Raw genomic sequence first — 119563 nt, forward strand, 5'->3', positions numbered from 1 at the left:
CAGTACCCAGGAGTAAAGGCCAAAACAGAAATCAAGTCTCCACACTTGTGCAAATAAACCTTCCACTTGGCACTAAAATCCCTAAGCCTATACAGCTAATCAATGGTGCATTCCAATCAGCTTTTCATTCAAGATTTGCCTTGTAGGCTTTGATATTTTTCCTGGTGTGACTTTACATTGGATCCATCCTTGCCAAGAACATCTACTGGTATCAATTGTGTCTGCTGCCACATGGGTGTTGCTGGTAAATAATATGTGCACATTAAGTCCTCTGCTTGGGAAAATCATTGTATCTGAGATGCCTGAAAATCCCCAGTTGTAGAAATAGTGCTACAGCAACCCCTGCTCAGGAGCTTTATCAAAAGAAATGGGCAGACTTGAAATTATTTGTCCCACTATGCAAAACATTAATCTCCGGTCACATATTGCTGTTCTAGGAATATTTGCTGCTGCAAATTCATTTTAATGCCATGAAAGGTAGCATTATTCTGAAACCTGTTTAAGAAAACTCAATTTCTTTGCTGGAATTCATAGTGCATCATCAGGGTGATCAAAAGTTAGAGGTGGCTTTTTGATGACATTGCAAGTGCATCAGGTAGATGTCAGAGGTTGCACAAAGATGTTGCACGAAGCGTTGTTACAAATTAAGTGATTCTTTAACTTTGGAGACTGTTGGTCACATCAAGGGCACTAAGCCCAGTTACACCAATCAGTGCTAATAACTACATCCTCAGCTGACAAAGTTTTCAATGAACATTAGGATAGCAGCACCTAGCAAGCACTCAGGGACAGATCCTTGCTGTGCAAAGCACTTGGCAGAGCACATTTATAACCTAAATAACCTGTGGGCTAAACAGGCAAGGCAAGGTGATGGCAAACATATAACTAAATTAGGAAGACAATAAATGCATTTCCAGGAATGGGAATAAAAGGTCCTGAACTTCTAGGTAAACCCTGGAATTCAACCGGATCTCCATTTCCTAACTGCATTCCCCATAAAACCTTATAGTGTCAGTAAAAAATAAGGAAGTAATAACATTTGTACTGCACCTTACATTTCAAATTTTGAAAATGACCATTTAGAATCCTAAAATTGTAATGTCTCAAAAGTAGAGGTTGTTTCCTGTCATTACTATCTATTTCAGAATCAAAATTTGTACATTAATTAAAGATTCTTTTTGTCAATTCATACGTATCAAATTATATTTGGTCTGGGATGGGGCACAGATATATAGAAAATCAACAAAAAACACACAAAAATTTGCTATAGCATTTTGAGACATTTTTTTTTGTGTTCATTAAAAATGCTTCTGTGCAAGATCCACTAGGTGAATGCAAAGTGAGCTGCTAGCAACCAACACCACCCAGAGACAATCCCTGTGCCTGGAAATGTCACACAAAAAAAATCTGAGATGCAAATTTAAAAACACCCCACAATTCTGTCTCCATGCTAGATGTCAAAGCAGCAACCTGGAAATCCAGAGCCTGACACATATTAAGTGCCTGTACTCTGCTTTTTGTGCACGTGGATGAACTGTAATCACAGCTACTTGTCTTAAGAAGAGCAAAAAAAAAAAAAAAATCTGCTGCTCTCAGCACTGAAGCTCATTGAATTTCCTCTCACATACATGCATCCACATGCCCCAACCTGACAAAGCAGAATTTACACTGTGTTAAAAGAAAGGATAAGGACAATTGAACTGATCTCAGTGTTTAAATATGCTGTAACATTTTGATGTCTGTAATCCTTGTAAAACAAAGCTGGGAAAAAAAAAAAATTAAGATCACTGAATTCAGCTATATACACTGGGCTAAAAAAAGGCTCAGCTGGTATTTCCTGAACGCAAGGTCACTGGCACTGTGGCTTTGGAGGAGGAAAAAAACTTGCAGGAGTGGGAAGGAAGCATCATTTAGTTGCCAGACAAGAACATATATGAAACCCTCTCAAGTGGTAAAAAACCATTTAAACTAATAATATCTATCCAGTTCATAAATATGTAACCCCGGATCCTTCTGTCTTAATTTTCTTCCCATTTTTTTGATGTTGCATTTTTAGCTTTCCTGTCTGTAGTCAGGTCCCAATACTGCAGTGAAATATATTGCAAAGTACATATTTATCTCTGTGCTTCCCATAAACTGAGCACAGGTATTTTACCACATCTCTTTCAGTTTAGAGGGTTTACCCATTTCCTTTCATGAGACAGAGAGGTTACTGAGGGCACAGATCGCCCAACAATATTCTGAACGCAGTTGGACACAATGGTAAATCAATTTATTGTTTCCATAAGCAAGAGTCACTTGCCTCACCTCCAAAAGTCAAGTCAGCTGTAGCATCCAACAGCTTGGGCTAATTGGCTACATAAGGAAACAGTGCAATATCAGCTGGATAATTAAAACAGATTTAAAACAATCTCTTCTGCATCAATCCAGTTCTAGAAGACTGTAATTTGTACCACAAGAATGACAGCCAACAGCTACTGGAGCCTCTTCAGTAGGAAGGCCAAAGGAAATCCAGGTCATTCGTACCATGTTAGACCAATTATAATTTGGGTAATTGCTGTTCTGCTCTTCTTCTCTTGATAGGAATTTTATCTGCTCCTTCCAGTTCACACAGAGGAAAAAAGAAAACAACACAAATCCTCCAAGTGAAGAGTTGTCAGCAAGTTCTTCGAGTTTGTTACTTAACATATACTGTAATACTGACAAAAAATAACTTCCCCTTTCCTGTCATTATCAAAAGGCACTAAGACATTTTTACCACGTCTTCTATCGAGTCAAAAAAGCCTGTATAGAAGAAATGGCCTTACAGAAGGATAATCCCAACACACAGGACTTTGCAGCCAAAGATTTAAAGAGCCAGAGGAGGGGCTGTGTAGCACATCACAGGAGAGAATCTAAAAGGGAATCAAGCATGGATCTCTCCCTCCCTGTGAAGTCTGTCGACAAGGCTGTCCCTTCTGGACAGTCCAGTATTATCTCTACACACTCATCTTCATTTTGCACAGGCAAATTGACACGGACAAGCACCAGGGTGCTCAGTGTGCTGGGCACAAGGCATCATCATCATCCAAGTCAAACACCCTGGCACTGCCCTGCAGCTGGAATCAGGGAGTCAGCACAGAGCTGTGGCAGCGAGCCCAGGAACAACGGGAAGCTCTCTGTCCAGCAAGCATGGTGTGCATGGATGCTTTGCACTGCTCACCACACAGAGCATGGGGCACAGCTCATGAAGCACAGAGAACAGAAATTTTCAGCACTCTTGAAGTTGCTGAACAGAAATGAAAGACTAAATGGCAAATACAGAATTCTGAAGGGCACCTCAGCTGGGCTCCCCTGGGCAGAGGAGGATGAGCGGTCACTGCACCTCTGACCAGAGCTTTTCCAACACACCCAAAGCCTTTTTTCCCCCCAGCCTTTGGTGCAAGGGCCTGTTGGAGCCTGGCAGCTGATAGCCCTGGGGCTGTGCTCTCCACCCTGAAGGTGTTAGGCTGGTGCTTTGTGAATGTGCCCAGCCCTCAGCTGTTACTTTATCTTACCTTCATCAGTGAAGGGACCCATTCGGGGTGTGGTGGTCTTCTCTGCAGCTTTTGTAGTACAGTTTTAAAAGTCTTTCATGCCAATGTTTAAGTCATAAACTACAATATTTCAGTCTCTGACAGACCCCTGAGGAGACCCAGTGGTGGACCTGAACACTGATTGTAGAGTCCATGCCTTCATTGTGGCCTGAGGCAGAGAAGCTACATGTGGGAGCCTTGGTCCAAATCTTCAGGAGGGACATCTGCTCTCCCTATAGAAATGGATCCCTCAGTTACTGAGCTTCAGCAGCCCTACAGCAGCACCTGTGCCTCAGCTGCTGGCTCCTGGGCTGGGGGACAGGGAAGGCATCAGCAACTCCAGGCACACCTGGGGTTGGAGGGGTGGAGTGTGGGGTGGGAGCATGGCAACGATTCCAAGAATTGTTTGCTCCAGCTCACTAAAAGGGCTCTCCACATCCCTGCTCTCAACGCCGCAGGAGATGGCCCTGCCGTGAGAGCGATGTTGGGCAGCCAGGCCTCTGCCTTTCAGGACTGCCTCTCCGCTGTTTCTCCCTCTCACCAGGGTCTTTCAAAAGAGCAATTAATGCCACAGGACCCGGGACCCGATGAAATCGACGGCTGCTAAGGTGGTTGTGTTTCTTGTCTCCATCAGCCCACAAATAAAGACACGCTTACAAACTTCCGAGGGAGCATCTCCTTACGTGAAGCCAGCTTGTGTCATGGAGTGTCCCAAGGAGTTGGCTAGCAAGCCAAGCATTTTGTTCTCCTGGAGAGCATGGTGGCAAGGATTTATGTATTATTAAAAAGGCTACATACGTTCTTTGTAGCACTGCTGGCTCGATTGATATCTCGGTTTCTGCTCCCTGCCTCCAAATTTTGGTACTTCTCTCGAAGTTCTGCAATGACAGTTACGCCTCTGCAGGACACAGCTCAAACATAACACTAAAGAATTTCTGACACCTTCATTTTCAAGATGCTCCTACAGCACATTATCCTAGTGAAGGGGCAATCCGTACATCTCTAACCAGAACTGCAGAGATATCAGTTATTTCACACACTCATGTGTCTGTTTAATGGCCTTAGAAGCTGGCACACAGCTCTTCTGTTACCACACCTCGGAGGTTCACATTTAGTCAAAAGCACCATCGAAACCAGTGTGCCAGGAGCTAACTGAATAATGAAAGTAATTTTCTCCATTTCTGTGACAGAAAAGCCCTCTATTTGGACAGCATTATTTGCAGCCAATTATTCTGCTACTTCCAGCAGCGCTCCAGGGAGCTGTATTATTCCTCCACAGAGTTCAGGAGCTGTTCATTAGGTTAATCTCTTTCAGTCTCCCAGTTCCTTTTGCTTGCGTAATGTTCCTGCAGTGACATACGACAGGAGCTTTAGGTGATATCTGTTGCTGTGTGTTACCTCCTCATAGGACTTTGGAACCTGTCCCAACCAGGGAAAGAACAGCTTTTGGTTCTTCGATCAGGACGCGAAGCGCCACAGTTTATCGTAACAGTGGAAGGGTGAAGAGGAATAACTGGCACACTCAAAATGCTACTTTGAAAAGTTCAAAGTCCATCACTTCATAAATATATTTTGGCAAGAACCTGCACTATTCTCTTTGACGTGTATTTCTCCTTTGTAATGGCTCTGTGGTTTGTCTCTAAGGTTTCCATATCCCTGATGTGCTCGCACTGGGATTACTTGTAGGAGGATCACAAATGTAGGCAGTCTCATATCTGTGCAGCATATAAAGTCAAGGAACACTGCGCTTGGCTGGCAAGACCATCACATACGATTTTACAATTTTCAATCACATCTGCCTACACCTTTTAACATGAAGAAGAGACAAAATTCCACCCTGTCACTGTTGCAATAGGGAACTGAACTCTGACTTCAGATATTTTCATCCTGCTTGAGCAGGGAGGTTGTACCAGATGACCCCACTAGTGGGTCCTTTTTAACCTTAGTTGCCCTGTGATTTTCAGGGTCTTCAGAGCAAGCCTGCTGAGTTTATAATGTTTTATTTAATTAAAAAAAAAAAAAAAAAAAAAAAAAAAAAAAAAAAAGAAGGGCCCTGCTGGAAGTGCATCTCGAACCCTGAAAGAAAAAATGTGTTTATTCCTTATTTACTCATTACCCCCGAAGTAGAGCTGCAGCACAGCAGACAAAGCACTTCTGTGAGCAACACATTTGTTACCTGTGACCAATTTAATTCAGCAAGCTCTAAACCACAGGTCAGCCTGTTCCATTACAGCAACATCAGGACAGCTTATGTTAACTGAAGCCAACTGAGAGCCCCTTCATCCTATAGAGGACAAACATAAACCTTTTACTTCAGCTCAGCAGAACTCACAGCTCATCCTAACAAGAGGTAACAAATCCCAGTCGGTGTGAATGAACCCAACCTCTTTAAATGCTCATTGAACACTAGCACAGCTGGTAATCACAGTTTTGGGGGAGAGGCTAGGCTGGATTTCTCTTTTCTGTCCTTCTCCAGGTCAGTCCTAGTGAAGTGGCCTTGGACTCTGTCTTCTGAAGAGCCTTAAGTGCTGCTAAAGAAAGCCTTTATCAGAATATCAAAGATTCTCAGGACATCTTTCTCATGCTGCTGCTAGAGCTATGACTTTGAAGACCTCACTCTAAGAACCTGAAATGTAAAAGCCACATGGACGTGCTGGGCTGCAATGCCCCAGTACCCCAGGACAGGCAGCTCCCCTAACAGTGCATGTGAGAAGCTGAAGTGAACTCATGCCAGGCTGCTTGTCTTGGACAGGTGAAAACACTGAAGACAAGGCTTTTTCCTTCTTGAGGCTTTCTGAGGTGGCTGTTAGGAGAACTTCTCTTATGCAGTCCTGAACCCAGTCTCTCAACAACCTTCTAAAACAAACAGAGGAGGATTTTCATTCACTATCTCCCTGTGTGCAAGGTGGGAAAAGTTAGCTAATTGCCAGCATACCAGAAGATTCAAGGTCTTCCATCAGAACAGAAGGCACCAACCATGCAAAAGCTCCAGTGGGAAGGGTCCTAGCAGTCCTCTTCTCTCCTCCATAGAAATTGTGCTTAAACATTCCCCAGTAATTAAGTATGCTTGTGACTCTTAAAACACTTAAAATTCCTTGAGAGAAGAAGGTGTGCAGAGGCCTAGATCCACTGTATTTTTTATGTTTGGGGTTACATTTTTTATGTAGGGGTTTGAACATTATTTTCTCCTCCCATGCACTGCGTCCTTAGAACAAGGCTGTGGATTCTCTTTTTCCCCAAATAAAATAGTAATTTAGGAAAGAGAGCAGTGTTTGTCAGAAAGAACGAGGGTGGAGACTGAGGGTGCCAGTATGGTGGCCTGCACCACTTTAGGATGCTTTTGGAAATCATCCCACCCGTCATACACTGGATCCAATTTCAGCAAGAGTTCCACTCTCTCCTGTGGTTTCCACAGGCAAGTGTTCCTTGAGACTGAGGGCTCATCCTGCCCTCCAGCAAGGAGAGGGTGGGCAAAGACCCACTGGCAGAAAATGGATAAGCCTCAGACTGAGCAAGTTGCCAACACACTCTTGAATGTGCCGTGGATGGATGATCTGATAATCTGTGACTTAAATTTAGCATTTTTAAATGCTTACCTGTAGGGCAGGCTGCACAGCTGAACCTACCAAACACAGAGAAGCAAAACAGGCACCAAAACCCCCTGACTCATTTCTGGGGGAGGTCCTCACAGGGTTTCTGAGCTTCTCAGATCTCTGCATTACAGGGAGCCTGCATCTCTCCAGCAGCTGAAATTTTGAGCAGGGAAGCAGGGTGGTAGCAAAAGGCCGAACTAACACACAGTGAGACAAAAGGGAACTGAGGGTCAGAAGCACAGCTTTGAGTCTAGAAACATAATCAAAGCCTGGGGAAGAGTGTGGCAAATGCTGGGGTCAGCAGTGCAAGTACAGAGCAAAGCTGGACAGTCTCTGAGCAAAGCACCAGGCACTGCCCAGACCAAAGACCAGTGTCTGCTGAGCAGCCCAGGAGATACCAGCTGACTCCTTCCACCAAAGCACAGACACAAAATGCAGTGGCCTTCCCTGATCAAAACCGTATTGCACAGCAGGATTTCTACCTCACCTTAGTATCACATGCATCAATCCTTGGCAAAACTGTTGATCCAGCTCTTGCACCACCACCATGTTATTGTGAGGGAGAATCAAAGAGCTGGGTGTGCTCAGGGTAAGAGGAGCTGCAAGGTTCACACTGCCCAAAAACACAGCGGACAACAGATGAAGTATGATATTTCTATAAAAATATAAATATATAATGAGGATTTCTCCTGAGAGGCCATATTTTCTTTTATTTAGGAAACAAGTAAGTTGAATTAAGATGGAATCTTTCCATACAAGAGATGCTTCAGGAGTTCACAGTAGAGACTTCTCAGAAATTACACATTCAGAGCAAACTAATACAGCCTTGAAGCCCGATTTTGAGACAACTGTCCCAGACACAAGGTACTGGCTGAGGAAACTGAAACAGAAAATGAGGCACCAGGCATTGTGTGACATCAGGAAGCATATTTCTGTTTATTTGCCTTTCTTCAAGAACTCTAACTCACCATTAGGCAAAGTAGTGCATACAGGATGTACAAGAAAAAGATTAAAAGAAACTTCTTTATTATTGTATTCTGTGGCATGAAAGCCCACAGCCTTCTGTATTTGTTTGTCTTATAAAGGATGTGTTTCTACTCTGGCTGAGGTGTTACAGTTCAGAGAACAACCCATCATCTGCAGGAAATCTCTTCAGAAAATTAGTAGTGAGCACAGCTATTTGCTGAGCTGTTTTCCTGAACAAACAGTGCCAGCTGCACTAATAGTATTTTATCAGACACTTGTGAGTTTGTGAACCCTTAAGTTTATAAAGCAACAGGAAATCCATCTGCAGGGTGACAGGGATGGGGAAAACTGGTTGGAGCTGCTTCCCCCTCAGCAGATTCTGCTAAACACTTGTGTTTGCTCAGTACAGCTACGATGCCCTGGCAAAGGCTCTGCCCAGGCACAGACAGCCCATAGTCCGACTCACTGCCTTAGTAACTGCCATATATAACATTAAATCCCCCAGTTTGTCTCCTAATATCCTTCACACGATGCTCTGTCTGTTCACATCCACATTGTACGCTGACGAATTGGAACAGCCTCGGCCAAAATCAATGAAAATGCCTTCAGAATCAGAGTCGATCGACTCCAAAATCTGATCCACTATGTTCTCAGGGCTGGAAGAGGGAACTGGGAGTAAGGAAGTGTCTCTGTCTAGCTCAAAAGACCTGTGTGGGTCGCCAATGGAGTGGAAGAGTCCTTTCTGTTGCTCAGCTGCGCTGAGTTTGCTGGAGCACTGCACTGACCCAGCGCTGGGCCTCTCCTGGTCTCCTGGCAGTGAGTTCTTCATAGTTGTCATGGAGCTCTTGGAACCGTTGTCCATGATGGTGGTGAGGTTGGAGTACCCCTGGAGCTCCAAGCAGGAGGTCATTTCCGAGACCGAGTGCCTGCGGATGCCGGTTCCGTTGGCGGCCATGCTCTCGGTTTCGTACTCGGCCACCGGCGTCAGCAGTGGATTGTTGTAGCTCTTGGATCGCACCACGGGGTTCTTGGCAAGGATGTCACCCGACTTGGAGCGCCTGAAGAACCGCTTCTCTGCAAACAAAGATCCAGAGTAATATCTGCAAAGTCTCCTACTAGGGTACTAATAATTACGAGTGTGCAAAAGAAATGTGAAGTCCTGAATATTTGTAAGCTTTTCTGGAATGAAACTTTTCTAGAAGAAGACATTTTGCTGGTTTTGTAGATTCACAGGGCTTCAGATTTCCTAGATTTCTTTAGCATTCTGAAGACCCCAAATCTATCTTTACAAATAATAACTGAGATTCCCTTATATTCACACAACTTCAGCAGCTGAAGTAAAGCAGTAAATACAGTGGGAGAGGTGATATACAGTTGTAAATTCTTCCTTTAGACAAGAACAGAAAGTGTAATTCTGTTCTTTTTCAGGCTATAAAAGCAATGACTCATTTCTACTAGCTGAAATTTAACTTTTCTGCCCATCCTGGGAAAAGAAAGTCTCTTCAAATTTGGAGGGTGAGGATTAAGACGGGCATTTTTTCTACTAATTCTGGAAAAACTTTCAAAGTATTGCTCAGAGACCACACCCGGTAGAGCACCAAGAGTGTTTGAAAATGTTAACTAGAGGGCAGTGCCCATAGAAACCTCTTTTGGGGGGAGCAAATCTGCATTCAGTCCAGCAGTGATTGCCTGAATGCTGTTAACCAAGTGGGATTTTCCCAAAAAATAAGCAGCAGATGGCAGCAGGCGAGCACAGAGCTCGCTCTCTGGCAGTGGTTTAGCGCTGGAGCATCCTGGCAGTGTGAATAAAATGACCATCATGAGCAAAACGATCACCACTCAAACTCTGTGCAGGTCTCAGTTCTCAGATTCATCCATTCTATTAGCAGAAAAAGTGGTGTGAATAACAGGTCTCACTTTTGAAGCTTTCTTTTTGCTACTCTCACGTTGCCATCCCATGAAAGAGACACAACTGGAGCAGGGGATCAAATTATCCTCTGGAAGTCAACCACAGCCACTGCAAATAAACCATCTGCTTTAAATCAGGATGCTGGTATATGTTCCCTGCAAACTCTGCAATTTCCTTTACTAATTCCAATTTCTTAAAATTATGCTATTGTGAAATTAGGTGCTTACCTGGAAACAAAATACGCTGTACTACTAAAAAAGCCAATTTCTGTTTTTGAGATTGTATTTTGCAGTTGTGTCTGCCCCAGCAGTGAAATCATCTGACCCTAGTTAATTTCTGGACTTTTCCTTTGTTAGGAGTTTGAGCTGGCTAACAGAAAACGTTTCTGGGGCTATGAACTCTGGTCACAACATGCAACATAGCAGAATAGTTGAAGAGAGTTAGATGCATTAGTTTAAAAGAAGCAGCCACTTACACACTGAGATCCCTTGGATCCAGGTTCAGTGATGACAGTTAGACCCATTTCAGGAGTACTGCTACATCTACAATCCAGACTACAGCAAGAGGAAGTACTCGGCCCACCAAAACTTTCCTATCTTCTGCTGTCATGTAATAAGACATTTATCTACTAACAATTTGTTTCACTGGTGCTTTATTCTCTTTGGGTGCATTTCTTCTACCTTGACATATAAAAGCTTGTATTTAGAAAACGTCAATTTGGGGCTCCATTTAAACTAGAAAGGCTTGTGGCCTTTTAATGGCAAGCAATGAACACGAAGTAGTAATCTTGAACCATTTTCCACAAATAACCAGCCTCTATTTATTCATGTAAAACTCATTTGTTTCTTAAACGACTGCTGCAACACAACCATTTTGCCATTCAGCTTCAATGGAAAATCAACCACTTTATTGACCATTTCTGACAAGCAAACAGATTGAATTGACTACAGAGAAAACGCACAATTGAACTTATTTTCCCTTCTGTCTGCTCTGTTCGATCAGGCCATCCCAGTATTTACAACAAAATACGCAGGCACTACCACATTTCCTTTTTCAGTTACACAGGTAGTGTCCCCCTTGTATTTTCAACAGATTGCATTGCTGCGTAGGATGTTCCACCTTCATCCTGGCTAACTCTTGCCTTCACAGGTATCACTGTGGGCTTCAGAGCTCCAAGAACCAGAAATTAAGCTGAAAGGGAACTCAAGCTGCCACCAAGCCAGCCCACATTCCCCCTTGCTCCTAAGGGATGCTGATGTATGCGATGGGTAAAAAATGTCTCAGCAGTGGAGATTCAATAACCCCCAGAGGCAATTCATGTGAAATTAGAGATTTTTCCTTCCATGTAATATTAATTCCCCCTGCTATGTGAGGCCCACCCTGTATTTATCTCAACTGGGATGGAGAACAGCTTATTACCTTCTGCTCTGCAGAAAGCTTTTACATGCTTGAAGGCTTATGTGTTAGTCTTTTCTAAGACAAAGTCCTACTCTCCTCCCTGATTTTAACAGCCTTGTAGGATCCTTGTGTACTAACGAACACTAATGAAAATGAACTACTGAGTACTCTAGAAGTGGCTTCTTGCTTCTTCCTCTCACTGTCCGTAAAGCTTCCTGTGTTAAAGCTCTCTTGTTAAAAGGTAGAATGGAAATGCTAAACACACTCTAGATAAATTTTACTGATTTTTATTACTGAGCACTCTTATGATGATCTGTCTTCATCTTTTGCCACTCCAAGTTTCACTGTGACTGCACCTTGCAAAGAGCACAGTCTTAGAAAAGAAGCCTGATGTACTTATGTAAGCACTGGCAGTCACCTCTTGTGCAGGCCCTGGCCCTGCATGGAGGAAGGTTTTGGGAAGTCCTCTGTGCTGTGCCAAACAGAGTCTGTGTTGTTCTTACCCAAGATACAGGCAGAGTGCGTGAAGGGTCCGTCACTGGAATACAGGCCGTATGTGCCCAAGTAAGGAGAAACAACTTTCTGGATCAGGGATTCCAGCTTCAGATAATCTTCAGTCACACCTTTCGACTCATGAACCCCCTGAAAAAGAGGAAATATCCAAGATGAGCCCTCCAATCACCAGCTCTCCTGGCTCACCAGGGCAACCAGAGAAGCGCAAGCATTTTCACTGAGTGGAAGCAAAGGTGCCCTGCAACGTGATCCTGGTTTGCTGGTACAGCTGATTCCTCTTCTGTAAAGCCAAGAGATTGTGAATCAGACCAGAGCTGCTTCCAGGCCATTTAAATCCAGGAAAGTACATCCTGCTCAGGGAAGGATAGAGGACATGATCTGTGAAGAGGAACTAAAAACATCCCTGGATTTTTGCTATTTGCAGTGTTACAGTGACTTCCTGAGTGATAGCATCTGGTACCACAGGGTGTCACTGCCATCTCAGCAATAGCGACAGCATGAAGAGAACAGTGAAACTGAGACCCTCAGACATGTTTCTTCCAGGATATTTTCAACAACCAGTATTTACAGTAAAGTTTGTTCTCTTTCCTCATCCCTCCCCCGGCACCTATCACTTTCCAGGCAAAAGTCACATTATAATTAGCACAGTAAGAGTCACCCACAGGCAAAATGTTTAGCCTTTAGCTGTTAACTCTGCACTTCCACCCACAAGCAGACTTGTCAGGCTGCAGAGGTGACAGAAAAACCTTGCAGAGTTGTTACTCCCTTCAGCTTACAGCTGCAGAGCGCGTGCTCCTGCGTTGTCGGAGCAGAGCCCTGTACACTCATGAGTAGGATACCTCTTGCAATACAGAGCAAATTCACATTTTCCACACATCGTGTCGCAGAATTAAGATCCTAAATGCCATACTCAGCAAGAACTCTGCCAGAACTTAGGAGATTTCATGATGTGTTCCAGAGTTATAAAAAGAAACTCATTGGGATGAAAGCCTCCAGAGAGCAATATAAAGATCAGACGAGTAGAATTGCAACACTTCCTTCAGCATGTGAAAGGATCCTGGTGGTTCAGGATGTGTGCACAGCTCAGTACAGCTCACCACTCTCAGGGTGACTCTCGGATGTGTTTCTGAATGGCTGACTCCACCCCTCGGCTGCTGCACTGCCTCAGGGCTGCCTTTTGTCACTTCATGAAAGTTTATGAATGGAAAACGAACAATGGCCAACAGACAATCCAAATTTGGGCAGAATTTGAATTTGGGCAGAATTCAAATTTGGACAGAATTTGAATTCAGACAGAGTTTAAATTTGGGCAGAATCTGAATTCCAGTTCAGCAGTTTTTAAATAACAAGTAACAATCTTTGGTAATGCGCTATGTTCTGAAAAACTTTGGGCCAGCCACAAATATAAATTTGAACACAAAGACATATCCAATGGATCCGAAAGCTTGCGAGCATCAAAGGAAGAGCAGCATGAGCCCACAGCTATATCATCAGGAAAAAAGAACATTGGAATAATTCAGAAGATTTAATGAAGGTGCATGTATTATTTCCGAGTCATTACTGGCCTCCTGAGATCTGTGCCAGGGTTTCTTGCTGGGTTTAGCCAAGCCCTCAGAAAGGCAACATGCCTGCTACCTTACTACATATTCACAATCCCATCCTGATCACATCAAGCAAAGGCCAGGGCTTAGGACATCCCAGTCCAGGCTCCCACACTAAATACCTCTGGAACTGGTTTCCTAAAAATGACATACACGAGTGGCAGAAGCCAGTGATATTTAGCATTGCTCATGCCCAGGCTTTGCTGAAGAGCTTTATTTACTTTTCTACCATTTTAGTATTTTTTATACTTGTGAAAAGTAGCTAAACATCAGCCACGGAGAAAGAACCTTGTCACATTCCACTGTGAGGAACCACGAGGAGTTCTTTTAAAACTAGATGGTCTAGAATGAAATTAGGTCAGCCAAGACAACCTTGTATCTGAGAAGCGTTTATCGGAAACCAAAAACAACAAGAAAATAAAGATGTTGCCTTACTAAAGAGGGCTAGAAAAGACAGAGGAGGAGGAAGGAAAATGGAAAAGGAATGGGGGGAGAGAAGGAGGGAGAGGGGAGGCAGAGAAGGCAGGCGGGCATCCCCCAGCAGCACGGGGAGCGCTGCCGAGGCGAGGGCAGCAGGGATGCGCTCGCTGCCCGCTGGGCCCTGCGCAGCTCCACGGGCTCGGCTCTGGCCACAGCGCAGGGAGCCCGGGCAGGAGGGGCAGAGCAAGCTTTGGCCTGGAAGAAGCTTGTTTGGATGTAGATGGCAGGCCCAAGGGTGCATTTAAACTCCTGTCTCCCCACCAGAGGTTTCTAACCCATCCCCTGTGCCACATGTGCAATGACCTGTTTGTGTAACACCAAATTCAGTAGAAAGGCACTTCTGGTAGAAGAAGGAATGGAGGAAAGTATAGCTATTATAAATGTTTCCTGTGTCTGTATGTAAAGATAGGCAAGTATGTGCAGACATCTGTACACCTACCTTTATCAGTGTCTATATGAAGTCCTTTTTAGACCCTTCCCCAAATTTGTAAGTGATTTGTGCTTATAAAGGCAAACAAAATGAGCTTTAGAGTTAACCAACTTGGATGGTTGTGTCAAAACAGTTTCTGAAAAAATTATGACAGGATTTAAAAGTCACCAATAAAATAGCAATAATAAAGTATTTTCTTGTTATTTTAGCAGCTTATGCTTCTTCTTGTCCTTACTGCTCAATGCCTTACTAGTTCGGTATGTCACTATGAAGCACTAAAGCAAAACTCATAAAGCTGAGTGTTTAGCTTACAGTAATCTCTATCACAATTTGGAGAAAAAAGAAAACTTGGAGCATTATCAGTAAAACAGAGATTCTGCCAGTATCTTTAATGTAATATTTGCTCTGCAGACCTGCAAAAACTTGCTTTAAAAGATAACTGTGACCTTTCATGAACCCTATCTCATTTTAGGGGGAGAGTTTTGTGCTCCTCTGTGAGTGTGAGATGTATCTATTAAATTCCTTCCAAAGGTCCTGCCTGACCTCTTTAGTTCACAACTGAGGGCCAAAATAGCTCAGTATCAAATATCTGCAAGCACCTTAGTACTTTCGGAAAAGTGGGATCAAATCCTCATGTTGGTCACACTGTTTCAAAACGCAACAAGAGTCACCTCATTATGTCTCCATTCGTGAAAGGATTATAATGTAATATTCTGACACCAGTCTGTCCTGCTCTGAAGGCATGGGGGTGGTGGGGATTTGAGTCCTGAATATGTAACGACTGTTTCAAATGGAAGAAATACATCAAGAACAGAGATGTATTACTGCATGACATACAGTACCCAAGTTCCAAACTTCATTAACCTTAATTAAATGGCTTTGAAACCAAAAAATTTTCCATAGTAGTTCAAATGCACTAAAAGGGCCCTGTGCATGACTGCTTTTGATATGTAAACATGCAAGCACTCCCAGAAGGGCCACCCCTTAAAAGACTACAGGTAGTTTATGTATCTACTTTACGAAGACACTGCCCCATCTGCTGAACCAGCCACGTGCATGGGCCCACTGCCACACTGGAGTGTGGCACTGGAATAAAACTTTTCTTGTATTTAGGAACAAAACACCGTAAGTCAAATCCACAGTCGTTCCAGCAAGTATGAATGCACCAAATTGCTCAGGTTTCCACCCCTGCTAACTCTGTAAATTAACCACAAACTCCTACTGAGGTTTTGAAGGGCACAAGGGCTTCTTGTGAGAGCACAAAGGAAAGAATAAATGAGTTAACAGGCATGCTCAGAAGAACAGGTGGGGGATTTGTACCTAAGCACATAAGGCCACAGCCTCCTTTTTCAATATGTACAATCAGAATCAGAGAATGGTTTGGGCTGGAAGGGACCTTAAAGCTTATCTCATCCCATCCCCTGCAAGGACACCTTCCACTAGATCAGATTGTTCCAAACCCCATCCAACCTGGCCTCGGACAATTCCAGGGATGGGGCAGCCACAGCTTCTTTGGGAAACCTGTGCCAGGGCCCCACCACTTTAACAGGGAAGAATTTCTTCTGTGTACAGGATTTCTTTAACCTTTCAAGTCCTGAAGTGGAGGCCACCTCAGGCAGGCATTTAAGGATGTAAAGAGTGCTTCTCAAAGATAAACTTGGGGAGATGCTCTGACTGTGAGTTGCAAAGGAATCCAGAAATTACTCACTTGCCTTACACCACTTCTCACCTGGTCTTGGCTACTTCCTTTGCTCAGGCTCTGGTAAGAAACCCAGACATGAAGCAATCCCCAAAGACACTGAAAGACATGAAAAACTATTTAGGCTGCTGATAGTTCGGTACATATCATTAGACAGCCTGACTAAATTAGGATACAGAATTTTAGGCTTCCCACACTCTTCTGAGCAGAGGTAGGGTGTGTTATGCTCCTGTCTCCTGGAAACCTGGCACATGGCAAAATGGGAGTTGGGGTTGTGCATCCTTTGCTGCTTATTCCTCTCACTTCTTACCCCAAAAACTGAATGTGAAGCTGCAGATCTCCTTTTTACCTGCATTAGGGAGCAAAGAGGTGGCAAATCCCCACCATTAACAGCCTGCAGAGACAGACCAATAATGAAATACAACTGTATTGGGTTTGCATGGCAAAGCTTTGGTAACAGGGTGGGGGGACAGGGGTGGCTGCTGTGAGAAGCTGCTGGAAGCTTCCTCCATGTCTGGCAGAGCCAATCCTTGGCAGCTCCAAAGATGGATGTGCTTCAGGACAAGGCTGGGACAATTAGAAATGGTGGTGAAGCCTCCATGATAACATATTTCAGAAAAGATGAAAAAAGAAGTTTTTGCACATTTGTAATTTCAGCCAGAGAAGAGCAGAGTGAGAATCTGTGAGAGGAACAACTCTGCAGACACCAAGGTCAATGAGGAGGGAGGGGCAGGAGGTGTTCCAGGCACTCGAGCTGGGATTCCCCTGCAGCCCATGGAGATCCATGGGGATGCAGAGATCCACCTGCAGCCCGTGGAGGAGACCCGTGCCAGAGCAGGGGGATGCCTGGGAGGAGGCTGTGACCCCGTGGGAGGCTGTGGAAGGAGGAGCCCACACTGGAGCAGCCTGTCCCTGGCAGACTGTACCCATGGTGGGGTGACCCACGCTGCAGCAGTTTGATGGGGACTTTAACCCATGGGATGGGCTCACAGTGCAGCAGTTTGCAGGGATCTGTTGCCTGTGAGATGGACTCACGGTGGAGAAGCTCATGGAGAACTCTCTCCCGTGGGAGGAACCCCATGGTGCAGCAGGGGAGCGACTCCTTTCCCTGAGCAGCGGGAGAAACAGTGGGTGATGAACTGACCATAACCCCCATTCCCTGTCTCCCTTCACCACTGGGGCAGGAGACAGAGCTGGGAAGGAGGAGGGTGGGAGGAAGGTGTTTTTAAGGTTTTATGTTATTTCTCACAATCCTGCTCTGATTTTGTTAGCCGTAAGTTCAATTAATGTCTCTAATTAGACTCTCTTTTGCCTGTGACGGTATTTGATGAGTGATCTCTCCTGGTCCTCATCTCAACCCTTTTTTATATTTTCTCTCCCCTGTCCAGATGTGGAGGTGAGTGGTAAGAGAGGCTTTGGTGGGTGCCTGGCATCCAACCCACGACATGGGAGCCTGCTCCTGGATCATGGAGCAGCTTCTGCCCCACTGCTCTGGGAATTACAGCCTGCTCACAAGCACTTGCTAGCACTGCACCATGTAGAACAAAGATGAAATTTTCTTCTTGAGTATTTCTGGTGGCCACCAGCAGAAGAATGGTATATACACCACCCCATCCAACTGCCTTGAAATCTTGGCAATTGGTGGGTTACACTGATGGAGAAATGATTTACCCTAAAAAACCTGCATTGCACCAGACTAGAGAACTAAGCACAGAACACACAACAGCTGGAGACAAAAGAGCTACAGCTAAAGCTATCACATCCTCTGGCCATCAGGCACACCTCAAAGGGATGTCTCATATATGGCAAGAGACCAGAAACAAGCCTGGCTGCTGTCTGTTCTTGCCACCCAGCTGCTTTTCATTGATGTTTGACTCAGGTAATTCCACTTAACTGGATCTCCATCTGGCCATCACTCTCTCATGCCTGACTCCTTCCATTTCAACCCTTTGCTTCAACCCTTTGACATCTGCTGATTTTAGTACCCCACATCCATCCTGTGCTCCTCTTTCAGCCCGTGGGCAAAAGCTCCCTGTCAACTGCTGAGCTCCTATGCTACATCACCTTTACCAGAGGCTGCTTCAGTTCTGGCTGGACAGCTGCACATACATTGCCTCAAGTAACTCCTCACTCATCTGTGTATGAAAATCATCATAAACAACTATTACACACTCAAACTGCTTTTAATTGACCAGCAGTAACTCAGTGTTTCACTGAGTACTTGTAAAAGGTCATAGTTCTGTGTTTTCCAGTTCTGACTAATAGTACCCACCATCTATATCATCTAGAAATGGCAATATTGCTCAGTTGCTTTTCACTTCCTTCTTTAGCACAGACTATTAAAAGACCATTTACCTAATAAATTACACATTGAAAAGTATCTCTAGTGTCTAAAAGCACCCTAAAAGCTGGACACAATGGAGGAACTACTTCATGCCCATCTGAAACTTGTGGATGTGCTAAATCAATGACTGGTCATTGATTAAAGGCTGGAGCACTCACCTTGAGCTTTAACACTTCAGCTGATCAGCATGTGTACATGAGTATGTATTGGTGCAAAGGATTGTCTTCTGCTTCAACTGACAAACTGCTGGATAGCTTTTAAATGAAAAATAAAAAAGAATAAAATAAAACATAAATAAAATCTGTGTTCCTCCAGACCCAGGGGAACAAACAAACCAGACCTTCTGGACCCAAGCCCCAGGCCCTGCCAGTAACAGACACTTCACTAATGGATGCACAGCATGTCTTGGTGCTTAGGTTACCAACTTCTGAACTCAGGAAAGAAAAGAAGGAAACATCTGGATTCTTTAAAAAAGTAATTTCAGCAATGATCACTCCTGGTGACTCAATGGAACAGAAAAGCAAAGTCCTCTGCCCACGGACAAGATGTGACAGTGTATGGCTCAGTTCATGGCCACATAACACACTGTGGACCTCAGTCTGCTCCCATCATCCATAGGGGGACACCAGGAGCACCCTCGATGGCTGGACTCACCCTTGCCTACCAACAAAATGCTGAAACAGTCCTGACCTGGAGCTATGTGAAAGGAAACGCCGCCAGAAGCATCTACAGGGTCAGTTCTGAAAGCAAAATCAGGTCCTGGCTTCATGTACTGCCCTGTTTTAACCACACGGGCAAACAGCTAAAAAATGTAACTGTTTTCTGCCTGAAAGCAGCAGATTCCTTGGAGAAAAGGAAAACTCACTATGACAGAAAGAAACACCCAGGCAATGGTGATAATCTGACACATACTGGATAACAATCACTGCCCAACTACTCCCAGAGAAAACTGAAATTAAAAGTCACAAGGCAGACACAGAATAATATCTGTTGTGTGTGTGGTGAAACCCCACAGAGTAGGGTGGTCAAAGCTCTGTATATGCTGAATCATCTCATGATACTGCCAAATTCCCAAAACCCTGGCCTTGACTTGATCAGCCTGTACTCCTGAGAAAAGGAAGCAAACATCTTTAAGGAACAAAGCACTGGAAAGTGATGCCTTGGGAAAGCTGACCTGGAACAGAGACTGGACAGAGCTGAGGGAATAAAGCAGATATTTATTGAAAGGTCTTTAAGGGTACACCTCGGGCAGCACAAGAGCCTGGCCAGGGCTACACCCAAGGTGGACTTGAAATGGTCACAAAATGGACGACCGGTCACGAGGTCTCACACTTTTATAAGTTTTGGTCCATTTGCATACTGGGGTTTAATTGTCCAATTACAGCTTCAGGTTGTGAGGTCCCATCCTTCTTGTTTCTCCCTCCAGCCACTGTTGTTTGAGCTTTTGGGCCTAAAAGTTGTCCTTGATCTCCAGCAGGAAAAGGATTTGTTTTGTCTCTCTACTCTGTGAAGAGAGCTGACTAACACTTAATATGAGGCTCAGAACTGCATCCCTAGGCAGCACAGAATCTGAAAAGCAGGAAAGCTAAAACTTAAGGCATCAAAAGCAGCAGGATTTTAACTGCAAGGAACAGATGCTGGCCAATCTTTGGCGAGCATGTACGCAGGCAGCTACTGGCCAGTGAACCGGTGGTAACAAGTTACTCAACAATTGGGATCAAAGGTGTGATTTTTGAAAACCATGTAAATATGAGCTGTGAACAATAAAGATTGCTCTTGCCACTTGAACCTTAGAGTGTCGTGTCCGTCTCTGCTGCGGCAGTTGTGAAAACCCATTATTCAGCCAACACTGCTGGTGGAGAATCGATAAAGGCGTGCAGACTGCACTGCACGCCCTGGTGACCACAGGAACAGCAAGACGTGCTGCTTGGCATAGTCAAAGGGAGAGCAGCAGCCTTGCTTGTGAGGCATTTGGAAAACAGTGCCCTTACAGGTCAGGACTACTTGTTATCCCATTTTGCATCAAAACCTTCTGGAACCTGAGTAACACAGACCAACCCTGTCCCAGGGCAGGCAAGAAATCACCATGGGAGGAGCTGGAGACAAATGGGTCACTAGTCCTTGCCTCATGCATCACCAGCAGCACAGCATATGCTCCCAGTTACACTGTGGGTCACATTCTGGGTGGGGATCTGCAGCTCTCCGTCTTCCTTAGAAGAGACAGATGCACGTGCTTTACAGCAAATCATCCAACTGATCTTCCAGGCAAAATCACAGACTACTCACAGACAAACCTATGGCAGAGAAGTTACATTATGGTTTACTCGGCTGAGAGGGGGTCGCAGGAGTTGTTGTCAGGTATGTACGACTTTTGTTTGCTCTACAGCACTGTAGAGCAAAAAAACCCCATCCAATTGCCTAAACCCATCCAGCATGTGCTCTGGAGCAGAACCACCACAGTGATTCTTGAAGCAGCAAGTGTTGCCCAACAGCTGAAGCCTTCCTCTAGTGCACAGCTGTTCAGGAGCTGCTGCTCTCACTGCACCACACAGCCTCATCCTCCAGAGCTCCCCTTGCTCCCAGGATGTCAGTGCTGCAGAGCAAATCCCAGAGTATTATACAGATTTATACAGCAGTATTATACCACACTTGTGCAGCAACATCTGGCTTCCATTTACACGTGCAGTCAATGCAAAGTGATGAGTAAACTCATGGACGTATTAGATGTGACAATGGATTCTCCTTAGCTTTTGCCAACCTGACACCAAGGGTAACACAATGCATAGAATCAGCCATGCAGTTTCAAACCTAAAAGTTAACTAAATTCAACATTTTCTTGCCAACAGTGATAGCAGGAGGAACACAGAGGCAGAGAAAGGAAATAGGGCATTCTCAGTGCAGGCTTTCTTGGAGGATATGCTCGTGCTTCTAGCAAACAGGAATGTAAAAACTCGCTGCATGGGACTTTGCAGTAGCCCTTAAGCGTAAACAATCTGTGCTAGAAATTATTTAACAATCAAGATGAAGATTGTCAGTAACTGATAGAATAACTAGTTTCCAGAAACAAAGAACCAGCTTAGCTACTGAGTCCTCTGAACACAGGAGAGGATGGATCTCTTTGGTACTTTTGCAAAGTGCTTTTCTTGTGTGGTTGTAGCTCCCCTATTTAGGAGGTGGTGAATGCAATGCTGAATCCTTCTGCTCAGTCACCCTCAAAGACAATGTTTCCTGACGTTCAGAGGACCTCCCTTTGCTTCAGTTTGTGCTCAGTGAGCACCACTGAGAGGAGTTTGGTTTCATCTTCTTTACATTCTCTCTTCAGGTATTTGCAACAATTGATAAGACCCCCCTGAGACATCTCTTCTCCAGGCTGAATAGCCCAAGCTCTCTCAGTCTTTCCTCCTGTCCCTTTACCACCTTCACAGTGCTTTGTTGGACCCTCTCAAGGAGATCCATGTCTCTCCTGTCCTGAGGAGCCCAGAGCTGCACACAGCACTCCAGGTGTGGCCTCACAAGCGCAGAGCAGAGGGGCAAGATCACCTCCCTGGCCTGCTGACAATACTTTGGAGCAGCCCAGGATACCACTGGCATTCCTTGCAGCCAGGGCATGCTGCTGGCACGTGTTCTACTAGTTCCAGCAGGGCTCAGCATTTCTGAGGAGCTTCAAGTTCCATAAAAGTGCTGAGTAAACTCACTGTGAGGGATTACAAGATCCACTGATCCATTTTGGAGAGACATCTGGGTAATGAAATGCCCTGCATCCAAGTAACTGGGAACAAGGGACAAGGACTGAGAGTTTAATGTACCTGCCCCTGCTTTTAGCCATGTTTGCCAAGCTAGAAAACTTTGGGTACTTCCTCCTGGGTCTCCCTGATCACTCATGCTACTTTCATCCCAAACAAAGAACTCTGACATTTTTTACCCTTTAGGAAATAGTTTCAAAACAGAATCCAAATGGCTTCAAGCAGTTAAAGCTAAATTTTGCTTTGATGAAGGCTGTGTTGACTGAGCTGACCTGATTTGCTGGAAGTCTGCGTGCCCCCTTCCCCGTGGGGGTTCTTCTGCCACAGTCCAAAGGCAAAACAAGAAAATGTGCCTGGGCTGGGAAGAAACAGAAGCCACACCTTTGCAGACTGGAACAAGCTGGAAGAATGTAGAAACAGAAATTTGCCCTCTGAGAGAGCTCTTTGAGCCCAGTGGAGGGAGCTGAGAATCCACAATGGACTCACTTTTGGGAAACCTCTCAGACTCTATTGTGTGTGTTTGTGAACAGGTAAAATCTCATGGTGGAACAAAGTGGAAAAGCAGGACTTGTACAAGTCAGAATAACCTCTGTTAGGTCAATAATTTTATACCAGTTTACAGCCACAGGAAGCTGTGCCCTGTGCATCACACATTCATTCCTAGGCATTGTATCCTTTTTGCACAGATGCAACTGCATAATTCATGGTTGTGTTGTTATGAGCCCTGGATAGCGTTGCCTCACATTACTTTTTCCTCTCTTCATTTTATCCTAAAGCACTGGCATATTGGTAAACCTCTTGCTTTTCTCATAGCAACAGCAGTCACAGGAGAGAGATGCAGAGGAGCTTTCCACTGCCATACCGACAGAAGTCAGCACTCCAGATCCCTGTTACTGCCTCAGAAAGAAAGATCTTGTCATATTCACTTTAATCTCCAGCAAGTGCCAAATTATGTCAATGTCAGTGTGAGAAGCCGCTCTGTCTCTTCCTTCCTTTCACTGGTGGCACTGAGGTACAGACAAAAGATTAGGAAGACAAAACACCCATGGGATTTTTCTTTCCAGAAAGAACCAAACACTAAAAGCAGGCTAGTCTTTGCCTGACCTACAGATATCCAATGTCTTACATTTCTTTAAACTTTAAATGTTTTATATGGGACTGCAAAAGAAAAAGCAGAAGATAAGAACCAGTAAAAGATATTATTGAAAGTAAGGAAGTTACTTTGAGGCTTTAAATACAGTGCTTAGGATTCTGCAGAAGCTGAGCAGCCAGTTCATTAATTAAGACCCTGGGCACAGGCCAGAGAAGTCAAATAAGCTCCCGTGACTTCCCAAGAACTGGACAAATGAATCAACACAAAGATGAGTGTATCTGAAGAGCTGTTTATGGAACACATTTGAGCTGGGCTTAGTTTATCTGCATTCACAAGTACTTTGGGACTGTCACGTTACACTCACAGGCAAATACATGCATGCATGGAGACACATGTGCAGCCCCATGCAGGGATCACTTATAAGTTGCCAAATAATAAGATGTGATGTTTGCCGTCCAAGAGAATAAATCTCATTTTTTTTAGACTCCCTCCTGAAGTTGTTGCTGATCTATACACTTCAGGCTTATCTAACATTGCTGGGGAATTGATGACTTTTAAGTCTGAGCATCGAAGACTTTTACCCAGCCTTGGGTGTTTTCTCATTTATTTTCAGAAAATCCAACTTACATTTATTTTCAGGCAGCTACTCGAAGAGAAAAAGGATGGCATAGCCCTCCCCCAGTGCATCCAGACTGTTTTGAAGAAACATCCAAGTAAAGCTTTTGAAGAGCCACAAAGATTAACTCGACTGCTGTTACCCACTTGTGAGGATTTCTGACATCGCCTTTCAGTCACACTCCCCTTTTAAATCATTAATGAGCATCCTCCAAGGTGCTTCACTCTTCCAAGGTGAACGAATCTACTCCAAGAATTATCTTCTTTTCTGAAATACACTTGAATAGACCGAGCAGATACGTCAGCTGTGCCTTCTGGATTTTTTAAAATTTTTGCTATTTCTGGTAACAACACCATTTTCATCACCAGTACTCATTCCTGTGAGCCAGAAAGCAGCACATCACCTGTCTACCCTGACACTTTGCAGTTACCCTTGAGGAAGCTGAGCTTCCATCAATCCCAGAACACATAAATTTAGGAGTCCAGGAGCCTGGAAGCCTGGGCCTGAGGCAGCCCTCCTGGCTTGCTGCAAATGCTTTGCAGAAAGCAACACATTCCTACAGAACAGTTCAATTTCAATAAAAAAGTCTTTGCCAGTTCAAAATACTTGGAAAGTAACAGATTGGATCTAGAGCCAATACCCTTTCTCAGCAACCCAATGCATGGAGAAAGCAAAGAAATACCAGCACACAAAATCTGAGTTCACAGCCAGTGCACTCCCCAAACACAAGCAGTCTTTGGATCAGGATTAGCCATCAGGAGTGGCTCTGAAGGGCTGACTTTCCTTTCCATCACCTGCCAAGGACGTGGCAACTCCACACTGGCGAAATTCAATACTCAGAATTCTCACAACTATAAAGAGCTAAATGCAATGGAAACCAACAATGCCCTTACCTACCTCTTGGCAATATCACTGCTACTGAAACAAAGCTTGTGTTTTTCCCCTCAGTGCCGGCTAGTGCTTTAATTTAACCCACAAAATATCACATAGCCATCTCCAGGGAGCAAGTCTGCTCCTTGCTTCTGTTTTAGACATTATCAGCATGGCTACATGCACAACCATATTCTAGAGCTTTCAGGCACCTATTGCCCCATTCCAGCTCTACTACACAAGGGCTTCAGCAGAGCTGCATTAACTTCGTACTGCCTAGACATCTGTTCTCATGTGTTCAGAGGAGAAACAATAGAGACATCTCACTGTTTGTTCCAAGGTTTTGTTCTCTTCAACTAAACAAGGCTCATGACTGACCCAGGAAGAATGAGGGATGTATTTTTTTCTTGGAGCCCAACAATCAACCTACAACAAGAGGACAAGGAGGGCTCTGGGGACTTCTGACCACGGAGGTCAGTGATATATTATTATTTTAACAGTCATAAAATCACTTTTATGATATTTGTCTCCTTGTTTCCTTCCATTCCCCATTTGTCCATCCAGATACACCTACTCTCTCGTGCATCAGGCTGCACAATCTGTAGTGCAGAGATCATGTTTTCATTGTGTTTATACACTGCCCAGTGCATGAAGATTCTTGTCTAGAAATAAAGGAGGCTTGGAGATACCTGGTATCCAGTAACAGAAGCAGCTGACAGCTCTTAGCTTCCTCAGAAGAAATTTAATTGGTTTTATGCAACAGCCACTCCAAGTACAACTGCATTCTGCAAAGCACTTTTCTGACAGATTTCAGCCAGGCTAAACGACGGTTCTTCCGATTGCCAGAGGATGTATCTCTGGTTTCTGCTTTGCATTTGGATCAGAAAGCACTAAAGCACAAGGTTCTGCCTAGTGACTTCAAACCAGAGGCCTCTGGATCCACTCTCAAAGCAGGTTCCCTCTCTGCCTACCTGTCTTGTCCCACCACAGCTTCCACCCTCTTCCTGATGGATGCCATTCTCAGACAGACCACAGCCATGGCCAGCCACTTTGCTCATGCCAAAGCCATGACTGGGGGCACTGGGCGGCAACATCTGTGCCATCACTGCAACCTTGTGCTACAGAAATTTTGCTGCCACTGCCATGTAGCTCACTGGTAACAGAAGAAGATTCTCAACAGATAATAATTTAAATCAAATAATGTAATCTGAATCCTGCTCTAGTACATGATTGTTTACCTTTTAATTGCTTGTAGTAATTAGGTAGTGGCAAGTTAATGAATTTCACAGTACATGTCACATATCACCCTGTCACACAGTTGTTTCTTCTGCAGCTGTGACAAAACTAAGGGTAAGACTGGGAAATTACTGATAGAAGGCAATTAAGTGTCTAATCACCATGGGAGAAATGACACCTCCAAGAGAGTCATTCCATCATTTCCCCTATCTTTAGTAAATGACAACAAATTACCTTTTTTATTTTTGGAAGAAACTCACCACAGAGCTGATGCCCTTTGCAGAAGTCCCTACGCCACCAGTGCAGTGTCACCACGCTGTACACATGGGCTGCTGATTCTGGCACTGGCAGCCACAGACCAGGAGAGGAAAAGCTTGGGGATGGGGACTTGGTGGTATGCCAGAGAAGGCAGTTCCACACCTTTCACAGTTCTTTCCCCTCTCAGTGCACCTTCTGCAGAGAAGGCTGAAGCTAAGACATTTTATATAATTTGCTTTGATCACCCTGTTAGCTTAAGCGGAAACACATCTTCCCATAATAATAAAACTCTATAGCATACAGATAGAAACAGGCAAGCACCAAAATCCCAGGAATCACTCCCATGGGAAAATAAAATTCAGTTAGAGAGAGGAAGCTGTGCTACCAGCAAGTACCAGTGTTCAAAGTGGAGGGAGCACTGTGCAGCCCTTTCTGTGCCACAGCAAAGGGTCATGGAGCAGAAGAATGAGCACAGGCTGCCTCTCAATCTCCTGGCAGGAAGCTTCTCTACTCACCTTGTGCCTGGACAGAAAGCTTTGGGCAGTAAGAAGGCAGAGGCATGGTGGCATCTGTTCAGGGATGAGCCAAGCGTCTGCACACCCTGCCACAGGTCACTGCTGGGAACCAGTGGTGACCTGGCTCCAAAAACCACAGGAAAGACCAAGTTTGCAACACTAGGAAACGATGCAGCTTTACTGTCAGAAATCCCTTTTGACATTCTTCCCGTGAACAGTGCCCAGTGAATCCCTGCAGGACAGAATGGGAGGTGCTGCAGCAGCAGCCCGGGCCACAGGCTGGGCTGCCCTGCCACCTGCATGGACACAGCTCGGTATGGAGAGAAAACCTTCTGTGCCACGTGCTGGTGGCACCTGGGATGGCTCAAGGCTCTGTGGGCTGTGATAGCAGTCAAAAAAAGCTGCCACCTCCTGAGGAGCCCAACTGTAGTGCCCTGGGCAATTCAAAAAACATGATCCCATGTGCCTTTGTCTACCTAGGGTCATTCAGGGAAATGAAATTATACTAACTGAATTAAGAACAGAAATCTGTAAAGATAAATTATGCCTAGGCCTCTGATGGAGAATTGAAGCATCATTAATTGCCTGCCTTCCTAATCCTTTAATTCTCAGAATGACTGTCCATACAGACTTCTAATGAGGCTTAATTAATTTTCTTTAAAAAGTAGCTTAGTTCAACTTTCTTCTGTTCCTCCTGTAGACAACTCATGAATTATAGTATTAAAGCACCGTGACTCCCAAGAAAAGGATTCTTGCACCGTGGGAGCACTCCCTGCTCAGAGTTTTTCAACAGTCAAAATTTCTATGCTATCTTTTATGCCAGATTTAGTCTACTAGCCCAAATGGGTCCACAAAAGACATCTGTACAGATGAATGCAATCAGTTAAAACTTTCTCCCTCTTTTACTCAGCAAAGTTACAGTGTCTGGAACAACACTCTAATTCAAGTTAAGAACGATTTTACTGATTTCACTCTGTTTTGGTAATGATTAAGGATTTGCCTAGCAATGTACTTGTACTGGTTTTAATAGGCTGGTTTCATCACTGCAGGCAAAGTCCAGGGGACATTTATTTTAGTTTAACCACCTCTGCCTGAAGACATACCTTTGGTTAAGTAACAGATATCCTCCACACAACTGACACTTTATCTAAGGTGAGGCACTCTTAAAATGCACCATGAGTGTAACACCCAAAGGGAATCTGCACAATGCCAACTGCCTTCAAAAATAATTGTGTTTAATCGGTATGGACAAAGTTATGGTTGTGTTCCAAACAGCCATCCTTCTGCTAAAGATGAGGGATGAGATGCACATTTAAATTAGTATGGCATGGCGTTCATGAGACAGGTTCACATATAACAAAGGAAAACGATACCATTTTATGTTGCTTTCCTGTTTTTCCACCGCTTAAGTTTACAAAACTGGCAACACACGGTGTTGACAAATGCACTGAGAGCTAGTTTTGGAGAGTACTCGATTTGAAAAGAAAATCTCTTTCTAGGTGACAACTGACTTCCACTGTACTTAGTAAAAGTGTCCACATGAGTGCAGAACTATTGAGGTCTGTGGTGCAGAAGCATGGGCTGGGTTGGAGTTACTGTTGAACAAGCCCCTGCCAGTCAGGAATGGTCAGGAGTAACCACCACTGCTCCCCAACCTCTGCCCCAAGGACTCAACAATATGAAGAAACTCAAAATCAAATATGATCTGATGACAAGTACTCCTCATTCGGTGCTATGCCTTGTTAAAAATCCCAGCAATACAAATTCACTCCAGGATAACAAACCTGTGTCAACTTAACTACTGCAAACTGCACTTGTTGATAGAGACAAAAAATTAAAAAAAGAGAGAATATTGCACAGAAACAAACGTATCTACAAAATACTCTGAAGTGTGAATCTTGAGGGCCAAATTCTCAGTTTTGCATGTGTGAATACAAAGCAACAGAGGGCTCTTCCCTTTTGTGTCCTGGCTGCGAGATTTCTGACCTTCCTCTTTATGGGGCTGATACAATCAACACAGACATACCACCCTTTCACTGGGAAGGAAAAAAAATCCAAATTTATGCACAATCCAGAAAAAACATAGGTTTTTGGTATGGTGATTTATATTTAAATAAGGTCTACAATACATTTATTGATTGGTTTCCTCTTTTTCCTCTTCTAAACCGGGAACTCAGAAAAATGTAAAGCGAAACAAAAAGCATGTGGAAACCTCACACCCACACCACTTTGTTCAACCTATGGCCATAAAGAATTGACTGCAACTGGCGTCACAGTGTTACAGCACCTCTATAGCTGCAGCTTTCTGATAGCAGAGGTTTTGTTTTTAACCACTATGCTGTCCTTAGTTTGATGTGTGGCTGCTGAGATGGAAAAACAGCACTCTCTGCATTTCACTTCCAGATCCTGCAATGTACTTTTCCATTCCTTTAAAGTGGAAGGAACTCTGCAGAAATAACAAAAAGGTCACACTGGGCAGCTTTATCTATTTATTTTGCCTTCCTTAACAGAGAGAGACAACAGCCAAGGGAGTTCAAGTGAGGCACAGAGAGCTAAAGAGGAAACCACAGGTTTCACTTGTTTTCTTTAGAGCTTTTATTTAGTGAGGCCTCATCTCTCAGCATGAGAGATACAGTGTTATGTTTTGTGAGGCCTCCTCCCTCAGTACAACAGATACTGTGTTGTGCTCAGTTTTCAAATATGTCAGGTCACCCTGAGAGATTCTGTGAATTCAAGTAATCCTGATCTTAACTGAAAGATGCAGATGAAGACCCTTTAATTCTTCTCTTTCAGCTTTCTCAGACCTCAGGAGAGATACCTGGAGATAAGATGTTCCAGTTTCAGCAGCTAGGGTAACCTCTGACAACATACTTTGGGAAGCAAGTCAGGTAGTGGTAGTTTTGCTCTTTGGTTCAGAAAGTTCTTTTCTAAACTCTTCCTCTGTTTACCCTTCTCCTTCCAGTACCCTCATTTCATCCAAACTGAGCTCCTGTGCATCATTCTGTGCTGAAAAGCAGTGTTAGTTCTTTTACTTCCTTCACACATTACTCTGCTCTTAAACTCCCTGCAACTCAAACAGGAGCATCCTGGAGGCACTTCAGCTTGTGCTGCCTGTGAGCAGCCACAAAGGATCAGCATTTCAGTTTGTGCCTTGTAACTGAGCCAGGCTATGCTGGCAACTCAGTCTGAGTGATGTAAGACTCTTCTTCCAACTGTGATAAAACTACCACTGCCTGACAGAGTAGGAATATCCTTCCTCCCAGAGCTCCCTCTTTCCTGAAAGATTGCTGGTTTGTAATCACACCAGGTTATACCACTGGTGAGAAGTACCTCTACTGAACCGAAGAACCCAAGTCTAACAATTCACCTGAGGAGTGATCTCTCCTCCTTTAAATGCAGCAGTCTTTAAAAAATTTCCCTTTCTGTCCCATAAGGAAAGTGTCTTCTCCTGACAAAGTGACAGAGCTTTTCCCTTACACCATCAGAAGCTAAAACATAATACCAGATGCACCCTGCATTAGTCCCCAAAGCTCTGCCACTTTAATCCAGTCTAACAGAACAGAGTGGTGCATTTCAACCTCTGACATTACAACTGCTGTCTAATAGAACACGAGCTATTCCTTAACTACATCACACAGCGGCATGAGGCTGTCAAGGACAGAAACAGGAAATCTCAGCACTAAGTTCAACACTTGGTCCACAGCCAACATCAGTGGCGTTATCTTCTATCCATGGGTGTCTGCTCCAGTCACCAAGTTTCTTACGGAAGAGGTATTCACAGCGGACACAAATCAGGATTAGACAACATCCCCATCAAGACAGCATCTCTCAGTCCAGGAAATCAAAGCCCCCAAGACCCCCATGTGCAAGCTGGACAGCTGAATTGCTCTCTTCCAACCCTACTAACAAATGGAGTTCAACTAAATTGAGAAAATTCCATTATGTCATTAATGTATAAAATTTGCTTTTGTTTAACATGACATTTGAGTTCAGAAAAAAAGTATTTGCCCTGAATTCCAGCTACTGACTAACACCACTAAGTATGTAAATAGCTAATTCCCAGATTTTCTTCCAACCTTTTCCCACAATTCCCATTAGATTTTAAACCACAAGATTAGCAGAGCTATTGCTGAGAAAAGACTTTCACCATCCCCACCACAGGCCAAGCATGTAGAAATAAACACCCAGGGGCAAATTCCCTCTCACTTGGTTATTGATTTCCATGAACAGCTTCGCAGCAAGAATGGATTTGACCCTTTGCCCTAAACAGGCATCCACCGTGTTAACACTTTGGGTTGCTGAAAAAAGCAGACTTGCAAAGAAAAAAATCAGGATGTTGCTCAGTTGCCAGCTCACCACTGAATCCATTCAAAGCCAGATCCTGCACACAGGCAACACAGACTCCCTGAAGTCACCACAGAACGCTTGAAGACCTGTTAGCAGCAACGCTGCTGAAGCCTGATTTAGAAAGGGCAGCTGGCCTCACACCTAAGAACATTCCTGTGAAGAAGGTTTTTGCAATGGTACTGTCTCCTGCGGAGTCTCTGGTGTCTGCTAACGCAGCTGGGCTCGTGGTTCATGGAATGTGAACTCCTTGATGCATCATTACACATTAAAGTCCATGCTCCAGCTTTTCCCTGAGGCTCCTCTCCTCTCTCCAGACACTATTTTCCATGAGACTCCCATACTGCTGCCATTGTGTCACAATCAGACAGCAGTTTCAAGAAGCTTCTGGAAGGTGGGGGCTATGAGAAGGGAGACAAGACCAAGTGAACACTCCTATATGATAAGGATCTTTTTCTGAGACGATCAGGTTAAACACACCATTAAACCTGCCAACAAATGGACACTGAGATGGCTGAGGTACCACTGATATCAGAGAGATGAAATCCCATTTTTTGGCCCACAGACAGAATCCTACTCCTTTCCTCCATTTTCAAAACTGGCCTCATAAGATTCTGCCCTTCAAAGCAATTTCAATACAGAAATAATTCATATTGTGATGAAGAGCAAAGAAGCATTTATAAAAAAATCATGAAAATCTCAATTTCCTCACTCTTTAAAAATCCACCCCTGGTTCGCTCTTTCCCTCCTGCCTAATTCCTTTTCTCTACATCACACCTCACGTTTTTCCTTAATTAACCAAGTAAAAATATCTTAAAATTGCCTTTTGCCTGGAATTCAATTGTTTCTCCTACTACTACACACACACACACAGAGAAAAAATATCTAACACTGAAGGCAAATACTGTTATCTGGTCCTAATGTTTTTGTATCACCAATTTTGATAGAATTTGGTTCCAATGACCAAATATGACCATGGCTCACCCATTGTTGTATTAATTGTATATTGACTTTGATGCCTATTCCAGATGTGAAGCTTCATATCCAGTACTGCTAATGCAGCAACACACAGCATCTAATAGGAGTCATGTCATCACCACACACTTGGCAGCTTGCAAAACCTTTTGCTTCAAGGTCTAGTTGCAAAACAAGTCTGTTCTCTTACACTCTCTCAATTTTACAGCATCTCTACAGTCCCTACTTTTAGATATTAGGATGTTTAGATATTAGATAATTAGATAGTTTAATTATTACATTGCTAGTATTATATTATCTTATTATAATAATATTTACTATAAGAAATATTATCATAATTTGTCATTAATTTATAATTCTTTATAATAAAATTTATTAAAATAATGTGGCTATATGTCACACTATTTATTATTATATTATTAGATATTCCATACTCTATGAAATAATAATATAGAGTTGTTTATTGATATTAATATTATTCTACTGGGTAATTTAGATATTAGGTTCATAAGATTTTTTAGACACTAGATATTAGGATATTTAGATACTAGAATATTAGGCTTTAGATATTATGACCACAGGAGCACAGAAGCTCTGGCATTCCAGGTAAGAAGTTTTCAATGAATGAGCAAAATCAGAAACTGTTTAAGAAGACTTCAGCAATGCAGTACAGAAAGACAGGCTGAGAAAAGTAACAATTTACCTGAAGTATTAACAGCATCTGAATAATAGATGGTGGAATTCTGGCTCTGGAACGGGATAATGCATCTTCCAGTTTTATATTGAGGGTAATTATATTCCTAAAATGCAGAAGAGCCAATTGCCGAACCGAGGGCTCCTTTCCCTTGGAAACACAAAGAAAGCAAGACAGATCATGAGCAGTGTGAAAATGAGTTTCCAAATCCTCTGCTCAAATTCCTTCCTCCACTCCTGAGGGATTATAAGAACGGTAAACCCGAAGGAAACAGAACAAAGGACAGAGAGCAGCCCCCAAGTCTGCACAGTAAATCTGACTTGGCAGCAATGAACTCTACAGACGGTGACTGTGTCTGACTGTGTGTGGAGAGGATGGAGAGTTGGGGTGGGATGAGAGTGGATGATACATGAGTGTTTGTATTTTAACAGTACATCACAAATTAAATGTATCGTAAGTTAAAAAAAAAAAAAAGGAAGGGCTGCAAATCGGTTGAAATTCCATTATTTTGTAAGATTTTGAGCACTCCCTGTTTACTGTCTTCAAATTTGGCAGGAATGCTGACTGAGCCCACCTGTGGATCCACCTCTCTATACAGTTTGAAGAGACTTCACTTCAGGCAGGAGCAGAGCTGAAGTTTCATGTTGCATTTTCAAAGCCATCTATTTTCAGTTCGACAATACCTTCTTGTTGGAACCCTGAAAACTCCCAGCTGAAGAATACAACTCCAGCTCTGTCTGCAGAGATTAATACAGAGCTGTGAAACTGTTTCTCTTTCTGGCATTAGGGGTTTTTCCTTGGGTATACATGGCTGTACGCATGGAAGGTTTGGCATTCAACTGATGTGGACTTAAGTCTGGAATAAAGAAGCCTGACTCAACCCTACCCATTCCTTTTCACTTCCTAAATTATTTAAACTGAAGTAAAGGAGGCCCCAAATCTGCTTCAGCTGCTAATCAATAGAATTTACAAGAGTGCAAAAACAACAATTGGGCTTTTGGAAGAAACCTCAGAACATGAACAACTAGATCTGTTTGAATTTACATGGGACTGACTTAGGACTCTTAAACCCTCGAAATTATTTTGGAAATACACATCTAACGTGCATTTCTGCACAGCAACTCAAAGTTCCTTCGGAAATTCAAGTAATTATTTCCATCTGATAGGGGATAAGACTTGTGTTACCAAAATATTTTCAAAGGCCTCAGAAACACAACAGAGAATAGGGATGTTTGGTGCAATTTTCAAAAACAACTTAATGAGTTATAATTTAGTCAAGTGCTTCATAAAAAAAGGCTTAGAGCCTACCTGTATCTCTAAGTGTCCAAATATCTTGGCTTTAAATTACAGGGCACTTACAAAAATCTCCCATTGTGTTCTAGTATGTTTTTAATAACATCTTATTTCTATTGTTTCAGAGCTTCTACTGGTGACACAAGTCATTGGGTGAAGCAGCCCTGTTATGTTTTCTGAGCTCTTCCCTTTCAGAATAAAATTCAGTGTGAAATTGCAGCTTTTCCTCTAAATTCAGACATCATACCTGTAACTGTCTGAAGATGAAAATGGTAATATCTTTAACATTTGGGTAATCATTTTAGGCACAAAGAAAGTTCACTTGAAAGAATGGGAGAAGGTTTCTGAAGTTTGCCCAAATATATTCAGGCACCAAGTTCCCACTAAAATCTGTAGGCAATTACTAGCAACTGCAAAGATCACTTGCACCTCTCTGGTACAGATTTCTTTGAGACCTCCAGGATAAACAATACTCTCTGGTTATCACTACACTAGGAGATCAAGTATCCATTGTGTATTTAAAATTACTGGAATCAAAATCTGTGCTCATATAAACTGGTCAAACTCCATTGACTTTTGCTGTCCACTTAGCATAGCATAGGATTTGATCTCAGAAATACAATTCCTTTTCAAAAGCAGAGATACTTCAAAGATGAAATTCACATTGCAGAGAAGGCAATGCATATATTTAAATCAAAACAACTGCACTTATTTCACTCTGCAACACTTCAGCTTATCATTCACAACCTTTTTTGACTTTCAGTGTGATTGGCAGATGGACTAACCAGCCCTCCCTGCACTCCACTTCTGTTTTCAAAGCTCCCCTTCGTCTTTTCCACCCAAGCACTTCAAACCATTTGCATAAGCAACTTATTTGCATGATATGAATAAACAGAACAGCTGCACTGGGAGGTTGATCCAAGGAGAGAGAATTAAGGATTGCATCAATCTGCTGATGAACCTGTAAAGTTGCTTTTACCAGTTTTTCAAGATTCTACGATAATAGAGTAATTTTTTCACCTGCACAGGATAGAAAATAGCCTGCAGCATGGGCAGGACATCACTGAAGAAAAAATCCCAGGTTTCAGCTAAGGTATCCAGTAGTTTCTGCCCTGCAAAAACACAAAACAAACTAGTGAAGAGTTTTGGTTGTAATTAGCAAGCTGCAAAAAGTAAAACATGCAGGAAACAATGTGAATCTGCCACTATATGCTGAGATGAATCACGTAGCAGCTACTATTAGCAGCATGGAATTAGTTTTCCATACTGGTGTATCAGAACCTTCCATATTTGTGTCTTTCCAGGTGACTCATCTAATGGTGTTAATAAACTCAGAGAGTCTGAGGTTATTTAGAAAAACCCTGTGAAGAACGAAGAGTAATAGCCCAGGTTACATCCTCCTCTGGCAGTAATACTTGCTGGACAGGACTGTGGAGGGGAGCAGGGAAGGACACCTCAGGTTAAATGTGGAGGCATTCCTACAGAGGAGTCTACCCCACTGTGCTCCCCCCTGCCATTCAAGCTGCAGGGCAGTAGAGCAAACCACACTGTGGAGATGCTCTGTAAAACATCCCCTCAAACTGATCCCTTGTAGCTATTTCACTGGTCGCTTTCCCACTTACACAGAAAATGTCACCCAAGATCTATGGAAAAGAAAAATTGTGTTAAGGCTCTAATTTTTACTCGAACTTTCAAGCAATCAAGTTAGAATTTGTTATGGGGCGAGTTCCCCATGGTTCTCACAAGGCCACCTCCATGTCCATTCCTTCCAGCTGCAGCCACCTGGAATCCTCCCCAGGAGAACCTGGAGAAGCTCTGGCCAGGCTGTACAACCAAATTGGCCATTGAGTTCCTCAGAGAACATTTTACACAACACAGAGGCAAATGCAGGAGCCAAGATCCACAGACGAAATCTGGTTCAACAGGTGGGTTCTGGCTTCAGACACCCCTTCCCCAAAACATCCCATGTGACTTTGGACAAGCTCTTTATCATCCCTATGCCCCCAACCCCACTGTGAGAGGAGAGCAATGCCCCTGGCACCTCCAGCAGCAAGTGTTATGGAGACAAAGACATCAGAGATTCTCAGGTATTCAGACAAGACAATACAACTCACCAGGAAGCAAATTCAGCAACAATCAATCAATATTAGTATTGGTGTCAGGATATGATGCTATTCTTAATTTTTCTATTAAAGCATAACTTTGAGCCTCAGCCAGGGAGTATTTTGCCCAGAATTACACACATATCACAAAGCAACTCTGCATGAAAGCATCGACGTTGCTAACTGCACTCAAAGTTAGCCAACTGCCAATCTTTACTATGGGATACCTTATCCTCCTGTCTTTTTAAGCACATGATAAATAGCATCAGCTCTGATGAACCTCCAACTCCTGAATAATTTCCAGGTTGATGACTTTAAGTGTTTTCAGTGACAGATATGGATCACCATGCTACACTGCAGCTGCTGGCTTGTGGAACGCACCAAGGTCTTATTCTCAGCAGCACCAGGCAGGAGCTCTCTCTGTCCTGCACACTCGTGTGCAAGACTGAGATGAGTATTCTCTGTTTCTGTTTTTAAAAGCTTTAAAAAAAAAAATCTGGTTTTCATTAGTTCTAATGATATATGGCAAGTATTTCCAAGTCCAAAAATTTCAAGCAGCTGTAGCAGTAGTAGCAGTAATAATAATAATAATAATAATAGTAGTAATAGTAGCAGTAGTATAAATAGTAATAGTAGTAATAAATGTGCTGGTTTGGGCTGGTTTAAGTTTAATTTTCTTCCCAGTAGCTGGTATTGGCTGTATTTTGGGGTTGTGCTGGAACAGTGCTGATAACACAGGGATGTTTTAGTTATTATTTAGTTTAGGCATGCACGGAGCCAAGGCCTCTTCTGCTCCTCTCCCACCCCACCAGTGATAGATCTGGGGGGGCACAAGGAGTTGGGAGGGGACATGGCTGGGACAGCTTTTCCCAGCTGGCCACAGGGACATCCCAGACCATGACCATGACCATAGTGTCACTGTCAGCATACAAAGCTGGGGGGAGATGGAGGAAGGCTGGACATTTGGAATGATTGTGTTTGTCTTCTCAAGTCACCGTGGTGTGTCATGGAGCCCAGCTTTCCTGGGATGGCTGAACACCTGCCTGCCCATGAAAAGTGGGGAATAAATGCTATTTTGCTTTGCTTGTGAGCACAGTTTTTGCTTTACTTCTTAAATTGTCCTTGTTTCAACACACCAGCTTGCCTGACCTCATTTACGTCAGCATGACTCCAGAATAACTCTTAGAACAAGCTACAGCATTATTTTGGACTTAGATACTTAAACTAACTGGGGTCTTTGTGCTTAGTTTTTTGTTTGTTACATATCTTAGCCTATTTTCAGTTTCCCTGAGCAGGAGATAACTGAAGGAGAAGGAAGTGTCCCTGCTGGAGGCAATCCTCCCCTGACTCCCTCAATGCTGCTCTAGGCAATCACCTCTCCCTTAGGAAGATTAATGAGAGCACCAAGGCAGGACCCAACCACAGGCTGTAGGAATGGATTGGAACATGCTAATCCATAGTCCCAGGAAAACAGTGGAAAGCATGCCAGTGCCTCCAGAGTGCATTTGCTAAAACACCTGTGACATACATTTCCATGATAAAATCCAAGTTACCTTCATAAAACCGGATCTTGTCCCTTAGGATCACCATGCCTTTTGTGAGCAGCTGATTCTGCAAATAAAATACAGACTGCATTTACTCAATTCTGTACTTCCCTTCAGTATTCTTATCTCACATTTTGTTCATTCTTTTTAGACAGTGAAGGGGGTCTTCTATTTTAAAAAAATAATCATCAAAGGACTCTTGCTGTGTCCATCTTATTTAAATCACTTGGGACACTTGTGAAATGATGCTATAATCACCTGCTGGTTTTAGGACAAAGGATGTATTTTGTGCAGTACAAAGTGCTTCTCAAACTTCAAATGACTGACCTACAAAACATGTACTTGGAGAAGCAGAAAGAATATTGCTTCAACAGACTTCTAAAAGTCTTTCCTAGTAACTGCAGTGAACTTCACTGGTTTACTCAAGGACTTCAATTTTAAGCTAGAAAACAATGTCTGAAACCTCAAGAAAGACAGCAATGTCCTCCAGAAACACAGTGACAGGTTGGGCTTTCACTATCTAACTATATGTATGTATATAAAATCCAAATCTCATTTATCTGTCAATTTCAAAACCACAGAGAAGTCAATGGACATCTCTGAATGGTTTCAAGGGTCTCCAGGCCATCATGTAGAGTGGGCAAAATTATTTTTCTCAGTAGCGTAAAAGAGAATTGGATTTAAACAAAGAAAACACAGGCCTACCTGCAGATACTCAGTGAAAAATGATCCCAGTTCTGTTTTCAGTAATTGCCTGTATTAAAAAGAGCAAGAAAAGAATCTGTGTAATCAGCAAATCACATTAGCTGTGCACTGCATGAATGAGTGGAAGTCGGTAAGAGCAAATTACTTTAGTATGAGCACAGAGGCTGTCATTAATGTCTAACTACAAAGAGAGCAAACAGGGTCAACAATACTGACTCAAACCAGCATTTTTCAGTGTTGAAAAATATTTGCTGTCATTTCAGATGCCTCAACTGCACATATGAAAGGAAAATGAGATTTGATGAAAAGAATGCATTCCATCCTACATCCAGTCAGGAGACTCAAGACAGCTGAAGTTTCATACGGTTTCAATGAAAAGGCAGGTAGGAATTTAACAGTTTAGCTTTGCCTTTCATGATTCCTCTGCACTCTCAAATTCAGAAACTGAATTCAACTCGGTCCATAAGCCTGTTTGTATCCAGGTAAAACACTCCACATGGCTAAAAAGCTGTGTTATTTAAATCTCACATGCTGGATGCTAGATAATCTAGACAATACTTCTCTTCAGTCAGCTCACTATTTAGATACATAAACAACAGCTCAGGCCTTATAGAAACCCTAGCTGGGTCTTTTCAACAGTTCTCTTTTGAAAACCTGTCTGCGTGACCATGTCAGGTCCCATGAAGAAGCGATGTCAAATGTGACTTAAAATGTAAGGGTAATTATGTGAATTATATATTCAACAACATATCGTCTATCCCTTTGTGTTATGTCTTTAACTGACAACTGACTAATCAAATTATTTAACTAGTAAACAAAGAGACATCAACCCAAATCCAGCATATCCCTATATTCTGTGAAAGTCTACAGGACTTGATTCTGATATTTTTACAACACATGCCTCAGCACAGGCTCTTGAGATCTCCTGAAAGTTCAGGGAAGAGAGGAGCATGTCAGTCTTGAGGAGGCTGAAATGCAATATCTTGGTTTATTTGTCCTTAAGCACATGCCCCCACTAACATCACAGCTCTGGAAGGTCTAGGCAGAACTTAAATAAAAAATAAAAACAGAAGGAAGGGCATTTTCAGATGCTCCAGCCAGAAACCTGATTAAATTGGCAAAACTATTTATGGACAAAAGCTCTGAAAGCCAGCTGAGGCATTATCCATAGGTCTCCGGTTGTCATGAAGAGCTGTTAGATCACCAGCCCCCTCGGCACTCGGCTGAAAAGCGGGGAGAGGACAGCTCTGGGACCCTGCTCTCAACAGAAAAACTGACAAGCCCCTGGCAGGGGTTAAAACCCACCTCACCCAAAGGCTGCTCAAGTTCCAGTGCCTGAAGAGAAGTCAGGGAGAACAAGGTTGTGACAGACAAACTGTAGCGTGTTGACTTCAAGTGGAGACTTACTGTCCTTTTTCTAGATCACAAGTGATGACACCAAAGGTTCATCTTATTTTGAACATGGATAGACAGACTACTTTTAGGTTGAACTAACAAGAAAGTTGCAGATTTGAATTTTCCTATGAGAGTGACAATTTATTCTCATGTATCTCTTTGTGCCACTGTTTCAAGAAAATACTGGTACTTTATGCTGACAGATTTTGCTTCATTTTCTACCCTCTCCTCAAGATAGCAGCTCCAGATGGATTCCTCACAGTCTTGAAGAGGTGATGTGCAACTGCCTTCTCTTTTGGTATTTTAGGTTCTACTGATAAATTCTGGTATTTAGGTCAGGAAATAAAAAAGTATGTTCTACTCATCCAATAGCCAGCTCCCTGATAAAACAAGATTCCACCACGTTTCCACTTTTCAACTGAAATCGAGCAACCAGCCTGTAGGTAATTGTATGCACTGGACTGCCCCCCTGTTTACAGGGCAGGAGAACAATTCATGCATCTTGCTTTTTGAATCCCTAATAATACAGATTCTTCAAGCTACTTAATTAATTTCTAGTGAAACAGTGAGGCCCTCAGGCCAGATGAGAACACTGGTGTTTGATGTTCTTTGTATATATTCATTTAAATGAGATCCACAACAAAACTGGATCCAAGACATGACTTGTAATTTCTTTTTCATCCTTGCTTCACTTCCTTTAACAAAAAACAGTTAGGCTGCCAGATCCTGGATAATTTCAATTATTGACCAACCTTATCTAGACATGTGGACATCGTGATGGAATCCAGGTAAAAATCTGACTAAACCTAAAAGAGATCCCTGACCAGATAGCAGATGTTATTTCAAGTACATCTGATTTTTAAAGCAGACTTTGCCCTCATAAAGCTTCTTTATCATTGATATCAGGTCTTCATTGCCTGTTTAATGACTTAATAAATTGAAATGATAATATAAATTCCCTTAAAATGTGCTAAAATAGCTCCTGACTTCTTTTTTTCCCCTGATGCTGTTTCATTGGTTCATTTTAAAATTTTAAAATTGCAACAGTACTCAGAATGGAAAGTGTAACACTGCATAATAGTTGTTAAATAAAGTTAAATGAAGCAAACAAGTGATTTTACTGGGTTTGAACTCTGGCTGCAGAAGAGGAAATGCCACTAAAATGTGCTTTGTTTGCAACACATCAGTATCCTGAAACTCAGAGAAGAGGAAGCTGTAAATATACATCAGCTTTAATACAGGACATCCAGCTTCCACTGTGCTTCCCTTTGCTTCTTTTTCTTCTTTGTTTTAAAAGTGGTCAAAATAAGCACTTTGAAATGACATATGTTACATGACAAGAGAAAGGAGACAACATTATTTGATTATTAATATTGCAGACAGGGACCACGAGAAAACTAAACAGTACATATATGCACGGAGATTTTTATTACTAGACTTTCGACTCTATCTCCTAATAAATCACCCAGTAAGGGCCCAGAAGAAGGAACGCACAGGCCACACACTGGTGATACTCCCAGCTGCTGGGACTTTACTGTGCTTCATCAGTTTTAGCAGAGGAATTCGGGAGTTCCAGCAGTGTGAGTGAGACTGGTTTTATTGCAATAGGGATTGTGAGGGTTGTGTATGTAATTCTGTATTTAAGGCCACTTTCTAATGCCACAGGAATGCAAGAATGGCGTCAAAAGGCATTGGTGTTAACAAGTGGCAGCTCTTATGAGCCAAACCTAAAAGAAAAGTAAGCGGTACTGTATAGATTTGTACCCACTGATGATGTTTCCTTAAATAATCAGGGTTCAAAACCTCGGGATGTGTGTTCAGAAGAAGTTTAACATATTTGTTTGCGTGTATGTGACACACAGTAGTTGAATATATGTGAGATTACTGAGTCAAAACAATGGTGTGCCAATATTATTAAAATATTTACACTTGAACTGCGAGTCAACTTGGATATTCAGGGGTTTATTATGAAAAATATTCCAGAATCTGCTCTAACTAAAGTGGTAAAGTAAAATAATTTCTTTTACAGTCCTGTAACTATTCAAAAAAGTAACTATCTAATATTAACCATTTACCTGAATGCTTCCACACTTTAATTCTGCCCAGTGGAAATAATGGATTTGTTTCTCATTTTGTACTCGTGGGAAAATGCATCGAAAACAATCGTAAGGCAAGTATACACTTGTTCCACTTTTGAGGTCATGCTTATATATCAGGTATTTCTGCACTCAATAATAACATCAAACCAAAGAAAGTTATTTTGAAATAAATAACAAAGGCAGTAACACAGGTATTTTTGGCATGTGTCCAACCAGTAATTTCATCATCAGCTCAGGTATGAGGCACCAGAAATTCTCCCTGAAGTGAGCTATCAGCTGAGATACCAACAGAGCAGCATTATCCCTACCCAAACAAAAAGAAATGGGCTGAGCAAGTGGCAGCAAAGCCCTTCATAAAACAGAAAAAAAAATTTTTAAAAAATCAGTGCATTTCTAGTCAGCTTGCCTGTTCAGACACATGAGATGCTGCAATAAATTCAACTCAGCTATGTTACCAAGCATCATCGTGGTGAAAGGTTTATAGACAAGGAAATTAAAGCAAAATTCAGGTACATTTCTATCTATTTGTTGGTTCATACCAGATTATATTTGTCTGACACGTCAGCAGAATTTTTTTCCTCTCCTGTCCCTCACTGGCAGATGAGCATATTAAGGGAAACGCATTAGGCCACGAAATCTCAGTCCGGAAGTCCCATTTTTTGTCACTCAAATAAAGCTGAAGAATCCTAATGGCACTTAAAATAATAATGATTAACCATTATTCCAGTAAGTAACTCAACATGATTGATGGATCATGCCAACTGACAGACATCCTAGAAAAGCTGGTTTTTTGTATGTCATTTTCTCACCGGCGGAGTAAGAAATAACTGAAGAGTAAGTTTATTGTAATTTTAAAAAGGGCAAGCAATGGCCAGATATCATCTGGCTGGATTTTTCTGAAAATATTTTCACAATTAAAGGAACCAGACTGGGCCAACTATCCCAGACTGGGCCAGCTAAACCCAGAATATCTAGGTATTCTGGGGAACATACTGGAGAGTCAGACTCCAGCGTCCAGACCGAGCAGCAATAAGCAGAAAGGGAATAACTAAGGATCCTATCTGAAGACAGCTAGGGAATGTAATAAGCTGTCTTTTGTAAATGCAGATTCTTTTCCACCATTTATTTTAAAAGGCATTGGACATATTTCTGTAAGGAAATCTGCTACCTTGCCCTTGCCATTGAGAGAGTTTGGTAAGTAATTAGTGCTGAAAAAGCAGTAAAATGTGAAGTGCTCTAAATCCAGGTATCAGCTTATATCTTGGTAAATTTTCTTTGCAACTGTAACTTAAATAACTCAAATAGTAGTATTTTCACTTTTTTTTAAAGGGAAGGAAGTTCCCATTATACATCTCACTGGCCAACCATTAGTCTGTTGCAGACAGTATCATCAGAATATGGGAAAGAAGTTGGAAACATAAACAGTGTTCCTCAGGCCATGGTGTTTAACAGGACAGCTTTGTCCTCTCACATACATTCATTTATGAAGGAGCAGTGGATCTAAGGGACCGCCGGGCAGGACATCTTTCCTTGCCATGTCTCACTGAGTGCTCGGAGGCTTCACCTCCTCCACGGATGCAAGGGAAGCACCTGAGAGTGGCACCTCTGGAAAGGGCAGCACCACTGCTGTGCAACAGGGCTGAATCACTAGAGGGGTTTCCCTTCCTTAGCTTTAAACCAGCACTTCAAGAGAGACTCTGAAATAAACCCTACTGCTCAGGCTGAATTCCTTCTGCAGGAGGATGGATCAGCTCTGGCCCGCAGTCAGATGCTGACACACACCAGCAGCAGCGATTACTGAGGCAAAACGGACTGTGCTGGTCAAAACTGCCTCTGGGAGAAAAACCCTAACGCTCTGCAGAAGCTGTAAAGTGCAAGGGCTGGCAAATAGCACTGAGCATCTGGCTGAGAACCCCCTGCACGGCTGAGTCTCTTACCTGACTCCTTCATTGAGGTTGTAAAGTTCATGGTCTGGGAGACCCTTACGCTGGAACACCGCTATCACTCCATTGTGGATGCTGAAAGAGGACAGGACGAGTCATTAGCACCCAAGAGGATCTGAGAAGGGCATCACCTCCACAACTATCCCAGCATTTCTGTCTACACACTTCAAGACCTTTCACAAGTCCTACATGACTTCTGGTATTCCACCCATCCCAGATGCCTAAAAGGAAATTACGGCCTAGAAAATAGGTAACACCTTTGAAAATCAGCTCTTTTTGATTTGTTCCAACTCAGGGCCTTCAACAGCTGCACATCTGAAATCAGTAATTTCAAAAACTTAGGCCAGTATTTTTAAGTACTTTAATTATGTCAACTGTAACTTTTAATACATTCACACATTAAGTATATTTGAAGTATTTGAGAGTATAGTTTTTATCTCTATGGCTCACTGCAGAGACAATTAACAGCTTCCATTGCCCTGGAGTCTGTGCAAGGCAGTAGCAATCAGCTTTAGAGCTCTGGAAAGCAGGACAAGGACCAGACCTGCCCATCCTGGAGGTACGAGGGTGTGGGGTTGCTGTGTCTTTTGAAGAAGAACTAAAGGTGACCGGTATCTGTTCATAAGGTCTCCAAGGGGAGGAAGCTTGATTCCTACTGGTAGAAGAGCTTATCATAGAATCACAGATATCCTAGGTTGGAAAGGACCTAAATATCATCCTTCCCCACCCCCTGCCATGGGCAGGGACATCTTCTATTAGAGCAGATTGCTCCAAGACCCACCCAACCTGGCTTTGAATGCTTCCAGGGATGGGGCAGCCACAGCTTCTCTGGGCACCCTGTGCCAGGGCTTCGCCAACCTCCCAGGGAGGAATTCCTTCCTAATATCCAATCTAAACCTACCCTCTGTCAGTATGAAGTCATTCCCCCTTGTCCTGTCATCACATGTCTGTGTAAAAAGTGTCTCTCCCTCTTTCTTGTAGGCTCCCTTCAGGTGCTGGAAGACTTGGTCAGCTCTGGCCTGATCCAAGGCCAGATCCAGTTGCTCCCACTGCAAGGAGACGTCACTGCAGGTGCTATGCCAGGCAGCAGAGCGTGCCTCAGGAATGCCAGTGTCCATGTTAAAACTTTCCCAGGCCCACGATAAGACAGCTCCTTTCAATGCCAGCTGGGAGCAGAGGACTAGCTGGAAGGTAAACTCAACACTGCTCACGGAGAGATTGAAAATGCAGGCACACAACAGCAGAGGTGCACTATCAGAAAAGCTCAGCCACCTTCATCTAAGGAAAAGGAAACTAAAAGGGGCAGGTGAAGGGTGTGATGCATTGTGGAGAAATAGATGCAGACAGAAATAAGACCCATGATCCTCTCCTCTCTTTTGTTCCTTTGAAGAGGTTTCCAAGGCCTTACACACGACTGCTGCCACAGCAGTCCCACTTCCCCCCTACACCCAGAGCACAGACATACATTCACCATCTAACCCAGATTATTTTGGCCGGCTCACACAGACACACTCAATTTATGATTATTTGAAAATTGGCTGATAAATGTCTCTGGTATACAGTGAAGTGACTTGTGTATTTTAATATTATGAGTAATATGGGAAATAAGATTTATGTAGAGAATAAAACAAGCAGTCTTTACATGCTCTTCTGGTTTAGAAATGAACTTTGCAATGTTCCCTGCTAGACTTCTGCAGTGAAGAATGACTAAACATTTCTCCTAAAAGGTAACATGCTCTCTCTCTTTCTCTCTGGCATCCCTTTCTAAATGAGTGGAGGTCTTCTCTCTCCAGCTTAACGGGTCCATCATTATTCCTCAAAGAAATAAGAGAGAGCAAGCTTTTTTAACCAGAATTAAAGGGTCCAGGTTGTGCACATTTAACTTATTGTCTGTATAGTAGAACAGCATCTACATAAAACATCCTAGCAGTGAACTTTTAATCAGTCAGGGATTTCCCTTGTAGTAAAGGACAATATCCTTGTCTGGAAAACAAGTCTTGGCCTCAAGAAGTTGACCACTTGCCTTTCCTTCCCATCACAGCAGTGCCTGTATGGAGGGTGCAGGATATACCCCTGCCTGCAGGTTACGTGGGAATGGCACTGGAACCAGCCCTCCACACTTGCTTAAGAGCAGACACAGAGAAGTGAGAATAACCAGGATGCTGTTGGTGGCCTCAGCTGGTATGAGGATAGTGAAAAGTTTGCTTAAATATTTCTAGTTACCTCAAGCTAATGAAAAAAACAAACCCAGGCCTTACTTAAATCAATGGGTTTCTGTAACAAGTGATTGTTTAAAAAGATTTGGTCAGAATGGTTCAACCTTTTGGTGTAAAGAAAATCTGAGCTGTTGCTTACACATGGAAGTCCTGCAAGATGCTTGAGGTGGGTGGATCACTTTACCTGTGCCTGCAACCAGCTTTCATTGAGGCTTTAATCAGTAAGGTACATAATTAAACTTATATTGCAATAGTTAACCTGAACTAAAAATGCCTTGTAAACTCCCTTCTGTAACTCTTTTACAACATGGAAGTTAATAATGGGTGCACTCATGCACTAATATTACTGTGAACGCCTTCTCTGTATTTGTTTTATGCGTAAGTGTGTGCACAGGAACATGGCACTGCAGGAAACAAAAGAGTCCAACAGAGCCCAAAAACTCTACAGAGCAGGCTTGCTGAAGGAGGGGAAATCGGGATGTGAAAGCTGAAGAGACCAGGTTTTATGGGGGATTGCCTTTAGAATGACAACAAAATGTCAGATGGCTCCAGCAACGTGTTGTACTTATCCATCCCACAGTAGCTACAGATTGCCAAAGAAAACCACCTACAACCAAGGCAGCACTCACAGCCACAAAAACCAACTCAGCAGCCTAAGCAACTCTTTTGAAATACAACTCATTCCACATTTGACTGAACATCCAGAGGAGGAGCTGGCTCCAGCTGACCAAAATGTGGGGAATGGCAGCTCCAGCACACACAGCGCAGACTTTCCCCACCATTAGCTTCACCATGAAGGGATCCGGAAGGTGTAAATCCCTGGAGCACAGAGCTGGATGCTTGCTGATGACACTCCCAAACGAGCCCAGGAGGAGCAAGGTCAAGGTGGGCAGGGGGGGGTGGATTATTCTGATTTTTTCATTGTATCAATCTATTATAAGCTACTGCCTGCAGAGCTCAATACCACCAAAGCATTCATTTCTCCTGAGCTGCTATTTGTCCATCCAGACGCCACTGGGGTGGGAGCCTGACTCCCTCCAGTACCACCCATGTTCTTTTCTGACATCTGGAAGCCAAGAAGGAAAACTATTGCGATTAAAACAGTTTTCTGCCAGGTCAGAATCAATCTGGCCACAGAAATGAGGAACAACTCCAAAGCTGGGCTTGCAAGTCTTTCAAGCCCTGATCTGTGTGTTTCAGCCATGGCCATGGCCCTCCCAGCTCAGCATTTCCTGGCAAAGCAGCAGGACTGACCAATGTCGACATCCCATAAACATCACACAGATAATTTTAGTTCTCTAGAGCAGTCACTGCCTTTGTGTGCAAACAGCGTAGGTGAAAATATCACAGTGATTTTTATGGAGTGTTTGCAAATTTCCCCTTCCCAGATCTCCAGGTGAAGTCCAGAAGAAAAAACAATGCTGTGTGAATTATCACAGCCTCTGAACCACCAGGCAGTTAGACAACATTTTCACCTTCCAAAGGGACTAAATTAGCTAGGGCAAATTTCCTCTGCACAGTTACATGAACAGCTAATTAACAATAATTAACCTGATATACTTGCATCAAAACCTTCCTGAAAACACCCGTGCTCCAGAGTAAAACATCATTTTTCTGAATTAGCTTAATCCAATTGGGAAGAGCCCATTTTCAGCACAGCTTCAGTCCAGCTGCAACTCCACCAGCCTTCCATGAGGCCTTGACCCTTCCAAAATAAGCTTGCAGATGCCAGTTCACTCATGCTCCAGGAATTTCTACCCAAGGTAAGGCAACCTGCAAAGAGGGATAGGCTGCAACTAAGCACTTGGTCATACAAGTGAAAATAAGCTGGTCTGGAAAACTCCCTCTTCAAAGACTTAGGGAGACAGTAGTTGACTCACTTCACCAACTATAATCACTGCTCTTACAAACGAAGAAATTGAGATAGGTGAGGGGACTTCCTGGAGGTGTTACTAAGAGTTAATAGTATATAGTAGTAAGAGTTAATAGTATTATAGTAATAATATAGTCTAGGGACTGTAGGACGAAAAAGACTGGTTTTCTGCATTCAAGGAGGTATAAATTATTCTGGAAGGGAGCAGCAATTCCCTTCCACCACCACCACCACCTTTTGTTACTGCAGTCAAAGCTGGAAAATGTTCCATGGAGAGCAGTGGTGGCTGAGCCAGTGGGAAGTCTCCTTCACCAGCCCAGTTCTCCCTCCCACCCCACAGTGAGATTCTGTCTGCCCCTCCATGCACATAGAGCACCAAACTCTCCACAGAGGGCTTCCAATAAAGGGTCAGGAATAAAAGGGTGCCCCTCAGACAGGCAGAAATATTTTAAAATATTTCTAAATAAAATCTGAATAACAGAAGAAGGAGAAAAATATGCTGGTCTGGAATTTTTTCTCCACTGGAAAAGCCTTCCTGTGATCTGAAAAAACATTCATCTTAAATTAAGAGATGAAATATGGTTTTCATGGCTGTGAAAATTGTTTTACAGCAAGCAGTTGTCCTTATTACAACCCTGTAAAAAATTAGCCCAGGCAATAAAATCCTTTCTGATTTGGTGTGTCTCCTCAGACTTACTGCTGATCTCACCAATGTCACAAGCAACTTACCTGCTCTCTTCCCCTTTTCTTTGCTATCTCCTACACCTTCATGTCTTTGTGAATTTTCCTTATTTTCTTACATCAAAGAGGATTTAAAAAGCCTTTGACTAGAGGCTTTCCTAGAGCACAACTCAGTATCAGCTCCTGACTAGGCAGTCTGTGCTGCTAGCTCGGTCAGAATGAAAACCCTGCCATGGATTTTATTTGGCCAGAGTGGGCCCCCTGGTGTGTGAGCTCAGGATTAAGACTCCTTGGTTTTTCTCAGTCCAATTGGTTTAGTCAGCACTCAGCCCTAATTTTTTTGCCTGAAGCAGAAATGGAGGTTGGGGGCGAGAACAAGAACTGAAGACAGTGCTAGTGAAAAAATCTGAACTATTTTAATCCCATGCAAATTCTTTGAGCAGTAATGAAATGTGTTGTTCCGCTATGTTGCCGTTGGTTGCCAGCTGACTGCACCGACAGTGTTTTGCTGCGCAGATCTGGGGTTCACCAGAAAGCAAGCTCTGGAAAAGCCATGATATAAAGTCTCATTTGCCTAATAGCAGGCAGCAGCATGGCACCAATTTCCCTTTGATGTAACAGTGCTGAGAAGTTTCACTGCATTTTCGTTCAGACGTGAAGGGAAGTCATCACGGAGGAAGTGACCTTCCTTGCCACCACAGCGCTACGTTCCCTCAGTAAGTTGAATCAGGTTCCTTCAGGCTGTCCTCCCCTGGTGTCAAAACACAGTAAGAATTCTCAGGGACGAACAGTCTGAGCTGAGACTGATGTGAAGGGGGCAGAGGTGGCGGAGGGGACATCGCTGGACTGCGGTGGCCACACACAGAACAAGTGCAGAAGGGCAACCATGCATCCACCCCCTCCTCCGAAAATGCCTGCAATGACAGAGCTGCAGTCCTGCAAAAGACCCCACTAGCAGCATTTCAGCTTTTCAGTCCCTGGCACGGCCAGGGGCAGCATCCTTGCTCTGCCTCAAAGATCTGCCTCTCAGCATGGGATCAGCCAGTTTGCACAGGGCCGAGCCTGACGTGTGTTGCGCTTCAACCCTCCACACTTCAGTTTTTGTGAATTTGATTCAAAGCTTCTTTGAAAAGCAGATACACACATGCCACACCCAGGCACAGCTGCTAACATTAGGCAAGAAAACAGCAGACATTTAAATATAGAACAGCCAGGCTTGGTGAGAGAGGAGAGCTCTCCTGGTGCATCTTGACTTCCTTGATCAGCAAGCTCTTACGCTCACATAGAATGAAGCAACTCAAGAAAACATTTCATTTGGAAGGGAAAATATTCCTGTAAATCAAAGTACACAAAGTGTCCTGTGTTGGGTTGCCTCAGTTTTGCAGCAGGAAAAATAAAATAAGTTCCATAGCCCAAGATTTTAAAAACCCAGACCGGATTTCTGCCGAGCCAAACTTTAGATGTCCATGAACATTATAGTCTCCCCAGGAGAGATGAACACAGATTCCCTCAAGACCAGACCCTGCTATATAAGTCAAGATGGGCACGCATTGGTGATAAGCAGAAGCTACAGTGGATAATTTCTTAATCCATCTAATTCAGTATCATTTAAGACTCAACCTTCCTCAGGATAAAGACCCAGTTTTACAGCCTGTAGAATACCTGAGTTTCTTAAGAGCAACAGATCATACAAGTCTTTCTGAGCCTGAAAGAAGAATTACCCTCACTCTCTTTCACTCAGAAGAAAGCCTTGCACTAAAGAAATAAAGGACCATCCCTTTGCCTATGCTCATATCTGCAACACCTGCCCTAGCTCCAGGCAGCTGTTACTGCAGGCACACGATGATGCCCACTTGCACCCACACAACAACCCCACCAGTGCTCTCAGGCATTTCAGGGGAGCCTGCCACCAGAAAAGGCAGCCTGGAAATCCAAACACTGGGAAAAGGCAAGCCAGGGGTGGAAAGCATGGTTAGGTCTGAGTTCACGCAAAGCAGTGACAGGACGACCCATGGACACCTATTCAAAGGAACAGGCAACGGGACAGTTGTGTAATTGTTTGGATGAAAATGTGTAGATGTCCAGGTCATTGACTGGCAAGCACTTCTGGCCAGAGCTGTACCTGTCCTGTCCAAATTAAAAGTAACAAACTCTTGCCTCATCTCAGCTAGGAAAATCCTCTAGTTTGACTATCAGCCGCCCCAAGCCTGGAACTCTCTGCCTCCCTGCAAGTCGGTGCCTAACCTGTTCTTCAAACACATCTGCCTCCACAGCTCCCTCCCCACATGTGAGACCTGGAAAAGCCAGCCCCTGCCACCACAAATAGGCTCTGGGGATTCTATTCTGTCATCCTGATCCCCACCCAGGAGTCTCTTACTCCCTGCTGCTTCCCTTAGGGCTACTGGCCAAACAAAGTCCCAGCTGGCACAACCCAAGATGGCCCAATCCATCCTTGAACTACCATCACCATCCATCCACACATCAGGTACAACTCAGGGTCATACCAACAGCACGATATTTGAGAAGAAGCTCAGTCTCTTTTGCGATCAGTACGGTTTCAGAGCTTAGTGCACTGTTGGCATTCAACAGCTAATTCTTAATACAGACATGAAACCACAAATCGAGTGGTGAGAAGGACAGAAGATACGATATTTTACATATTTTATTTTTCTCAGAATTTTAGCAAATGTGTCTGTAGATCACTGCTATTTTTCTTCCTACATTATGCAATTATAAAATGCTACAGGTGACACTTCCCAAGCTGCGATCCAAGAGGTGACATTTCATTTTCAAAAATGACCTAAGAATTTAATTTCTAACAATCTACAGACTTAGATTAATCTTTTAAGATTGTCACCAAAATGGACATTAAGATGTTTTCTGAAATCTGAGCTAAATGATACATTCACAGCAAAATGTTTGCATAGGTTTTCTTGTAAAACAGCCAAAGCATTAAAATGTATAAACACAATAAAGAAAACAATAAGGGCTTATTTTCCCTGTCCAAAGTGCAGGTGCTTGCATGTGTACACACACAAACACACACATCTATTTGTACTAACATGAGTAAACTCAGTAGACTTTGTCATAATTATATTAACTACTAGCAACAGCCATAGATATGCAAACAAAAAGCACGTATTTTAATAGTTGCGCATATGTAATTTCTTTTAAAAAATAACCTAAGCCAAATAAACTTTGATTGAGAATATCTGGACAGACACAAAGATACATTTGCAGCTGGACCCTGTGAAACAAGTCATTGTCTTGTCACAAAGGCTGAAGGGAAGGCAGGGTCTCTTTGTTATCAGCCTTCAGAGAAAGAATAAGAGCAAGGGGGAAAAAGGCACTCCTGTGCTCATCTGAGTGGGAGCTCCAGTGCGTGTTCCAAGACAGCCTGTGAGCCTGCCCAGGCGGGAGCCAGGCAGCCCAGGGAGCAGCCACTCGCACGGTCAATCCCACTGCAGGAGCACGGGGAGGCTGCCAGGAGCCAGCACCCGGTGTGACCTTACCTGTTCCAGGTAGCGTTGGAGCAGGCCCGGCGCTGCTGGGTCCCCCGCTCATCCAAGGCTGCCTGCTCTCTCTTGCCCAGATCACTGAGGCTGGGCGAACTCATGAACTTCAACCTGCGAAGAGTCCTCATGGTCAAATGTGTGTTTGCGTGTGGCAGCTACAGATACACCATCCTGTTTACACACATACACGCGCAGCTGGAGCAGCGGCAGCAGCAGCAGTGCGAGCAGTTCCCTCCGTCTGCTGTTCAAAAAAGAAACTTAAAAAAAAAAGAAGAGAGAACCAGTCTCTACGGAGCACACCTCTGCCAGCAAGAAAACAAACCTTTAATCAGATCAACTCTGACGTCATCAACTGTGGTTAATAATTTCTCCAGTCCTTTCAAAAAGTACGTCAAACTTCTGGCTGCTGCTACGGCACATTGAAGGGGCCCCTCGTAAGCACAGCTGTCCCAAGCGTGAAAGTTTCCCTTCCCCGTGGCCCCGGGCACCATGTCCCGGGAATCTCGCTCATCACTGCGGTGCTCCACCTGTCATGGGAACTGCCTGGCTCCTCCGGCAGCCTGGGGGGGTCCTGCAGCACTTCCCAACCTCTCCCCTCCTCTTCCTGCACTCATAAATGGAAATGAAACTGGAGGGCAACGGACAGGAAGAAAAAAAAAAAAAAAACCAAAAAAAAACCCAAACCCAAGTAGCCAATAGTGACGCACTGAGACTTTATTGAGAAGTTTCATAATCGTCTGTGCCCTGCCACGTTACGACACTGAACACTCTCACTCATACATCCACATCCACACCCTCAGAGGCTGCTCTGGCTCAAAGCCTCACACAAAGGATTCGCAAGCAACAAAACTGCACAATGAAAAGTGATGGTCTGGGGTTGAGCACTTGGAGGAATTTTTGGCGGCGCACAGAAGAGCCAGGTGCTTTGCCTTTCTCTGCCTTTTGTTGGTTTCATTTTTAAACTGTGACAACAGCTGCACTAAGTTTCTACAAAAGCTCCAGGTGTCTTATCTTCAAAGGAAAAATCTTTCTGACTGCAGCAGTGGAGCTGAAGGATATGCTGCTGCAAGACTCCACCCCGTGCTTAGTTCACTGTCACTCACTTGCAGTTGTTTTAAATCCAGGAGTGCCTGGCTAATCTTCTGGGATCGTTCGAAGCAGACTGAGCCAGCACGTAAGAACTGCTCTTCTGTTGCTACGGCATTGATCTGCAAATAGTAAAGGCTCCTTGCAGAGCAACCTGCACTCACTGCAAAGGGGCTGCAATAGAAGAAACTATGAACCTATCCTTTTTTTTTTTTTTTTTTCCTTTTTTTTTTTTTTCCCTCCCCTTCCAGTTTTCTACTTACTCTTTTCATCTGTGTTAGCCTGTTGCCTAGATTCAGGCTATAACTAGACTTGATGGTGTCCAAATAACATGACAAAGCTTGCATTACAGGAAAACTCAACTTCTCACAAAGAGCTCTGCCCTGTGAGCATCATATAGTGACATGTTTTAGCAAAAAAAAAAATCCTCTCACTATTCAATCAAAGTCAGATAAGATTACTGCATATAAATATTTCCTTCCAAAATTTGTATTTGGTGTTAGCTCCATAGGAACCAACTGCAGAACTACTTGGAGAAATAAATCTATTTTTACCTTGTGCCAGTTTTAGCCATAGTGGTTTTATCCAGATGCCTGAACTAGCTGTGTATTAATTGCCCTTCCCACACCAAAATTCTCAAGCATACAAATGAGCATCACAGTAGATGGCATATAACATTTTACTTTGGAAGGGACCTGCAGCCCCACATCTAACCTGTGGATAAAAACATTACTACCCCCAGTCTCTTCCAGATGTTTCAACATCTTCAAACAAACAACAATCCATTATGTATATGGCAGCAAAAGGAAAACAAATACAAAAAAAAAAAAAAAAATCTATATCTATATCTATATCTATATCTATATCTATATCTATATCTCCACATTCTAAGGGATGTCTGCTCCAGCATACAAATGAGGGAGAAAACACAGCTCCAGCAGAACCCTGCTTTATCCAAATGGGATGAAGGGCACTCCATGTCTGTGGACAATACAGCTGGGGAGAGCAGGGGAACACAACTCAGCCTAAGCTTCTGCTAAGGGCTCAGATAAAATGTTTGTCTGCCCTGTGAAGTGAAACAACTAGTTAGATAAATAAGTGGCCATATAATTCCCTCTAATTTAATTTTCCACCTGGCTCAGTTGCTTTTCTGCTTCTCACTTTCTATGACTTTGATAGGTTTTGCAAGATGTTATTATACTGGATGAAATCCTGGGATTTTTTTAACTCTTTGATTCCGTCTGTATGGTGAAATACCACACCTGTAGAAGTCATTCTATTTATATGCCACCCCATCAATCTCAGTAACCAGTACTAGACTCAGAGTCAACACATGCACCAAAACCACAGGTGAGCCAGCATTCCAATCCCCTGAAAAAACTTGTAACAGGAGACAGGATTTCTCTACACTCCTTTCCCCTTTCTGTGATTACACCCGACCAAATGTTGATTTATGATAAAATAAATAATTTTCAACAAGGGCTACCTCCACCCATAATTGCAGAGTAATACTTCATATTTATACCGTGCCGTGAGCCCACAGACATGCTTGACTTCATGTCATTCATTAACCTAAGCAGTTCTTGGGTATGGAGGGAGAAGATAAAATCTGCACTTCAGCATTACGAGTGAAGAAGAGGGAGGTGGTGTGACTCCATAAGCAGGTGGCAGAGACATCCGGAGATCCTGGACCTCTGTTGCCCATTCCAGCAGAGGAATGGGATGCTGCTTGGAACAGGCAGCTGGGGATTTCTGGGTGGCCAGAGGGCAGTGCAGGAGACAGAGCTCCTCAGGACTTGTGCTGCAGCTGTGCTTCTGCAGCCCCTGGTGAATCCAGTGCTGTCAATCCAGAACTGCTTCCAGAGCGGTTCAGCAGCACAGACTGCTCGCCACTGGCCAGGGAGAGGGATGAGAGCACTGTCAGACTCACTGGGAGGGAGGGGAGGACTGGGAGGAGACCTCCTGAAGGCTCAGTAAGGAGCACTACAAGCTTCTTAAACAGAACAACTGCACTTGGCACAATCACAGAGCTGAGACTGTAAAGTATTGGTAGGCTAATTCGTTTAAACCCAGCATGCCGAACACGGTACTAATACCACTACTCAGCTCACACAAAACCTGCAGCTCAAAGGTTAAGTGGTTTAATCAGAGACACACAACCACCTCAGTGAGGAAGGCACTGCCAGCCCTAGCTCTTTCTCTTCCCCTCCAACATTTCTCCTTGTAAAAACAAGCCTGTCTCTACTAGAAAGAATTCTTTGATCTGCGGGGCCCGCATCCTGCGAGTGACTGCACAGCAAGTCCCAGAGCCGCCAGAGTCATAGGGGAATTTCTGCTAACTTGGACTTCTATTTCAGGGCCTAAAACAATATAGAGGTAGATAAATACAAGCTGGAAGCTGAAGAGGATTTATGCTTTTACTAGAAGACCATGCTAACATACAGATCCAGGACCTTGTATCAAAGGCTGCTTTTAAAATCTCAAGGGTTCCTCCACAGCTGACTCCTGGTATGTCAGTTGTGTCTGCAGCATTCTTGGTGGGACCTGTGGTTTAAAGAGTGCATTGCTCTGCCTAGAAAACATCAGAAAAAAAAAAAAAAAAAAAATCCAGGCAGTCCTCCCCAAGCATACACTTGGTTTCCAAAGAATGAGATTTGCTGAAAAAAAAAAAAAAAAGAAAAAGAAAAAGAAAGAACCTTACATTTTATTTATCTAATGTTATGTTAATTTTTACAAATTAATTATACTGTCTACTTACAAGTTTCTTTTCGACCATGATGAGAGGGGAAAAAGAAGCAAAAAGTAATGTTCACAATGGGAAACATCAAGAAATTCACAATATATGAAATTCATAATAAAGCTGTGACTGCATTGGGTCAATGTGTTTTAGACTACACCACTCTGCTGCTGCAATGCCAGGTGAGCACTGCAGTGGTATCGGTACCAGTGGGAGGATATAAACAGTAAGAGAATTTGCCATCTCAGCCTTATTTACCATTCAGAGCTTTGCCGTGAAGCGAAACAACTCAATAAATAACAATTTTAATCGGAAAAGAAAAAAAAAAGCAGCCCACTAGTTCACTTCATCTCCCTATCTCTTTTGGAGAAGAGAGCAGTACTTCCTATAGCGATGCCGAGTGGTGTACCCTTTGCAACCAAAGCAGAGAATGGTAAAATGTCTCTGTGGCAGAAAGGAGTTAAAAATCTCCCTAGAAAAACGCATTTGAGTTTTTCATAAACTACACCACAAAACTCAAGGCATGCCTTGACACATGCCAAAGCTCAGGAATTAGTCTTCTGACAGAAGAGCACAGGCTTCTTAAAGGCACAGCACATCCTGCCATGCCGGCAGACAAGGGGTGAGGCAGGGAGGAAGGAGATGCAACCATCAGGAAAAAATAAAAAGAGCCAGGAGGAAATGAAGTGGTAAACCTTATGACTCATCAATTCCTTTGCTACATAAAGTGCCTTTATCATCAGAAAACAAAGAATAAGGAGAGTAAAGAAAGTATGAAACCAAACAGGGTCTATTTACACCCTTCCTTCTCCATCCCACTGACTCTCTGCAACCTCTGGAGATAACGGCATTCTCAAGGACACCTTTTTGTTTATTGAGGTTAGGCCTAGGACAGCCTTGGTTTTGCTAGTCCTTTATCTTATATCTGCACACACCACAAAGAACCATCCAGACTGCAGCAACCATCCAATTCTGGTTTCTTTTCACAGTCTGCTGATGGGTGACATTTATTACCTGCACACTGAGCTCCTCAGCCTCCCCACCTTGCCCCCTTCCTGCTTCTCCTTCACCCTTTGCTTTTGTACTCCCTCTTTGTTTTTTGTCTTTCTTGGCTAGCTAATTCTTCCTCAGGCAGTTTTGAAATATGAAGGGAAAGTGAAATAGCTGGTACTAACACAGTATTTGCAAACCACTCCTCAGCTGGCTCTCAGGGAATCAAGGCTTCAGAACCCCTGTTTGGACTGTGAGCTCTTCTTTACCATTTTCCCTTTGCGGGGTCACTGTTCTTCAGCCAGCAAAACAGGGCCCTGAGCTCAGATATAGACCCCAGCCCCCAGCATAATCTAACACAGGTCGTAAATTGAGCAAAACCTGCTGAAAGCATCCATGAAATCCCACCCCCTTTGTCAGCAGTTTTTGGTTTTACAGAACATAGCAATACGAGCAGTTCTTAAAATACAGTAGACAGCTAAATCTTTTTTTGTCTTGTTCTTCAGGATAAAGGCACCAGGAGAGAATTAGGACAGGAATAGGCCTGTTACACCCCCATCCAAAATATCAAGCTTTCCCTGATAAATCAATTCTCCTGGCTTGTAGTATTGCTCCTAGTTATCTCTACAAAGGTTCTGGGAATTAAAGAGAGTGCAGTGGTCCAAAAAAATGCAATGGTTCTGCTGGAGGAAGTGAGGATCAGTGCTCTGGATTATACAACCTCTGGCATTACCACCTTCCACTCACACGGCCTCAGGAAAGGAGATAGGGTTCCGAGTGCCAAGTGTACCTGTTCCAGGTATTACTGCTGCCCACTCAGTGAATTAACAACCCATTGTAACCGGTGTATAACTCCAAGACAAGCTCAAAACTTTGCTCTTCAGTGGAAGTCAGATCTTAAATTTTGATTTAAAAAGTAAGGTCTCAAAAGTTCTGATCAATAACTAAATCAAACATTTTAAATACTTTTTGCTCTTATTACAAGATCATGAGATAGTGGAAAATTAATCTTACAAAGTATGTGAGCTCATAGTACACATGACTTTTTGCCTTCCTGAGCTCTGTGTGAATTCTTTCCTAAACTGCCTATCTTGCATAATTTTAATTGGCTCCCAGAACACCATGACCTTGATGCAGCAGCTACAGTACCTCAGTGCTGTCTTCCACAGTTATATACGGTACTGTGCCTTCCAAATCTGTGAACCCTGAGAGATCAGAAGTGTGTGCTGCACAGTGCTATTTTTTTATATCCAAACATTTCTGATTCAAGGTCTTCCAAGAAGGCTCTGATTGCCTTGGAAGGTCACCAAGATAAAGAACCCACTTCAGCAACTCGCTGAGTTTCTAATGAACTGCACTGGTGGGCAGCTGTTAGTTACAAGAAATATCCTTTCTTTCTCTCAAAGCCATTGTATGGCTTGTGTAATGCTCTCTCTCAGCATGGCTAGAAACATGAGCTGTGCCTTGAGATTACTGTCCCCTCCTGTGCCTACGTGAGGGAGGTTACTTCAGACCCAAGCAATGCAAGAGCAAGCTCTACAAACTGGGGGAATCTTTGACTCTGGTGGTATCACACTGCTGTTATTTGCATGGTACTATAGGTCTTTGGAACAAATCTTGTAGTCCTGCAAGAACCAACAAAAGCTTGGTGTTCAATACAAATGGATTCTTTCAGAAAATTCATCATTCTCCCTTTGCCTTACAAGGATCTTTCTGGATGGAAAAATCGCTAGAACGATTTAAAAGAAAATCCAAAATTGAAGCATCTGTGCACTTGGACTCTGCAGCACTCTGTGTGATGGAACTTTCGTAGGAACTAAAAACGGGGACTTCTTGCCATCCTTCACACGCACATCCTTCACGCTTTCTCATCCTGAGACAGTCCCTGTCTGAGATATTGGGCAGTGGAAACAGCCAGAGTATAAAAAGCCTTAATTGCACAAATTATTTTACACTTGTACTTTCAAATCTTCATTTCACCAGGTCAGCAGGTCCAGTACTATGACCTCTCAAGCATGTATCACAATCTGAGTGTCTTCTCAGGATGCTCTGGGAAATAATTTATCTCAAAGGGCAGAGAGGTGAATTTTTTAGACTCCTCACTGTCACTGCAGCACATTAGCCAGTCTCAGCCTTCAATCAGACACAACATGATACCAACATCTGAGTTATCACCTAGGAGGAATGTCTCATTATCGAGGAGCCAAAGCACATTCCATTACATTTCCTTACAGAAAACATTGTTTTCCCCACAAGGCAGCAACAACTAGATACTTAATTGAGGTACTCCTCCTTCTCTAAACACCGTAAACAGCATAAACACCACCCTCCTCAAGCTACTGGGGGAAGCAGTGGAAGAACAGAGGCATCATTCAGAAGACCTGTGTGTCTTCATTTGTGTTGTGGAATATCCCCTCTCTCTCCTGATGAGTTCTGCTATTATGTTCACCAGGCTCCATTTCTTAATTTCAAATTATCTCTTCTCCAAACTTGGGCTATAGTAACTTTACATTGCAAAACAGCTCAAGCTCTCTAAAGGCATGCTCTTTTTTTTTTTTTTCTTTTTTTTGGGTGCCCCTCATAAAACTGCTGGAGCTATGAACATTTTAGGCTTCATGGTACTGAGAGCTCTGAGCCAGCCAGGGTCTTCCAGGCTGGCTGCTCTAGGGCCAGCAGTTTTAAAAACCACTCGGACCGAGCTCCCACACTCTGAAACAGAAAAGCTGAAGGACTTAACTTGAGCAAGGTTCCCAGATGTTCTTCTGAGGTCCTGGAAGAAAAAGCAATGTTTCCAGAATGCACAACTCTTTCATACAGACAGATACAGGCCAGGGAGCCCCAGATTTGCCGCCAGCACTTAGGTGAACTGCTTGCTTCCTGTGGAGCATGCTCCATTTTGGGAATACCATTGGAAAAAAGAAATAAATTGAAAACCTTCAATGAGTGGCAAAGCCTGGAGTGCGGTAATCTCCACATCCAAACCTCTGTTTCAAGTCCCTTTGAGATACTTTGCCTCTATAAAGAGGTTTACACCAAACTTCACCAAATTGACATATTCACAGTGAGGCAAAGATAAAGGGAGAATGGACAAAGCTTGGTCCTGTGGAAAAACTGCAGCCTCTGCTCACCCTGACTCTTAAAATCTGGCAAAACCATTTGTGTCAACATACTTTTTCTAAGATTTCATTTCAGGCCCATCTGTGCGAGGTTGGAACACAATGACACCTGAGGTGATGAGGCCACCTGGAAGGGCAGCTGGGCTGGGGCTGTGCCCCCTCAGGTGAGTGGGGAGGGAGCCCTGAAAACAGCCATGTAAACACAAAAAAACCCCCAATAAAACATGTGCTCCCTAGGATATTGCTTCTAACTATATTTTGATGAGCCTCGCACAGGGCAAAACCGCTTAACCCCCACAAAGGTTTACAAATCAACAGCTGTTTGCCACACGTAGGATTTTCAATAAAAGATGCCCTTCTTTGGGTTTTCCAGCTGGCATGGAAAGGACAGTGGTGGCAGGGCAAACACAACAGGAATCCCTGCTACCCTCCTCCCCTAGGCAGCTTGAGGGAGCAGCCCAGTGCCATCCCCTCTTTAGACGGGACAAAAATCTGGGGCCAGCAGCCCTCCTGAGTGTGAGATGCTTCCCACAGGACACCCTGTGACCCTGGCAAACGAACAGAACCTCCTTGCCTGGCACTTTTGCTCTGACCTCCACATATGGAACACAGGGTTTCTCCACCCACACTCCTCGTACACCTGAACAGCAGTTGCCACACCGGGAGTCTTCCAGTTTTGCTGCATCTTTAAAGCTTTAGTCCCTGCTGTGATATTTTGGTGCTTTCAAACTGTAGGGGCATCAGTCAAAAGATAGAAAAAGGGAGAGAAAAGTTTGGGTTTTTTCCCCCCTTAGTCCTAGAATGGTCAGAATTGGAATTAATTTTATCCTGTGTAATGTTTTGGCTTGGTTCATATTATTTCCAAGTGAGTTCATGCATTTCTACTCGCAGAAATAAAAGGTCAGGACATCAGTCAATTCTCTCTCTGCTAAAAGGGGTGAATCCATTCTAGGAGTGAATCACCAGTGCATGGAAAGAAAATGCGAAAAAACCTTCTGTGGGATTGTAATCATAGCTGCGTGCAATTGCAAAATGGACAAAGGGACTTTGAATGCCATTTGTTTGCATCAACGTTAAGACCATCTGTTTACTTTGATTGATGAACACAGGGGGAAGGAATTAAACCCAAACTTTTATCTCCTTGCTAAAAATAAATAAAAGAGTCTTGCTTTCTGCAGTGTTTGTCTAGGCAGCACAAACATTTGAGCAGACTGGGGGAGTCAGGGAGGAGGACAGGGAAAGGACTCAAACCACTTTTTCATAAAATAAATCTAAAATTATCCTGGCCCTCATCTAATCCTCCACATGTTAAAAAGGAGATATGTGCATGTCATTATGTTGGTTTTATTCATCATGTGTTACAGAGATTAGTTCCAAGAGAAAGTTTTGGATCTTGATCTGAACTCTGAGGAAGAAAAGTATCCAGAATTAAACTTTTGATTACGACTGCCATAAAGATAATTTGAATCCAGGTTTTTGATTCATTTTGATTCATTCATTCATTGATTTTTTAACAAGAATTTAGCGTGTCAGTTGAAACATAAACACATCTAAACTTATTCTGCTGGAATCGAATAGAAAGCTTCAGTGGTTTTTTGCTGTAGTGTATTGTTTCCTATCTAATGCTTTCAACAAAAAAAATCATCTTGGTTCTAATGTTTTCAAGCATTCTTTTTAAAAAGGCAAAAGGCTTTCCAACTTATTGTTGGTACCCAGTAGTGTTAAAAAAAAAACCCAAACCACAAGCCAATAAACAGTATAGAAGCCTTAATTTAAAAGGCTGAATTATTAACAGCATAAAACTGTCCTTCCCTATGAGAGGGACTAAACTTTTGTAGTCAAAACCAAAGGCATCCAAAACTATTAGATGCTCTAAGACCTAATTGAGAGGTTTAATGAAAATATAACCAGGACTCACTTGCATTTCAACCTTTTCTTAGACCTTTATCAAAAAATGCTATCTAGTTATCAATGCCAGGCATTGAAACAGCTAGAAGTCCCATTTCAGTTCAAATGCAAACACAAGTTCTAAAGACATTATTTAAAAAACCAATCATTTTCAAGCCCATGTCATGATTTTTTTTTTCTGAAGCCCTATTTAACTTTTGGAATATTATTCAGACCTCAGTGATGTCACCTGCCCTTCTGGAGAAAATGGAAGAGGAGTGAAAAGTACTCCTTTTACTTTTTTTTACTTACCACAAATTTCAGTGTAATAAAAGTAAAACTTAAGCTGTTATATGGTAGAACTATTTCACACAGTATTAACAGGCAGATCTATAGACGGAATTTTTATGCTTGTATCTACCTGCATTCGTGAGATGGCAAATAAGTAAAGGGATGAAAACTGGAAACAGCATTTAAATCACTTTCTTCCCTTTGGTTAAATTCTCCATAAGAGCTATGAAGAAAGACAAGACATGACCACAGCAACAGCAGTGTAGTGGCCTGGGAGGTCAGAACTGGAAGGTGCATTTAAGACACTCTTGAGATAAAATTCTGTCATTCCAGTTTGGTCCTCCATTTTTTTAAGCTCATTCAGCTCCAGCTACTAGAAAATGTACAGGAAAATCCAGATCTCATTCTGTAACTGCTGGAGAAAACTGGGCACATTCAGGATGCAGTGCACTGAATCCCTTAAAGGATATTTCATCCTGGTCAGGAAAGTCATGCTGGGTATGTGCCTGTTCTCTCCACCGGCTATAAGAGATTATAATGTGAGTAGTTCAGATATAACTATAACACCTAAGTTGAAAATACCTAAAATTAGATTACCTCAACTTTTTCTTTGCCTGATTGACCATAAAACAAGTGTAAATAATCTGGCATCCAATTAACAAGTGTTTAATTTCCTCAAGTACATGCTCTGACCCTGGGTGAAGAAATCTTTGAGAGCTATCACTGGTACAAGCTCAGCTGGTGTTTCAAGTTGGGAGACACTAAATTAGTTTTTCTAGGAAAATCTGCTGCTGACCAAAGGCATTGAGAGATGGGAGAAAAGGGACAAAGGCTTTCATGAGACAGCGTCAACAGGAAGACTGGCTAAGAACATCTCCTAGCTAGGGAATCAAATGAAATTTTAGGGAGACCTCAGCTCAAGTTACACCCTCCAGCAGTGAACAATAATTGAACAATAAATTAAATTAGTGCCAGGTTCTCCCCTTTGTACTTGGAGGAGGCAAAATAGGGAGCAAACAAAGAGTTACAATTTTGCCAGGAATGTCCCATAATGCTAATCACTATAAAAATGAGCGTTCCTCTGCTGTGACTCAGTGAACCCTTCTAATCTCCTTTATTATCTCAACACTCTCCTACTGACTTCTGTCTCCTCATGAGGACAGCAAATGTGTCACTTTGCCATTTCTGATTGGCCCTGACATGCCAAGACTTCTGCACGTGCTGGATTTGAAACCTGTGACATTTCCATGAAATGACACATCCCTAAAGTAATGTACAAACCTACGTACATATACTGCCTATGTACAAACATTTACAAAGGCTGTGGCCTGCAGATGTAAACTAATGGGGGCCTGAAGCCTTCAATACCTGCTTTTATGGCCCCTGTAACAGTAGAGCCAGACTCTTAAGATCTTTAAATTACAGCATACCACAATGAAGAGCAAGTAATACTTATAACTCTAATAATATAAAATTTGAATACAATAAAACTGTAAGCACTGCTTAAAGTTTACTATGCTGCCAGCCAACTGGCATTTTTGCAAAGAAAATAACCCAAGTGGTTATAAAGTACGGGGTTTGCAGTGGGAAGGCAGTGATTTTTCAAAAGACATTGATATTTGCAGTCAGGGTGCTGGTAAGTTGCTCAAGGCATAACGTTTAATAATGTCTCCTCGCATGGGGGGAACTCTGATCTGACCATTCATCACAGTAAGGTTACAAATTACATGGCAATCCATAAACAGTTCATAATAGGATGGTTTGCAAATGCTGCACTAAGAACAGAGGGCTTACACATGTGTCTCTGTTTACTCTGAGTTATTTAGAGTACCAAGAATAAAAAGTTGAACAATGAACAAACCAAAGACAGATTGTACACTGTGAACATTTAAAATATTTCAGTGAGGCATGAAAGCAGCTTTTAGTTCTGCTGGCAGAGGCTGAATTTTCTTAGGAGCTGTATTTGGAGTTGCAGCTGACAGAATTCATGTTTGGTAGCAGATTAGTTGGTCGACTGTTAATTTAGCTAAGAGCAGATGTGAGCATTTGTTTTAGGGAAGGTTGTAAAGTTCAGGAGCAGAAATTTTTCATATTTCTTGAAATCATGCAGGCAGACGTAGCGGGGATTTCCTGCCTAATTCTTCCCTCACCTTTTCCAGATGAATCACTTATGAAGAGAAGAGTGATGCCCATACTCCTCATGACTTGGGACTCTCAAGCTCCCATTGTACAATATCCCCTCTCTGCTACTGACATCCTTAATTCCCGTGTCAGGGAATCCAGGTGCAGTACCTAAACAGCACCCTCAAAATCCTAAAGGACAAAAAGTGCAGCACACATAAAAATGAGTGGGCTCATTTTTCTCTCAGTTCGAAACATCTGTGCCCAGTTTACAGAAGAAGATAAATTCTTCTGTAGGTTTCAGCCTTGCACACATCCCTGGAAGTGTTCCAGGCCAGACTGGACATGGCTTGGAGCAACCTGCTCTAGGGGAAGGTGTTCCTGCCCATGGCAGGGGGATTGGAACAAGATGATCCTCAAGGTCCCTTCCAACCCAACACTGGGACTATGATTAGAGCCATGCAAGGTTCTGGCAAACTGCAGTTTATAGGGGATCATTTATTCCTGCAGCCTGGGGTGAGATCAAGTAACACTGTAGGAAAATCCAGCTACCACTACAATAGAGTAACACAGAAAAGGAATTCCCACCATTTCTACTCCATACAGATTGGGAAGAAAGCATGCATTACTACCAAGTAAATCAAAATGAAAGTTTTCAAGAGCCAACCCTTTAGAAAAGACCTCATTCCTTTAAAAACACAGGAAAAAAGCTGAAGCCGTGGCAGATGTTAGATTCTGCAGTTTAGTGATAAAGTAAATAAATCTCTATACGTTCAGAAAGAAAGTCCTTTTGCAGGAGGAAACTGACAACTGTTTTCTGGGAAAATGTCTAAGTCGTTTTGAAAAAAACAAGAGTTCCCACATGTGATGATAATGTTAAAAGGAAAACAGAACAACATCAAAGACAGATTAAGCACATTTACTTTCCTTTCACATAAATGCACTTGCACACCACCATACACACTCTCCTTTGATGACTAGCATTTAACAAAAGAGATTTCAAGAAATCATTAAAAATGCTTTTCTTCCTAAAAACCTGGAATCACCAACACAAATCCAACTCTAACAATGAATATTAAAGGTGTGGCCAGCCCCCCCTGCAGAAGAGCTGCAGCTGTGTAAGAGATTCCTACAGCTCAGCTGTTCACTGTCCCTTCTTGCCACACCCATATATATATATTGATCATACATGGGTCATTTGAGCATCCCTTGTTGCTTTAGTGCACAGCTAGCCAGGGCAGCTAAATCTGTTTCTGCAGCACTGGCTGTGATCTGTGTGAACAGCAGCTGAATGCTCTCGTTCACCTTGAGGGTGCTGTGGTGGGTGACACCCCAGCATCTCCAGCACCCACTCCAGCTCTCCTCTTCAGGGCTTTTTTCCTCAAGGACACAAAGTTATTTAGAGGCTCCTCTCAGACAGCAACAACTCAAGCAATTTTCTATCCTGCTCGCTCACAATCCTGATTCATCTGTAAACAGATGCCCAACTAGAAGTTCACGCATAGCATTTTTTGAGTTGCATTAAAGCTAGATGGATGCAGACTGACAGGCACTGGTGCTAAAGACTCCAAAGTACTGCATTATTATTCAGGTATTTTCCTGTGGCAGAAATTCTGGAGGAGAGATGTTAACCCTACTGAGTCCAACAAAACGAATTCTCCAGGTGTCTGAATTTGGAAACATTTTCCAGTTGGAATTAGTATTGCAGAAACATGTGCTTACCTGCTAAAGGAAGAAGAAAACAGGACTGAATAGTAAACAGGGAAGACTCTGCAGCAGGTTTCCAAGAGTCAACATGAAAATTCTTGACAGGCAATACAAACTGGTAGAAAAAAGTCAGGCCCTTGCCAAAAAGTCACCTCTGCAACAAAAGATGAACAAAAGATCAGTATTGTAAATATTGTTATTCTACAATACGTTTCAAGAGTGCACTAATGAACCCATAATGACACACACAGAAGTAAAATAAGTACAATAATCAGCACTGTTCTACCTCACCACTGACTCAAATAATTCTTGCACTTTTCCCTTTTCTGTTTTATTTTGTTCATGGGGAGCAATTCATTGGCACTAACATTAAAAGCTACACTTATCTCTAAGGAAGGCAAGAGGGCGTCCATGGGCACAGACAGTGCAAGCAGTTCTGTGTCCCAACACTAAGGAGGTGACAGAAAAAGGTTTTAAATATGCTGCATGATCTACTGTGATCAGCTTTGGAGAGCAAATGTCCTGGAAGGCCCAAGAAAGTCTTAAATGCATCATTTAGAAATACTGGGAGTTCCTTCTTTAGGGTTTCAAATTATGGGTACAATATCACTGCCTGCCCTGGGCTGGTATTGAAGTGCCCCTTTGAGGTGACTATTAACACAGTTAACAACCTCAGAGTCGATAAACAGGTGAGGCACAGAATTAAGAATTCTGTGACTTCTAACCCCAACATAAACACCTGCATAATTTAAAGATTATTTTTGCAAATAACTGGTCAATAAATATAGAACACTATTAGGAAAATCATATATGTATGTATATATATGTGTGTGCATATACACACACATATATATGTGTATATATATGTGTACATACATACACATACCATACACACAGATACACAGTGGTATTCACATGCATCCACATTCTGAGTACAGTTCTTGCAAAATCATTAGTACCACCTCTAAAACACTGTTAAATTTAATGAAAAAGACATAGATGTCCTCTTTGGCTTAGTTCATTCCTGGCTATAAACCACTCTTGCTTTTGTTTTTTGACATTTCACACTCACTTTGCAAGGATGTGACTGCATGTGTTTAAAATTCGTATTTTAAAGTTAGTCCTTCCTGCACTTGAGAGAATTAAATAAACCCCTTATACTCCCCCCGCTTTGTCTGCTCCACAGGTATCAGCTTCATCCTGTTACCACTTATTTTAGGTGAACTTAGAGGTGTTAGCTTAAGTCAGAGCATCGGGCTAAGTCAGTGCATTTTGCCTGCCACGCATTCAGGAGCACAAACACAAACAGCTCAGCAGAGAGCTGCAGAACTGGAGAAATCACTCTCAGCTTGGAGAGCCTTGACCTGGTGTCCCGAGCACGTGGGCCAAGGTGTAGGGAAAGCAACCTCTCAGTAGCACGTGGGAGACAACACGTGGAACAAAACCAGCGTGAGGGATGTGGTGCAAGAACACAAGGTACGAACACAGCCACGCCAGAGCAACAACAATTCCTGTGGACACAGCTGGACATTGCCTGAGTATATGAAAAACTGCTCCAATTGTATGGGAAATCCCACTGATGTGCTTGGCCTGAGCAGCAGGCCTCAGCCAGAGCTGACTTACAAGATGGACCCTGGGCAATACGTGACTGACACCACCAGTAGTATTTAGCTAAAGACAGATTTAGCTAAAGGGTGAGATGCTTATGCTACCTGTTTAACACCAAACCGACTGCTTTAGAAACTTTCACATAACCTTTCTGCAAGAAATGTAGCATTTTAGGAAACTTTCTCAAGTGACATGAGCAGAGACTTGGTTGTAGGATATTCTACAGGAAACCCTCCCAGCCCAGGTCTGGGCTCTGGCCAAGCCCTGGCCCCTGCTGGTTGGGAAGTGTGCTCTGGCTGCAAATGGTGATTGCAATTAAACTCTAATCAGCCTGGCAGAGTGATGTGATTAGGGTCTGTTGTGTTAAAACCCACTATCATGGAGAGCCACAGTAGGTTTTAACACAATAGACCCTATAGTACATTGCAAAATTTTAATTTGGAGCTGCAATAGCAGGGCAGTGGATCGATGGCTGGGGACTGAGAAGGCTTTGGTCACTACTTAAAAAAATTTGCCAGCTCAGCTCAATCAACCACAAGTCTGGAAAAAAAGCACAAGGGAAGAGTGAAGTGAATACAAATATAAAATCATCAATATAAAATGCACCATCCGTACTCTTGGCTTTATTCTCCAAGTTGCATGCCTGTAGATCTTTCTTTGGGCTAGCTGAGCTTTATTTCAATGGCCTTGTGTAGTCCTGGCATTCCCCTCCCCTGCCATTTAACTACTCAGCCTACAACTGGTACCAACAAAAAGAACCACATGGTTCAGCCTATGCTTGGCTTCCCAAGCACCATGGTTCACTCTCCTCTCAAACCTGGGAAAGAATTTTTTTTTCCTCTTTTTTTAACCAATGATAAAAAGATGAGAGTATGTCTTCTGGGCTTTACATCCTTGACCTTTCTCCTTCAAAACAACACTTTACTTTAATGGAATTAAAGTTCTTACTATAAATTCAAATTACAACTAAAGGATGGATTCTGATGAGTTCTGGCTAGGGAAGATGGAAAAGCCCCTGTTGACCTTCCCTGGGGCAACATGGTACCTCAGACAAATAATTAGGCTGACATTTCATAGCAGATTCTTTTTTTTTTTTCTGACAGCCTGTTTCTGTTGCATGTATTCTGACTTTCTTTTCTGTTGCATTAGTGACACTTAATCTGCTCTTATATATATCTCTGAGGACATAAACTAGCGAAGATCAAAACCTAAAGGAAATAATTCTCCTGAAAATCCTTTGTGCTACTCTTAAGAGAAGCCAGACGAAAAAGTTATAGAAAGCTCTGCATTAAAAAGTGTCAAATTTAACTCCGGAGACAAAAAAAGCTAGAATGTACTAAAAACAAAAATAAAAATTTAAGGGGCTGATTACAGGATTAACATGGTCTAAACCCATCAATATATCCCCTATCTTATCTCAAATTATGACTTTTTCAATACTCAAGGTTCCTACTTAAAAGCTCTCTTCACACTCACAACTCCAGGAACTCACATTTAGAATCTCTCTCATTCTTCACTTCCCATAGACTGACTCTTAAACGTTAAGGACTAACTGACTGCAGGAACAACGATGCACAGATCCCTGCCAGCTGCTTACGTGGGTGAGAGTGGTGATGTTCCACTTTGCAGAGAGCACCCCAAGTTTAATTCACATTCAGCTAAGCGAAAACACCTCGCAAGAAAAGCTCCCAAGTGCAACTGCATCACTGCCAGCAATTTCACACTGCAGGCAGGCTGTGAATTTAATCCCAGAGGTAGAAGAGTAACACATTTTTCAAGGGGTGAACTACAATTTAACAAAACACCATCGTGATGGCAATGTTCCTCAAATTCAGAAGTGCCTTTATAGACTGAGATCTTTAAATCTTTCTGCACTGCCTTAGCTCTGCCTTAAATGAAAATCATAGAAAAATATTGAACAATTTCAGCAGGAAAATACTAAAAAATCCTATTTATAGTGTGCATAATTTGAAGTTAAATTCACCTTTGATGTACTAGTGCCTTGGTTTACAGGCTGCCCATCTACAAGTCTCACATTAAAGTCAACATCCCACAGTGATTTCAATAAAACATTAAAGCTTCAGGTTAACTCAAGGAGAGGAGCTCTTGGATGGGTGGGCGCAGCGTAAGTAGACACTAAAAGTTCCCTTTGAACTCTCCATGAGCTTTCTCAGGACAAAACAGAAAGCTCTGTCCTTTGCTCCTATTAAAGCACTTGAACTCATGAATTTTTGAAATAGAATTTAAAGGGTTTTACTGCTAGAGGGTGCAGTGAGTGTAAACGAGGTCATTTTGTAAGAATTTCACTTGGGAACCCGCTGTGTCTCCTCAGCTGGCTCAGTCACTTTAGGCATCTCAGAGACAAAAACTGCCAACTGTTTTCCCCCTGAATTTGAAAACTGCACAAATCCAGACAGAATATTTTGTGCAGCAGCCTAGCGCTACCTCTGCAGCAACACTTCTCTGCCCACCAGGAAAAAAAGGAAAAAGGCATTCCCCTTCATCTTTCTTTGCTTTTGACTGAAATGCCAAATGCCAACGTCAACATTTCTTATTGGCTTCCTTCCTCATTCCCAAGAGCTGTGGGAGGTGGGAAAAGAAAAAGGGAACATGTCAATTTGTCCTCCCATTTATAAGCAATTCCTGCACGGTGGGGAGGTCCTGCCCAGAATCAGGAGCATTTGAGCCCAGCCTGTCTGCTGAGATGTCAGACTCCATGTGGAAAACATTTTCAGGAACAGCAGCTTCCTATTAAGAACAATAGCAACCCTCTAAGGAGATTGAGAGTGATAGATCCTGGGCAACTTGGACTCATGGACAGTTCAGAGAAACAAATCTCACCCTTCTCATCCAAGCTGCTGCTCCTGGCACGGCCAGCAGCGAGCAAGCTTTGGAAGGAGCATGAGGAGGGGGGGAGAGAGGCATCTGACAGCAGAGCAGAGCCAAGACTGACTTCCAGTGCAGCAGAAATTTATAGTCTGCATGGCAAAAAGGAATTACGAAGTCACAACCCACAAACCCACTTGACAACTTTACCTGTCTCTTTTCACACTTCCATAGACTTTGCTGAACATGCTCCAAGGATCACCAAGGTTATCATGAACATCACTACTCAAACCACCAGGCTTTTGGCACACCACGTTCCAGGAATTCACCTCTCACATGGCTCTATTTTCAGAGCAGAGCTTACTTATTTCCATGGTGGGGATCATAGAGCCTGATGATGCCAGCAGACAGAGGCATATGCAGAATCTGCAGTGGAGTTTTTACAGGAGATGCTCACAAGGCCCCAGTGGCAAACAAAAACTCTGAGTGGATTGGGAAAAAGTAATGGAAAACATTGTGATTCTCAATTCCCAGTACCACTGTGACTACAGGGAAACTTAAAAAAAAAAAAAAAAAAAAAAAAAAAAGGAAAAATAAAAATAATTCAATCCTTACATGGACAGTACTCTACCATCATGAACCCTGAAAACAGAAGTAATTGTCACTTGCATTTAATAGTATGAAAGAAACAGGAAAAAATGAATAAGGATATTAAGTAGGCAGTTCATCCTAAGCTCATTAGAGATGGCTTTCAAGTCCGCAAAGAGAAATTTAAGAAATGATGCCACTACTATCCCTTCTGCCTCTCCTCCTGCCCTACCAAAGCAAGGATGGTCGAGGGGCTGTGTTTTACTATTGCTGTGTAAATCCAGTGGTATCAGCCCTGCTGCCAAGGGGGGGTGAAGCTTTGCTGAAGCTGCCAGATGCAATAGTAAGATCAGCAGCCTTGCAGGTTTTGAAGAAAGGAAGCAAATAGCTGGGGGCAGCAACTTCTTATATTTCCTCTGACATTACTACCACATTGTGAGACTCAGACTCTGACTCTGCATGAGATGGCAGCTGCTTAGTCAAAAGCTTCCCCAGGAAACCCAGAAATATGAGAACACAGTCTGCATCTGCTGCCCTTCTCAGTGCACACAGTACTGCCTGAACCCCTTGAGAATAACAGGAGAAAAGGATATAAAAGAAGCTTTTGCCTCCTCTCCAGTGAGGATGATATGCCTGGACATCAGAGAACAAATTACTGTGAGAGGAGATAGAGCCAGTCTCTTATCTCCTAGCTCACAAAGTCTGGGGTGGTGTGAGTTTAGAGCTTGGATTTACACAGAGGTTGGCAAATTCATGGCTCCACTTATTCTCCATAACTGAGACCAGCTGGAGGCTGGATAAGCCATGCACCAAAGTTAGGACTTGGTGTGCTGGAGGCAGTACGTAGGGAATGGTTTTGTGGGAAATAAGCTAACAAAAAAAAAAAAAAAAAAAAAGAGAGAGAGAGAGAAGTAGCAGCAATTACAGGGCTATCACAAAAAGCACTTGGATTCAACTTAGCTATCTTTTTGTGTTCCTTCCATCACTAATTTACAGCCCTACACTGCAAATATATGTGATGCAAAGACTGCCATCCCATCATGACCTCTCTGAACAGTAATGAGAGACACCCTGAGCCCCTAAACCATATTCAGATTTTCTGTAATGACTCAGTTGCAGAGCTATTCTCAGGGATTAACCACTGCCTGAATGGTCCTTCAGGCTCAGGAAGGGACACTTCCCAGTGACTCATATCTGGAAAATCTTTATCATCATTAAGAACACCAGGAGAGGAATATCCAAAATTACGTTGTGCTGGATTTTTTTTTTTTTTTTAAGGTTGGGTATACAAAGGATTCTTCTATGGATGTCAACAGTACTGGATCAGGACCCAGGTTGTCATGAGACCACCTCAAAGAGCCTGTGACTGTGGGAGAGGAGAAGTAAACCCCACATTCCCTGCCCTGGGTGAATCCCTCAGATACCTCTTGAGTGCCCAGTTGATATCTCAACACAGGTACTTACAGCCATTCACAAGAGCATACTATACCTTTGGAATTTTTGTTTAGTTTTGTGTCTGTTAACTTGCAGCTCATGCTTGCCTGCTTTCCACAGCACTTGATGCAAAGAGCATTTTCCTCAAATTAAAAGGAAAACATCTTCCACGTATCCCTGGAGCTGGGACTGTCAGAAACTGTGCAGCCCTGGGTAGCAGACAGATCCTGAGCTAATGAAGCATTAAAACACATCCTTAACTAATTTTAAGCACAGTAGTAGTACCACTGTAACTCCAACTGGCCATTCCCCTTTGTTTCTAGACAAACCTATCAATGTTTCAAAACTGACTGTGCTGCAAAGACACAGGATTTGGTCCAGGAAAAGCATGTGTGCTGAAATGTTTGGCTCCCAAATTCTCTAAGTCTCTGAACAGAAGTGCTAATCAAGAGAGAGAGGATTCTTAAGGTTTTCAAGCAGCTAGAGGCTTTGCCTCGGGGTAGATTTTGTGACCAGGCAATTTAGCAGTATTAATCTTCAGCTATTTGTGTTCACAATACAAGTCATCTGGCTGTCTGCACTGAGTGGAGAGACAGCAACCTGTCAATGGCAGAGCAGCTGCGCCGCTCCAAGCAGACAGATGGCGAGGATGCAGCTCAATTCCTTCCTCCCTTTATTTCCCTCCATCATCTTATTTCATCCATCCCCCCTTTCCCCCTCAGTTCTTTCGGCGGGGGGAAGGAGATCTACGTGGACCTCAGTGTGCTTAAAGAGCAAATTATGTTTTTGATCCAATTGCTTCCTGAGTCTCTGTAGTAGCAATCTGTCCTCACCCCAGACAGAAAGCAACTGCTGTTGCACAGCTGCTCTGGCACCAGCAGTGCTGGCAGATGAATGGCAGGCAGGTGTGATGTCGGTTTGGCTCACGAGCTGCAAAGAAATCAAGGAAGAAATCCCTGCTTGTTGCAGAGGGGAGTGTCATTTGGAAGCTGCTCCTGCAGAGTGGCTGGTGGCTTAATCAGAGAAAAGCCTAATGGACAAATCCCCTAATTCTTGGATTGCGCCAGTTGGCACTGGGCATTTATTGGAGGACCGAGGGAGGCTCTCAGATCCTCACTGGCATCTAGCTGCCATGGTTGTGGGCACACAGACACGAATGCCTCAGGATCATCTTGAGGGCAAGACTGGTACTAGATGAATTAAAGATTAATAACCTTACCACACAAAGAAGGTAATAAAAGGAAACCAAATTTATCAACATAAAGAACAACCTAGGACTTCTTCCCCATTCTCCTTCACTTGATAAAGCAACAAGTTATCTTGGACCACCCAACAGGATGCCAGCTTGGCTGAAGCGCTACACAACTTCACGCTTATTAAAATAGAACCCTTTTCAGTCTGGGTGGTGGTGTCTTTTGCTTCCCCATTTTCATTTGCCAGGTTGGCCTCCGAGACTTTGACTGTCATGTTGTCACTCCTACCAAAATTTCCAAGACCACTGAAATTCTCACACACAAATGGGTGGGTGAGATTGTTTCCAGCAAAGGAAGTTATGACCTCCTGAGAGAACACAGGTCTCCTGCTACTCAGGCAGCACTCTGTGAGCTCTGGGAGCCTGTACAAGGCACATGGACAAAAAAGACACTCAGCCTCAAGCATCAACCTCTCACCAGGCAAAACAGAGGAAAAGAGCTGATAGAAAAAACAATACCATTTGGAGAGGAATGTAAAGGTGAACATTTTGCAGACCAACACATTATCCAAGCTCACAGGAACCCTCCAGCTCTGCCAGAAGAGTTAAATGGCTTTATCTAAACCAGTCTAAGCTTGTGCCTGGACACTGTCACCCTGAGTGACAGTGTCCTGAGAGGACATCATGAGTGGCTGCAAGCAGGAGGGTTAAAGCAGTCAGGGATTCCTCCTGCCTGGCCAGGAGAGCAGCAGCCACAGCAGAACTAGAACAGCCACCCTCACTGAAGCATCTCCTAACCATGGGTGAACCTGAGCTTTTTTATTTTTCCTCAGCTGGCTCTGTTCTTGCCAATGCAAGACTAATTGCTGGCAAAGGGGCACTACCCATCAGCCAAGGCAAAAGGGCCTCTCCACATTTTAACTGGAAGCAGCAGTTCTCAAAGTCAATGGCAGTGCAGCACCTCTGCTGTGCTTTATCTGAGTCATCCATCAAAAGCCTCAGTGCAATTTTCTGATGGGGCAAGAAGAACACAAACCTATGAGCTTTTTAAACACTCGTTCCACCGCCCTGTTGCAAGAAGGTGACAACCTTGTGCAAGCAGTAGAAGTCATGTAAAACCTGAACAAAACTGCTTCTTCAGCAGAAGACGATACAGCTGAAGAGTTTTCAGGCTTCCATGAAAACAGAGGAAACACTAGAGGTCCGATAGGACAAGTAACTGGAGAACAACACGATTTAGATTTCAGATCCAGAAGATTTTGCTACATATGAAACCAAACTCTGGAAAATCTTACAAAATTACAATAGCAAAGAATTAGGTGATACCTGAAGAGGAGGAAAAAGCTGGGTATCAAGGCATACTGGGGAGCTTGTTGAATCCGTCATGGTGGACAACACCAACTGGTGAGAGCTCTAACGTTCACAAAATGCTATAGCTCAACCTCTGTTGAATTCAGGGGCACTGTTTCTCCACTCCTTCCCAGCCGGTCAGAGAACAATGCTGGGAAGTTGCCGCAGGTCCAGGCAAAGCAAACTAAGAGGGGAAACCCCCCAAAAACTAACCCCACACCTGAAAGGTGCTCAAAACCCTGCACAAACCTAAGAACCATTTCTTAACTCTTTTAACTCAGGGAAAACTCTCTCTGACCTTCGAGGGCAATCACATCTCAGTAAAAATTAACTGCAAGTCAGGCAATTTTTTCCCCAGGCTTTATTGAGCAGGCCCCTAAGCATTTACCAAACAACATAAAAGCAGTTGTATTGAAAGACGTAGAATTCTTGTTTATTGGGGGTTTTTTGCATTATTCTCAAACCATGGAACCTCAGTCTCAGACTCACAGACCAAAATCCGAGAGAGGTAGATGCTGTGGGAAGGCAGCACAAAGAAAGGTAATAAAGCATTCAGCAAAAAGAGAAGCACGTGTTCTCCCAGGATACATTCTAGGCACAATCATTTATGGGTAACTAAAGAACGGTGAAAGCGTTCCCACAAAATCTCACAGCAAGAAGCCAGATGACTCAAAAACAAACCTCAAAACTCCTATATCCCTTCATTTTCAAACAATGAGGGAGAAAAAAGCATTACAAGACGTCACAAAAGGCTGGTGGTCTCCATTTATGCCATGCTGAGTCAGCATCTCACTAAATACCAAAGCAGCTTTTTACTCCTCAGCAGCACTTTACTTAAAGGTAATTAAAAAATTAGTTCCTTGCCTCAAAATTAATTCTAAAACCCTGGAAGAAGCTTGAAAGGCTACTATGAATCCTGTATGACTGCAATTAAATCCTGGGTTTTCCTTCCGTTTGTTTACTCTATATACACGGCAGAAATATCCTGATCATGCAGTAATATTGATGGGATGACGTTTGGTAGTTCTCACCTGCTAATTAAAGGGCAGGAGAAAAGAGACAGTCTTTCCAAAAGGTTACGCTTCTGTCATGACAGTGATGCTCAAGGAAACAAAAAAGAAACCCAGACAAACAAAAGGAGCCCTCAAAAGTGAAAGACAAAATCAAAACAAAGGGAACACTCCCTCTCAGCCCTCCAAGTCCATTTTCTTCAGGGATGGAGCAGTACGTAGGCAGGCCTTCAAGAGCTGATTTAATATGCTGCCTATCTAAGGCAGTGGGATTTGACCAGACATATTCAAGTTTTGCTAAAGAAAACATGCAAGCGGCCCTCTTGCCCTGCCTGTCCTACAGAAACAGGTTGGGCTGGATCTGGCAAGGTATTAAAAAAAACCTAACAGAATTAAAGAAGGGTATAAGTGCACTTTATTTCCCTTCATAGTCATCTTCAAGCCTTGAAAGCTTGGGTCAATCCCTCTTACAAGTATTTGTTTCTAATCCTTACCAAATTTGACTTTCACCTTGAGACAAAGCTGAGAAAAAGGAGGCAGTTAAAGGCTGGAAGAGAATGCGAAATCACCTGCAAAATGAGAGATGAACACAGACGCCTTTGTGCTCATGGAAAACACACAAAGAAATGCCATGAGGGAGACGCTGCCAGCTAACACAGCTAACAGCGGACTGCAGGAGGCAGTAGGCAAACACACCGAGGGAGTCAAGGATTTTGGATTCAGCAAAAAGCTCTGCTTGTTTCTGTTTGAGCACAGATATTCTCTGCGGAACCAGAGGACCTCCAGGCTTGGTATTCCCATGAGGAAGGCTCTTCCCCCAAGATGGCATTAGCCAGACTGGCTTCAGGCCCAAACACAAAGGCATTTTGGTGGCTGAACCAGAAATAACTGAAACAAAGGCCAGATTTCTGTTCTCCATTTCAACGAACCCTCAAGCGAGGAGAAAAAGCACAAGAGGAGATGGAAAAGAAATACCACATTGACACCCCGAAGGTTTAGTCAAACTATTTTCAGGCAGAGAACCTGAGGAGAAACAAATTGCATGGGTTTATTTCTTTTTTAAGCACTGTGCCACCATGTAAAGAAAATCCTAATTTATTTTTGGTAGCATGTACTAAAAAGCTGCTGCTGTCTCCCACCCAGCTGCTTCCCCCACCCTCCACCCGTAGCCCCAGAGAAGGCAGAGTAAGAACCATGTCATTATGGGAAATCAAGAATATTCCTAAGTTTTTTTCAATACTCTGAAGACATCCTGTAAATCAGCTTCAAGTATTTCAACATCTGGCCTAAATATAAATATTTGTGTGTGTGTGTGTATCCATATGTGTACACACACAGTCTGTGGTGAGATCTTAAAGAGTACTGGAAGGAAATTGGGCTACTGATTCTTCCCAAACACAAGAAACATGAGCTTTTAAAAGGAGATCAGTAAAAGAAAAAAAAAAAAACAACCAAAGTTCTCTCATCCCTTAGAAAAGCACAAAGAAACAAATTCACAGAGCAGATTCTGGCTCAGATCATATCTAAGCTATGTGTAGTGGTGGGTTGAATTGGTGAGTTTTTAAACTGCTTTAGCCTCATGGTGACTTCTGTTGACCCAGATTTTCTTGGGAATCCTTTCTGTCCTTGTCTCCTGCTGCCACTGTCCCCCAGTGCACAACCTTGCTGGGACAAGGTACAAGGTCACAGCTGCATCCAGCTGTGCTGTGCCAGTATCCATCTTTCACTGAGGCACCAGAGAGCTGCACTGCACCTCATTTAGATGAGGTACAGCAGGGCTGGCCAATCTGCATCCTCCCCTAAGTGATTTCAAGCACAAAAGGACACAGTAAGTATTTCCCTTGTATTTCTTCAGGCTTGCAATATTTGCTCTTACATTTAGTAGAAAGTAAAAGCCTCCAACATGAAACAGTACCTTAATTCAAATTATTTTATCTTTTAGGCTGTGCCACAGTTCCATTTATTAAAATGGCTAACAGACAAACATAACCCCAGAGAGTAATAGGTTTACTCTAGTAATTTACAGTTCTGTGGTGGTTTTGCCAAGAAGTGACTTTTCTAGGAAATTATAGCAAAACCCAATCAGTAACTAAAGTTAAATACTGATATCTAGTTAAACCAGTTGAAAGCTGACATGCCTCTGGGAATACACATATTAAAATGTGTATTTTTTTTTCTTTCTTGTAGTTTTGTTAATAAACCTGTCTTTATACCTTTTAAGTTTTGAGCCTGCTTTGCTCTTCTCCTAATCCTATCTCACGGAAGAAAAATAGTATTTAATTCTAATGAGCACTCAGACCACTACACTAATTTTGGGAAACAGAAATTGGCGAACATGAAACCCCTGCAAGTTTTTACATGGAAGAAACTGAAATGTAATGAGAGAGAGTGGGGAAGAAGGAGGGATGGGAAGCAGGACAGTGCTAAGACGTGGTTGTCAATGCTGCAGGATTCAGCTACAGCACAGGATAGCAATGTTGGCACGGAAAAGCTCCAAGGAAGAGGGCAAATGGTGCTGCTGTACCCAAAACCTCAGAGCTGAATAATCAACACCTTTGGCTATTCTAAATGCACAAGCATCACTCAACTTCTCTGCACTCACTGATTTCTTACCCAAACACTTCCCCAGAACTCACTCAAGTATGCAAAAGGATAGTGCAAGCCCTGGTCCACCACACCCACTCAGCAGCTACAAAGCAAGACTTGAACACTGAGATCTGCTTGCATCGGGGCTGGAGTCACTATTCCCAGACATCTCCTGTCACCCCCCAAAGAGCCACAATCCATTTGACTTCCTCACAGTAAGCCAAAACCATCATAAATTAAAAGCAAAACTGAATGTTGTTCTGAGCAGGACCTGCAGTGCTCACATCCCAAAGATTTCTGTTCCCAAGGTAGGAAGATAAGGGCTTTGCTGTAGTCAGCAGAATAAAGTGTTTTTAAAGCATAATCAAAGCAAGTCCCTCTTAAACAGCTTCAAATATCCCCTATGACTTTGCAAATCCTGACCAAGGGCAACATCCTGCAGCATTTTATTCCAGCACAGCACACTGTGCTGCTCAGCGGTATGAACTGTCTTCAAATTCCACTAAATCCACTGGTTTTTCCCGTTCTTTATCAGCTTAAAAAATCTGCTCCACTCCTGTCTCATTCATAGAGGCAGGCAGGAGACAAAAACAAAAAACCAAAGACAAAAAAAAAAAAAATCCACCAATAAGAGGGAACCAAAGCAAAGGCTCCTACTTGCTTCTATCTGGGATCTCTGAATGCATGCACGGAGCACTGCAGCCATCCAAAGCAGTAGCAATGACTACCTAAACTCCCTCCTGCCCCTCCAGGAGGTCTCCTAATCACTGTGGCCACCCCAAACCACAACCCACCTCCAGACATAAGGGGTCGGGTCACACCCAAAGATCAGATCACTGCCCCAAGTTAGGTATCTATTGTGCAGTAGGACTTGTGAACAGAAAGCCATTCTGAGCCCTTTGAGGCTCTACCAGATATATCTCACCAGGTTTTGAGATCACCAGGCTCAGGTGGATGGAGCAGGAATCCCAACAGGTGTGGCAGCTACTCCACTGGCCTTCATGGCTATGCAGCATTCTCCACATTCCCTTTCTAGTTTGACCATCTGTGGGGGAAGCAGGACACCCTTCTACACAGGATTACACGACATTAGAGTATTTTCATTTTTTAAGTATTTTTCTTCTCCTGTTCTTTAACACTGTGAATGGAGAAGCTGTTGAAAAAAGGCAAGCAAACAAGGAGGCTAATAGGAGGGACACACAACTTCCAAGCCTTTATCAGCCCAACTGCTTGAATGAGAGGAGAAGCAAGCCAGAGAAGAGCGAGCATCACACTTTTGCCTATGCACACAGATCATAGGTAGTCTTTACAAACTTAAATTCTTGCATCTTCCAACAAGCACAAGATTTTTTTTTTTCAGCAACAGTGGTGCTCAGTTTTAATTTTTTTTTTTTTTCCCTAAAATAAGAGATTTACTTTCTAAACGCTGCTGAAGTGGCAATTGAGTGTGTAGAGGTCTCAGTATAAGGCAGTTAAGAGGAATCTCCCTCATTCAGCCATAAAACCCGAGTGTTAATGTGCAGGGTGGTGAATGCACTTTGCTTTGTGTTTATACCTCGCCTAGCACAGGGTGGTCTTGGTGTCTCAATCCAAGGGTTTAAAGGCAGAAAAAACTCCACCAATAAACAATAGATACTAAGGCAGATAAATGAGGAACTGGAACTATTTGTTAAATAAGCATGACAAAGACTAATAGAATTAGCATCTATGGGACTTTCCATATGCTACAAAATAATTACAAAGGCCGGGATTAAAATGTGAATGATCAAGAAACCTTCATGAGAATTCAGGAAAGATCTCGATGTATTCAGAGGGAAGTAATAGCTCTGCAATTCAGTTACATCTCTCATTAAGCATTGTTAAAAACTCCATGAAAGGGAAATGAAGTTAATTGAATTTAAATCAGCTAATAAATATTCTTTTGCATACTCTTTTCCCAGCAAAAAAAATTAAAGGAGATGATGCCAGAAGTGTATTACCAATGCTAAAAACAGCAAAAGAAAGAATTTACTGTACATGAGTGCAATAACCTAAGCCTTGTATCTTATTTGTGGCTGGGATAATTCTTCAAATCAAATATTCAGGTAAACTGAGCAATAGTGACTGAAACACAGTATGCACAGTACATGGGGAAAATGTACCTTTTAATCTGGATTAATATTTTCTGTGTGTAACTGCAGACAGTTCTGGTAGTCACACAAGCACACACCTAAGCCTTAGTATCTCCAGGAAACAGCTTAATAATGATAAATTAACAGAAGTCATGCAGAATAAAATAGAAAATCAACTCACACTGGAATTATACATGACAGAATTAATTTGGGAAGCGTGCTGTAACGCCAAATTTGATTCATGCAAACAAATCTCACTAAGTCGGGCCAACATCTGGCTTCTTATCTGAACTTTCCGAGCTCCCTCTCAGTTACACAAAACTGGCCTGGATATTTTATAAGAACAAAGTCTCCCTCAAATTTTCCAATACTTTCTGTTTTCAGGGATGCCAGAATTACCACAAGAATGTATTTTTCCTGGCACTGTGAACTGGACTGATTCAGACTTCACTGATGGGTGTCCCGGTTTGAAGGCCAGGTATCTGCCAAGGAAGGCGGGAACCTCCCTTGGAATGGAAAATGTGACACCCTTCCCTCCAAATTATTATAACTTTGAAATTAAGGGTCTTTCAGGCAAAGATATGGGAAAGGGAGTAACAGTTCTTTACTATATGTGTGTGTATAACAAGGCAAACAAACAGAACACAAACCCAGTCCCAGCCCTCTCTCGGCCGCGGGCGCTTTCCCCTCCGGTGCAGTTCCGCTCACAGCCGCCAGGGGCGCTGCTGGCTCCCGGCCGGGCAGGTGGGTGCGGTGATTCCTCCGCGGCTGCAGGGGGCGCTGTGGCGCGAGCGCAGCGCCTCTCTGCAGGCGGGCAATGGCGGGCGGGACGGAAAAGGCGCTTCCTTCACAAACCCCGCGGCAGCCGGTCCCAGGGCCCCTCTGGATGGCGACGTGGGCTGCAGCGGGAACCTCTGAGCGGCGGCTGGAACGGCAGGGACGAGCAGAGCCCGGAGCTGCCAGCAAAATGTATCGGAAACTCCGCAGCTGCAGCAGGAGCCGCGGGTGTCCCGGCTGGCAGGGGTGTGGGGTTACAGTGAGGTGAAAAACCCGGAGCGGTGGCAGAGAAGCGGCAGGGCTGGGCAGCGACAGCCGGGCTCCTGAGCATGGTCAGGAGAGGCTCCATCAAAGGGGCTCAGGATCCCGGGTTTTCCCCTTCCCCGAAGGCACCTGAGCAGATGGTGAGCATCTTTTTCCCAGTGGAACCGGGTGTTCAATAAGGTCCCAGTTCACCGGCTGCTGTTACGAGCAAAGCCTCATTCACAGTAGAAGCTGTAAAAGACAGAGCTCCACGGTGACAGCGAATTCTTCCCACAGCAACCACAGACTGCCCATCCCCTCTTCAACCTGAGAGTGAGAAAGCAAGGAGCGGAGCCCAGCCCTGCACCCAGAAGCCAAAATCCCTGGTATCCCTGTCCTTACAATAGAAAACTCCTCAGCTACAAGAGGGCAGCCAGCTGCACCCTTCCTCCCACCCAGGCCACTTCTTCCCTAAGTACCAGTCATTACTATCTCGTAGGCAACAGATGGGACAAAATTCCAAGAGAGAAAGAAAAAAAAAGGAAAAATCCTAGCCTCCAACAATAGGGTACACTACAGGATAATTTATACCATGAACTTTACTTAGGAGTAGTGGTTTTGTTGTACTAGTCAAAACAAATCATCTGTTACATCCGATAACCTGTTGACAGCAGCCTTTGCCTAGTCCTCCTCAGCAAATATGAAAACAAATTTCAAAAAAACCCAAAACACCACAAAACCCAGAAAAACAAACAAGCAAAACCATGCCAACAAAGTCACGGTAACCATCAGTGCAGCAGTCAGGAGTGCACTGAGACTGCATTGAAATTCTTAGGGCCCTTATTTGACAAACTCGTTGTTACTATAGACCCAAGTCATACCTATGCAGACAGCAGTGGGTATTCCTTTTAAAGAGAAATTAGGAGTCAAAATTTATTTACCTATAATCACCAAATCAAATCAGTTTTCTGGTATTTCTCTAGATAAAAATAGTTTAAAAAAGGAAAAGAAGTGGCCCTCCATTCTTCCTGCAGAAAGCCTTAACAGAGTATTTTACAGAAAGAAAAGTTAATATAATGTTGAAAGGAAAACCAGCAGTACTGGCTTTCAGAGGGGCTAGATGAGCAAATCCAAGCTGGGTTAACACAGTTTCTGGAAGTCGCATAACTTCTCTCAGTTTTCTGATTTCCTTTTTAACTAAGACAACGAAATCTCAGAGTTTCTTTTCTTCTAAATCTTCACTACAAATGGACGATACAGGAAGTGAAAATCTTATTCCAAGACACCAGATGAGGAACTTCTGTGACTCAAGTTACCCTTAATTAAAAGAGGCTCATCCTTAAACCAGCATTGTAAATGCTTGTCTATGTATTACCTGCCTGCCCTCCAATGAGCCATTCATGCTGAAGACAAACTGTCTCCAATTTTTAAACGAAAACACTATGAATCAAAATAAACATACTCCACCCTATCTAGCAATAACACACCAACTTGGAGCCCTCATAACTCCACCAGTTATGCAGGGAGAGCATGTCTAACTTATATAAACTCTTAGTTTATTGTGGGATACAAGAAATTAAGTGAAGGAAAAGATTTCCTGTTACAACATCAAATCACATCAAGTGATCAAATCACTCAGGAGACATCAGTTATCATACACTGTACTTCTCCGTGGTGTGATCAGACTTTTCATGAACCAACCCACCTTGCATCTGAAGAGAGAAACAGAACAGTATCACGACTGTGCATAACACCATAAAACCCAGAGCTGCACAACCCTCTGAAATAGCTCTTCACATTTTAGCAACAAGTTGTGCCTGTTACTGGGCTCGGCAAAGGAAGAGGCAACTACCGTCCAAGAGTATCCATCAGAGGTTTTTGCCAGTAATGGCTGAAATTTAAAACAGGAAAACACCCCAAGCCTGTTGCTTTTCAGCTTCTCTTTAAGAGGAGAATTCAGCATGGGTCCAAGAACACAAATTAACAAGGTAAATGCAAACCCAGTAATATTTCTAGCCCAGCCTGCTGTGCTCACTGCTGGAGCACCTTCCATCACTTGCCTCTTCCCATATTCCCTCACCGCATGATCAGAACAGAACTCAAGATGTTCCAGTGTTTGTTTTACAGAATAACAGCAGACATGCCAGATGCCAGCAAATGCTCATGTATTTCCTGGATCAGAGGCTAAAGATGGAATGAGACCTATTAATTCATCCGTACAAATCCAAGCTACCAGGGAATGACTGCTCTTCCAGCAGACTACAGAGCGGGGCTTAAGCAGCCAACTCCCAACAGAGGAGCTGACCTGGCAGACTAAAGAGCTTTGTTTCCAAAACCTCCACCCTAATCCCCAGGCACAGCTCAGACAGGGAAGATGTGACTCCAAATGACCAGCCCAGCAGAACATTTTTCCCAGCTCAACACCAAACACATTGTTTACACAACACCAAACAACGTTACCACCATTTTTCATGGAAGATTATTTAGCTCCATTGCAAACAGATTTTCTTGATGTTCAAGTTACCTTTTCTTTTGCAGCCCATTATGTCTAATCACATCCTCTTGCAAAGGCTAAGAGATTATGTTCCTTGAGTAATCGTACCTGAAATCAACGGAGTCTTGCTTCTCAGATAATCTATATTAAGTATTTTTAATCATTCCTCAGAAATCAGTCACTTTGCTCTCCTAATCAGCTCTTTCAGTTCCCTCAGAAACTTTTCAAGAGCAAGTACCTTACAGTTATGCCAAGGAGCCAAATGCATCCACACTGAACATGCAAAGCCTGTTATTCTTCTATTCAAAACCAGGGTATCATGGACCAGTCCGTATCATGGACTGCTGCTGTGTGTACTACTGCTGCACCGCAGCAGCCACAGCCAAGCACAGGCCCTTGGCTTGTTCCAGCCCTGTGACTGCAGGTGCTCTTTCACACCCAATACACACACATTAACCTATCAATCATTTTCTCCTCTCTTTCCAACCCTCAGTCTCCTCAGATTGTTCTGCATCGTTGGTCTGTCTGCACAGGGACAGTTTATTGCCAACAACTGCAGGCACCCAAGTTTGACACGTGAAAAGGTAAAACCCACCAATCTCTTCTGATGCCTTTCATGGAACCTTTCATGTTCCTTCCCCAGTTGCCATCATCCTGGCTTCCACATCTCACTACTCCTGAGCAGAAACACATTTTATTCCTCTACAGGAAACACATCACCACATTCCCCAAAAGAGCTGCTGCTTTGCTCTCACAAACAGCATAAAGGTACCACTGTGGTGATACCCAGTATCTTTGGGATCACAACTGTGCCCCAATCCACTCATCAGCCTCCCAAGCAGATTGAATTTCAGCCTGAGCGACACAAAGGGGTATTGTGGCCATCTGATGGGCAGAAAGGGATTTGGACTTTACAGTTTCTGTGAGTTTTCAAGCAGTTGTGGGGTAAAGTGACAGAAAGTAAACACCTTTCAAGTGAAAATATCTCAGAATAAAATTGACATCCCATTTGTTTTCAGAACCAGTCTTTGTTTCAGATCCATAATCATTAAAAGAAACAATCTTCAACTCAATTGTCCGAGCAGAGGAATGCTCAGCACCACTGTGTGGCATTTTCAGTTAGCTGTCAGGTTTCATTTAGCATTCTGCACTGGTCCTACGGCTTGGTTCGCCTGGAAATTTTAAATGCAAATGTATTTCCAGGATGGCATAAGAGAACAATATCAGAATTTTACTTCACACAACAGCTCCTTGCTCGGTTCCACTCCACTCCCTTTTCCTCATTCCTATATACACAGATTTACTGTGACAAAAAAAAAAAAAGGCTTAAACAAGAAAATCTTTACCTACAATTTTTTCCCCTTGAAAGACTTCCTCTCAGTCTTTCATTTAAACAAAACCAAACCACAGCTTAAATAATGCTTTAAAATTGCCTACAGCTCCAACTTGAGACACAGAGCAGTCAAGGAATTTCTTTAATAGCAGGGAATAAGAGAACTTAATTCAGATCATCCCCGTACATTATTTTCCTTCCAAGGGCTAAATATGCATGAGCTAATTAATCACTTTTTTAGCCACACCTCAAACTCACCGATCTTCTCCTATGAACCTGAGGGAAAGCAAACACCTCCAAGAGGATGTGCTGCTGGACAAGCACTTGTCATTTTTTTCTCTTCTTTAAGCTCAACGTCAGTGAGTCCCAGGCCACAGATGCAGGCAGATAATCACCAGCTCTCATAATTCACCAGTTCCTTGAGGGGCTGTGGCAGGGCTATTGGAGAGGTAAATTTTTCACTGACCTTTTTATGAAGGCATTTATTGAGCAGTGACATTGAACCACTTCAAGCAGCGTTAAATGATCAGAACCAGACCTAACAGTTCTCCCCTGGTGCAAGGATGTTGTCGCCCACGTGTGAGAGCAGCCACTCGTGTAAATGGAGGCAGAACCTCGACACAGCTCAGCAGTTTGTGCTGAGCGACATGGTATCGGAACGCGTTCTAGAAATTACAGTGCCTTCATGGTGCGGCAAAACCAGCTCCAATTCTCACTTCGAACAACAGCTTTTTGATTTGCATTTGTGATTTATTATCAAACACATGCACAAAAGTGATACTTTAAAGGAAAATAAAGAAGTAGGCCGGGTCAGCAAGCATGAATGATCCAAGCCTGCAGCTCTGGACCAATCTATCTTGCTGCAATTAATATCCATATTTAACTCTACTGTTGAAAGAGGAAATACTATTTTTAGCCATTACCAATTACTTTTGTTCAGAGATTAAGTGCCACATACAGTTCTATTACTGTATTTACACAGCTATTCAATCCAAATGGCTTCTACATTACAAAAAGAAGTAATTAAAGTCATTTTACTGGCGTGCCTTATTGTGGCTACATTTTACAACTGTAATTCTATCTGTTGTAAAAATTAAATGGAAGTGCCTCCAGAATGGAAGTGGTAGGAGTTATGACTGCAACCCAAGGATCAGATTTTTTGAAGTGCTCAGGGTATGATTTTCTTTTGCGTTGAAGATGGAGAATCTGGCTTACAAGAGACACATTTCCCTCACTGACTCCCAAAGCACTCTGAACATAAAAGTTTGAATACTGAAAAGAAAGAACTGAAAATCTAGCATTTAACCCTGGAGCCTCAATACAAGGTAGGAGTGTTCAAAATCTGGCTCTGTCTTGGGTGATGAGTAAGTACTTCTGGAAATTCCTCTTACACTCTGTCTGTTCTGCAACATCTTTTTCAGTGAGTTCCACTGGGACTGTGCCTTCATTCTGTATTCCTTCCAGTTTTCCCCTAATTAGATTATTAATAGGAAACAGCGAGATGAACCATTAAGTCATTGAATCAATGATGCATATTATAGATATGAAATCCCTGTCAATACACGTTTCATAATAGAAGGAACTAGATTTATACACTGTATGCACCTGACTCCTAGAACGAAGTTTTAGCTCTGCTTTGGCTACGGGAGAAGTTACAGACAAAGAACAGTTTTGCCAGGCAGTACCACAGCTCTATATTCAACTGCGTAATAGATGACAAGTGGGTCCATTATTCTACAGCTGGCCTATAGTGAATTATTCCTTTAATTAAAATTGTAAGAAAGCTGCCTAATCATCACCTCATAATCATCTTTTCCTAAAAGCTAACAGGTGCAAGAGACAGAAGAAATGACAAGAATTTATTTTAAATGAAGCACCAAAACCGAGCTTTAGACCTATCTTTTATTATTCATCAACGTGCTAGTAAATACGAAACCTGCTTGTTTCCCGCAATTTACCATGATTTGCTTCCAAGTATGTTAGCTGGAAATAAGTATTAGGAAAGCTAAGCAATTTTTTAAAACCGCTTTTTAAGGCTGTTTTCTCCTATTGCTTCTGCAATATCAAAACACAGGCACACATCCAGCCTAATGCATTCCTGAAGAACACGAAGACACCCGACCTTTACCAATGATCACTTAGGAGCTGCCAAAACTAACAGGGACCGCACGCAGACACACACACACACACACCCTGAAAGGGACAAGCCCATCTCCTGCAGGAGCCATCGGAGCCCGTGCACTTCAGGGTGGAAACATGCAAAATCATTCTCCAAACAAAAAAAAAAAAAATATTTTACTCATGCACGGGGATCTTACTTGCGCTAATAAACCTTACGGCGGTCAGACCACAGGAATCATCACATTTACAGCCAACTCCAGTTACCTGAGATCGCTATTCCAGACTGGAAGAGAAGGAGAGCAGCGTCTCCACAAACACTGGATATTCACGCAGGGAGAGAAACCCGCGGACCCGAGCTCCAGCTCTGCCAGGGACCTTCCGAAAGGCTGCCGGGGCTGCGTCTCGCCGCAGCTCACACACAAAGCCGGGAGCCCCCCGCGCCCGCTGCCCTCACAGAGCCCCCGACCTTCCGCCGCCGCCGGGCCCGGGGCCGCTCGGAGCCGCTCCCCGAGCCCCCGGCACCGCAACCCGCGTCCGCCGCCGCGGGGGCCGAGCACGGACCCACTCCCCCTCGGCCCGGCTCTGCGGGGCGAGCCGGGCTTGACAGACCGCCGGCGAGCATCGCCCGGTCCCCGCAGCATCCCCACTCACCGCGCCCGACCCCGCACGGCGCCTCCGAGGGAAGAGCTGGAGGCCAGGCCCGGCCCGGGAAGGTCGGGGGTCCCGGGCGGCCGCGGCCGCTCCCCGAGCTGCGCCCGGGGCAGCGGCTGGCGCACAATGCGCGGCCACGCCGGCGGGGCGGGACCGGGCGGGCCGGGGGCGGCCCCGCAGAGCCGGGAGGGGCGGCGGGGAGGAACCCGGCCCTAAACCCGGCGCTCGGAACCGCCCGATCCGCCCGACCCAGCCGGGCAGCGCTGCCGGGGGCGTCCCTCGGCCTTGGAGTGCGTCTCGGAGGGATCTGTGCCACGGCCGTGCCGTCGCTGGGCTTGTGGCGCAGCGCCCGGTTTGTCCTGCGGAACAAGCCCGGCCGATGGGCCCCTTCCCTGCTGCAGCCGCAGAGAAACAAGCGAGTAGCGGCCGGGCAGCGACACGGACGCTTCGTGCCCGGGAGGAAGGTGCAGGTGCAGGCAGCGGCGCATCCACGCGTGTCGAGGAGAAATGATGCTGCTCCAGGTGCTCCGGTGCTGGAGGAGCTGGAAGGCCACTAGGAAGCATCGCACCTGCTTCCCTTGGCACACAGACCCGCGTGTGCAGCGATCCCGGCGAGGGTTTTGCTGGAGCACGCAGTGCAGCGGGGGATGGCCGGAGTGTGCTTCACGGCCCCTGGATCATCCAAAACCGGTGCTTGCGCCAGGGCTAGTTTTGATCTGAGTTACGGGATTTTAAATTTGAAAGGGTTTAAACCAAAGGAAGTTTTATAAAATCAATTCCACCTCGACTTTCAGCCACGTCAAATCATAGCTTGCTAGGTGCTGGTCTCGTACCTGCTTCAGGTGTCCTGCTCGAGGGAGTGACAGTGCCAAGAAGCAAGTTCAAATGACAGTGTTTGCGTGTTAATGCCACTATATAACGTCACAGTACCGTAGGTTTCAACATACATAGTCTTAGAGATTGTTTGTTCTTCCCAGACTTCCAGTGAAAGCTGGACATCACCACTGGCTGCAACAATTGGGTTCAGTTTGCGTTCCAACTAGAATGACTTTAAATGGTGATGGTATATGAAGGAATCTAATAAAGGAGAAGTAAGGAACGTATAAAGGAGTCCTCTTTGACAATGTTCAGGGCGAATTATTACACTTTAAAAGCAATGGTTGTCTATTTCCTGACTGCAAAGAAAACAGCAGCAGTGTATGAATTCTTACTGGGTCATCATATGTAGCAGCCAAATTCATGCTGTCTTTCATGATTAAATGGTGAAACAACCTAGTTCATGACTAAGTAGTCCAAGAAAGCCATAAAGCTACAATCCAGCGTAAAAGTAAGCCAAAATTTTTTGTCAGCTGAAGTTAACCAGAAATCGGAGGAAGACAGCTTTGCCCATCCAAATCTTCAGCAGAGGAATGAAAGGAATTTCCCTGGTTGCCTTTGTCCCTGAATGCAAGGAAGAATTAGTCTTAGAATTGAGGAGCAGTTTCTTCTCCAAATCTGACATTTTTTTCAAAGAGTAGGTCCCTAGGACAAACTGAAGCCTGTGGAATTGACATTTTCGTCATTGTCTGTTTTCTTTTAAGTTGTCTCTGTTTTATAAAATCTAAACCAAATAATTAAAACACAATTATGTATCATGAAAAGGAACCTGAGTTGGGTCTTTGATCCAAGTGTTACAGAATCACTATTGGGCCATATTTTTTGATAGGAACGGGTGTCTGGATTTGTCATCAGAAGCCCTAAATACATTCATTTGTTTATTCAACAAAGCAAAAATGCACAGGTTACGTTCTCGTTGGAAGTTTTCCAAAAGGAAACAAAACCCCAAGAGAAATCAGTACTTACAATGAACTTCAGTGATCCCTAGAGGATCACAGCTAGAGCTGAATGAGCTCTGTACTTCGCAGTTCAGCTGGCTCCCATCAAAACTAGCATGGGCACCAAACTTCTGTTAGGAACCTCTTATGGGATCAGAGCCTCACTTTGCTGGATTAATTTGTGATTATGCTAGGTAGGTAAAATACCACCCCAATAGGGTATCTTGGTGTGAGAAATATTTAGTTTTCACAGCAGGAAAAAGCACCAAAGAATTCAAACAAATCTTGGTGCCAGATGGAGTCGCACCGGTCGGAATACTTTGCTACCAGGGAAATGAATCCAGCTGCATTAGAAAAAAACCCCTCATCACTAGTAACATCTTCCTGCTTGGGTCTAATCTGTATACTTAGACTTCGTGCTAGTGTAAGTGCAAGAGATGATGAGCAGAGTTTAGTACAGCAGAGCTACACTGGAAACAGTTCTAACATAGAGAAAATAGTTCAGAGAAAGCATCAGCTGATTTTATTGTTCCCTGTCAGTTCCACACAGGTGTAAGTGCACCTGGAAGCAGAGTAGGAGTGCTATAACTGAAGTCAGCCCCAGTTCCCAGGACAGCAAAACTGCCTGGTGGAGTTATCAGTAGGAACCAAGCATTAATTCTTCCCCTGCTCATATTCTCAGGATACCGAAGAGACAGGAGATTGGTAATATTAATTTTAGGAAAATGTTTCCTGATGCCTCATATGCTGAGGTGTGTATTTTTCAGATGTCTCAGCTATGGCAGCAGAAAGAGTTTATAGGGTTTTGGGGAATGAAGAGTGATAGCTGGTAGTGCATTTTTGTGTCCGCAGCAGTTCCCTATTATCAAAACAAAGGCGAACCTCTTTCCTCCTGAAGTAAAAGCTGCGTAACAAAATAGTGGATGGAAGGAAATTCACACCAGAACAAGCACAGGAAACCACAGAGCTGCAGGAAGGATGAGTAAATGGAAAAAGGTTGATGTCCTGATGCTTGGTAAAGGCTGTGGAAAAGTGTCATCTCACACTCTGGAAGAATATCTCTGCCAGAGTGGCCTTGGTTAAGCTGTAGCATGCCCACTCCAGGCAAATCCATCCCACAGGTATTACTGGAGACAGATATTTCCCTCCATCTGCAAGAACAAACACTCGCAACCAGTCTTTTTTTTTTTTTTTTTTTCTTTTTTTAAACTCTTGAAGTAAGAGCAGAGACAGCTCAGTTTTCACCAGCTGGTTAGAATTAATACAAGGCCAGATTTACTTTATTGGACACAGTTACAGTGTTTGTACGCACACACTTGTTCTAATGTTCCCACTGTTGCATCTAGGGATTGTTGTCAGGGAAGCTGAAGATGGGAAGCTCAAGGGATGTCAAGAAGACAAACTATAATCACAACATTTTAAATTTGGCTTGTAGTACAAATGTCACAGTGAGTGGAAAAGAGAACCTACCGAGGCAACCAAGCAGAAGTAAGTGATTAAATGATTTTCTCAGCTGTAGGACAACTGAAATAAAACCCTCTAACTCCTAGTTCTTAATTGAGCTGTAGGCCTTTGGTTTCCTCCATAGCCTCAATAGCTTAGAAGCTGGATGCTTGTCTCAGGCTTCTTCCCTTCTCTAGCCAGAAAGTAATTACCACCTTAGCATGGAAGCATCTCTATTGTTTCTTGGCTAGTGAAATTATTTACTACAGAATTCTTTTTTCTTCATTTGAAAAGGAAATATCTCTGATTAAAGATGCCTTCAGGCAACTCTGTCTTGCTTTTTGCTATCAGACAAAAATAATAAAAGTATTTAGGAATGGGGTGGAATTTTGATTTGCAAAGTGGAATTTTGATTTTCTGTAGTGTCTTTTATCCAAGAATACCAACTGCTTCACTAGTGTTAATTAATTGGCTCTGTCATAGCATCTGGCTGAGATGCTGGTAACTGTTTTGCAGAATAGCTGCAATAGCTAAAACATCAAAATGCGTGTAAGCTTACTTACAACAAAGGAGGTGGTATGGGTTGCTGAAGGGTATGTAGCAAATCAGTGATGTACCACTGATGTGTCTGAAACACCCTATGTCACATCTCCTATTGCTTCTCAGAGGACCAAGAACTTTCCAACATCACGGTATCTCCAGGTGTCCTGGTAAGTTAAGCACAAGTACAGCAGTAAATGGCTGCCACCACGGGCTCAGCACAAACAGGTTTGAACATTATAGAACCACTTTTTAGTTTGGAGTGGTTTTGGCCGACATTGGAGGATATATGAAATAAGCCAGAAGTTTCAACTTGACAGTCAGCAGAAAAGGAAAAGGAACTGCGCTTCAGCTGACATTTCAAAACCCAGCATGTCTGACCATGCAACTCAGTGCTGAATGCAACTCAGGGCAGTGTCAGCCTGAGCAAAACCCCTTGTAACAGCACTGTGGTACTCTGCAGAGATGCTGGTTGGGATCTCTGCTCTTTCTGCACATAGCCCTGCTTCTCCCGCTCAGTGAAGTCTGGCAGGGGCCCACAGCCACAAACCCACCATCCCAGACAGGAGCTGACTGTGAACAACAGCAGGGGGAGAGATCCTCCCGTGTTCCATCTTGTCTTGTAAACTAACTGGGACTGGGTAATTTTTGAGTGAAGCATTCACTAGGAAGATCTGAAATTTTTGATCCCAGGTGCCTTGAGAATAAGCAACGCACCTGAGGGCTGAAAATGCTTGTCCAGAATGCCAGGGACACGAAGTCATGTTTTGATGCAAAGCTGAATTTGCAGGCAGGTCTCACACAGCACCTGTAGGAACAAAACTGCAGCAGTTCCAGGCTGCTTGAGGAAGGATCCATCTCTGTCTTTTCTTTGCAACTGTTAATTTTGGTGTGAATTGTTCACAATGAAGTGGGCAAAGAAACAGGCTCTTGCTCCCTGATGTTCCTGTTGGACATGAGAAAACTGCACAGTGACAAGGTGAATCCTACCACAAGATCCACCATCAACAGGAATCTACCATCAACAGGAATCTACCATCAACAGGAATCTACCATCAGCAGGAATCTACCAAAGAAGCTATTGACCAAAGAGAGAGTCACTTTTCCTCACCCTGCAGTAGGGCTGCACACACCACTGTCCCTTTGTCCTTTCATTTCCCAAACCTCCCTTATATTCCACATTGCACTACACCATCCCTGCCTCTCCCTGGTCAGCAGGTATTGGGATTCTGCCAGCCAGGACACTGTCTCATGAGCTCCTCGAAGGCAGAGCAGCTCTAATGAAAACAAGCTAACAAACCAAAACCAAACAAGCAAACAAACAAAAACCAACAAAAGAAACCAAATCGAAACAGACAAAAGATAATAATTTGAATTTTGAAGTGTTGCAAGAGGTAAAAGCTGTTTCTGCAGTGCTCTGCTGCACATACTGATGCAAGTTGTTTCTTGCTGTCATGCTCTTGCCCTTCCAAATCAGTCACTCACTCGGGTCCAGGGAATTGGTTATAGGATTTCTCTGGGCATCTTTCTAAGATTTTTAGGTGATTAATAACTTTGGACTGCTGTTGACCTTGCTACTGAGGGGTTGCCGCATTCCATGCCAGTGTTGGGTGCATTTTCCTGATTACAAAAAAGGATTCTTATACCTCATATCATTAAAAGTTTAGGTGCTAGTGGTCTCTTTGGCTGTAGGGCCCACATGTATCATTTGAAGGGATTTCAACTTTCCACGAAAATACTTTAATATTTTTCATTCTATATTTTTTGAACCATTTCTTTATTGCTGCTGAGGCTCTTCCTTAAGAGATTCTTTTCTTTATTAAGTAATGTTTCTAATATCCTGAAGAACAAACTTACAGTAGCCCTATATAAAAGTTTTTAAATACTAGTAGCAGCACAATAATAATGGTGTAGGGAATGATAATATCTTCTTTAAAATCCTTTCACCAAAATGACCTTAATAAATAACATTATGACTCTGATGCTAGACTAAAAGCAATGAAATCATAAATCCTTACATATTTGCTCTTTGTTGAAACAATCCTTTCAAAAAATCACCATAAAAGATCTGAAATTCCTCTAAGACTTCAACAGCATATCCTACTTGTCTTTGAACAGCCACTACTTTTTCCAAATTAAAAAACCCTATAGTGTTTGATCTCTCAGTGTATCCAGATATGTTGCTCCCATAATTACTGGCTGCCCAGAACTGTTCAGATCTGTTCTACCTCATTTGTCCTTTGGCTAACACTCGTTTGCAGCAGCACCTTTCTCCAACAGCAAATACATACAAATCTTACATATTTGAAGGTTAGAAGTTCTTTGAGCTTGAGCTGCTGGCCTCTACTGGCTCCATGAAGCAGCGAGGCATCAGCACAGACAACTTTGAAGAACTCACTGTAAGGGAGAGGAGCAATTATGGAAGATTAAGAAAATTCCAGCTGTTCATGAGCATTGCTTCCTTCAGGAAGCAGCTGAAGGCTTTGGAAGATGTACAGAACAGAATGTCAGTAGGTATCTTCATACTCCATCAAGATCCAAAGTGTGTAGGTCTTATATTTTCAAAAGCCTAAGTGATATCCATGCAGATAAGTGCATGCACAGATAGGAATGTAGCATTCCTGCCTAAAGGACAACTGTGCCGTCACGAGCAACTCAGCTGGTCAAACATCAGGACATCTGCAAAGAACAGCACTGTGTGAGAGAAACACCCTTGATAGTGAAGCAAGGTACAAAGGTACAATTATTAAGGCCTTTTTTTTTTTTTTGTGCTGATACCCTGAGGACAGAGAGTTCAACGAAATTTAAAAGAGAAAAATGCTTATCAGTACAGAAAAATGACCAACACTATCCAAATAACTGAAGGAAAATCCTGTGTGTCCTCAGAAATGCTGTCTGTGTAATTTGATTTCTTTGGAGAAGGTTTTTGCTCCAATATGACCATTACCCAGCAGCCAAAGCATACAAGTATAACCTTCCTGCTCTTATCTAAAGTGAGTTTTTCAACCTCCTTTTAGCTTTGCAATTGAAACATCTTCCGAGTGACTCTGCAGCCTCCTACATGCTGAATGTAAACCCACCTGCCAGGAGGATGGCTTCTGTGTTTGTACCTTTGGGGGGACCCCTGAAAATCAGGGACACTCGGGAGCCCCCAGGGAAAGAATTAAAGGTACTGATTTTAAAAACTGCCCTCGAGGAGCAGCTGGAAGTTCGCTGCATGGAGCACCCAAGGAAAATGAGGTAGGAAAACATCCCAAGAGCAACAGGCAGGGATGAATGAGGTGGGTGGGAACAAATGTAGGGCATTTGCTGGCTCCTACCTGCTCCCGTGGTGGGAATCCTGCACCTATGCCTCGGGCATATGTCGTACCTGCCATTCACACAAAAGCAAGGTGTGTTCCAAAGGCTCCTTAGAGCTTCTTTCCCCTGCACTAGAGATGTTATCTATGCCGCATGCTGCTCTAATAAATACCTTTGTTTAATGAATAATATGTGGGGGAAGATTCCATGATGTAGAAGACTGGTTAGAACAGCTACAAATCCACTGAAGGGTTTCAAAGTGATTGTATAACATTTTTTCCAGTTCAGCTCTGTACTATTAATGGGGTTTTTTTGCTTTGGCTTTTTTTTTCCTGTGGGAAGTACCTATTTTCCCTTTACTGTTGTTCCTTCTCACAGTGCAAAACAGGTTTTGCCCCAAGAGATGCCAGTGGAGCAGAGATGGAGAGGAGAAAAAGCCACGCAAGGAAAAGTTCACACACTTAACGTGACCACTTCTCCAGGCACCTGCCAGTGCTCTCTACCTCTCAGGAGAGAGGAAAGCATAACCCACCCCAAAATACTGCAAAAGGAGAAGAAACATTTTGGCTAGGCAGGTTCTCAGTGTTTGAGGTGTCCAGCACCTTGATGGAGGAGATAATTAGATGTCAACTGCTGTGCAAAGATCAAGGCCCTCAGAGCAGATCTGCAGAGACCAGTCACAGAGGATGGAAAAGCACCTTATCTTTATGGTGAGCTGATGATTCAGTCCAATGATTTTCCAACAATTTTGGTAACATGACGACAAAGTGTCATCTACTATTAAAACTTATTGTCAATCCAGTCAGATTGCTAATTTATTTAATGAAAATCACCAGATTGTGTGATGGAATTCCAGACTAGACCTAGCTTTTATACAAATCTGTTGACCTTTTCTTTCATAGGGAGTTCCTCAAAGACAAGCTAGAAGGTGTTCAGATTTAGTCTTCCCTACAGCAAAAACCTGACTTGTTGACTTTTTAGATCAGAGGATGACAAGTGTCTAGGAGTCACTGGGACAGAGGAATAATTTAAGTGGTTTATAAATAAATCTCTCCCTGTCCATTGTGTCCTAGAAGAGCAGACCATTGCTCTCAAGCGATCTTTTGGGGGTTTTTGGTGGGTTGAAGCTGTGCACACTCAGCTCTCTAGGACATTTTCTCTTACATAAGCAGAGCTTGGAGTGTGCTCACAGCTTTGCTCAGCAGCCTCTAATTTCCCCACTGTGCTGCAAATTGCTGCTTTGCTGCTGCTGCTGCTTCCTCTGGTTTACCCCAGGATCCATATATCTCTCTCCCTTGGTCAGATTCAATTGCTCCCTAAGGGAAGGAGAATCCTTTCTTTTTTCATGGAGTTTTTTAGGGACCTCTTTACCCACCTACTCTCTTCTTACAGGGAGATAATCTACAAAGCAAGGACAATCAAAATACACACTGTCTGTCACACAGAACTGTCACTCTCAGTCAGCAGGTGGCAATAATATTTGTTACTCTCTGATCACCACATGATCCAATTTGACCTTCCAGCCTGTGCTTGTGGCAGCTTCCAGGACCAGCACCAGCACCAAGGAATTCCTTTTCCAGCCTCATTAGTACCCACAGGCAGGCCAGAGGGGTGTGTGCAGAGAGGATCAGCCATCAAGGCTACAGGGCAGGAACAATTGATAACGCTACAGAGGAAGAGAAAAAGAGAGGACATCATCAGATCCTCCCACAAGCTAGACTTAATGCATCTGAAGAGGAATTTGCAGCATCCCAAACTTGGGAAAAGGGCATTTCTAAAGAAAGCCACTTGCTTTGACGGTATTTTAGGGGTGGTGGGTGTTAGATTCAGAGTGTTGAGACATTGAATTTGTCAAAAGATTGGGAAGATGCTTCAGCCAAAAAGCCACAACAAGTATCTGTTGGGAACAGACTTCTTTTTCAGATCTGATGGAGGATATCAGAGGAGTCAGCTTTAAAATGGTATCACCGTATCTGCTGCCAGTAAATGTTCTGGGAGTGTGCTATAAAGGAAAACTAGGCTTATTCTATTAGATCTTTCTTTCTGACCTGGTGGGCACCAGACAGGGCTGCAGAATCACACACCAGCACAACCCTCATTTTTCCAGGAGGTTGCATATATGTATGGTCAGTCACTGTGCGTGTGTGTGCTATGCATGCCAAAATAATTGTCAGCAAAAGGCTGATGACTGAAGAAGTAAAGAACAGACTCTTCCTTGTTCTGCCAGCAGTTCAGCATTTCAGTACTTCAGAGCGCATTCTTTTTCCAGAAAGCACCTTTATTTAACTTAGGCTGTACTTGTGCATGAGAAAATAAATGCCACATTGGCATCCACATCTCAGCTCTACTGTGGAGATCTCTGGAGCACCACCATGATAACTGCAAAGTGGGGAGAAGCTGTTCCACTTGCACGAGCACTGTGTGGTCTGATGACCAGAGTAGTCAGGAATTTTCTCATCAGCTGTCCTCAGGAAAAAACACATTGTCCAGAAAAAGACCTTTCTGCCCAGGGGGAAAGGTTGTTGCTCAGCCCCAGCAGTGCAATTTCTGCAAGGTGCCCTTGAAGGAGTAGGAAGACACCAGAACCCATCAGTGTCCCCCAAGAGTCAAGAGTCTTTCCACACTGAGGAAGCTCCTTCTGCAGTCCATCAGAGAGCATGTTACAATCATGTGTAAGCCAGGCAAGGGCAGCAGCCTCTGAGGAGAGTGCCTGGTTCCCTGGGATGATGTTTGATGACAAACAGACATTGAAGGGTAAAGCCTATGGATTCTTGCAGGAAAAGCCTTCACACCATAGTACTAAGTCCACAAGCCATCACTTGTCAAAATTTATTTCTCCTGTGCAGGCACATTCTAAATGCAGGCAATAAACTCCTGGGATTACCAAAGTGCTGTCACCTTCTGCCTCTGTGCTCATTTAATCCACTGTGCCTCCTGTGGGTGTGCAGCTTTCCAGTAGGAGGGCTTGTGGTTTGTGCTTTTAAAGATGCAGTTAATTAACTGTCTACAGGCCCAGAGCAAGAAACCCTATAACTAAATAAAGACCATTCATTCCAGGAAGTGAACACACCCCAAATTGGCTGAAACTGGGGGTTTCTGTGAGTTCCACCCATCTTGCTAGCATTTTCACCCAAAACCACTAAATTAATTAAGAAAGTATCTGCAAAAAGCCTCAGCAGCACACAACCTCACTGCAGAAAATTATTCCTCACTCAGCAAAAAAAAGGAAAGTGAGTAAAACAATGCAAGTGATTTATATGATTCCAGTTCAACAGTTTTTCGAAGGGCTGTGTGGGCATGCTACAGCTATTCATTTTTCAACTGTGTCTCACTACTGTTATGGGTTCTGTTGATTGTCTGGCTGAGGCACAGCTGGCCCCTGATATCCTCCCCAGCCCTGCAGAGACCCTTCCCAAAATCTCATTAAGATGTGTGTAATTTTCATAATAAAAGAAATTGCTTATCCACAGTGGCGTCACAGCTGGAACAAGGAGCTGGGGGAATCCTGTGTGCAGAAGGGCTGACTCAGCTCCCACAACATCCAAATTCAGCACTTTGCAGCAGGTGGCCACAGAACATGGAGACTCAAGGTGTACTCTCAGAACTTCCTCAACCTGTGAGCATCAAGGCATCAGTATCAGCCCCTACAACAGGGATAACACTGGGGAAGAACAAAACACTTGAACAAAGACGAAAATGGCATTGAAAAACCTTTATATATTCATTAAGTCATGCAGGTAGAATTAAGCCCACCTATGGGCAAGCACGTGGACACAGAGGATTTGATTCCCAGTGAAACCAGCAGTGGAGAACATACACACACCTTTGAGCCCATTCTCACTTCTGAAACAGAGTTAAATAACTTCTGTAAGCAGAAGTTCTCTTTTCCTGCACTACTTGGGCAGTAGATCACAACCTGTGTTATGTGAAGGGTAGCAAATATTTAATTTTCCTCCACACAGCAGTCTTGTGTTTCACTCACTTTCTGCTCCTTCATCTGGACTTTGGGTAAGCACCCTCTAACGAGCCCCTCTGCTAATGCTGTGCAGTTGTCAGGCAAACATGAAAGAACTGATCAAAATCTTAGATTCCTTCTGGAACTTTAACTGATGTTTTCCCTAATTAGAGAGTTCTTTTGTTTTTTAAGTCTTTTTTCCAAACGTCAAAGCTGGCTGCTTCAAAGGATGGTTTCAGTCACCCCTGAAAGAAAAGAGAGAAAATTGCTTAGAAAGATTAAAGGGACCGTGAGAGAGGGAGGTGCAGACAGACAGAGCGCAGAACAAAATATTTAATGAATGCCTGATCCTACTCCTACCACAGTGACTCTGCAGAGGAAACGGAGAGAACAAATAAGATTTTTGCATCTAAGACACAGTCATGACACTATACCAGAATAGTAAATGCAACTTTTGTGACATTCATGAGAGATTTTTTTTGTGAAGTTCCTCTACTCCAATAAGGCAGATCCTGGCAGTTCCCTACTCCAGGTATCATATTGCTGATGCTCATTCCAGTTCAGAAGAGCTTCAGAAAAGCCTATTTTAATTCTTCATTTTCAGTTCTTTTCTTCCTTGTCACAGCAATTTAACTTAAGCAGGGTAGGCCTCAAATCACAATACCTCATTTTCCAAACACACACCACATAATGTATTGAGCTTAAGGATAGAAATGTATTGTTTGACGTATTTCTAATATTTTCATGCTCTGCAGTTGCTCCAGTGGGTTTCTGTCGTAGTTCATATTGACAGAGAAATGTGTACATGTAGAAAAATGCAGAATAAAAAGTCCAGCTGCATTATTGTGCACACATAAAAAATATTAATCTTGCTTCAGCCTAGGCTATTGCGGATATCCCTGTTTTTCACAGCCTGTGGACCTGATGTTTCAAACAGTCTGTAAATACAAACCCACTGACTTCAGTGGGACTCTGCGTTGAAAGAAGAATACCTTTACGCAGCACTGCACCATTCTATGCAGCCGTATCCAGAAAGGAAAATTCACACCAGCTCCCTCAAGCATTCAGCTTAAGCTGCTTCCCTATTTGGAGTAATGCTTATGCTGCCTATGCAGCTAGTGAGTAACAGAGGCTGCATTTCCTGGTGGGGAAGGGATGACTCAAAAAACTGACTTTTCATGCCAAAAGCAGAAATTTGATTAAACTTTCATAAAAAAACCATTCAGCTAAAGTGCTGTGAAGGACCAAGAAATTTAAAGGCACTGAACAGACCCAGACAGTTCCTCATTCTTGTAGGAAAAACCTACCCACTTCTAAAAACCTTCTTAGGAAAACATACCTGCATTGCATTACACAAGTCTAAGAACCATGGGTATTTCTAGTCTAATTCAGTTACTTTTTTATTGAAAATATGAATTTTCAGTATTTAGAAAATTTTTGCGATTTAAATTTAAAATCCGCAGACTCCAGGAAAAGACAAATTCAATTGCAAGAATGAAAAGACTCAAAGGTCATGGTCTCTCAACTTTCCCCTTTCCCATTTACAAGCCAGCAGTTTATCTGCCCCTGACCACGTTTCAAAGAAGCCAAAATAAGGTACAAGGATGAAATGTGTGACTTGAGGACTGGAAAGCCTGTCCTCATTCCATCACAAAAGATAAGCACTTGAGCAGACCGGATAGTGATCTTACAGTCTCCAACAGAGGAGACCTGTGATACTAAATGGATAATCACCCTAGTCGCAAATAGTTGTATAAAATGCATTGATTGGAAGTTGAAAAAGTTCATAGCTAGATGAAATCTCTTTTTTTGAGGTATCCCACCATTAAAAAGGTGACCAGTGATGGAACTACCACACTAGCATCACTTCCCAGGTCCAGCACTGCAGTGACCTAAACACACTCCAGCCCCAGACACAAAACTGTTGTGTTTGATTTAGTTACCTTTTGGATGCATTATCAACATAAACATATGTGTGCAGTCACATAGGTACATACCCAAAAATGCCACATAAACTTTGCAAGACTACTGCTTTTCCTGACTCTAGCCAAGAAATACATGGTCTACTAAAAGTAGTAAAACCCATGACCATCCTTGCCTCATTTCCTTACTCTCTCTTGTTCTTTAGTTGGGACCCAGGATCTCCTATCCAAACATTTTCTCTTGACCCTTCGTTGTTCTCTTTCATCTGAGTATTCAGGTCCTCCAGCAAGCTCAATGGCAAAAGCCTCAACCCAGGAGATTTTAATTTTGTTCAATTTATTATATCCATTGACACAAACTCCTGATCATGAACTGAGGTCAATAACTTGAGGGAAAAGTGTACAAATACTAGAGGCCTTTTCATCTTTCTAAGGGTGGGCACTGTAGCAATCTGAACATAAATCTGTTACACATTCCACACCTTGCTCCTGTCAGCTGCTTCACTTAATGGTGTAACACCTGCTGCAGGCTTTGCACCTTGGCCCTGTAAAACACACAAGCAAAATCATCATACCAATATAAAATACTAATTAAGCCTAAGTTTAAAAAATACGAACTTTGTTCCAAGATTAGTGTTGGTACAAGAGACACTAATATGTCTGTAAGCCCAACAAGGGATATGTCCAGGGCCCAAGGGGATGGTGAACACTGTTCATTTGATAAGCATGAGCCTTTCCTCTTTTGGGGAGTAAAATAATGCACTGGGGGGTGCAGCTCTCCTGGAGCTTCCAGGAGACATCCAGGTACTGTAGCATTAACTGAGATCTCACCTTGTCCCATCACTTGCAATTTCTTAACCCTCATCTCAAATTCTGTGGGGCTTTTACTTCATCAAATCCTCTCCCTCTTCAGGAATCTACAAAAGTCCCTACAAAAATGCAAAATATTTGCTTGCATTTACAATTCCAAGCAAAGAAGAAGTTGAAGAGAGCAGCTATGGTGCTCCATTTAATTTCTTTTCAGGCAATTCTGGGCACAAGATGAAGACAGATTCCTGACTGGGTTCCTAACATATGTCTAATCTTCACATCTCTTTGGGCCAAGAAAGATTTGTGTAGAATGTACAGGATAGTTTGCTATTTTTTTTTTTCTTTCTGCTATTCTGAGGATATGATCACAAACAACAACAACAAAAAATTACATGGGAGAAGCTGCTTTGATTATTGAAGTATTAGCTGTGGATGTGAAAAAAAGAAGCCTTTTGATCCATTCTCTTGCTGCCAAAAATTAGGCTGCAAGACCTTAAGCCATCTGCAGCCAGGGTGGAAATTCTAATGATATCACATAATCATTATGAAATAATAATTTGCTCTATATTTACCTGCTTTTCTGTCTCTTAAAGAAGGAGACAAATAAACAGTGAGGGCAGCGGGCTTCAGAAATAATTTTCTAACACAAATAAATAACTAAATACGCAAATAAATCTTCATGCTGGAAAACTCAAATGCCACAGAAGAGAAGCCAATTAAGGTGTTTGTCCTAAGCCTCCCCCACAGCAAAGAAGGCAGAAACACTTTGCTGCATTTCTTTACTTGGCGTGCCCATATGGCAAGTGACAATCCTGAATCCTTGCCACACTCACTAGTTCTTTACATGTGCCAGGTTTTGCTTCTTGCTCTATTCACAGACATTCTCCGAGGCAGCCCTCTTTCAGACAGATTTGCAGGTGAAAGAAACAGGATGTGTATTTTTAAGAGCCCTACATCACTTCATGCAGGGGTCCTCCAAACTCTCCTCAGCCAACGCATTCTTCATCTAAGCTGCTTGTCATTAGATTATGCAAAAGCAAAAACACCTGAGAAAAGCAAAGAAGAAGTATGAGCATGAATGGGAATACTGATATTGATCTGCTTGCAGGGATGAACTGTTCATGCCTTAGAATGCAGAGGACATATCTCCTTACCTGCAAAGAGGAAAGTGTGAGATAAATGAAATCTAGATAGCAATAAAAATACTGGCTGATACAAAACCTTCAAAAATTCCAAAGGAAACTTCTGTTTTTTACAAAATGAAGAAAGTCTTGTGTTCCCTGTTTGAAATTAAAATTATAAAATATATATGTTTCATACAGAAAGCTCTCCAAAAGAAATTACATAGATTTTACACAATCTTTCCTTTTATTGTCTACTTGTTTCTTTGACTTGAACTTGCATTCTGGAAAACTTTATTACAAGTAAGCAAATAATTACATCAGTCACTTGTTATTAATTCTTTTTCCATATTCTAGTCTCCTATTCAAGGATTTAGGAGCAACCCATCAGAACAACTGCCTTTAAACCCACCATTGATGTTAATGATTTCAGTGAGACTCGGTGGTGTAGTTTAATATTATTCCTCACCTTTTCTTTCCTCTCTTGGCTGTATCCTCCCACTGTTTTCATTGGATCCAATACAGGTTTTGCAGCCATGAGCTGAATCAGATCAGTTTGCAGAAACAAGGAAAAGAAACTCATTGTCTTTGAGATAAGTGAGGTGATGTCCTGCAGTGATGCTGACCAGCACATGGGATGTAGGGGGGCTGAGGAGGACAAGGCTTGTCCTCAGCTCATCAAATCAGAGGGTGGATATCCAGGGAGGGAATGGAAATGATGTGGCCTGGGTACCACATTTTTTTTTGTCTCCATGAAAGCAGCAATGTAAAACCCAGGTGCAAAGCTTTACATCAACACCCAGTAAAGACAAGGCTGCAAAAGCTGCAGAAGGGATTTGGTGAGCAGTTATGAACCACAAAACCAGTGCTCTAAATTGTATGAGTTTGTGAAATATTTAGGAGCCAGAAAGGAAAAAAGAAAACAGAGCCAGGGAGGATTACTTTGGAATTTAATGCAGTGACTATGATTGTCAGCCTATTTTTAATTATAAATTCCTTAAGATGTCTCATATTTCTCATCCTATTTACAACAGAGCAGTGATCATGCTATTAGGTATCGACAATACATAAATGATGAGCGTGACATTAAAGCAATAAGTAAAGAGTTATTCCAGTTTTCTGGAATAACAGCTGCAATCACAAAGAAATAAAGAATGAAATAACTGCAGATAGGTTGTCAGGGACAACTCAAAGACAGGCATATCTCCCATGTGAAATGCCAATATGTTTTAAAAGGGAGGAGTTTAAACACACTATGAAATTGAAACAATTAAACAGATTAGATATTCACAGTAAAATGTAACTGCTGAGGAATATCAACTCTGATGGGCCCTAATTTGGCAGGGTGAATCAGGAATGTCCTTATGCATATTCTCACTAATACACCTATTCTGAAGGTTTTTGAACTGCAGTCTGTGGTGCAAACCTGTATTCCTTTGGCTGCCACTCTGAGCTACAGCACACCTAGAAAATACACTAACAGAGACTGTGACTTATAATAATATTAAATGCCTTGGTTTGGGTAACAGAAATAATGGGTATAACAAAATCCGTATTATTGATGATAAATTCCCATGTCATTAATTTATAAATTGAAATATATAATTATGGGTCCAGTGCATTTTTGAAGAGTTGCATTAAAAGTAAATTGCTACATCTGTTTTATGAGTGACCTGCGTGCAACGTGTGCAGCTTTTCTCTTTTTTTTAAAACCAGTTTTCTAGAAATGCCTTTTTCTTTTCAGGCTGATTTTTATGATCATTATTTCTGACAAAGCACATTCTTAAAACTCCTTTGTAAAGCACAAAGGCACCTAAATTCCACATGATTATCTATCTAGTCTGTGACTTGCATTAATTATTGCTGATTTGCACTGGTGATTTCCGGCTGTCCAAAGTTAGAGTGCTGAAGAAAGCCATGTTATCCACTTTTCTTTAAAAAAAAAAAAAAGAGAGAGAGAGAGAGAGAAAAAAAAGGAAAGGCAAGAAGCAAATCTGGTAGCAGGCATTCATGAATAATTCAAGTTTACTGCCTTGGCTGGAATTCAGATGATTTCTGAATGGGCAGCCTGCCTCCATCCCACAGCACGATGATACGTCATCATAAGGAAAGTATTCCCAGGACATAGAAAGGTATGAATGACATGCTGGCTTGGCTGTGATTGCATCAAACACATCAGATTTCTTTCCTGCTTTTTCCTGTATCTGTACCCCTGCGAAGGAATGAACACTAGCGCTGTGAGAGCCACCAAACCAATATGCAAAGCCTGTAGATTATCTAAAAAATATATACTCCAAGGGTAAATCTATTTCATTGCATTTTGGCTGGTGATAGGTATCTGGGAGGTCTCACATTCTCATTTTTCCCTCAGACATTTTCCAATTTTTTTGGTGCTCCGTGAGCATGATCAGGCTGTGGATGAAAGTTTTGGCGTTGGCTGGTGGGACACAGCCCTCTGTTGAATTTGTGGATGTTACTTTATACTGTGTAGAGGAACAGTGGACTAGAAATCATTTGGTCCACCTCTTCAATGGCAAAAACAAAGATGTCAGAACAGCAAGTCTGGCTGTAGGCTCAGTAAGCTCCCCAAGGCAAAAGCCAAATCACTTGGGTGACAAAGGGACTGGAGGTGATGACCACACTGCTTGACTCAACTCCGTGGAGAAAGTGAGGAATAGAGGAGGTAAAAAATATTTCTGTTACAGCCCTAATGAGTGAAAGTAGACCTCAATATACATAAGGGAGAAGAACACCTGGATTTGGTTGGTATGAAATTTAGAATCCTGCAAGCTAGCACAAGTGTGGCTCTGCCTCACCCTTTTGCTCATTTCAGTGTATCATCACGTTTTCCTTCTCTAACACTCCCTTTATTCCTATATTTACAGCAAGTAATGAAATATTCCCAACATTCAGTTGAACGGAGCATTCTGCCTTTCTGATAATGTCTCCAGCAGTCATTGGCACTTCCTCCCAAAAAATGTCTGGGAAAACATTTGGCTACAGATCAGATTTGATGTCTGCCATCACTGAGGCAGCACAGTGGCTGCTGCTTTCACTGCTCATCTTGACTCCCATGGTTCCACATCATGCCTACAGCTGACCTCCACCACACACTGTTGCTTGCAACACACAGATGGATTCACTTAATCTTCTGAAGTGTAAGCAGTTACTTGGAAGGCAGAAAAGAACGGCAGGGGCATGAGAAAAAAACTACGGTTTTGTGACTCGGCGCGGAAATGTCATTTGTAGCAATAACATTTGTTCTAACTGAACATACGGAGAATGGAGAGAGCATTTTTGCACTGCATCAACGTTAATGACAACATTGATGCCCTAAAATATTGAACCAGGGTGAGCTCTTCTGAGTCACCTTGTCGGGGGCTTACCCCAACATTGAGGTGGTTTCAGGGTCCTTGCTCCCCTGCACAGCTCCGAGCCGAGCCGAAGGAAGAGACGGAGTTCTCAGGTTTAGATTTTTCAAGGTTGCATACTTCGTTTATTGTTTCTTATCTTACAATTTTCTCGGAGTCCGACAAGATGTTCACAGCTGCATGGATTCCTCACGTCTCCCCCCGAGCTGGGCTGTCCTTATCTTTTATACTAATTACTACGTATTTCTTATTTACTATTTCTTACCAATGTCTATCACTATTACTAAAAAGGTCATCTTTACTTTGACCCAATCCTCACTAACTACTTTGTGCCAACGTCACTGCAGCAATGGAGTGAGGGAAGAAGAAGGAGAAGGAGAAGGAGACAACGCCCCAGATTCTCCATCTTGTCCCCATTCGCTTCAATGCTAGAAACCTAAAACTATTATTTTCTCATTCTGTGATAAGCTAAACAACTATTTCTCACATTCTTGTGGCATGTAAACCTTCTCTCAGTGCAGGAAGTTTTTCCCATGGACTGAAATCAAAGCCAGTGTCTCTCTGAGCTCTGGGCTGGGGTCCCAGACCCCCCTGCCCAGGTCCCTGACCCTCCAGGGCAACCAAAGGAATGCCCTGGACTCCAACATCACCTATGTAAGAGGTAGTCTGCAATACTCAGCAGAGCTCGCTAGAGTAGAAATAAGTGTGGGAAGAGCACCATCACAGTGACAACAGCTGACAAGTCCATCACTCAGGCAATCATCTTTTTTCTAATGTGATAGGAAATGTAGGATGCTTTGAAGTTTCATCATGCCACGAATTAACATTTGCAGAAGCCAAGCCCTCCCATGACATGCCATCTTCAAATAGAGATCAGGGGTATCACATGAGGATACAGAGCCTTTCTGTGAGTAGGGATTGGTTGCAGAAACATGACTGACACTGGAGAGTTTGTAGGAGAAAAGTAGGAGCTACGTAATCAGTTTGGACTTGTTTCATTGTTCATGAGGTGCTTGGCGCCCAACCACCCTTAACACCTCTGACCATTCTTTTCTAGATAAGTTGTTTAAAAATGTGCCACAGTCGCTGTTGAAAACCTTCCCCTGAAGGAAAGTCAGTTGTAGAATAAGCTTTGTAAGCTGTACTCTTAGCACACTTAACACAAGTTTTTGCCAGGACTTCATTAGAGACAAGAGCTGTAGGTCAAGTTTTAAAGCATCACTAATACAACAGTGGTCCAAGTCTCACCTAGAGGTCTGGAGAAGTTCAGCTGAACATTCTAGTTCCAGTGGTTTCATGGCTTACTCGAGAGCCAGCCCCAGTCTCCACAGCCCCAAGCAGTTCAGACAGCCTGATGTAGAGCACCTAAGTCCTCTGGTGGAGCTGTAAGCATCCCACACTTCTCTACTCTGGAGAGACAGCTGCTGTGATCAGGGTGCTTCCTTTTCCCAACCTCACCTGTGGGAACTAAGTGTTCTACAGTCTGGGGCTGTCAAGTGGCACTTGGCATCGAGACCTGATCCAAGATACCGCTGGTCTGGTGGAGTGAGCTATTTCCCCTGTGCTACTCACTCCTTACTCTGCCCGCCCATCTCTCCCAGGAGCAACCCCAGCTGCACATCCACAGGGACAAAGCAGGTCCCAGGCCAGGCCAGGAATTCAGTTCATGGGTTGAGATCCAGATCAGGGGTGGCAGTAGCAGTAACTGTGGTTCAGCACTTCTCCAGTACAGTTCAGATGGGAACAAAGGCCTCAGAGCTGAGTTTAAATATCACCCAAGGCTGTGGGTGGAGGCCCTAGGGGAGTCTGATCAGGGTAATCAGGGTCTATTTTTGCCCATAGTTCCCTTACACAAACCTTCTCCAGTAAAATTTCAGAGTTTCCTGTCTTCCTCCAGCTGTTCGGTTTTGGTCAGGTGAAGAGGACACCACTTCTCTTTTAGGCTTCTGCTGAGTAATAGTTACATTTTCGTCCATCCTACCATCCTTTGATCTGAGTTCATGTGTTTTAGAAATTATTAGGATTACTCAGCAATGGAATGAAATTGAAAACGTTCCCCATACGCTGACTTGTGATTCCTAAACAACCAGCTCTAAATACATTTGTTTCTCCCCTGAAGTGCTGCAAACTGAGTGCTGCTGGACATGGAGTGCAGGAGCAGCTGGACTGTGCTCCCAGGGGCCAGTTCTAACTGGGTGAGGAGCATCAGTCCTTTTCCTTTTCAGATTTAGACCTACCTCCATCGCCAGAACTACTCTGAGAGTGCAGCACCACCCAAGACATGACTGAAGCTCTTGCCTTTGGAGCATGAATCCCTGTGTCCCTTCCTAACGCAGCAGCACAACCCATGTCCTTGGCACATCCTTCTGGGAACACCTTGATGATCCCCTCCATCTGCTCCAGCCATAGCCTGTCCCTGGATGCAGTAGTTCCTCTCTGCTGTGACTGCCTCTGTACCTAAAAAGCTGATGCTTGGGCAGGAGTCCCTTTGGCCACAGGACTGCTGGCAGTGGTGGGAAAACAGGGTGAAGGACGTGCACTCGCTGCTTCATGGCTTTACACGTCCCGCAGCTGAAAGTTCTCCAACCCCTAATCCGCCTCCCCAGCCACTGAGAATGAGGAAGAAGGGCTTAACTCTAATGCTGAGATGAGTGATAGTGTGCCCACAAGGCAGTGGTGGTGCTGGGAGGAACTAATGCCAGTAATTAATTACCATTAATGTGCAAATTATTGCTTAAAGACCTTTCCTAAAGAAGTGATTTATCTCTTCTTCATTTCAATTTTCTGCCTTTTCTGTCGCGGAAGAGGAGAATAATGTGCAGGTTTTGTTATCGTTGCTTTCCTTTAAAAACCTGTTTTCTGCACCTTTTAAGTTTTTCTCCCTTTATTTTTTTCCCTTTGTTTAGCAGTGTGCTAAGACTGGGAAAGGAAGTTTGGAGAGATAAATAGCATATGAGAGAGGGAATACTAGACAGGAGACAAAAGACCATTTTACATGAAAATTTTTGCAAACTGTGACGGACACACAAAATTACTCCCTTTCAAAATCTGTGGACTGAAAAGGGCTTTAAAAATACCCTGTTTAAAAATATTGATTCTTTTCTACCAGTTTCGTTATCAATATTTCCAGGGATGCATTTCTGTAATAATGACTTCTCAAATGATAAAATCCTGTGAGAAGCGTCCTCATCTGATCAGAACTTCTGAGAAATGTAGATAATGTCTTCATTGTGCTCAGGTTCCTGTGTCCCCTGCTGTCACTTTTAATAAACGTGTCTCAGATCAAGTCTTACGGGGCGTGAAATGCATGAATGGTAAAGGAGGTGAAATAATCACTTGGTTACTTGCGAATATAACCCATCCACATGAAATACTGCATTGCAACAAGTAAAGAATGGGTAACATGAGGGCAGTTACATTTTTTTAATAAAGCAGCATTAAGGTACATGAAGGCAATACGAGTTATATTTGCATGGAAAGCAATATTATCATGCAGAGTTACACCACGAATACCAAGTAGGTATTTCTTCTCTTTACAGCAAGGTATGCTCAAAGAATCTTTGACACATGAAGCTTGCTTAAAAGGCTTAGAGCCTCAAGCAGCATAAATAGAGCTGCCTCCTTGCATTTAAGCTGTGTCAGATCTTATCACAGACTGTGCGACCTGTATTTTTTATGAGGAATGAATAAGCTGAAATTCTCTGTCTGCAGTTCTACAATGCTGTCATATTTCTGCACAAAGAGCTACGCTGTGATTCAGGAGTTCCAAGTCTTCTGAGGAGACGTGAAATAAAGCTCCCATGGTTTGTGCTCCTTAAGCATTCCTCAGGGCATTTATTAAGAAGTCAGGTGTGAACCAAGCCCCTGTGGCCCCTGTTGCTTTACACTGAGTCTCCTCTGTACTTGACCTCTGTTAAAGATCTCTCTGATGACATTAATTAAAGCCACATTTCTGCTGCACACGTGTCACAGTCCTGCTGCTTTTCAGGCGAGGGTAAGGAAGTGTGCCCAGGGCTCTGCACAGATGCACTTTTGCCTTTATTTGTGCCCCTACTGCTCATCTCAGCTGGCACAGGATTACCTGCAGCTCTGAGCTCTGTCAGTTGTGACAGTCCCTCCTTCTTTATGTTTCAGAACCTTGCAACATGAAAGATGTTGAATGATATAAATAAATTGGTCCCTAAATTATTATGGGCTCCTGAGCAGGGAGGCTTCCAGGGATAAAGGAATGGAAGCTGGACTCTCCCGAGCTTGCAAATTGGAAAGATGCCACCTGAAGAGTAGGAAAGTCCCAGCTAATCTGCTGAGGAACTGCAGAGTAGGTTTGCCCGACACTGCCATTGCAACTGGAACTGCAACTGAGCATCTGAAATTTAATGTGAGTGGCTGAGACCTTTTAATATGGATTATTGCCATTCATATGGAACAGAATAAAATGCTTTGAAATGAAAGCTAATTGAAGCTAAAGGGAGCAGCAGAGTAAACAAATGTATTCTATTCCTTACCAGAAGGATTGCTCTGGGTTTTTTTTGTCTCATTTGAGTTCTAATTCAAAGTTTTGTTTAACTACAATTGCTATTTTTAAACCAAATTTCAGACAGCATTTCAACAGGCATTGAAATGTTGAGCGCATTTTTTGTGTAGGCACAAGCCACAAGAAGCATCAAATTAATTCCTACTGGTGAGGAAAGCAGCTTACATGCAAAGCAGCCAAGGACACTTGGCTGTGACAAAAATGGAAGCATCTCATTAGACAACTCGAAATTGGATGTTTTTCCCAGCTGAAGGTATGCAATTCCCTCTCCCTTTTCCCACAGCAGCTCCATGTTGATTCAACAAATTTGATTTGTGTTCAGTGGCATTTTCCACATTTGTGGGCATTTTTTTAACTACTGCCCTGGCTCCCAAAGATTAAGGAAGGTCTTTCATTCAAGATCTAGATCTGCCCATCTTCAGCCATCAGGTGTGATTTGATATTGTGATATTAATTGAATTGTGCATTCAACTGATACACTCAGGTATTTTCTTCTATGATCCTGGTTTCATGGTTCTGTCCTAAACAACATACTTTTCCTACCTTGGGGAGCTGTGATCTGCCTCGCCTTAGTCGCTGAGATCTGGGTTTCTCAGCTGGTTCTCCTCCTGGGGACAGTGAAACAGTGGATGCACAAGTGGATGCTCATCCTTTCAGGAAAAGTGAAAGGATTCCTGGAAGTGAGAAAAGGGGAAGGGGAAAGACATCACTGTTGCTAAGTTATTTTTCCAGCTTTTGTACAGCCTCTATTTGATCAAAACAGGCACAGCCACCCTTAAATGTAAAAATAGGCCAAAAAAAAAAAAAAAAAAAAAGAAGAAAGTCAGTCTTTGTTCCAAGGAGGACTGTTTTGGCAAACAGGAACAAAGCAAATATATGAGAAAGATGCTGAAGATAAGGTATGGTTTTAATCCTAGGAACATTAACCATACTGGGTAAAGGATACCAGAAAGATAATATCATAGAGCTCAAGCAATGTATTAAACAAACTCAGCAACACAAGGCTGAAAAGAAGATGAAGATTTCCAGGGCAAGATGGGTAATCTGGCCATGGGCACTGAAATGCTTTTAGTTCACAAGTAAAAATATTAAAACAAAGATTTAGGAAGCAAGAGCCATTGTAGGCTTTAAAAGTCACACAGGAATGTTAAACTCTTCCTGGATTTTCCTTAAATCCCAAACAGGCGTCCAAATCATGTATGTTTTTAAATTGGGCCAGTCTTATTAATCATGTTCTCACACAATACCAAATTGAAATTACCAGAAAGTTGAGAATAAATGTGGGGAGCAGCTTGGCTTCTGCCATTGCTCCTTTCATCATTTGATGTGATGGCTTAGAGGGTTCAGAAATCATTGTGATCACAAAAAATCATCCTTCCATTGCCTCACTGCTGTAGGACAAGTATTTGATATAGGTCTGTGTATCTTCCTGGATTCTCCTTTTCTGGAGGCATTGTTGAGTAACTCAGGATTGTCTGAGCTGTATTTGCCTCGGGATAACTCACCTGAATAAGCTATTACAACGTATAAGCCAACAAAAATAACATAAGAAATATAAGACAACATAAGAAAAACAAGTGTTAACTGCTGAGAACAAAAATATGAGCTGTTGTCATTGTCAGTTTACAGAGGTGCATTCTGCAATGGCCTGAATTCTTCCTTGTTCCCATAACGTGTAGGGTTCCGGCTCGTGCCAGCCTGTCCAGCTGAGAAAGCCCTGCCTCTGTCAGCAGGCGTGTCATAACTTTCTTTAGGACAAAACACTGGAACAATAGGGCTAGCAGGGAAAAGCCTTGCAGCTCTCTGGCAGGAGGCCTTGGACATTTTGAAATCCCTTCCCGAGTCAGAATAAACCCACAGCCACTGGGTGTGATAACTAATGCTGCTGAACAGAAGAATCAGGAGCTGCAGGGTCGTAGCAGGGAGCTAGAAGACACGCTGCTTGCTGCAGAGGAGCAAAAAGAGGCACGAAAGCCACAGGCGGCCATAGCTGAGCAGATGGGAGCCTGTCCAAGAGCAGCCAAAGGGAACTGGTCAGTACCAAACACTAAAAAAGAGGGCAAAATAACACATTCCCGTCCCATTTTCTCCAGGGATTGGAAGTAAGTCCTATTATCTGCACAACCACCGAGCTTCAAATCAAAATCAGTTGATCAAATTGATTAATTTTTTACAAAAAAAAAAAAAAAAAAAGGTGTCACTGACTTTCTTCATCTGTGCTGAGTGCTTATGTTCTTTTTCTAGGCCCATGGTTAGGCCCCTTTGTTATCTCCAAAGCATCCCACTCAGCTTTGAATTTTCACCCCTAAGCGAATATGAGGCACAAGCTGCCGTACTGTGAGGCAGTTGCTGGGCTCTGGAGAAAACCAAGGCAGTGTCTCGTATCAGTTGCTACCCCAAGGTGAATTCCATCATGGACACTCACAACTGGGGTTCTCCAGGCTCTTCCAAGTAACTCTTGGTTGTTAGTGCCTCGATCGCCTCGGCCTTTGCCTTTGGTTGGGGGTCACCTTCCCTTGGCCCAACAAGCACTGCCTGTGGGACCTCTGGCACTGCCAAGCTCTGGGGCTTGAAACATTTGCCAGCCATGGACACAACAAGCCCGTCTATCCTCACGTTGCCACCTGGCCTTGTGGTCACACCAACCCTGAGAGCTCAGGTTTGAGCCCTGATGTCTACGCAGGGAGATGGACTTTGATTTTTTTCAAAGGTGTTTACCTAATCATAACTTTTTAAGCAAATCCACAATGCAGTTGGAAAATTACAGTATAACAGATCTAGTTAAGATCAGAGCATCTAAAACAGGGCTGCTGAAATCGTGAAACAGTTTGGAGATAACATCTATTTTCTAGCCAAAAAACAAGTGAGAAACCCCCTCTTCTGGGCTGCTCCATAAACAGCATTTCAATACAGACCTGAAGAAATGGCTGTTGATCGCACTACCAGGAAATGAATGGAAGAATGACAAAATTCAGCAACTCAGAAGCACGTGCACATTTACCAAGTAAAATCATTAGCTGGTGTTATTTTAGAAATGAGTTTCTATAAACACACAGAAAGTGGATTTTTCTGCCTCTAGAGGCTGTAAGTGCTGGCATGAGCAGGTATTGTCCACTTCATTCTCTTTACCATTGCTTTGGTGCTTAAAGTCCCACCAGAAATCAGAGAAAGGAAATCCACAATAAAAATAAAAAAATCTGTGCTTTGAAAGGTTAGAAAAAAACCCCTGAGATCAAGTCCAACCTTTGACTGGTCAACACCTTGTCAACTGGACCATGGCACTTAGTGCCACATTCTTCAGTTTTGATTAATTCCCCAGGAGCTTTTGTGGGAGAAGTACTGCTGTGATTGTGAATCCTCTGTAGATTCTGATCCTCTTCCCCCCCATGTTTTTATAGAAGAATGTGATAAAGGATGATGCTGATCCCTCTGAGACTTAGTATCATATCTTCCTGGCAATAGTGCTAGCCTTCTGCTGGCAATTGATCACTAAACAACCCTATGAACCATCTGTCTCTTGAGAGTGTCCAAATCAGATGATACAACAGTATTTTTTCTACAGTAACTCTTTGGCATGTTCTCCTGTCAATATATCTAGGTTAGGCCAAGTTACAATACTCATCCGACTTTTGGGAAGGAGAAAGGGTTTTTCCATTGGAAACTGTCCAAGTGTTTTCATTATTTTACTTTTCTGCTCAGATGTCTGAACAATGCCTTAAGTTTTAGCTTTCATATTTTCGGATTCTGTGCTGCCCAGGGGTGCAGTTCTGAGCCTCATATTAAGTTCCAGTCAGCTCTCTTCACAGAGCAGGGAGACAAAACAAATCCTTTCCCTGCTGAAGACCAAGGACAATGGTTATCAAAAGCACAAACTGCACTGGCTTAAGGGAGGAACAAGAAGGATGGGACCTCACAGCCTGAAGCTGTAATTGGACAGTTAAACCCCAATATGCAAATGGACCAACATTTATAAAAGTGTGAGACTTTGTGACTGCTCAGCCATTTTGTGACCATTCTTAGTCCACCTTGGGTGTAGCCCTCGTCAGTCTCTGTCCTGCCCAAGACGAGTACCCTTAAAGACCTTTCAATAAACACCTACTTTATTCCCTTAGCTCTGTCCAGTCTCTGCTTCAGGTCAGCCTTCCCAAAGCATCAGTTTCTGGTGACCCAGATGGGGCAGTGAGGCACCTGAAAAACCCTCCCTGGACCAGAGGAACACCCAGGCACAATTTTGAGTGCCAATGGCTATGACAGTCCTCAGTTATTGTGAACGAAGGAATGACGTCCTGGCCGATGTCACTGCCAACCAGAGCAGTTCTACGGGACAGACAGAGAGATGGCTTTTCGGTAGGAGCTCAGATTCTCACTTCTGCCTGTTTTCAGCGTCCACAACAGCTGTGCCAGTTTCCTTGATGTCTCAAAGATGTCAGCCAAATAATCTCCCCAAGAATTTCTGGTAGATATCCATTCTTTAAGCCGTTTGATGTATAGACAGCTGTGGTTTGCTATGCAAATGTAGGGCAAAAGGGTTGGTGAGCAGCTATGGAAACACTTCAAACCACTTTACCCAGCTTTCTTCTTGCTGTGGACTTACTGTGCACCTAAAGATTCTGGTTTTGTTGTGCTAGTATAGGCTTTATTCAATAAAATGGGTAAAACTAGGTCAAAATATGTATCCAGGTTTATATGCATACAGAGCAATAAAAATGCTGCTGCTGCTGATGATGATAAAACCTATTTTCACAGTCCTAACTATGGCACCCCAATTAACTTCTTCCTGCTCATTCTTTTAAATGCCATGGGATAACACAGCTTTTTCTATTTGTTGATAAAATCAAAAGATTTACAGAGCTCCTTGGGCTCCCTGTACAAACAGAGCTATTGCTGGTGCCTTCCCCATAAATGGCATAAAAACTCAAAGAAAATGACATCAAAGTACTGACTTCATAGGACTTCCCTGATTTCTGTCAAAATCACAATGTTTTTATGAACAAAGAGAAACTTCATTACAGCTGATCCCACAGGTGCTCTACTTCCCATCCAGGGAGAAATATACACATGTATATACAATATACACATTTTTATATATCACATCTGCAGTACAGAGGAGTGACAGATGTCCTGCATGGCTTTAGATGACCTCCTTGAGCGAGCTGTGGGTGAAAACAACTACATCAACCATTTTTTGAAGATGTATAACCCAAATTACATTATACATGTAAATGAAGCCATATAATCCGGGAACTGCACTCAGTGTAAGCGATATTGGTCCAACAGAATTAAACAAAAACAATGCAGAAGTCAAATGATAAATCAGAAGAAAGAATGGGAATTGCTCTATGAGGAGGAAGATACCAGTTTTGTAATTTCTTATAAGAACACTTCCAGGCTGAATATGTTACCTGTGCAGTCTTAGTAGGAAAATATTGATTTTTAATTATAGGAAGATGAAAATACTATTCATTGACTGCTTAATACAAAAGGCATTGTGATGTCATATCACAAAAGGGGCGAATTTGAAATGTGTTCAGTAAGAGGAAAATCAATTAAGTCAATGTTCTTTCTAAGCATTTGTCTGGTTTTCTAAAAGACTAAACCTTTCTTTGTATTGAATTAATAGTTTTGTCTGGACATCATTCATAAAACTGAAAAAAGGAGAAGAAACCCACAAATTACTGGAATTTTGCATCAAATACCAAACCCCATAGTTTTAATTCAACATGTCAGGGAATTTCAACTCCTCCAGAAAGTCAGCTCCATTGAGCTTTGGAGTCTGAAATACTTCTCAAAGCGGTTTCCTTTTGGCATGGTAACTTGTGGCTGGTACTAGGCCCCAAATTACTTCTTTAAATTGGTTAAAGAAAAAATTTTAAAATACAAATTCATTTTCTTCTCAAAAACTGAAATGTTCATGAAAAATATTTTCAAGGGGAAATTTAATGTCATTTAGCTTCATTGATATTAAATCTGACTATTATTAGGTCATTTGTGTTCTCTGGGAATCCATTCAAACAAACTTTCATTCTGCTGCAGGACAAGAATGTACAGAGATCCTCCAGATCCTAAAAATCTCATTGCAAACAGCTTGTTACCAAAATTTTCACTCATCGGGCAGCAACAGAAGTGTGCATTACTGATTCATTTTTCACATTTTTGGGAGCACGCAAGTCCAGCTGTTTTGGAAAATGGATCAGCCTCTCAGGGGCTGTAGCACCATCAGCCTGAGATCCCCAAATCCAGCACACCCCCAGCTTTCCAGTGAGTTTCCCAGAGCCTCAAGGTCCTTCAGACTCCCCCCTAGACCTTGTGCCATGTGCTGGCAGGGGGACACCCTCCCAGCCCTGGGCTCCTTGGAAAAGAGTTCTCTTGTCCTTTGGCACATGTGCTCTGGAGAAAGCTTAGCCACCTCTTGGTGAAAGGATTTTTCAATGTTTTACCTCTTTCAGAAGGACTAAAATTGGGATTAGAGGGCTAAAAGGAGAAAAGTATGTTGCTGCCATCAGTAATTCATCTTCTATATCCTTAAAAATGCATCAGGAAATATTTTGCCTTTGCTCTTTTTCTGAGGCGGAAGTTTGGTAACAAGGTTATTGTACTCTACCATCCACTCCAGAGAACAAATGCAATTCTACCCATTGTTTTCCCTCTTCATTTTGCCTTTTCCCTTAAAGCAAAGTGCAAATTAGATATTCAGAGGTTGAATATAATGAAAGTTTTATTCTTTGCTACATGAAGGACATAATCACCACTTATTGAAAAGTCTTTCACTGACCAAGGTTTTGTTACTATGGTGACATCTGTCACCATTTGCTTTGGTGTTTGCACTATGAGAGTGTGTCAAAAGATCTAAAAAAAATAAAAATAAAAATCCACCCATTCTGTCACATTCCTAAAGGAGGCTTCCATTCTCCTATCTCCTGTCTTCAGGACAACATATAGAGGGGAAAATGGTGTTCTTAGTTTCATAATAGTCCATTTGTAGTGGAAAAAAAAAAGATATTTCATGTTGACAAATCCTATTGAGCATCTTTATCCCACTCCAGCTATTTCTCTCAGGTATTCACTTTGGCAGACACAACATTTTCCAGGGCACATGGTGGCAAGTGGGACTCTGCAAACCCTGAAAGGCTGGTGCAGCAAAGACAGGACAGGCATTTGTACTCTAAAAACAGAAAGATCATCATTAGAAAAAGGGTGTTTGACAGACACAGGCACAGTGAACCCATCTGTGCTGCAACAGGGAGAGGTGGGTCTGATGGCAGATTTGACAGAAGTGTTGTGACAGGTCAGGTCAGTCCTTTGGTTATCCTGGCACACAGCTGTGACACCTCTTCTGCTGTAACAATTTTGATAATAACATCGCAGGTTTTCCCTGTTAAAAATGTGATGCACAGGGTAGAAGCAGCTTTACTGGTATACTATAAATACCGAGTAGAAAATACCTGTCAATCTCATTTCTTTTGAGAAGGGCGTCTAGTTCTCTTTGGCAAAAAAATCAAGTTTGGGTGGGCACTTTGGGTGGTCTGAGTGAATTTCAAGGCTTTTCCCGATAGGCAGGTCTCTGGGTTAGAGCTGTTGAAGTGCCAGTGGGAGTGCAGACCCCCAGCTGTTGAGCTTTTTGTCCTTGTAAGCTTTGGTGTGCGAGCAGCCCCTGGGGCCATTCCGCTTGGATCCCGCCTCTGTGAGGCTGGAGGCTTCGGATGGAACCTGGAGCGGAGAAGGAAAGCACCCAGAGCAGGGGATGTGCTCTTGGTTTGATGGGTGCAGTTGGAGCTGTAGGCAGCCAGAGCTTCCACAGCTGGCACTTTTGTGAGCTCTGCTTTCGCCAGATGTTTTCGAGCTCGTTAGCGGACGCCGAGAGAGTGAGAAGGTTTATTAGGTCAAAGGAGCTCGTGTTGCCCTTTGAGTGAGGTGCAAAGAAGAGTGTGCAGTTAGAAGGGGAAGATCAGGGAATCTTTTTGTGCTGGCACAGTAGATTTGAGAGCAGGGCCATTTCCGACATCGCGCTGTCCTGGGGCTGGTTTTGGGGGGGGCTCGGTGCGTTTCCCTCTTTTGCGGGTCGGCAGCGGCATCGTGTGGTTGTTCCGATGAGCGCTGACAGTGCTCGTCAGGAAAAAGCCAAGAACTTTTCCGGCCGGGCACCGCTGGTGCAAGAGCTCCGCTGTGGATCCTGGCCCTTGGACACTGGCAGAATGGGATCCCGCATGCAGCGGGGAAGGAGAAGGAATCGTCTCATTGTTGCCTGTGCAGTTTGTGGGCTGCAAAAGGCAATCGCAGCACGGCCCCTTCCCTTTAGA

At 43.1% G+C, this 119563-nt stretch overlaps 1 protein-coding gene across 4 annotated transcripts; it reads right to left on the bottom strand.

Annotated features, from left to right (window-relative positions):
* Window positions 1-7891: 7891 nt before the first annotated feature.
* Window positions 7892-88567, bottom strand: PRR5 (proline rich 5). Of its 4 annotated transcripts, none has more exons than XM_040063074.2 (10): window positions 88457-88567; window positions 66148-66286; window positions 52195-52308; window positions 43907-43987; window positions 38476-38524; window positions 37780-37837; window positions 35145-35236; window positions 32841-32981; window positions 11924-12062; window positions 7892-9187 (listed from the first exon to the last, which is right to left on the bottom strand). In XM_040063074.2, the coding sequence occupies exons 3-10, from the start codon at window positions 52296-52298 to the stop codon at window positions 8637-8639; spliced, it is 1215 nt and encodes a 404-aa protein (XP_039919008.1). In that variant the 5' UTR covers window positions 52299-52308; window positions 66148-66286; window positions 88457-88567; the 3' UTR covers window positions 7892-8636. The 4 variants fall into 4 exon arrangements, with proteins under 4 accessions (XP_039919008.1, XP_039919005.1, XP_039919007.1 ...); XM_040063071.2 differs by having other exon boundaries at window positions 52195-52454; XM_040063073.2 differs by lacking the exon at window positions 88457-88567 and adding an exon at window positions 88070-88176 and having other exon boundaries at window positions 52195-52454.
* Window positions 88568-119563: the final 30996 nt, after the last annotated feature.

This window comes from Hirundo rustica, chromosome 4, assembly GCF_015227805.2.
Source record: "Hirundo rustica isolate bHirRus1 chromosome 4, bHirRus1.pri.v3, whole genome shotgun sequence".
Taxonomy (NCBI): Eukaryota; Metazoa; Chordata; class Aves; order Passeriformes; family Hirundinidae; genus Hirundo; species Hirundo rustica.

Coding starts and splice junctions, on each gene's coding strand:
- PRR5 (XM_040063071.2), bottom strand. CDS start 52,325: ATGAGGACTCTTCGCAGGTTGAAGTTCATGAGTTCGCCCAGCCTCAGT. Junction 35,237..37,779: donor CAAGATCCGGTTTTATGAAG/GTAACTTGGATT, acceptor GTGTTTTTGCAG/GGCAGAAACTACTGGATACC. Junction 12,063..32,840: donor AGATGCTGTTAATACTTCAG/GTAAATTGTTAC, acceptor CCTCTTTTTCAG/GGGGTTCATGAGTCGAAAGG.